The sequence below is a fragment of the Trichoplusia ni genome, chromosome 6 (genome assembly GCF_003590095.1).
Source record: "Trichoplusia ni isolate ovarian cell line Hi5 chromosome 6, tn1, whole genome shotgun sequence".
Taxonomy (NCBI): domain Eukaryota; kingdom Metazoa; phylum Arthropoda; class Insecta; order Lepidoptera; family Noctuidae; genus Trichoplusia; species Trichoplusia ni.
Genome location: NC_039483.1, coordinates 1,250,297 through 1,394,475, shown reverse-complemented (window position 1 = coordinate 1,394,475; position 144,179 = coordinate 1,250,297). Strand labels below are relative to the sequence as shown.

Below are 144,179 nucleotides of genomic sequence, written 5' to 3'. Positions count from 1 at the left end.
TAGGTAACTTACTTGATTGTTCAATTATTTCGTCTCAAGTAATTAATGGATTTAGATTGTTGTTTAATTGATATATATCGAATTATAACCATAACATAGGAGGAGCTCGTGAGTCGTGGCTAAATTTGTAATTTAGCCACGACTCACGAGCACATTTTTGTATTAATAAGGTACACTTGAGTCGGTGAGTAGCTCGTGGCTAAGTAATAACCGCATAAGTGAATCGATCACAGGTTAAGCTATGCTTGACGCGGTTGGTTCGTAGATGGCTGACCATCTTTGTCATAACAAGTTCCTCCGTGTTTCGGAAGGCACGTTAAATTGTGGGTCCCGGCTATTCCTACATCTTTGACTGTCGTTACAGGTAGTCAGAAGCTTGAAAAAGTCTGACAACCTGTCTAACCAAGGGTATCGTGTTGCCCAGGTAACTGGGTTGAAGAGGTCAGATAGGCAGTCGCTCCTTATAAAACACTGGTACTTAGCTGAAAACGGTTAGACTGGTAGCCGACCCCAATATAGTTGGGAAACGGCTAGGCCAAAGATGACTTGAGTCGGTGGGTCTGTAGATGGGTGACCATCTACCTATGTTATTTCAGTGTATCGGAAGGCACGTAAAATGCAAAAGGCATGTGAACGTAATTCAAATATTCATGTGGGCTACATCTCGACACGAGACTGTTTTATATATGTAATTAATTAATATTTATATGAAAATGTATCTGCCTGTCCCGCAAATTTAAAGGGCAAACCGAATAATCGTCTTCAAGTCTGAAAATACATATTCAGCTTTTCTTGTAATCACCGACGTGGGTGTGACCGCCAACAAGAGTTACTGTTATCGATATAAAACATCTTATTCGCAATAAATTACATTAATTACAATTTCTACTATGAAATTGTGCTTTAGACTGGAATCGAACCTGCCACTCCTGGTACCAGTCGCTTTACTAACTAAGCTACCGAGATAATTGGCCAGAGGTGGAATTTGTTTATTATTGTAAATTATAAGATTTAAAGTTTTTATGCTTGTAAGTTTGTTATCTCTTCACGCTCAAACGTCTGGACCAATTTCGATGAAATTTTGTATGGATGTAGCTGATACCTTGGATTAACACATACATATATATATTGTTCGACCGCTTTCAAGTAGGGTAATGTTTTTTGCAGCTATAACCTACATGCAGCAGATGGTTGCAGCCATGACCAACAGCTGGTTAAATAATGAACGAATATAATTTCTTATTTCCTAAATATCTTCTAAAAAATTCTTTATCTTTTGACCACTACTTAATAACAATCTTAGTTTTCTACACGTGCTAAGATATGGCTAATACTTATATCTCAAAGTACTCCAAAAGGAGTGTTCAATTTTCTCTCCGACCCGGGATCTTACTCACTTAGGTGGGATCACTACGTATTTACACGAAGAATAGAAAAGCTGGAAGCCTTACAACAAAACTAAATCGGCAAAATAAACTTAGGTTAGATTTTATCAGCTTTTGACGAAACTTGTAAAATATTACTGAAATGTTGCGAATATTTATTGTCAAAAACTTTGTGAAAAATTCTATTAACCTATAAACTTCGAAAACATAACTTCACTAATTAAAAACTAATAAATTTCTAATTGTTATCATACTTATGTATGTCCTTGTGTTAGTATAAGCTGATACATGTGTAATATATCTACATATTTTTCTCCACTAACAACCAAATGAAAATACTAGCAACAGTATACAGGGTGCTAACTAACTAACTTTCTCAGCTCAGCGACCCGAAGTGAGTCTTGGCCTCCGAAACGAGAACTCTCCATTCTGTGCGGTCCTGCGCTGTATCCTGCCAATTGTTGGCATGGATTTCACGTAAGTCCGCTTCCACCATATCCCGCCAGCGGTACCTGGGGCGACCAGGTCTGCGTCCTGTTGGTTGACCCAGATACGCTCTTTTAGCTGCTCGATCCTCCCCCATGCGTTCTACGTGTCCGAGCCATCGTAATCGGTGCGCTTTGGTGATGCCAATGATATTCGGCTCGGCCACAAGCTCTTCAATTTCATCATTCTTCCGAACTCGCCAGCTACAGCCTTGTAATTAAAAGTTATTCATACTTATTATAATTATCTTTTGTAATTTAACCTCTAGTACACAGTAGCTCCTTAAATAACTAATCTACTAAATCTAGTCTTAATCTCTTCTATCTAAGTTAGTCTAATCCCAAACCACCGAAACACTTGAAACTTATGTAGACGAAGTAAATGTTTAATATTTATAGCACTTCGTAACAATATTATAATTTTAAATGACGTATACAACTTGAAAACTTGATTTTAGACATGTGTAGGATAATAGGTAAAGTTCAATTTACAAATATTTACAAGACTTGAAAAAAATATACCGATAGTTTAATTATTATTTTCTAAACGAATGCATACCAAGCTAATACGTACAATAAGTCACGTGGACTTATCCAAAAGAAATGCAATTTCTTTACATATTTGAGAGCTTCGACTAGCTATAATTATTGAGCCTACACCTACTTTGCTACTCACAATTGTTCTCAACTTAACTTTCAGACACTCCAAATCACTTAACTGATCATCCTATATATCTACGTTAAAGAGACTATTATCTGACCCCAAAAACTCATTCACCAACGTACTAAGTTATCTAAAAGATTCAGATCATCTTAGAAAGCCTGCAACCCAGTAAAACCAACCAAAACCCGCACACAATACAAACAACATTATATAATGACATCTTCGCCATTAACACGCGGCAAACGGTCCTTTAAGTCCGCCATATTGGGCCGCCATTTTGGCGCGCCTTAAACGTCGCGTGCGCACGCGCAATGTCGCATTGTGTGGCTAATATTAGACGCAGTGGCTATTGTGTGTGTAATAATGCCTTTGGTGCCGTTGGTAACTGGCCTTAGTGATGACCATGGGCCCAAGTGTTTTGGGTGTGGTGGACTTTGTAGATGTATTTAAAGAACTGATATGTAGCCTTATTCACTGATATGTGATAAGAATATTCCGTTTTTGTGAACGGGATTGTGGCCAAGCTGGAGAAATTAGAAAAGTCAAAGCATGGTTTAAGCACGCAAGATAGATGGTGTGTTACCTTCATGGTCGTATTCAATGGTTCAGAAAACAATTATGGTCTCAGAGATGTGGAAAGGCTTTTGCGTTTGTATTTTCACTTAGGCGGGGGCATCTCCATGGACCCCTCCTTCTCGGAGCAGGTAGCGAGTAGTTTCATAGTCTTACTGACTCAACTTGTACCGCGGTGCAACGTGTCCCGCATTTGGTCAGTGCGTGGTAATGCAGAGCAATTTCTTATGCAAGGAGGTACTTAGATATCTCATATCGTCTTAATGTTGAAGTTGTTGACCAACTAGATGTAAGAGAATTGAATGATGGAGTGAATGAAGAAAACTGCCAATTTTGATCCTATTAGTCCTAACATTTCCACGGACAAATCCTGGTAAGAAGTGGTGTATTTTTGGAGATTCAACTATTTACCTAGATCTACTACGATAGCAAAATGCCCTTAAAATAATATTTTCTGATACCTTACCTTATTACTAAATATTTAATCATCTGTAATATTAAGAGATACTTAAAGTTTTGATGAGAGCAATAAAATTGACGACTTCAGCTCTTACTGTGAACTTATTAAAGTGGAAGATCTCAAGCCCCAATTTACATTTAGTTATTATTATTTTTATTTTACTTTCACGAAAGACTATATATAGGACTGGAAGTAAACAGAAGAGACTTTATGCTAAAAGCTGTGAATTTTGACACAGCCTATATATAAAAAAAACCGAAAGGAATGGTTAGTACTATAGTACTTAAGGGTGCGGTGAACGAATACTTTTCCATACAAACGTAATACCAAAATCATTGTCGCTACGAACATATCACCGACTTAAAGTTATATTATTCGGATACAGACGGTATTTATCTAGGTTCCTATTAAACTTTTAGTTTAAAACATTCACTATTTACGAAATGCGAGCGAATTGCATTTCGTATATTTTAACACCGCTAACAGCATGTTTTCAACTTAATATTTCTGTACTTAAAACATTAATATTCTTAATATCCTTTTAATAGGAACACAGATTATATAGTCTAGTTGCAATTTATCAAAAAAAAAGTGGACATATAATAAGTTTTCATTCATAATTTTTGGTATTACGGAACACAACCAAATTTATCACAAATCTGGAACCATATTATCGCTGTCGCATGTCTCACCAACGTCCAACACGCTATGTTTGTGTGCGTGTACGCACTGGTCGTGGCATGCGCTGGCGTTGGGTTCGACATTATAACTATTAGGTAGTTTACCGATGTAAAAGATTGTTTTGTTGTTTATAGTTAAATAAAGTATTCATTTTTGACGAGGACGTAATAAGTGATTATTAAAATTAATAGTTAAATAAATTTAATAATTTGGACGGGGTAGAGCGAGGGCGAGCACATAGGTTTTGTTTACTTTTTGTCTGCTTTACTCTGGTATAGCGCGCCTAGATTAATACCTACTCTGTCAATGTTAATTGGATTTCTCCTTTACTTTAAATTTGAGTGTTATAATGTATTTGTTGTAGCATTTGAATTTGAAATTATGGTTTCAAGACTAAATAGCAAAAATATATATTTGTCAAGGTTTTTTGACACTTTCATTCAATTTGACTACACGGATAGCCGAGCGGTTGAGGTCATCCCGCCTAAACCACTGGGCGCGACGTGTCGCGGGTTTGATCCCCGTGTAGGACAAGCGTTTGTGTGATTCACGAATGCTTGTTCTGAGGCTAGGTGTCTTTGTGCATGTGAATTGTATGTTTGTGAAAGCTCCGCAACACATGGATTAAATTCCTTAGTGCGGGAGTAGCTTTTTAACAAAAAAGAAAGAAAAAAAATCTGTTATATCTGTAAGCACTTTAAGAAGACGAAGAACTGATTTTAATGAAATTTGGCACAGTACCTACTACGTAGTAATTTTACAAGCAAAGTAAAATTTTAACAAAATGGTATGAAAAAAAAAACGTTTTAATCCCTACTAATATTCCCTACTATACCTAATATTATAAATGCGAAAGTAACTCTGTCTGTCTGGCTGTTACGCCTTCACGTCTAAACCACCGAACTGATTTTAATGAAATTTGGTACAGAGATAGAGTTGACCTTGAGAAAGAACATAGGATAGTTTTTATCCCGGACTTTTGAAGAGTTCTCTTTCTTGGAAACGCGATATAACCGACATCGACGCCGACGAAGCTGCGGGCGAAAAGCTAGTAATAAATATATTATTTATTAACTAACTATTTACTTACGAAATATTACCTAACATTAATGTATGTACTGTTTAATATAATATTTAAATAAACCGCCTCTAGCATACCTACTTTAAAATTTTAAACGGAACTTAGTAGGTAACAGTTGTCGCTCGCCGTAGGTGATTATCGCGTAGGTATAGGCGAGTTAGGACGGAGTCGACGGAGGCCTCTAGCCAATACATGGATGTGGTGGGAGTGAAATATTTGGAAAAAGATTTAATGGAAAAATGGGATAGTGTAATTAATGATATGTACTCTTTCTTATTGCAAAAAAAAATTAAACTTGGGTTGGATTACTTACGTAATATTTGTTACCTATTAGGTACCAAAAAATAAGTTTCATAACGAAAACATACTCTTGATCATTTTAAATTTACCGAATTTTAATCTACACTAATAGTATAAAGAGGAAAACTTTGTTTGTTTCATTGTATTGAATAGGCTCATAAACTTCTGGACCGATTAAAAATTATTTCACTATTCGAAAGCTACATTATCCACGAGTAATATAGGCTATATTTAATTTTGCCCAAAAATAGGCTTCCGTAAGATATTAGGGTTTTTCGAACACAAGGTGTAAAAAATCAACCAAAAAAGTTACTTATTTTGCGTACCCTGCCTAAACTATTAAAGATAGAACCATAAAATGTTCTAAGTAATTGTAGATGTTATAAATATCTACAAAAAAGTTCGCGACACACTATACCTATCTATGCCGAGTGAGGTACAATAACCACTTTTTTTATTGAAAAATCTTCATTTTTTTGGACTACATTTAAACGCGTTTATTTTACTCATGCTATTAATCCTTATCAAAATTAATTATTTCATCACTATGTACAGTTAATGTAGATAATATTTGGTCTTTGAATAATTAAAATTGGACGTTTGGTTCTGAAGTTATAGCGAAATTAAAATATTACGATTTCTGCTGCACGGCCCGTTATGATATTGTTGTGGTTATAAACGAGAAGGCGCTTTATATTAGCAAAATTTTTGTATTTTCTATCATATTTAAGCTCATAAATGTTATCTATACTTCTATAGGTCCTAATATATAAAGCTGAAGAGTTTGTTTGTTTGTTTGTTTGAACGCGCTAATCTCAGGAACTACTGGTCCAAATTGAAAAATATTTATTTTATCATCACACTGCGACTAATTATTATTAAATATTAAGAATTAAATTACAGAAAAAATAAGTTGAAAACATGCTGTTAGCGGTGTTAAAATATGCGAAATGCAATTCGCTGGCATTTCGTAATAGTGAACGTTTTAAACTAAAAGTTTATTAGGAACCTAGATAAATTAAATACCGTCTTTTGGTATTACGTTTGTATTGAAAAGTTTTCGTTCACGTTTTATTTTATTAGATTTTTAGATTTAGGATACCTAATATCATTAAATCTTCTGATATAGACATCGTACAATAATTTCCAAAAAAAGCATTACTGGTTTTTGTGTTCACCAACGGTTCCGAAAATTAAATAACAAAAATAAAGCATTTACTAAACAAAATTAGTACAATGCAGTGGTTATCAGTCATTATGAATGACTCGCTACAAAAGTACTACACGCACGCACACAGCTACGCGCTGCGCCGCGAGAAGTCCGATAGAGATAGCAATGTTTCGTCCGATTTTTGGCTCGCGTCGAATTGCAGTTGCGCGCTGCTTACACCGGCCTCTTAAATAAAAATTTTACTGATGCATGAAGATGGCGAATTTTAGCGTAAAAAATATGTGACCTTTACACAATCTTTTGAAAGTATTTTCTATAGTCAAAAATAATCTAGCTTTATCAAAATTTAATACGTGATTTTGGTCCTTAAAACTAAGTACTGGCTTCGACGCTTCCATATGCAAAATAAACATATTTTTTTTAACAATAACAATCTCTCACCTATTTTCAAAGAACACTAATATTCCATTAGACATCACACGCGCACAACTAAAAGTCAAAAAGGTTTTATTTAATGTTTCAAAAAAGTCATTGAATAAAATATTTCGTCTATTCAGCAGTAACCGGTCTAGATAGATGTATATTTCTGAATATGAATGTAGAATTTAAAGTTTAACTAAAATACATTTTGGTTTGAGTTTAACAGAGAGATAGATTCTAGAAATCTATATATTACATACATTTCTGTTCGACCTACGCATCAAATATTCTTTTGAGTAACTTTTGTCTGGCAATTGTTCGTCTGCAAAATTATATAAAACTACTTTGCGCTACACGAAAATAAACCTTAGGACCTTGAGAAAAAGGCGAAAACGGCAGATCGAAGATATATCGAGTGCTGAGGATGACAGTTTGAAAGATCTATGAAGGTCATCGACTAAAATTCTGTATTTTTTTAATAAAATGGTTACCCTTAAATATATGAATGTATGAACCGTTACTTAAACTAGATTATAGATTAAATAGAAATCATTAGGTACCTATAAAATTTTAACGGACTGGCTATAACGGTTTTTGAGATGTAGCCTGATGATGGACGCACCCTTAGTGAGTTCATCATCTACAGTTATCAAATCCAAATACCAAATATTAATCATTTACAAAACAGACAGACAGGCATATTTAAAGGCCTATCTACCGGCCTATTTATCTATTCAGGATCAGCCTTAGTTAAGCCACAGACAGCTTTGGTCTCATTGATTGATGGTCGTTAATGGCGTATACATAATAAATACTAAACATATTATATTGATTCAAACGACTGTGAATAGATGCCCATTCATACTTCATCTGACGTTTTACGTCAATTCGTCCGAATTTGGTGTGTGATACACGTGCGATGCGAACCAATGAGTTGGTGATACATTTTTGTGGACATACATGGGATCTTCGACTATGCCTTTGTCTTAAGCGGTAAGGAAAGTTTTAACCTTGGAATTGTTATGGAGAATTTGTGGTTTTTTTTTATCTTTGTGCTTACCACCACGTTTTAAAATGAGACTTTTGTGCATGTGGAAGTGTGATAACGCGCTATAAGGCGTTAAGCGTGGGTTCTATTCCCGCGTAGGACAAGCGTTTCTGAGATCTACGAATGCTTGTCGTGAGTCTAGGTGTTTTTGTGCTTGTGAATTGAATGTTTATGAAAATCCCTGCGACGCAAGGCTTTAATTTCATAGTGCAGTATATGTTTTTTTAAACAAAACGTGTATTACCCCTTGAATGGGCTCAAAGCGAGTTTACTATGAACTCTTAATGGTGTAATGCGTGGAAAAGAGACACCGCGATCTGCAGTGTATTATACCGCTTTGCTTCGACAATGGAAAGTCCCTTGAAAAGGCACATAGCGATTATTGTGGATAGTCGAGATGAGTATGTGAGCAGCTATTAAAAGTTTAGCAGTAAACTAAATAAAGCCCGAACATAGAATCCCAAGATTTATGCTAACAGTGTCAGTTTTAGATTTAAAGGAATTTCGGCTTTTGAGAACCTCTTGGAGCTAAATTATGGTATTTTGGGGACACCAAAAATATATTTTCGTAGAAGTTTTATATTTCAGTTCATTTTAGAAACATTTTCTGATCATTACAATATGAGTATAAGGCCACGTTAAAATGAAGATTGAGTACAGTTTAAAATATATATTTCTTACCGTCTTGCTTTTTTTTAACGAATTAAAACACAGATAAAACCACTAGTATGTTTAATTACGCTTTACAATTTTGAAACTTGCATCCTAATTGACAACTTAACTTCATTCATAATTTTAATGATCACAGTTAAAACACCTGAGATAATTAAAATTATTAATGTTAGCTAGATAATACGAACGGTACTAATTAATAAGAACCTAAATTTTGACTAATATTATCATTTATAGGTGCTGGTACGGAGATGATAATTTCTCCAGGGACATCATAACTAAGTTCTATCCCCACGCTTTACATACTGATAAATACTCTTATTTTTATATTTCTGAATACTTCAATATTATAGAAAAACAACAAACATTTGACCTGGGGTGATTCTTCAAAAAACAAATACACTAGTTAAGGTCGCCATTATCCTCACCAACTGGTTCACGTCACTGTAATGCTAAAATGTTTCAATTCTTACGTCATCTATTAATAGCCGTAGTACTTTGCAAGCTTAGAAAAAAATAATATTAAAACAAGCAATCTGCAGTATGAAAAGTGTGGTCAGGATAATGATGTTCTTAATTTGTGTTACATTTTTCCGGAGAATCACCCCCTGACTAGGAATCGAACCCATTATTAATGGGAGTAAGATTTTTTGCTAATAAATTATTCAGTAAGCCGTTTACTGTATTTTTTTTAAATATACAGTAAACGGAATTAAATTAAAAACATCCCGAAAGCATGGCCCGCCGGTCTGTAGCAACTGAACATATCCTGGTCCCGTTCTTAGCTTTGCTAGAGCTGCAAGATTACTGCCTAACTTGCAAAAGGCATGTTGCCATAGATAAAAAGATCCACTATTTTAGTGGCCAAGGATCTTCCATGTTTCATGTTTAAGATCTCCGATTTGAGTCTTAATTAGACAGAAAAACAAACAGTCTCTTGAAAAATTCTATGAGTATTAAATCAGATGAAATCACAATTGAATAATCAGCATTAACGAATTCAAGCAAATCTTGGTTAATCTCACGATTCTGACGCGTCGTAAAAGGGGATCGTAAAATAAGAATGCGAAGATATAAAATGACATATATCGGGCACCATTTTTCGTTAATATTGTAAAAAAATAAACATTGCAGAGAAACATTTTATATTATTAACCTACATCACAATTCCCCTGAAAATTTGTGAATGTGTATGTGGCTTGTTGATTCTTCACGCTCGAACGAGTGGAACAATATTGATAAAAAAATATGCAGTTAAACCTAGACCTAACTAGTAATAACCTACTTAGCCGTTGTTTTAGTGTTTTTTGCCATACCTACCCGCAACACAAATACATTATCTGTACCACGATTCCAGAGATATGATTCGGTACCAGAAATTCTGACGGTTGGTTGTTGGTCGTTTTACCCTTTGGGCACAAGGCCCAAAAAAATCGGTATTCAGGCACTACATAATAGTATAAAGTTGTAATTTCCTGACGTGTTTTGTTGGTTCTATAACGTTTGTTTATAGTAAACTATCTTTTCGCCCGCGGCTTCGCCCGCGTCGAGGTCGGTTATATCGCTTTTCCAAGAGAACTCTTCAAAAGTCCGGGATAAAAACTATCCTATGTTCTTTCTCAAGGTCAACTCTATCACTGTATCAAATTTCATTAAAATCAGTTCAGTGGTTTAGACGTGAAAGCGTAACAGACAAGCAGACAGACAGAGTTACTTTCACATTTATAATATTAGTAAGGATACTGAAAATAATGTTTACAGTATCTTTGAAGGTTAAAATTAGCATTAATTCCATCAATCAATTTGTTGTTATTCCAAACTTTGTCTTACTTTTGCAAATTTAGACCGAACGCCATTTCTCATGATGGACAATTATACCAAGTTTGACATCAACGAACATTAAATACAAATTAAATATAATTAATTTACTTGCTTAGCCTTACTTCCTCGAAACTTCGACTTAAAACAAACAATTCAATTGTTCTTGTACAATTATTAATAGTCAATGATCTATTTTCAAAACAACAAACCTTAATGACTTTGAACAACAAAATGTAAACACAGTTCATTGTTTAAACAACGGATATAACAAATCCTACTAATATTACAAACGAGAAAGTTTGTATGAATGGATGTTTGTTCCTCTTTCACGCATAAACCACTGAACGGATTTAGACGAAACTTGGTCCACAGATAGTTTATAACCAGTATTAACACATAATAACTTCATGTTCAGATATGATCATTTTCTATTATTAGCGGGCAGGCCCGCGGGCAACAACTATACTATCATATAAGGAAACATCTGTTTTAATTTCAAAGAAAATATATGTTATATCTAAGCTTATTTATTTAAGAGTCTTGGAGCAGAATGAAAACAAAAGACGCACGACAAATATATGTCTTCAGATCCTCTCTTGAATAATATCTAGTATGTTATTAAATCGGAAATCTTTTACAAACATCCCTTTTGTAATCCGGGCAATAATAGCCCGGGTCCGCAAGGATTTACGGAATATTGACATCCTGAAAAAGATGAAGTGCAAAGAATAGAAAAATCTTTTATCTTCAAAATCGACATCATAAAGACGCTAAGACTACGTCGATCAAGTAATGTTTTGTTACTTTTAGGATTACGTTGCCAAAGGGTGAAAACGGATCTATATTAGGACTTGACGATCTAGCGAACTGTCCGCCCGTCTATTTCCAGGTTGCATCTCATAAACCATAAAAGCAAATTTTAATTTCGAAAAGAAATGCCATAGATGATGTATTTTAGTTACTGATATTCAAACAAGGAATTCTTAGGGTCATCTTTTTGATTCGTGACCATTCGTATTTGGCTAATTTGTACGGAACCCTCTGTGTCACAAATCAGATTCGTGCTTGACCTTTTTATTACAAACTAACACCTAACAAACATTCTAAAATGGAATAAACTTTTAACACAAGAAACAGTATTCCTTGGAATGACGTCATTTAGGCCACAAAATGCCTGGTAGAAAGCTAAATTTTTACGATTACCGCCTAGTATAATCCATTTCTTTACACGGTATGACCTCACAGCATTGCTTAGGTATTCACCTCTATGCCTTTGGAATAAGGTTGAATTTCCTATTTAACAATGGTATGTAGTAAAGAGTGCTATAGGAAAATGGTCAAGGAAGTGATTAGGGATTAAGTGAAGTCTATTACAATACACCTTTAAGTCACTGGATAGGGTGAAAGTGCTTTGGACCAAGCGTGTTGTTTAATTGAGTAGAAAGATATTGATATAACTAAAAGTTTGGTCAAATGATAGAGGTATTTATTTATATATATACTAGCTGACCCAACAAACGTTGTTTTATGCCACATTATAAAAAAAAAATAAAAACAACCAATTTAGTCCAAAAAATAAAATATATTTTTTTAGTGTGGGCAACCGTTAACACTTATGGGTATGAAAAATAGATGTTGTTCTATTCTCAGACCTACTGTATACGCATATAAAATTTGCCATAAATCGGTTAAGTCGTTTCGGAGGAGTACGGTAACTAACATCGTGACACGGGAATTTTATATATTAGATGTATGCTTAAATGGTAGAACGTTTCACTCGTGTCTTTAGTTTTGGCCTAACTGGAGTCGGTGGTGGCGACCCCACCATCAGTAATTGGAGTTATTTGATTGATCGGATTTTGTCTTAAAACTGACGACTCTTATCATGGTTCTCTCATGAACCAGTAACCCACCAACCCTATAGCCGGGTGGCAGACGGATAAATAGACGGAAAGATAGCAGAGCCTTTGTTAAAGCACAAAAGGGTTCCGTTTTTACTCTTTATATATATCTATATCTATTCGGTATAGAGCCTTAAATTACAAAGACAGCAGGATATCATTAACATTATCCGTCGTAAGATTCGTACCTTGCGGTCGTGTATTACTCATATCCACTGTGGGTTTCTCGAAGCCAACCAGTAATTCTCAAAGTTTTTATTTATAGAACTTGAACTTTTTAGTGATGGATAAAGTGTGTGATACCTGTAGTGAACAGATGTCGGATGGAGTATACTGCACTGTGTGCTGTATGACAATGCACTTCCAATGTGCGGGTATCACAGAAACTGGCTATCGGAAATTGGGGGACAGAAAGCTTACATGGCGCTGCAACAAATGCAGACTATCGGGCGCTTCCCATCAACCCTTCTCACCAGCACCAAAATCACCAGTATCTGAGTCAGCTATCTTACTCGAAATACGAGCGTTGTCCGAGAAACTTGCCCCGTTGGAAAGCTTAAAGGAAGAAGTTTTGGCTATGAGAACTGAATTCGCCGACTTAAAATCGTCACTTAGCAAGCAAGTTGCCGATATTATAAATAGACTCGAAGAAAAGATGACGGATATGGAAGAACGCGTCGCAAAGGTGGAATTTATAAAAGATGATATGGAGAAGCTTCTGGCTCGAGTGAAGAAACTGGAGGAAGAATCCGAAGACAGGGATCAGTGGTCCCGAATGAACAATATAGAAATAAAAGGGATAACGCAGCGAAATAACGAGAATCTTTTGGAGTTGGTCGGAAAAATTGGTTCAAAAATTAATTATCCAGTCTTAAAAACTCAAATCAATTTTGTATCGCGAGTACCAACACGTGAGAAGGATCGTACAAAACCTGTAATAGTCTGTTTCTGCAACAGGTATGTAAAGGAGGATTTCATTGCTGCCGCTAGACTGGAGGCTAAGACGACTCCTCTGACAACCAGTCTATTTGGTCTACCCGGTAATCAAAAAATCTACGTAAATGATCATCTTACCTTAAAAAATAAATTATTACTGTCGAAGACCAAGAAATCGGCTGCTGAAGCAAATTTTCAATATGTCTGGATAAAACACACCAAGATACATGTACGAAAATCAGATACAAGTCCAGTTATTACAATAAAATCGGAAAAAGACTTAACAAAAATAATTTAACTTACTTTGGACTAAAAGCTATACTTATCATTTATACAACTAATTTATATATAAAAAATACTCAACAGTTTGAGATCCGTTGGACACTGCATGCATCATGCGTTTTCCTAATGTCTTTGTGTCCGTGCTCCGTGTGTTCAAATAAGTTTTATAAAAATGTTTTGTTCGGTGGTCATTTGTTACAACTTAATAGAGACTTTAATTGTAATACTTTAGAGCGTTATTTTCAATGCATTACTATGTGGCTTGTGACTAATTGTCAATTGATAATTATACCGGTTTGTCGCCGATTACCTTTTGTTCGTATTCAATACTTGTTGTTTACAAAGTTATACTTCGCCATACACTGTGTCTTGTTGTGCATGACTTTTTCTGCTCCCACCCACTGTTTATTTATTTATTATAGCAAATTGAAGAAATTAGTTTCGAACAGTTTTAGTATTAATTTGAGTAACATTGTTTTGTGAGGCTCCGATATGTGTAGTATTAATATTTATTATCAAAATGTTCGTGGTCTGCGTACGAAAACAAACAGTCTCCTTCGTAATCAGGGACCGGCCGGATACTCATTGAAAGGGTTTTTGAAGGGGTTTTTTTAAGCGCTTCAAGAAAAAACCCTATGACATATGTTACACCTTCGAACGGATTACTGTAACCCTGTTCCGAACAGGTTACCCTTTCACTACCCTGTAACACTGTAACAGGGTAACCCACTCCAACCTAAGACAATGTAATATGCACTCTTTATCATAGACATTAGTTTGACATTGTTGCATTTACCGAGCGACTTGTAAACATGGAATAAAAATCATTGTGGATATGATCTTACAGTTTAATTTTGTTGTGATATATATTTATCGTGTCTATACTTGTAGACCAGGGTCGATAATTTTTAAAACCAAAAAATAATAATAGTAGGATGAAACCCATTAGAAAAGAAGGGGAATATTATAAAAAATTAAAAATGATAAGAAAAATAATTTACGGGTGATCTGAGGTCGGGAAGGGGGTGGGAGTGACGTTTGAAGAGTAAAAAAAGGGTTTTTCTCAATTTCCGGCAAAAGTAAAATTCGTATCGAAAAAAGTCAAATGGCAAAGTTGTAGGTAATAAAAAGATCTAAAACTTTTGTGTTTACATTTTTTTCACATAACCTCAAAATTTATGTGAAAAATCCAAAAAACCAAGATTGTGGTTTTTTATTTTTATCTTTTACCTACAAAAATTTATTTTTGTAACGAAATTTGGTGAACTCTTACTTTTTTGTGTCCCAAATACGCTGTAATTTATTAGATTAAAAATATTTATTTTTTCACCTTATTTTGAATTAATATAAAAAACACTCTAATTTTCAATCGAAAATTCACCCGTCAAATCTTCTCAGAAAATGCAAAAAATGAAAAAAAAACTTGTTTTCGTTTTTTTTTTAATTATTATAAATAATTTCATCTAAAAAATTTGATCTCATTTTGTGTTCAATAGACCAATAATCGAGGAAGGTTTTAGGCTAGGTATATAAAATAACGCTGCAACTAATAGGAGCGAAGATTTAATGGAAAATGTGGCAAATACGGGGAAAAATATTAATCTTCGAGGGCTTTCGTTCAAAAATTCCTAACTTATATCTTCTAACCACGCGGACGAAGTCGCGGGCAACACGACGTTTCGCGCGTAGGTAGTTTGTCCGAGAGGCGCGAGTCGCGGCGCGACGCGTCGGCGATAGAAGAAAACAGCTTTAGTCTTAGTAAAGCAATGAGGGGCCGCTAGGGTGCAAGTATGCAGCTCAAGTTTAGTGGGTAATTCAGGGTAACACGAATAAAAGCCTTTCGTGAAGGTAACCACTTCAAAGGGTTAAGTTATTGAAGGGGTTAACCCCTTCACGTGGTTACCATAATGAAGGTGTTAACCATTTCGCTGGGTTTCGAGGATGTAACTCGAACAAAAGGTAACACTGCGATATGAGTTACCCCGTGTACGGGTTACCCTGTCAAACGGCTTAACTCTAAAGTGGGGTTGTCCGGTCCCTGTTCGTAATGTATGCATTAATAACTACGACATTATCGTGTTCACCGAAACATGGCTTACGGATGATATTAGTGATAGTGAAATGTTTGATGGTAGGTATCTGGTGTGGCGTCGTGATCGCGATTATTCCCGTACCATACAAAGTCGCGGTGGGGGTGTTTTAATTGCAGTTAGAAGTGATCTTACTGCAATTGAGAGACACGACTGGCGTAGTTCCGCGGAGGACATCTGGATTTCGTTGATTCTCAAAAGGTCCAGGCCTTCGGTGACCTATTGCCTTCATGTTTGCACAGTTTACCTTTGTAACGAGAACCAAGGTAACTCATATAATATTCAGTTAAAAAACTTCACGAATAGCCTTAATCACATAATGTTAACCAAGCCGTTAGATAAATTCATAATAGTGGGTGATTTCAATTTTAGCAATAATGTGGACTGGATAAGTGTAAGTACGAATAGTTTAGAACTTACCCCCATTAATATTTCCTCTCAACACATAAAAGATTTCTTTGATACCGTCATAGTAACAAATCTCTGTCAATACAATAATATAAAAAATGTTAAAGATAGATTATTAGATTTGGTATTCTCCAATGATTCCTTTGGTGTAGCAGAATGCATTAACCCCCTAGCACTGCCCGTTGATTTACATCATAAACCCTTCATTATTAATACTAATTTTGTAGAAATTCATAAACTTGCGGATAAAAAATCAACTAAATTTATTTATTCAAAGGGAAATTATGAAGCAATCATAGATCATTTGGATAAAGTAAAATGGGATGAGTTGTTGCTGCCAAAACCGTTGAACGAGGCAGTAACAATCTTCTATAGTAAACTATATGAACTCAGAGATAAACATATTCCAATTAAAACTATCACTCACTGTTCACATCCACCTTGGTACAACTCGGCCTTAGTCAAAATGCTTAAAGAAAAATATAAATACCATCGTAGATACAAAACATATAGAAATATATCCGACTATCATTCCTTCTCCATATTGCGTAGCAGAGCCGTTGAACTGGAGAAGTCTTGCTTTAACACTTATATGGACAAAGTAGAATCATCTATTATAAGGAACCCAAAGTCTTTTTGGTCGTACATTAAAAGTAAAAAGAATACCAACACTTTTCCTAATGTTATGCGATATGGAGATGAGACTGCATCTACTGGAGAAGGTATTAGTAATTTATTCGCTACATTTTTTAGTTCTACTTATAAAGAACCAGACCCATTAACACTCATGGATTTCTCAGAATTTAGTTTAGGTGAGTGCTCAACATGTATAAGCTCTATTGAGATAAGTTATACTGAAGTGTTGGAGTTACTGAAGTCTTTGGACCTTTCCAAGGCAGGCGGACCTGACCAGATACCTCCTATTTTTATTGTTAGCTGTGCAAAAAGTATTGCTGTACCGATATATATTCTTTTCAAGCGATCATTGACAGAAGGTGTAGTTCCAAACATATGGAAATCAGCTTTTGTAACTCCCATCTTTAAAAAAGGAGACAAGTCAGATGTGGCCAACTATCGCCCTATATCAAAAATATGTTTGTTTGCTAAAATACTTGAACGAATTGTGCATAATAATGTATACACAGCACTAAAGTCTAAACTTGGTGAAGAGCAGCATGGTTTTATCCGAAAGCGATCTACTACAACTAACCTAATATTGTCGCATGAATACATTACGAAAGGCATGGATCAGCAGGCACAGGTAGATGTTATATATACTGATTATAGTAAGTGTTTCGATCGTATAGATCACAGAGTTCTTTTGGATAAGTTAATGAAAGCCGGTATACACGGGAGTTTATTCCGTTGGTTCTCTTCTTATGTAGAAAATCGTACACAGGCGGTGGTGCTTCGGGGATATAGTTCAGATTGGGTTTCTATTCCTTCAGGAGTACCACAAGGATCCATTTTGGGGCCACTTCTATTCACGATATTCATTACCGACGTTAAACTTTGCTTCCAACACTCCTATGTCCTGCTGTATGCAGATGATATGAAAATACATAAAGTTGTGCGGGACCTAGGAGACGTCACATGTCTACAATCCGATCTCGAACGGTTTGAGGAGTACTGTAGGTTTAATAAGTTACAACTTAATGTGTCCAAATGCTTTCACATAACCTTTTCTAGGCGAAAGACAATAATAGGTGCTGGATTTAAACTTTACCAACAAAATATTAATAAAGTTAGCAGCATAAGAGACTTAGGAATCATACAAGATAGTAAGCTCGTATTTGATCAACATATAGACGTTATTGTTAAGAAAGCGGCGAAAGCGCTGGGATTCATAATTAGAAATACCGCTGACTTCCGTACTCTTAAGCCAGTTAAGATTTTATACTGTTCCTTCGTACGCAGCCACTTGGAGTATGCCTCACAGGTTTGGAGCCCTCAATATGAGGTATACACGTCTCGTATTGAGGGTATCCAAAAGAAATTCTTGCGTTATCTCGACTACAAGGCAAAACTATGGTCTGAAGATTACATACATCGTTGCAAAAGGTATCATTTCCTTCCGTTGGAAATTAGGCGTCAGATCAATGATGTATGTCTTCTATTAAATATTGCTAATGGTACAGTCGATTGTTCAGAACTTGTAGCTAACTTATCTCTTAAAACAAATCTAGTTGGTTTCCGTCAACGATCACTCTTACATGTACCTTTTGCAACGACAAACTACAGACGTAATGCTTTTCTATTAAGGGCAGCTCGGAGCTTCAACGTAATACCACGTGATTTAAATATTGATCTGTTTTGCACAAGTGCAGGCACAGCAAGGCGTCTACTAGCCAAATCTTTTTTCGATGCTTGAATTATTTAAATATTCTTCTGAGTCTTATGTATTGTATTTTACTGTACTTAATAGGTGGGGGCTTGTTATTAGCAACTAGTTAAAATTATAGTTAGTATCTAAATGATGTTATTAGTCTGTAAGCCTTCCTTGAATAAATAAATAAATAAATAAATAAAAATAAAATTATCCTAGGAACGTCGTAAAAAGTTTGTCTTAGCTGGACAAACTAATTAATATGTATAAATAAAATTATAATATTAACTAAGACAAAGAAAACTGATATTAATATAAATCGAGCGACCTTAATATAGCTGAAAACGAACTTTGTGATACTTATCCAATGTATTATAAAATGTATGAACTCCATTTCAAGTTTCACAAGAATTTATGAAATTTCCAAGGAATTTTGTGAAATTACAACATACTTGCGAAAGAACAAGGTTATATTTTATCTAGAATTTTGTGATATGAGATATGAATAATGGTACACAAAATATTTTGATACTAAAAGGCTGTTTCTGCGAAGGATCTGCGTAATTATTATGAAATTTAAATGGCAAATTGACGGTGAAAGGACGAAGATGGAGTGATGATCTTGGAGCAAAGGATGAGGTTTGGATGATGAAGCATTTGCTGAGTAATGGGATCTTATGTGGAAATTAATAATAATATCAGCTCTAGATGTGTGTGCCAGCAGTACTTTGCTTTTTTTACCCACCTATAGGACGCTTGAGCCATCACGCCAAAAAGCAAATAAGCCTTTCGACGAAAAGTATTAAATATTTTTCATTTTTTTTTTAATTTTTATCAAATCGAATTATAAACAAATGCCAATCTACAAAAGTAAGTGTGTTATCGAAAACATAGGTTGTCCTGAAAAGGGTTATGTGTTTAGATCCAAACTCGGTCTAGCCAGTCACATCAGGGCTCACGCTAGGAGGTGAATTGCCAATGGTCGCCGTTATCGAAAACGATAAGGAGGACTATATATATATATATATGTACAGGCAGCCCAGAGACACCCGAATTACTCATAATATGTATATTCCGCGATTTTCTTTTGTTTTCTCGCTATACGACCTTTTCGTGATTTTAATCATAATCCGACTTTCACAACACGTACGCTAGAACTTTTCCGAACAGCCTGTGTATACGGAACATAACATCTTACTACACAAGTAGTTCCATTAAAAAGGTCTTATCACATCGTTAGCAGAATTAATTAATCATGTATCCCTTTGAAGTGCCGATGCTCGATCTCTTGAGACATCGATATAGGCAGGACCACTTTCGAATTAGTTTTATAATTACATTTTCGTAGAGTAAGGACAGTGTATGAAGTTATAATTAAATATTAGGTATCCTATACGGACCTATAAAGTTATTTAGAGAGTTGACATGAATTATTTGTTTATTAATAATAATATTTATTTATTTCATTATTACAAACGTTATGTTGCCTTTAAGACTCATCATCCTAGCCTTGTCCCACCTATGTTGGCGCCAGCTTCTAATGTAACCAAAAACTGCTAAGTACCAGTGTTTTACAAGGAGTTCCTGCCTATCGATGATCACATCAACCGAGTTACCTGGGCAAAACGATACCTCTTAGTTAGACTGGTTGTCAGACTTTCTAGCTTCTGACTACCCGTAACGACTGTCGAAAATGTATGAGTGACAGCCGGACCCACAATTTAACGTGTCTTCCGAAACAAGGAGGAACTCGTTATGACTTAGACGGTCAACCATTCACGGAATGACCTTGCCAAGCCTAGCTTAATTTGTTATCGATCAAATTGTGTGGAATTTTAGACTACAAATGTCTTTTCTGTTTTATTATGAAATCTCATTGATGAAATACTTTTTAACTGTACCTACTTAAATAGGAATCCGAAACTAGTCGGGCGATCCCGATAAAAACGCGTAAGGAAACTGTTAATATCAATTACACAACATTTGATCAATCTTCATAATGCTATTAGCTGATTAAGATCATGAACCGTTTTATTGCAAACTGAGTTAATTTATAGGTTAACAAAACATTGCTTTTAAGTAATTAAAGATTACAAATCAACGATACAAACGAATCCACTTGAGATTAGAAAGCTAATTGGTTTTCACACGGCGATAGCTCGATCGAAGTGTTCAATTAAAGCTAATAAATTACAAATGTATTGGAATACTTGCTGAAATAAGTTTAATGTTGACTGGGGCAGCGTTTCATGACATAATTATAAATGTAGTTTTATGCTTATTACCATGTAACTTTGTAAACATATTTTTGAGGTTTTTGAAGTAACACTGAGTATTTTTATTCGAATTAAAGAATAGAGTTATGCTTCACTGTAATAACCAAAACCTACGCAGGCGGAATCGCGAGCGACTAAGAATAATGTAAAAAAAAACAATCGAGAAATTGAACCGAATGTGTAAATATGTATAGGCACAAATAATTCAAGTAAAAATATCAAAATTCAAATATATCGAGTTTTCTTTTACTTTAAAAAATACTAAATTTCAATAAAGAATGCTTGTCATAGTCGTCATGTTGTTTTAAAGTAATATTAGTGTGACATTTTTAAAATTTAATACCCATATTTTAGTGACATTTTACTATTGAAAATACTCTATTATTAGTTTATTCGCAGCTGTGTGGGAGTCAAATAACATTTGTATGAATGGAAATGGAATGGAAACACCGGGATATTATATAAGGCTTGATATTTTTATTGAAATAATTTTATTACGAGTTGAATTATGATAGTAATCTTCTTGTATAATTTCGTTACCCAAGTATTGACAACAGATTTTCAAAGAACAAAAGTGATGATGATTGAGAATAAAAAAGTAAAAAAATATTTAGTTCTTCAGTATCTTTTTCTAAACAACAACAATTACAAAGATGAACTGCTTTAAACTTTAAGAGGGGGGGAATTTAATAAAATTTATTCAATAATCGTGACTTCTCGCGTAAGTTCAATTTTCATCATACTTATTGTGCCACATATCAGTCACTACCAACTAACTGTTTCTAATAAAACCTAGTTGCAAGCAAACACTGGCCTAGTATCGGTATCCGTACTCCAAAACTCATTCATGTAACCTACCACCATCCCTAAAATTACGACTGTTATCTGTTAAAGCGAGATGGCGCAATAGACTTCGTAGAGCGCTATCTTGCTCACACAACAACAGCATTACTTTAATAGTAGGAGTAGGCTGTATGAACGTCCAGCGTCCGTTTACATGTGATAGTTACCATAAATCGGTTGTCAGATAAAATAAATAGACCCAATATCAGTCGAACTCAAATATCCATAGATTGTATGTATGTCAAGAATAATGGTTAGTGTACACTGTGATACAGTACGTCATACATTCAGTTCGACAGGGAGTCTGCTTGTGTGAGCTTGATATCGAGTGTACACAATGATAGTTGGATACATGCCTGCCAAATGGAGAATGTTGTAGTTAGAACAGTGAAGAAATTTGTGTTCGACGCTTGTGTGATGTATTTAAGGCTGTTTGTAGACAAGGCAATTCTCCATACTACTTGACTGGCTTATGGTCTAGTGGTAAGTGTCTACTGCTATACTGGAAGTTGTGGGTTCTATACCCGCCATATGTGATGAGCACGATCATTTGTTCCGTGGCTTGGTGCCTTGCACTTTTAATACAAGCTTTGCTTAGTTTGATAATATACAAATTTATTGACGAAGCAATGACTCACATAAAATTCCATAGAGGTTTAAAAATCACCAAAAACATTAAGTATTAAAGACTTTCGTCGCTTCATGTGCAAATGGACTAGCTCTAAAACCACGTTCAAAGTATAAATCAGCTATCATGAAACCTCCGTCCACATTCAACATCACTTTGCACTTAACAACCGACTCAACGAAATACATCACAAGTCTTAAATCCAACAATGCAAAACAGCGAATGTACCTCTTAGAACATATATTTTGTTCTGCAAAAAAGCTTTTGTGTCATTGTTGAAAAGTAAATGTAAATCCCACCAAAAACATTAAATGTAAAAAAATGCCAAGTCTCTCGATGCAGTCTTTCCATCGTAAAAAGTTTTGAGATCTCATAGAAGCCAAGTCCTATTCAAAATATTTTGTAGTTATAAATCAACATTTAGTAATTGTATCAATAGTTTTCTTTATATTATAATTATAGTGACTTGGCAATGAGCACAAGAAGAAACAAATAAAACGGCATATTTGTAGGAGTTGAAAGTTACACACACCGCATGCGTAAACATTAATATCACAAAATTAATTTTCTTTTGGTTTATCCGTGTCGTCCCAACCGAATTTCGGCAACGGCAGTCAGTCTTAGTGTACTCTCGATTCATTTACTTTCATAAAGCGATGGCCCGTAAGGTATTCTTAATTATTGTATTGGAGCATGTAGTCGGTAGTGACCATCATGATTCACACATAACAAATAATCTGATCACTGGTCTCGTCAGTAACATTTGCACATAATTCCAGGCATCAAGCAGCTTTTAATTTGTGCTCATTGCCAAGTCACTATAATTATAATATAAAGAAAACTATTGATACAATTACTAAATGTTGATTTATAACTACAAAATATTTTGAACAGGACTTGGCTTCTATGAGATCTCAAAACTTTTTACGATGGAAAGACTGCATCGAGAGACTTGGCATTTTTTTACATTTAATGTTTTTGGTGGGATCTCATTTATTTTTTGTAAGTGTATTTCTTTCTTTTTTTTTAGGTGTCATAATTTCTAGGACTTCAGCTACTGCTTTGCTTAGAACCCATTCTCTATCTCTATCTCTTTTGTTTCTTCTCTGAGACTTCGTTACTTCTAATGTAAACAAGCTTAAACTTATATATATATGCATATATATATCTACTAACTTACAAACTATAGCTAAACTAAACTAAATAACACGTAAAGTTCTCCGAATATCAATTATCACTACAATATTTTTTAGTTTCGAAATGGTTTTTCATAGACAGGTGGCGCTATCAAATGAAAATTATCGAATTATTCTGAAGTACTACTTAGACTGCGCTTTGTAACGAAACCATAGCGCGATTCAGACACGTACAACGCCATCTATCGAGCGCGCATACAATATTTATCGCAATACAATGGAGTTTTAGCTTTATTAATTTAATGAATTATGAATTTTATGTATTAATTTGTATTAATGATAGTCTGTGTATTACATTTATATTATTCTTTTCTATTCTATGTATGTATTCATCCAATTGAATAGGTACTTAAACAACGAACAAAGTTAACAATGCAGTCAAAATCCATACATAATGTTCTTGCCAAACCGCAAATATAAAATTGTTTTCTATGGCATATTATTTTTTAATGTTTTTATAATTTTTCCTTTATATGTGGCTAAGGACCTATCTTGGTGCAAAATTTGAAGTTTCTAAGTCTGCTAGAAGTACCTTAGATTTTTGATGATCTGTCAGTGAGTCAGTGAGTGACAAAATGGTGTAACTTTGATCGACCGTAACTCCTAAACCATTAATTCAATTGGCATGTAATTTCGAACTTAAGCTTGTTCTAATGCCTACTATTATTCCCCGAAAAGCTAAACTCCTAGCTTTGTCCACGTCGAAGATACAGGGGGGGCGAAACAGCCGCGAATCGCTTCGAGAAAAGATGGTACGGCCGTGCCCGTTTTGCTCGAGACTTGGCAGGGGCACTGCCGTGCCCTCAGATTGAAATGGAATAAAAATCCTTTAGCGGAAAGTTAAAAGTTTGTGAATGCTGAAGAGATGTAAAGACGTGCAGTTCGCTTAGTTTCCAATTTACTGATACTTTTAGTTGTACTCCATTTTTTGTTCCTTCCCTTTTTCAGATGACAATGAATGAAGAACTTTCTTTATCAATAGTAGCAAAGGAACGTTCAAGTTAGTTTTTTTGGACTTCAAATTTATGTACATATTATCTAAGGAATTCAAGATTGAACAGACAATATTATATTATAGATCTTATTTCAGATATAAAATGTGCTTAAATAGATTTCATGTTTCTTAGAGCAAACTAAGACAAAACGCTTTTTTGAGAGACTTGTTCATTTAAAAGCTTAGAGCGATATTTTAAATATTTATGGCCAAGGTCATTTTAAAATCAAGTAGGTCCCGATAAAGTCCGAAAACAGCCGATCATTACCGAAGTACACCACCGCCATACTTGATGAATTTGATCCGAGTGTGGGACGTAATTCAACAGTAATTACTCTCGAAGGCGCTATATATCTTAGAGATATAATTTAAGTAAAGGCTTTATATGTGTAGCTCAATCTAAGTTAAGTACCTCTCCCATAAGCGTACATGATCGGGTGTTTCAGGGATCAGTGCCAGTACCAAAAGCTCTTAAAAGCTATTGCATTGTGAAACCGAGATGGCGCTACACTTTTGTATACCGCTGTCTTGCTTGTGCGGTGATAGTCCTGCTATAAAGCTGGTTTGTTTGGAAGAATTTGATTGATCTCTATATTATATTTGATATTAACATTAATTTTGTAATTAATATTTATATAATATGTATAAATTATGTGTCAACTTGTTTGTCCGCGTCTCCTAAACTACTTTCCTGATTTCAATCTCTTTCATCTCAATTTATAGCCACAATATTATTTTCTTGAAAAATATTTATCCAAAGCCTTCCTTCCTACTTACCACGCGGTCAAAGTTGCGGGCAACAGACAGCATAATATAACTTTAGGTTCAATATAAATAGCTTTTTGATGTTACTAAAATTAATGTTAAGAGAAATAACATCTACGCAACATGGCCGACATAAACACAATAAGACCAGTTTGTTGTAACGTAATATGCTCGGTCATTTCAAGTGAAGAGATAAGACAAATTTATCACAGTCCAGTGAATTAACACAAACATGTACGGTCAGCAAAAAACCCAATACTGATTACAAGCTTCAAAATAAGTTTAAAAACATCTGTGTAATTGATATTTAGCAAGCTGTAATTTGATTGTCGGTAAAATTATTGTCAATAAATACTTTGAAAGTATAAGTATAATTATATGAGTTTTGACAATATTTAACAATTTTAATAGTTTGACAACAATATTAGTAGATTGCATCTTTTAATTTTGCCAATTGTTAATGTAAGTACACAACGAACTTATCGAATATGACGAATAATTGTAGATAATCAAATCTGTTTTAAGTTTGCAATCAAAACGTAAAGATCGAAGTCGCAAGAAAGCGAAGCCAGAGTAATAAAATGTCTCACATATAGTGAACATACTACCGTATATAACCTCACGGTAACCATAGCAACTGCTATAGAAAAGGAAGCCACAATCAAAGGCAATAAAGTTTATTTTACGATGAAGTTACTGCGACAGAAGTTACTGATATTAGCTGAAGACAAACAAGGCTATATTGAGTTTTTCATGAGAAAGAAAGAGAGGGAAAATTAGTTTGAAACTTGATTCGTGGTCTCGAAGGACGTTTAGTGGTTGATAGAGGTGACTAGTAACGGGAAGTGTTTTTGATAAATGTATTTAATTATATAAGGTTTAAGGGGAAGCAGGTTATTTAACAATTTGGACCAAAATCATCACATTCTGAACGCTGGAGAAAGAACACCGTTGTTGTCTCTCGGCGGCCAAAGTTCTGCCAAGATTTTGTCTGTTACGAGGGACTTTGGCCAGAATTTGCAAAACCAGAGGCTTTTGAAAGAAGAAGGAAGATAACTTTACATAGATGTGAGCTTGGAGCCTACGTGCGGAAAAGGGAGCCCACCACCAGTAACCAGTAACCATAGTTGTGAGATTACACATGGACTAAAAAAGTATTGATTTACGATCAGAGATAGGAATTTGTAGATTGCACAGTAACGGAAACCAATCCAGTGAATCGCAAGATCGAGTTCAAAAGTCTTTTTAGAATATTATTCACCGTGTTCAGTTTATTTGTTGGAATGCAAACTGAAACCATCAAGTAAGTTAACGCGAAACTGAGATATAAACTTGAGGTTTTACTACAGACGTCTTAGAGCGCGAGTCGGACTAGTAAATACCCTGTTTATTTACCCGACTGCAACAAAGGTAGAGTAATGACTTTTGAGAAAAAATTTACTTAGTTTTCTTTATATACTGCAACTGAATATATTGATTCGATTCTTGCCATTACCATTAATACCTACGTAATTTATCCCAAATTAAATATTTGTCATCTTAAACACAGATTTAACGGCGTAGTTTTCGTGCAATCATGAATGGGTCTATTGAGCTGTTATCTCCTCATGAATATGGCCTATAGGGGTAATTCGAACCATGTTGGGGTAACAAATTCTGACGAGGGTTCAAAGGGGCAACAAAGATGGCGTCTCGTGACTTTACTCTGATTGATTACTTTTTTGAAAGGCAGTCCCTTTTTTTATTTCATTTTCTTTGTGTTGGATATGACAGCTGTTTCTTTGTCGTATTTGTTTTGTTTTATTTTTCAGATAAAATATGGCTTCGACACTTGACGAGGAATGACGATTTATTGGATACGGGATAATGAAATTATATTGAATGATATGTTTTGATGAGGGAAGTTGGGAATAAAATAAGGATCGATGGTTACAACGATTCTACTCAATTACTAACTGTTTAACAATTTTTTATACTTGAAGTTTTGTATATGATCGTACTCTGTGATTATCAAGAGCTATAATTTATGCTACCATGTTTTCTAACATGTCATTCAATAATAAAAAGGACATTATTTGCCTTAGACCACTAATTAAATGTAAATAATTTTGCAGCATAAAAAGTTAATTAACTTTACATAATATATTTAAAATATGTTTACATGATATAAAACTCAAAAAACTGAAAATTTAAAATATTTTCATAAAACGAAAACAATTTACAAGCCCAGTTAATTTTGTGGCGAGAAAACATTACTTCGTAGCTTCATGCTACGACGCTACGAGCACGTAGCGTTACGCGCCGATGCCTCTACGAATCTCGTATGCTACGGACATCCAATCGTAGAATGATGTTAGTCGATTCTCAGACCTACTGAATACGCATATAAAATTTGGTAAAAATAGGTTAAGCCGTTTCGGAGGAGTACGGTAACTAACATCGTGACACGGGAATTTTATATATTAGATGTATAAATTATGTGTCAACTTGTTTGTCCGCGTCTCCTAAACTACTTTCCTGATTTCAATCTCTTTCATCTCAATTTATAGCCACAATATTATTTTCTTGAAAAATATTTATCCAAAGCCTACCTTCCTACTTACCACGCGGTCAAAGTTGCGGGCAACTTTGGGCATAATATAACTTTAGGTTCAACATAAATAGCTTTTTGATGTTACTAAAATTAATGTTAAGAGAAATAACATCTACGCAACATGGCCGACATGAACACAATAAGACCAGTTTGTTGTAACGTAATATGCTCGGTCATTTCAAGTGAAGAGATAAGACAAATTTATCACAGTCCAGTAAATTAACACAAACATGTCCGGTCAGCAAAAAACCCAATACTGATTACAAGCTTCCAAATAAGTTTAAAAACATCTGTGTAATTGATATTTAGCAAGTTGTAATTTGATTTTCGGTAAAATTACTTGTCAATAAATACTTTGAAAGTGTGTTATACATGAGTTTTGACAATATGTAACGATTTTAGTAGTGTTCTTATTGCATCTTTTTATTTTGCCAATTGTTATTATGTGAATATTTAAGGCGAATCAATTGACATATCGGTAGAAAAAGTTGATGTTGAAAACGAACCATAATTTTAATGTTTTAAAGAATTTAATATATGCATCTTTAGGAGTTTTACAAACAGTCAAATCATATACACAGGGAACCTAGAATAAGTAATTGTAGATAATCAAATCTGTTTTAAGTTTGCAATCAAAACGTAAAGATCGAAGTCACAGGAAAGCGAAGCCAGAGTAATAAAATGTCTCACATATAGTAAACATACTACCGTATATAACCTCACGGTAACCATAGCAACTGCTATAGAAAAGGAAGCCACAATCAAAGGCAATAAAGTTTATTTTACGATGAAGTTACTGCGACAGAAGTTACTGATATTAGCTGAAGACAAACAAGGCTATATTGAGTTTTTCATGAGAAAGAAAGAGAGGGAAAATTAGTTTGAAACTTGATTCGTGGTCTCGAAGGACGTTTAGTGGTTGATAGAGGTGACTAGTAACGGGAAGTGTTTTTGATAAATGTATTTAATTATATAAGGTTTAAGGGGAAGCAGGTTATTTAACAATTTGGACCAAAATCATCAGATTCTGAACGCTGGAGAAAGAACACCGTTGTTGTCTCTCGGCGGCCAAAGTTCTGCCAAGATTTTGTCCGTTACGAGGGACTTTGGCCAGAATTTACAAAACCAGAGGCTTTTGGAAGAAGGAAGATAACTTTACATAGATGTGAGCTTGGAGCCTACGTGCGGAAAAGGGAGCCCACCACCAGTAACCAGTAACCATAGTTGTGAGATTACACATGGACTAAAAAAGTATTGATTTACGATCGGAGATAGGAATTTGTAGATTGCACAGTAACGGAAACCAATCCAGTGAATCGCAAGATCGAGTTCAAAAGTCTTTTTAGAATATTATTCACCGTGTTCAGTTTATTTGTTGGAATGCAAACTGAAACCATCAAGTAAGTTAACGCGAAACTGAGATATAAACTTGAGGTTTTACTACAGACGTCTTAGGGCACGTCGGACTTACGCACGTCGTAGTCGGACTAGTAAATACCCTGTTTATTTACCCGACTGCAACAATGGTAGTGTAATGACTTTTGAGAAAAAAAATACTTAGTTTTCTTTATATACTGCAACTGAATATATTGATTCGATTCTTGCCATTACCATTAATACCTACGTAATTTATCCCCAATTAAATATATGTCATCTTAAACACATATTTAACGGCGTAGTTTTCGTGCAATCATGAATGGGTCTATTGAGCTGTTATCTCCTCATGAATATGGCCTATAGGGGTAATTCGAACCATGTTGGGGTATGTTGGGGTAACAAATCCTGACGAGGGTTCAAAGGGGCAACAAAGATGGCGTCTCGTGACTTTACTCTGATTGATTACTTTTTTGAAAGGCAGTCCCTTTTTTTATTTCATTTTCTTTGTGTTGGATATGACAGCTGTTTCTTTGTCGTATTTGTTTTGTTTTATTTTTCAAATAAAATATGGCTTCGACACTTGGCGAGGAATGACGATTTATTGGATACGGGATAATGAAATTATATTGAATGATATGTATTGATGAGGGAAGTTGGGAATAAAATAAGGATCGATGGTTACAACGATTCTACTCAATTACTAACTGTTTAACAATTTTTTATACTTGAAGTTTTGTATATGATCGTACTCTGTGATTATCAAGAGCTATAATTTATGCTACCATTTTTTCTAACATGTCATTCAATAATAAAAAGGACAATATTTGGCTTAGACCACTAATTAAATGTAAATAATTTTGCAGCATAAAAAGTTAATTAACTTTACATAATACAGGGTGTAAGGAACACCGTGACTTTTCCGTGGGACCTGAGTTCTAGACATGATTCCAGACCCCACTGCGTTGGAATTTTTCATCGGTCTTTTCATGAAAATTGCAGTTTTTTTTCGCGTTTTTTTAATTTTATGTGTCATAAAATCATTTTTCCTTCGTATTTCAATAATATTTTCATAAACAAAATCATTATTAAGCCGTTTTCACAAAAAAAGAGGCAATGTAAATGAAACACTAAAAACTGCTCCCGATCAGCTGATTCGTAAAGGTACTCGTCGGTCATCGCTCTCTTGCAAATCTAACCGAAAGTGACGTCAAAACCGAACCAATACTCATGAGCGACAAGCGTAAGAGATAGCGCAACTATTGCGCGCGCACTCGCACGCATTATTCGTAATCCTGCCTACTATTCCTTTAAAAAAAGCCGCGCGCTTTGTAGGCACTGCTAGCCACCTTTGTCGACACCGCCAGCGCGTCGCCGACACCTACAGCGGTATCGGCGAGTGACATACCTGTGACACTGGATAAAATAGTACATCGATTTTTGTTACACGGGTTCCATGTTATAAAATAGAAAATCACCTTCTCAGCGTTTATCAACTTATCGTACTACGAAATTTATTAAAACCTTTTATTATTAACAGTTTGTTATTGTTTAGAATTCTGTAGTTCTAAAACATGTTGTTAACAATAATTTATTTTTTCTAAAATTAAACTCTGTTTTCTTACTAATATCCATCATCTACTAATGAAATTCCTGCCTAAAAATTTTTATCATTTTTTTTCCTACGAACTGCTGAATAATTATCCCAGTCACATAAAACAATTATGTTCTTACACAAAAGTACATTTTGTGATTAATCAATTTTAAAGGTTTAAGTTAAGTACTTTATTGTCAAGAATAATTTTACGATATTCACTTCGACCTCATGTAATTTATCGATAAAGAATCATAGGTACCTAGGTCCAACACTACTCAAAGGTAAAACCGAAAGTTCGGCTTTTTTCAAAATAGTACCTATTTTTACTCAGTTTGTTCCTTACGCTAATCGAATGTGCATGTGCAATCGGGTAATTCGCGGACTAATTATCGTGTAGGCAGACAATTTTATTGTGTTAAGTGATATAAGTGCGTGTGTTGTGTGTGTATTATTTAAATTACGATCCTAGTAGCTCGATAGGTTATTTTACCGCCCGGGAGAATGGCAACATGCTAATGTGTTATGGCGAAGCACGTGGCAATGCAAGTCTCGCGATGAACATTTACTGGACGCAGTACTTTTTGCCCCGGGTTCAGCAGCAGATTTTTCGCCGCGCCAAAATTTGTATGCACGTAGATGGCGGACATTTCGAAATTTTCGAACCTTATCTGGTTAGAAGTGAGCGAGATTAAGGTAAGAGTAGGTTTGATTTAATAATACACAAGACACAGATTGAAGTCAGAATAGTGTAAATTGATTGGTATTTTTTTGTGATTGTTTTTCGTTAAATCACAACATTTTTATAAAATGCGCGCGCGTTTCGAATGTTTCGATCGTGTCGCCGAGTGTCGCCCTCCTACCACATTACAGTTCGTGTAAGTACGTACGCTGAGCGTAAGGATCGCGCGGTAACCAATTCATTGCGTGCTCAAAAATGACTAAATCTATAAATATTAATCTCCGACGGTAGCGACTTCTTTAATATTAATTAGCACGTTATTTTAAAGTCATTATGCGACTTTGGTGGTACGGTGTTCCTTACACCCTGTATATTTAAAATATGTTTACATGATATAAAACTCAAAAAACTGAAAATTTAAAAAAACGAAAACCATTTACAAGCCCAGTTAATTTTGTGGCGAGAAAACATTACTTCGTAGCTCCATGCTACGACGCTACGAGCACGTAGCGTTACGCGCCGATGCCTCTACGAATCTCGTATGCTACGGACATCCAATCGTAGAATGGAATGTGATTCTGTTGTTTGTTTAGATCTTGCCTTAAAGTTTGCGTTTATTGTGTACCGATCTTTTATGGTAACTTCTTGTACTTATTTAAACTAAAGTTTAGGTACTTTTTAGACTAGAAAGTTTTTATTCAACATGTACGACCGGTAGAGTTTAAATAGTTGGATATATTTTTAGGTAGGATATAAATTTGAATGATTTTTTTAACTTTCAATCTGTATTTTTTAGTAACTTGTTGTAGGGACTTAATCATTTTCAAATTTAAAGGTTTAAATCCTTGGTTTTGTTACACCATCGATTTCGATTTCTACAATTTCAAATCTTCAAAGGGGACTTAATCTTCTAATAGTGCAATCAAGTCCAGTGATCCAGTGTGTAATAGGCTATTCGTGTGAATGTGCGGCTATACGGCGGTCATTAGCACGCCATTAGCGTAGTGATACGCTTGCAACTGCAAGTGCAGTGGCTGCGAGGTAATGAGGTCATGGCGTATCTGAGCTATACGATTAACGCCTTAGTGATAATTACTAAGAGCAGGCAACTTAGTAATTATAATCATGTGTAAATGTGGAATTCTATTTCTATTTCGATGGACAGATTCCTAAGAATCTGTCCATCTGAAAGCTGTCTGTCCATCTGTCCGTCCATCTGTATTCTGTCAACATAAACTGTCTCATAAACCGTTATAGCTAGTCGTTTTAACCTTCACTCCATTCATTTTTTTTAAACCGGTTTTTCGGTTTTCATAGTTATAAATTGCATTGTTATCGGGTTCGTAGCTACCCTGAAATTTTCGGCTACAGCTGAAGTATTAATGGGACAATAAAAAAAAATCAGAAAAAGAAACTTTTGAATTTCAAATTCGAACTATATAACTTTCAATTTTGCCTGAAAGTTATAAAACACCTCAGATATTGATTGCAGGCTTATTTGCGGCGAGTGATATAAAAATCTAATGAGCAGGTGCTCGTAAAGATCACGGCGTTCTGTTTTGTGGCCGACACGTGAGCTGATCAGGTGGTGCGGCTCGTTGTGTTTTACGAGCTTATTTCATTTATACAAGTACCTACCTTCACTATGTATTGGGCTGTTTGGAGTCCGACCTCTTTGTTACAATTATATATGAAGGTAGAGAAAAAAAAATGGCACCGTTAATTTTTAATTTCTCTTTTCGCAAGTCTACTTGAAGAAATATTTTTTAGAAATAAGCAGTACTTAGCTTTTACAATGTTATGATTTTTTTAAACTTGTGTGCAAAAAATTCGAGAAAGAGCCATACATACCATTCTTAGATACAGAAACAAGATTTTTAGAAAAACAGTATTCACATTTGATGATAAATTCGTACGTTAATCCTATTTTTACTAGAATCGTGTTTTGCTTACTTGATGACTTATTTTTATTCACAAAAAATGATTTAAAAATATCACCGGGTAACTTAAATCACGTCGTACACTAGCTTAGCAACAACTAATTTAGTACGAACTTAGCTCTCACTCCACCTCACATGATCACAAACATTTCAACAAACGATTAATTTCAACTACAGTTTCTGCTGCTGACACAATCCTCTTTAAAGGATTGCAAACCATTTTCCGCTGTCATGCGCCCCAAAGTATTGTTCAGACGCATTATGTTCAGTGTTCAGCGTTACAGAAAATATACTGAACACATGATTCGCACAGATTGTTACATCTCAAGGGACTTGGTTCTATTTCGTCTGTAAACTTAGATAACCATCCTTTGGAGAATAGACGGAGAACTTAATACTCACGATATAGTAATAATGAAATTCCACACGTTTTACGCAAAAACAATATTGTTCTTATTTTATTCTCTACTAGTCTTATGTATCTTAACAACTCAAAAACATAGATACTTTTATATTTTTAACCCCTTACAAATTGTGATCCCCCTCACAATGATATTCAGACACAGAACAAATGAATGTGCTCATCAGAAAAACATTAATGCCACGAACAGTCCAATCTTGCAATGAAAATTTTAATGTGAAAAGAGAATCAATAAGATAAGTTCATCCTACAGCAGAGTCAAAAGCTTATGAAAAAATTAATCCAAAGTAAGAAAAGAAAAAATATACAATCCGATCGTGAAATGAAAAGGAAAAACAAAATAATAAAGCAAATCCGAACAGATTACCAAGATTTACGCCGTTCATACATGTACAAAAAATGGTTACCAAATTACAAACCACAAGTAAAACACGCTCACAAAGGAGCTACCGCTTTATCTTAAAGTAATATAAATGCGTGAGCGGAAGAGAGATGCCGCTCTACAATGTGTATTGCGCTGTCACGCTTCCACAACCATAATAATATTACTTTAAGACGTGGTATCATACGAATTGATCTTAATTTCAATAATAAGACGAATGCTATTTTACACAAAAAAACTGTATTATTTTTTTTATCAAAACGCATTTTTGAAATTAAACTAAAATCTCCAAAGATATCACCAGCAAAGTCTAAAATAATTTAGTGACGATATAAAAATGTTGGTTTTTAGGACAAGATTCTACACATTTGTTTACTAAAGAATACTCTCCTAGAACGGAGTTGAAGTGTAAAATTACTCACAAATAGTGCCATGCGACCTTTCTGGGTAAAATTTTTCGACGCAACAAGAACAAGCGGGATTTCTCGAAATGTTATCTCCGAAGAAATATGATCATCACATTGTTGTCTTAAGGCTCTGTGCTACTATAAATCGACCCTTAGAACCAGGTAAGTCATGAATATAAATAGTAGTTATGTTATGTAAATTGTAGCAGTCTCTACGCGAACGACAACTGTCCCATTTCACACACATATGCGAATGTTGAATTCTTTACTTACATAAGCTTTTGTCACTGGTTTTATATCAAAGTCTGCCTTTTCACAGGTTTACGACTACAGAATATATAAAACTCCCTTCAGAGAACTAATTTTAAAATATTTGCATAGCTACGTCTGTTTTGTTAAGCTTGGTTGTAAAATGGAGCTATAGTAACAGGGATATTACAGATTTTACTCTTAAAAGTTTATCCCTGTTTAGCCTTGTAGCTCGGATGTAATCTGTCTGACTTATCTGTTACTTTGTTAATATATAAAATATCAAATGCCAGCTTATAAACCCCGGTCACATGATTCTTTCTACAAGGGAAGATTAGGTTATATAGAAATCATACAAGAAAAATAATAGGTGGCTTAACACAGTTAACTTGATATGAACTAATCATCATTATCATCGTCCTAGCTGTTTCCCAACTATGTTGGGGTCGGCTTCCAGTCTAACGGCTTGCACCTTCTCAATCCAGCTACCTGGGCAACACCATACCCCTTGGTCAGGCTGGTTGCCATATTTTCTAGCTTCCGACTACATGTTACGACTGTCAAAGATGTGTTAATAACAGCCAGTGTCTATTGAAACACGAAAACAAAAACTTGAAATACTTCAATCCACTTCATTTTTCATCTATAATTATCCTCTGTCTTATCTGAGTTTTATGAATACCCCTTCAACTTTACATTCCTGCATCCAATATGAAGCTATCTGACATCATGCGAGTATGAAATAGTTGTAGAGCGCTGTGTCATGGCGACAGCGTTCACATGGGATAATTACTTTCTGATTATACTCACGCCGATTAAGGATGATTAGAGCTAATTGGATCTTAAGTTTGTATATAATGTATGAGATGGCAGGTTATAACGAAATGTGACTATCACAAATACTTTTTGGGGTTCTACTCGTAAGTCCAAAGGAACCGGAACAATATTACTAAGGCACCACTATCTGTCCGTCTGTCCTGCCGTCTATCATCAGCCGTTCATCTCATAAACCATGATCCATAAACCGTCAAGCTAAACTGTTGTAATTTTCACCGATGATATGTTTTTAAGGTTCATGAGATACATAGAGCTTGGTGACGAACGAGGGACCCTCTAATATCAATAACAATTAAACGACACTAAGTTAAAATTTACTCTTACATATCAAGCTATCTCTATCTTTTTCAGATAGACCGTAGAGACCGGCACACTCCAGAAACCCATTTAGCAAAATTTGAATATTAAATTAAAATACGCTCAGAAAACAACAGCAAAAGTTTTAGTCGATGCCACACATCCACACTCAGTCACTTTCATACGCCAATGTAATGTACATAATCTTCTCGTAGAGTTCAAGCAAATTGAACCTCATCACAATTGGATATCCACAGCAGCAAGACGTCGATCCAATATCTGTATATCTGTGTATCTCGGTAATGGCCCATTAATGTTTATACAGTCCTAGGGGATATGCGTAATAGATATTTATAAATATGCTATCTCTTGCCTGATGATACGTTACACGTATCCTATTTCTTTTGGAAATCTGTCTGACTGACTTAGATGCTATCTTTTTCTCAAATACTTGATTGTCTGGTAAATTAATTATTAAATCAAGATCCTTATACAAGTCTTGAAATAAATGTTCACTTTAGTCACCTAGGGTTACCATCCACTCCGGTTTCCCCGGACTTATCCACATTTAGAGAGCATCCAGAGAGTGTCCGCGCGTCCGGGCGAGGCCACCATTTATAGTCCGGGCCTAAAAAAATAAGATCAACAAACAAACCGACTCAACTCAACAAACTAAAAAAACAAGGTTGGCATCTGTCTTTTAACTGAATGTCAAATTTTAGAAATTTAAATCCTAGTCATACCCAATCTTATCATAACAAATACAATAAGACTCACAAAGGCGTATAAAACATCACACTAACTCCCACTTCATTTGAACACACAACACAGATTAAATACAATCTCATAATGTCACATTAATATATAACGTTGATGTTTAACGCAATAAAGGTTACGTGGTTATGTAAATGGGTTTACACATGTAAGTTAAATTAGCAACCGTCTGACGGATGTAGGTTGACGTGTAGTAAATTGAACTCACTAGTAATGTATGGTCTATTGTCGGTTAACAACCGCAGAGGGACGGTTAACTGGTCACTAAGTTTAACATTGAGCTTAACAAGTGGTATTGGTCGGTGGTAATAAAAGTTTTTTTTTAAACAGTATAAACTTTCTCATCCCAACAACTTTTTAATGGCTCGATCCGTACATGCGCCAACGTTTCTGCTTTTTATAAAGTCCGTCTATGGTTTGTAAGACGCGTGTAGTGTGGCACCATGCCACTATTTTGATTTATCAAAACCTCTACTCATGTGGTGTGCAATCCTACTAGTATACTAGTAAAGTTTGCTACTATGGATGGATGTTTGTTACTCCATCATGCAAACACCACTGAACAAATGTTGACAAAATTTTGTGCATATATAGTTTATAACCCGGATTAACGCATAGGACAGTTTTTATCCCGACTTTATGTTGCCCTGGGATCAGCAACACCGCTGATCCCAGAAGAACATAAAATATTGTAGGAAAGTAACAAATATTGTATCTATTGGTCTACCTCAATGACAAAAAAGTACCAATTAAATGAAACTACGTTAAAACGAAGGCCAATATCCAGGGTCATGTCAACTTAAAAAAAAAATATCATTGCAATAAAAATATAATTTAAAGTTCTCGTAAAGTGCAGACTTCGTTCATTGGTCGTTTAAAACACGAACCACGTTCACCAACTAAGTTTAAAATTAGTTTTTTCGATCGCTTCCACTTAGTGCGGTTTTAAATGAAAATATTGCGAGTAGTAAGACTTTATAGGGCAATTATGCCATTGTCTGAGACTGTACTACACTTCATTTAATGTAATTGAAGAATAGTTAAATGAGGTTTGCTTCGCATTAATGAACTCCCTATCTATACTAATATTATAAAGTTGAAAAGGTTTGTTTCAAGGCTCTAATCACCTAAACTGCTGGTCGGATAAGTAAATTATTTACAAAGTAAGTATATCGTCTTACTTCCACAACGGTTACAGCTTTGATATTTCAATATACAGGCACTGTATCTTTCTTTTCAAACTCCACTTTTCGAATAAAAAGAAAAAATAAGTTGAGGTTAATACCTAGTTGGCTCTCCATTCCGTTACTAATCAAATAATGCCGCTCTGTCATAAAAAATAATAGGTCCACCGTTAATTACTAGTCTATTAAAACACTATTAATATGTATGTTCGTATCAATAACATCGTGACAGTGACACAAATTCATTTTCTAAGAACTAATTGGATTTATAATTATAACTTTGACCTCTTTTGGTCAAAAGTATTGAATTAGTCGTCAGCCCTTAATAATTTCTGCTCTTTTCTCTGTTCTGCTTGCCCTTGTTGAAGGTCCAACAGTGTGCTAAGATATGCATGGACTATTGTGTAATTAAGGCAAAAGAAGCGTCGGACTGGGAGAAAAATGGATCGATGATATAGTCATAGTCCTGAGCAGAGTCTGGATCTGGACCGTAGAAATTGGCACGAGATGATGATGATGGTTTAACTTAAAAACATTACTTAACATGAAGTGAATTGCTAATTTTTTTCTTTTCATACCGATACAAGTTAAAACTAGTCCCTAGGATGAATAAACCTGGGTTCTATAAAGTTGCTTGAAATTGAATACGTTGAACATTTGATAACCTATTTCAGATCACATATTATAAGATAAGAAGACATTATTATTAAAACTCAATACTGTCAACATTTCATTGGTCGTCATATCATCTCTCAGGTCCGCTTTAATGGAACAAGATAGGAAAAATCAAGAGAATTAATATTGTAATTCGCCAACTCATACCAAACTACTTGTTCATTTTCATATATCATTGTATATGGGTCAAAATGAGTAATCATTATAATCCTTTTCATCTATATCTATACTCTATACTAATATATAAAGCTGAAGAGTTTGTTTGTTTGACCGCGGTAATCTCAGGAGCTACTGGTCCAAATTGAAAAATTCTTTTTGTGTTGAATAGACCATTCATCGAGGAAGGCTTTAGGCTATAAACCATCACGCTGCGACTAATAGGAGCTAAGATATAATGGAAAGTGTGAAAAAAACCGGGCAGGTATAAATAAATCATAACTTATATCTTCTACCCACGGGGACAAAGTCGCGGGCAACAGCTAGTTTAAAGATATATCTAAACAGTTATTCACATTCTAGTCTTCGAGTTATAGGTACGGGGATGTCACTATAAAATGAATTTATCCCCACGACGAGACCGCCTGCGTAGCGTAGTAAGGTACTTGAATGCAAATTGAATCTCTTGAAATATATTATTCCTTGAAGTACCAATGAAGGTGTATTCTGTTCAAGTTTTAATGGGTATTTATGGATAGTTTGATAATTGGGTTTATAGATTAGATTTGCTATTTTTTGTATGTAAATATTTACACAGCAAAAGTGTAATGTGCTAAGCAGTCCGAATCTATCTGAGTCTATCTGTTAATCTATTAAAACAATAATTAAGTTAATCTATTATATAAATATCATTGTCTAAAGTTTAAAAGGTTTCATTTTTGGTTAGTTAACTTTAGCCTCAACCTTGCCCAAAAAAACTATTTCTACTAATGAAAACATGTTTTTTTGTTTTTTACATTTTAAGCTATCATTTATTTGTCTTTAAGTGTGTACACATAAAATCAAAATGATCTCAACAATTATCTATTTTCGGGAACTCCCTAAATCCGTCTCACCTCTATATTACACACGTTTTGTTGTTACCAGATCACACCACTCGAGCTTATTTCCCTTTTAATCACGCATCACATGAAGCTTACGTTAATACAAGATTAAGCCGTTTATTGAACCTACCAAAACTCTTAAAGCAAAACTGTCGCTGTTGTAGAAGCAAGATAGCACGACACATTGTAGAGCGGTTTCTCTTTCACACCTGAATTAATCCTGCAGCTTTATGAGGCCTCTGTAGGTAATCCCGTAAGATAAAACCCACGTGGTGAAACCCTTAATAAGTTATTAAGTATTAAGTACGGGATCGATTTGCGATACAACGCCTTTTTCTAGACAAGGGTCGTCTGGTAATAAAAGCCCAATCTCTTGAAATGCCTGGGGTGAATGTGTCTAGAGATTTTTGGTATCGACTTTTTTTTCTGTTATGTTAGTTGCGTAATGTAACAATACTTATTGCGTCAAATCAAAACTACGGAAAAATAAAATCCTCCTTTTCATAAGTCGGTGTACGATATCTTCCTCTGAAGAATAAATTCTTCTTTTAAAGAATAAAAATAAACTCTTACTTACTTTAATTTTGATTGGTAGATATGTTATTCCATTTTCGAATCAAAAAGAGGTTTATTACAAGCAATAAACTAAGGGATAATATTATTATTTCAATGTTCCAAATTCATAGAAATACGATCACCAGAATTGGTCATTTGGACCTTACTTAAAATATAATTTGAAAGCAAAATTGAAAATTATTTTCGCTCGCAAAATATGTTCTTTGGAAAGTTCTAGGTTGCTTATTGAGGGTTGTAACTTGTAACCATAAGTTTTAAAAGATAGATAGATAGAATGATAAACTAAGTCATTCCTATGTTCCAAATTCATAGAAATTCTATCACTGGAATTGCCAATTTAAACATTACTCAAAATATGATATGAAAATTGTGGCTCTCAAAATACATTACTTGGAAAGTTTTAGTTTTCACATTATATGTATGTTGTACCAGAATTTATGAAAAAGATAAATTGTCTTTAACAATTTAAACTATTCAATGGTAGCAATGAATAAAACTCTTGAAAAATTCGAATCAGTTCAATCCCTGCACGTTTGTGTGATACAAGAATGTTTTTCCTGAGCCTGTGTGTCTTTAGCATGTATCTTGCATGTTTTTGGAAACCACGCTAAGTTTTTAGTCGTTTTTAAAAAAAAGTGATTGAAAACCATTTTAGGCTGGCCTAAAATAAAAGCAAAACACAAAAAAAATATCACAAAACGTCACATTCGATTACTGAAAAAATAATCACATACGGTCTTTTTTGGAGTAATAACAATGAAACATAATTCTTTATCACAGCTAATAAAGGCATTGTCACCAAAGTATGAAACATTATTGGTAGGTACTTATAGAAACCTTTCACCCATACAATGATGTCAGCATGACCAAACCGCCTTTATACTAACTTTTGGCTAACAAACAGGTATCGTATTACTGTACTCGTGTATCTCAGATGTTGTTTATTTATCCATTATGTCTAATATACATGAGAAAATATCACATTGTTACTAACAAGCCAGTAAACGCCGAGAGGAAAGAATAAAAAAGAAACGTGAAATACTGAATTTATTACAAGAACTCTTTGACTAAACGTACAAGATTGGTGTCAATGTGTGCATAGGTGTACTAAATCTATATATCTATCTATTTTGTTTTTGTTTGGATATGCTTTGCATACTCACAAACTTTGTATCAACAGCGTAAACCATAGTAAAATTTACTTCTTTGTAACTTATGGAGTAAGTACTTCTCCATAGGAATGACATTTTGGGACCGCTAAACTAAAGTCAATACTATAACGTTTTGAACATTGCTCAATTGAACTAGGTGAAAATTTACAGCTACATTGCATTAAATGAAAAAAAGTAGCTCGAAGTTATAAGGTATGCTCATAAAAAAATAAATTGGAATATCCATATTTTACTCGGTAGAAAACAAAAAAACCTGTATCTAGTTTATACTTTAAAATGTAAGCACCTACAATTTCTGCAAAAGATTTTAGAGTCAAATTTAAAAACTGAGTTGTAACAAAAAAGAGATTTTAAATAAAATCGTCACCAGCCTGTATCAATTTTAAATAAAAAAATCTTTTTTTGAATATATTTTTTTAATAGCGTTACTTAAACTAAAAATAAAGAGCATTGCAAAGAGCGATGGACTCTGTACTCTGCTCAAAGTAATATGAAATTAAATTACGTTGCCATGCAGTGACCCAACGATGAACTTTAAACGCAACTAGGGGTCTACCATGAACTTTTAAATTAAGAATTGATCTTGTGAGAGAGAAATGACACTATTTGATATACAGCGCGCTCTTTCGTTTTCAGCAACACCCTTTTAGTGACTGACTGCACGGGTAGCCAAGTGCTGGAGGTCACCACGCCATAACCACTTTACGCGTCCTGTAGCGGGTTCGATCCCCGCGCAGGATAAGCCTTTGTGTGATCCACAAATGCTTGTTCTGGGTTGTCATTGTGCACGTGATTTGTATGTTCGAGGAACCCCCTGCGACACAAGGATTAAATTCCTTAGTACGGGATTCGTTTTTTTTTTAAAGAAAGGAGGATATCAGTACATTACGCTCTATTCTACCAAGGTCGAATAACTATGATACCCAAGACTACACTGTCGTTAGCATTAGCCTATTGAATTAATCGTTAACCCTAATGTTAAGCATAATACTATCAACGTTACCTCTATTTATTACACCCAAACGGTGTCATATTGGCCTCCTAACTAAGGTGTTAGGCATAGTGTTGCCAGGGAGCTAAGAGTAGGTAGTTTAAAAAGGATATTCGAAACCCCCGTGGCGGCCATTTTGGCTGAGTAGACTAAGTACTGGGTTAACCCCCAACGGCTTTATGTGAGTTATACCATACCTTTAGTAGTTGTGAGCAGATGAAGGGTTAAATTGAATAAATTTTCGTGTAAAGGTATATTTTTTACTCTTTTGGTTGTGTACTCAAAGGGTGAAGACGGATCCCTATAACTAAGGGAACGCCTTGTCTGTCCATTCATCTGTCACAAGCAAATACTTTTCTAATTAGATTAAGATTTTTCCCTGCAGTGACTGCAAAATATAAGTAAAGCGATCTCTATTTTTTTTTTCTTTTTTTACGAACATTTTATTGAATCTGTGGACTCTGTGGTCTTTATTTAAACCCACTGTACTGGCTTAAGCACTAACTTTTCCCATTATTTTACGGGAATTAGCCGTGAAAGGCGGACTTTGAATATAAAATGTGGGCGCTTCTGTTAAATATCTTTATTTTTATATCATTCCGGATATTTTCTCTCCAAACTTTGTATTTGGGTTAAAACGTGCAATTCCAAGCGCTTTCATATTTGTTTAAACAACCTTAGCTACATTTTAAATATCGATTCTATGAATAAAAATAAACCATTTTCGTCGATAAATAAACAATAATATAAAAAAGAAACCAAACAAAAGGAAAGTTTACTATAAGCAGGAAAATGTCGAAGTTAAAGAAACATCCAAAGTCGTGTTATTTCAGTCACGTCTTTTAATCATAACAAAATCAAGTTCTTATGAAATGCTCATCTTGAATGATAACCTTTGAAGCCTAACTGCTGCTACCGAAACGGAATAGATAGAGGATCTGATCTCTCATCAAATAAAAAAAAGAAAATCATAACATATACTTAGGTATAGTACCAAAATGATAAAAATGTTATGAAAATATATTGTAAAAAATCTATACTAATATTATAAAGCTGAAGAGTTTGTTTGAACGCGGTAATAGACCATTTATGGAGGAAATCTACAGGCTATATAACATCACGCTGCGACTTAAAGGAGTGAAGATACAATGGAAAATGTCCAAAAAAACGGGGAAAATTATTCATCTTTGAAGGGTTCCGTTGCGCGCGCTGTGAAAACGGTTCAAGATCTTCTAACCAGGTGGACGAAGTCGCGGGCAACAGCTAGTATTTAATAAGCGGCAGTAATCCACTGGGTTATTTTTGCCAGCCAGTCGTTAAACAACAAGAAGTCTAAAACGGATACAAAATTAAAATGTGTAAGAAAGTGAGAAAAATTAACATTATTGTGGAGTTGAGTCAGAAACTAGACGGGCAACTGACCCATTCAAAACATTAAATAAAATGGCTAAGCATTTTCAAAAAACTCGTTTCACAGTCTGTATTTGGCCTTGTACCTAGCCTTTTCCAGACAACAAACAGAAAAAAATACAAAATAACTTAGAATTTAAAACAAAAAAGGGAAGGGTTTTATTCTTGACACCAAAAAGATACCAGTCAATAATCTAGACCTATTTTATCTAAAGAGTCTTTTTAGGGTTTACTGAGATTGGAATTGTATCAAAGATTTGATCGTATCTACTGGATGTTTAGACGCCGAAAAATATTACACACGAATGTAAAGAACACAAGACTACGAGTACCTAAGCGGGAAAAATCAGAACAATCTCATTTATGAATACGGTATTTTCTCGTAGATAAACTAAACATCTTTTAATATTCAATGAACATAGGTAATCCTCTTTTAACCCCATTTTTAAATGAAAAAGGATTGTATCTGGTACTTTTTTAAACACCATCTTTATTAGGTAGCATTTCCAAATGTTACTATAGGCTAGTACTTTTAACATAATAAATACATTTAATACCAACCTAATTTATCATCATCACTCTATAAACTATCTATCCATTATTTTGTTCAATCAAAACCTTTACTAAAACTCTCACTACTTTAAGATCCAATGAAGCAGTTAAAAGTTTAGCAAAAATACTGCTGTCACCGTTCAAAAAACCCCTAAAACTAGACGACGCAAGGAGTTATCAAAGGACATTATAAATCCGTCTAACGATTTATTCTAAAACAGCAAATATAAGACAAACATACATCACAAACGTAAGTCCTTTTAGTTCGAGTCGAGCAAAACTAAGCTAAATTCCATCAGTCGAGTCAAGAAAGTAGGCAATAAAATACCTAGGTACACCCGTCACCGCCTGGTTTAGAGGAGTTTTATTGCCGACAGATGTCGCTGTCTCGTTAGTCAGAGTATTCGCTAAAAGTATGAAACAGAATTCTCGAGTCTAATAAGCCGAAGCTATATTATTTTCTAATATTTCGGCAGGATGCCTTTAACAAGTTGTAAACTTTTAATGATGAGCTGAACTGGTGAAGAGTAATGCATTGAACAAAATTAAAGCTAGTAACTGATAGGTGGATTTTCTTTTGTTTCTAAAGCCGATAAGATTAGTTTAAATAAAACCGGTCGGATTTGCGACGCTGAGGTTGTTGATGTTTCCATACAGATAGGGTACGGAAATGCAAAGTTGCAAAAAAAAAAGTTCCTATCAAATTAATGACTGTACAAACCATTGCTTGACATCGGTGTTTATTATTAGGTAGTATTTGTGAAACCAACTTCCTTCACGGTTCACGATACATATTCTGATGACGAAAAGACACCAAAGCCTTTTTTTCAGCTTCTCATTAGATTTGTGTTATTCCTAAGCCAAGCCCTTGCACTACTAAGCCACTTCATTTAAGGGCACATACTTGCTTTAAGGAGACTTGTCTTTGCTTTATAGTAGCACTTATTCATGTTAGCCTAATCCTTGATAACTAATCAACAAAAGAAAATAAAACACGGTTTTCCTAAAGTCAAAATTAATGTAACCTCCTTGTTATATAACAGTCAACCAATGTGTTTGATTGACAAACTAATTTCCCAACTCACTTGAGACTAAACTCCATATCTGTTTTAACAAACGTGTATTTAATTAATAACAAACTGTCATACAAGAAAATCGGTACAACACAAACTCTGTCAAAAGCGGGGTCTGTTACAAATTGATCCGACAATTTATCTTAACATAATCACCCCGGATTTACTTGCTTGTTCAGAATGTCGTAAATAATTAAGTGGCATAACAAAGGTACAATTTAAACTTTGATAAATAATCTGAAATATGATTTTCTTTCTTGAATATTTTAAATTGATAGAAAAGTTTTAAGTAGAGTTATAGTAGGGGAAATCCTTTGCAAGTACGCTGGTGTTTTAGACTTGTTTTAATCCATTAATACATAAATAAACTGGTTGTTTATACTCCATTTCTTCTTAAGTCACACTTTTGACAGCATTTTTATTATACACTCATTAATAAAACTAAGAAATTTAGTTATGTTATATATTATCTTAATTGAATAATTACCAGCCTTCTGATAGTCTGCTTGGCAAATATATATTTTCTGTTCTATAGTTTGTTCAATTCTATTCCATTCTTAATCTACATACTAACATAAAGCTGAAAGTTTGTTTGTTTGAACGCGCTAATCTTAGAAACTACTGCTTCAAATTATTTTCTTTTGTGTTCAATAGACCATTAATCGAGGAAGGTTTTAGGCTATATACCATCACGCTGCGACTAATAGGAGCGAAGATACAATAGAAAATGTAGCAAAAACGAGGAAAAATATTCATCTTCGAGGGCTTCCGTTCAAAAATTCCTAACTTATATCTTCTAACCACGCGGACGAAGTCGCGGTCAACAGCTAGTGTGACATAAAGGCAAAAGGACATACACTCTTATAACACTGCGTAATATTCAGTCGTATTTTGTTTTTAAAGATACGCAACAAGGTTTCACTCTTTCAGTCGAAGTATGTTTTTAACAATTGAACTATGACCTTCATGCATAGCAATCACAGTTTCAAGGTTTCATTTTTCCAGCAATACATTATGTCTTGCACGTTGTAATGTGATGCATTTTCCTTTTCTATTCTATTATAACTGTGAAAGCATTTGTAAAGGAAACATTATATCTCAGTCTTTTGTGTTTCTTTTATAAAATGTCTTTTAGAGTAGTCTACAGCGGGTTTTTATTTTAAAATACATGATATTTACTTTTTTCTATTTTTTTTTGTATGAACTTTTCCGAAAACCCTTTCTCTTTTCTTTAGTTTCCGAGTATCTTTGTTATAAGATCAGCGTTAAAAATACATAATTTGGGTAAAGGATGGCAAAGGATGGAATTATTATCCTTTGTGTAAATTATCTATTTAATTTTTAGCTTTTGCTGTGTAATATGAAAGAGTTATCGTTGGACTTTGCACTCTTCTAGTCGAGTAATAAACTTTTTGATTCAATATTCCCATGAAGAAATATATTTTCATTTCCCAGCTTAATTATTGTGAATTGATCATGGCAATGATCCCATGCAATAGACTTTTAATCTTAATTAATTTTAACAATAAACGAATACTGACTTGTCATTATGTTTTCAGTGACTTTTAGCTCTCTATATCTCCCCTGTCATTTTCAAGGAAAAATAGTCGAATGTAATAAGCAAATAAGTATTTCGAATATATTTCAAAATTGAATCACATTTTCTACGATGTTGAAAAGGAAGAGGTTCTCAATTATTCAGTTTATTTTGTTCAGTATTTACATTTAACGAGAAATAACTATATATATAACTCAACAGGTTTTTAGTAGCATGTTTTCTTTGTTAAATATATAGTAGTATTTTAGGACGAAGATCATTAATTTAACCGTTTATAAAACAATACAGGCGTTTCTTATTGATTCTTCATTATTATTTTAACAAAACACAATTGTTACCATAGCATCATGTTTTTCAAAACCTCGTAAACGTTTCTTTCTCCGCCACACTCAATACACTCTCATATACTAGTTTCAAGTGACCTGTCATATAACCCTTGCTTGAAAACGTGCGCATGTGACTTACAAAAGCATACCTCCCAGCGTCACGCCAGCGCGGCCCTCGCAAATGTGACCTAAACTTGATCTTGAAGAGGATCGTAACTTTATAGGGATGTGAAAAACTACGCTAGGATACGATGTTTTGGCAATTTATAGAAAATATGAATGGATTGTGTGGGTGATATTGTCAAATGTAAAAACAATACTGAGGGCTCCGTACAAACAGTTACAGATATGACAGTTAAAGTTGCCAAATCAATTCCCCCTAAATTGTGTGTCAGCTACAAAATGGCCGCAATTTATTTCTATTTTCTTGTTATAGCGGCAGCAGTAATACATCAACTGTGAAAGTTTCAACCGTCTGTAATGGTTCATGAGATACAGCCTGATGACGGACGGACAGACTGTGGAGCCGCAGTAATAGGGCAAGAAATTTGAGTAAGAAATCCTAAAAAGGAAGTGAATGTAGAGATCTTTGTTAATAGTAAATGAAGATATGTGGAAGAATAAATCTAGCGGCGACCTCAAGTAATTTAGGATAAGGGCAAGGGGCAAGAGATGAATCCATTTTAATATAGTGTACTGAAGACAAGTAAGCCTGCTTTTTTTGAGAACGGAAAATTGTTTATCTTAGTTTTATAATGTTTTATTTATTTATACTTTATTGCACATAAATAGACACACTTGGACAATATGTTCTTGGGAAGTTCATGTACAAAGGCGAGCTTAACCCAGAGTTGGGTTCTCTTACAGCAAACCTTAGAGTGACAGAGAGATTTGATGTAGAAGGAAAGCAAAACAGCGCAACAGTATTTGAAGAAGAAAAAAAAATATTAATAATTAGTAATGCTCTTATTTATTTCTTTAATTTAAGCTTCCGAAGGGTTATTTTCTATTGAGTATTTGCCGTTTTCATTATAAAAAAATAGTTGTTTACTTATATTAATCAATTATAAGGTGTCGTTGTGCATGTGATTCGTATATTTGTAAAACGAACCGCGACACAAGGATTAAATTCCTTAATGCCGGGGCCTTTTTTTAATATTTTTCTCCCAACTACATAGTATTAATAAATATTTTGGCAACATGTCGGCCAATTAAACAAAGGCTCTACGCACTCGTGACGCTACATAGTATTTGTCTAAGTAACTGAAAAAGCATATCACCTGAGGATAAGTGCTAAGTTGGCAAAGGAAGGAAGGAGAAGCAAGGAAATGCGCTTGATTTTCTCATCCCTATAACATCGGGTTCATGTTGACTACAAACTTATCTGGAAAGGTTTCCTCAATCGAATACGGCCTGAGGGTAGTCTCGCAAGTTTGATTTTAATTATTTTATGTTTAAGTTTACTCGCATCGACTAGTAGGTACTAGTATCTAGTATCAGCTCATAATTAAGGACTCTGGGTTCCAAACCATACCCGTATACAATACCCGTAAGAAAACCGTTATCAAAAAATAGAAGAAGATCTCTAGAGAGAAGATGCATCTGATTAATGATAGTATTTCATGATTTTCACAAGGGTAAAATTTGGAAATATCTTTAGAAAACTGAGTAGAAGTTGTTTCCGAAATTTAAAATCTCAAAACATATTTAATCTTACATTTTACCTTATCTAGTAGGAAAATGTTTACATTTCTGAAAGTATTTCCTTTGGCGAGCACCTGCCACGCTCGTATAGTGGAGGTGTCAAGGACGTAACGCGGAATGATATATATTAAAAAGTACCGGAATGTGGTGTCCAGGTAGTGTCTTAGCAGAATTAAAAATGTATACTGTGTATGTGGTACTTTTATTTGGTATTTTATGTGCCTTTTTGTTATTGTGGAGTAAACGCTTTTGAATATTTTTGCTATAATTTTTTGCTGGATTAAATAGTAGATATATTGAAGTAATTTTTGACGGCGAAAATCGTCTTCACATTTTTTGATAACACCGTGTAACTTCATAGCAACTTAATACGAATTATGAAGCATTTCTCAGAATTTCATATTTGATAGTAGTCAATATATAAGGGATCTGTTCTCTTCCACATGAATAAATCCAATGAAAATCCGATAAAGTAGGTAGGTCGCAGACTCGCAACACAGAAGGGCTAAAGAAAAAAAATGAAGCATAAAGTTTATCGTCGCTCCAACTCATTTTTTATTAATATCTTAATGAGAGAAGTATTCAATTTCAACTGTGTATCTAACACGGTTCATAGACAGCCTGGTGACAGACAGCTGAACTTCTATAATAGGATTCCGTTTTTACATTTTCCATACGGACCTCTAAAACAAACTTGTAAGCTACTACTACAAAAATATCCACACGTCCTGAGATCTGAGATGTGTTGAACTTGATCTTGAACACGTCGGAAGTCCCCGAAGACATTAAAGTTATCTCACACAAGTATTGCAGAGATTTGCTCCCGACAAGAGGGTTTCACAAGATCCGAGGTAAATCGTTTTAAGAGTACTTTTCACTGACTTAAGTAACTTATGACTGATGTTTTTCTTAATCAAGGTCACACAAAAAAGAAATTCTATTTGCATATTTCAAACTTCAAATAATAAAAAACTTAATATCTATCTCTCTCATAATATAAAAAAAATCTTCAAAACTCGGACACAAATTGCTTGACGCTACAATTTCTCTTACCATAACTCAAGTTTCGTAACGACAAAAAAGCTGTATCCTTAATTTATTATTTTCAGTTATTTCAGAATTAAATTATCTTTATTACAATACTCCTGTCTTAGGAATCTCTTACAGGCCTTAAAGATAAAACCTTCGTGTAATTTTACGGCGACCAGTCACTGTACTACGAGCTTATAAAACACGCCTATTGAAAGGGAGATAGTGCTCTACACAGAGTATCGGCATCTCGTTTTCAGCACAGCGACAATCCTTATTTGAAAGTTCATAGTTATTATCCTATAGTATCTGGGCTAAGGATACAACTTGATGACGTAATTACAAATTGATTCTGTTAATTAAGTAGTTATTACTGAAAAATAGGGAAGGTACTTAGTAGATATAGTCAACGGCAAAAGTAGATGATCAAAATCAGAAATTCAATAATAATAAACGCAGTTCGCGACCATTCGTGGTGGACATATATATATTTTTATACACGAGGTACATGTGCAAAGACAACGCAGGGTAATGTGACGTTATGCTATGACTTTTTCATTGTTATATTAACTGGGACGTGGTAAATTAGAAAAATTAAGGATTTTTTTTTAAATTATCGAACCAACGGTAAAGAAAAACATAGGAAACGTGGACTCCAAATTACAGTCATCTATCGTGGAGATGATCAATGCTCAAACCTCCATATAGGAAGAGACATATGCCCAACAGTATAACAATATAAGTATTATAATGCAATACCTATAAATGCTTGAACTCATCATCCTCTTAAACAAGGCTTAATTAGACTTGAAAATATACTAAATTTCACTTGGTTATATTAAAAGCGGTCGTTCTCACGGAGAATTTCAGGCGAATATATTATTCAAGACACCGATTAAAGATTCTGGGAAGGCACTCAGTGTCAATGTCACCCTAATTGAATTAATTATTACTTCATTTAACTGTAACAGCTTTAGAGTTTAATGATCACTATTTAGGCCAAATTTTAAGAGGATCTAAACTTGAAGATAGTTTAGAAATAGATTTCATGATTTATAAGCTAATATAAGTTATTTAAACTATCTGTAACATGTTTGCCTAATCTGCTGAATCGATTTTAATAAGCTTTGTTATAATGGTATTTAGAATTTAGAATCTCAAAAAGAACAAACGATATGTCTTTTTGCCGCGAAACCCTTTACCGCAAGATGGATGTTTGACACTTTTACAGTGGCATCGGCAAACAGATTGGGTTAGAAATACAAATTTTATTCGATTTTTCTAAATAAAATATCGGGAATAAACCAAGCGGACATGAGTCTAGTAGGTACAGTGGCATAATCATATAATTACTTACTATTTTAAAGTCGTAAATTCTAAGGTTTATATTGCGCATTTACTAGTAATTTGTCTACATTTACTACTACCGACAACGTCTTATTTTAATCGCAACAATCGCAAGGTTGATTCTAAACGTGATGTCAGGGTTAAAACCGCCTGGCTTCGACATCCTTAAGAAAGTATCTGATGTGAACGGTTTCTTAAAGACGCAATGTTTTCATCTAGCGTTTTACCAAGTGGTAATCCTTTTCTAATATGCAGGTGGGTTAGAGTCTACAACCCTTGACTTGGCATTCCAATTGCCATCCCACTAGGCTACCTTTAATCTTATCACATTACTAGCTAGCTGTTGCCCGCGACTTCGTCCCCGTGGGTAGAAGATATAAGTTATGATTTATACCTGCCCTGTTATTTCACATTTTCCATTGTATCTTCGCTCTATCTTTTAGTCGCAGCGTGATGGTTTATAGCCTAAAGCCTTCCTCGATGAATGGTCTATTCAACACAAAAATAATTTTTCAATTTGGACCAGTAGTTCCTGAGATTAGCGCGTTCAAACAAACAAACAAACAATCAAACAAACAAACTCTTCAGCTTTATATATTAGTATAGAGTATAGATTCGAATTTTAATCCCTTAATTCTAAAGGTATATACGTATTATTACATTTACGAGCAATTGCTCTACATTTAGTACCCTAAGCTACAACACTTGAGCTTGCCCTTAATTTAGGTACTTGTATTTAGCCCTAATCCTGCACTTTACGTACCTCCAAGTACAACTTAATAACAACACTATATTATGTTAGTATGCCCATACTACTTCATCAAGTAGGTCTTTGTACGTGATAACCGTTTTCAGGGTTCTGTAGACAGTACACAAGTGGGGGTATGAACGGAACCCCTTTTACGGAGGTACCGCTGTCTGTCCACCTGTCTACTGCTGTATATTATGAAACGCAGTTAGACAGTTGAAATTTTCACTGGTGACGTATTTAACAAATACGAAAAATAAATATCGAGGTTTACCAACGGTGATTTTGATATTTGTTGTTTGACCATCCCTTAATATTTTTCATCCAACAGATATGGTTTTGGCCAATTTGTACGGAACCGTAAATTTCGCTAGTCCTGCTCGCACTTAACCGGTTTTGTTATTCCCGTCACGATCTCAAATTCTCAAGCTTAGGTCCAGTGTGGTACTTAAGTGTTTTCACGTGGAATTTGTACGTTTTTGGGTAAACAGCCGTCTTGGTCAAACTACGGCTATTTATAAACGTCGTAGACGCTATAAAATTTGTTTTAGATGGTCAGTTTAACTGATACTGTAGATAAAACGAGTTATAAAGGAAACTTGATAAGTTGATACTACAGCTCCGCTGGCTATCGTCTCTCCATCTGTCCACCCGTCTCTCCCCAAGTTGTAACTCATGAATTGTAACAGTTAGGTAGACAGACATGTATGTCTTCAATGTCGCAATTCAATATTAACTTTTAAGGGCTACCCCATCATTGAATGTGAGCACTATATCGCGAAGGCTTCCTCAAACATTTATATCATATTCAGGACACTAAAATAATTACTAAAATAGTCGCGGGCAACAGCTAACTAACAATAAATTCTAACTTCTTGCAAACAATTTAACACGTCTACAATACTCTAACAGTAAAATAATAAACAATTTCTATAACTACAAAAAGAAATCGCTAAATAAATGAAAAGATGTTTTAATATGAAACATAACACAAACTCTTTAATTAAGTTCCACATTTTCTGAGCGTCAGCAAAATTGTGTAAGGAGCAATCCTATTTAGTTTTCTGAGTTAATGGCCTAAGGGAAGTTATTTGCGATAGTCTCTTAACAATGTGAATTGGCAGCCAGTATTTGGTGGGATTGTAAGTGGTTTTGTTTTAAGTTAATGTCAATATCTGTTTGCCTACCTTATTATGAAAAAAAAAAAGAAATGGGTTAGAAAACAATTGTGATGGACATTTTGTGGTCTATGGTTGAAAAGTAAAAAGAAGCGTCGGCTAAGTTAGAGTGCTAATAAAAGTTTAGCCGTGCCTTGATGGGTTTACAAAAATATTTTGATCGCTTTGGGACTTGTAAAGCCGCAGACTATGTAAAAAAGTTTACCTCAACCTTCATTGTATGGACTATCAAATGAAAACAAATTAGACAACAAGCGTTGCTGTTGTTGGGTATTTTTTATTTTTTGTAAGGTATTACCTACTTAAAACGTAAATCAATGCTATTTTTGAAAACTAAGTAGGTCAAACTGCACTATCGGTTATATCAATCGGAGAAACGAACTAATAACAAATAAGACTTAATTTAATGTTTGAGGAAAACTACGTATTTACGGAAATGAACGACGCCATTTTCTTTTATTACAGGTATCATAACATACATTATTGGGTGCGATGTCGTTCTAATTTAAGGGGGTTTGGAGATTTTAATATTAATGATGGAAGTTTTCTGTCATAAAGGTAAGTGTTTATTAAAGATAACAAAATGAACAATCGGAGAGTAGTAAATTATTCGCTTCGAAAATTTTGACATGGCTTATAGCTTAATTTTTTTACATCTGAATCTGAATCTAAATATTACGAAATAATTAAATGATTAAATTAAGTCTTCAGAAAAAATCATGTAAAGCGTCTGCTACTTAAAAAAATAATATTAAACAAGATAGAAACTAAAAAGTGCTTTTAATTCTAAGATAAGTTATAAAAGTAGAGTTTTATACACATTTATTTGACTTTAAAACATTTTTATCGCTAAGAAAACAGTAATAAATCGTAAAATTGCATAATTTGTACAGAATTCGAAATTTAAAATTCACTTTTTTTTATTCCGAGCTAGGGACGGGACTGCTGGTAAACCATAAAAAAATGATACACAACACTATTCCTTATTCTTAGAGGCATGAATTAGATGAATTATCCAATTTGTTTTTATGACATTAATAAGTCTCGCCCCCCATACACCGTCACGAATGTTGACAGTCCTTAACCTTGACACCACCGGAACTGGCTGACAAGCGCCATTATGTTTTATGGCGTGACGTCACGTCATAACAAACCGATACGTACCTCCTTATTGTGCCGATTTTGTACTCAATGATTAATTAATTTGTAAAATGATACGTGATTATCGTTTTACGGTTTGGCTCTATTCAATTGATGTTGGTGATATAGATATAGAAGATTATATAGTAACGATTATTAACTATTATTTTGTTATAATGCGTTAAAACAATCTTTAATTAAAAAAAACACTGTTTAATGGAACTCCTTAGTATAGGGAAGATTAATCGCTAGCCACGGCATATTGTTTTCCGCAGAAAAAAAATAAACTAAAATTTAGAGATTGCAAGCATTGCATTTTTTCTACAAATGTAATTATTCAATTAAATAAACCACACTTACCGTTATATTTTCTGCTCCACAAAATAACAGTTTCTTATTAAATAATCAAACAACCCACAATCACAACACTTGCAAAAATAAATACATAATTAAAATACATAAAAACTTTTTACTACATTTAACAAAAAAACAAACTTCAATTACAACACTGGCACCACAACCAAAACATTCTCAATTTAAAATTCCCGCGCGCTTCGAAAGTTAGTTTCGTAGATAAGGGTAGGATTAGACTGTAGCGTTTCGCGAACGCCGTGCGACTGACAAGCGGGTTAGCTGTGAGCGAGTTCGCCCGTCCGCGCGCTATGTCGCGTGGAAATCGCAGGCGCGTTGCAGCCCAAACGAAATGGGCTTAGCTCGTAATTAGCGCATTTAAACGTAATTGACGCGCTAATATAAATGATTTTATGACGTCATTCTTGACGCCATTAATGGTATTATTTTGATGGTCACATTTGAAAGATGTGTAAATTGTTTTGTATGGGATTTGAATGCGAAAATAGAGGGGTATTCTTTTCTATGCGTATTGCGTTGTATGTAGGGCAGGCGGCACGTGTATGAAATTAAAATTTTGTTTGAGGCGAATATTCCAATGAATTAGTAGGTACGAATGTAGTGGCTTGATTTTATTTTGATTTGTGTAGAGAGTTTTGAGAACTTTTACTTGAATTGATTTGAAAAACAGAACACTTTAAATAAAATTATAAGTTGATGTTAAATAAAAAAAGACCTGACTATGACTTGTCAGTTTAATACATTAGAATAATCCGATTAATTTAGCGTTACCACTCGGAAAATTAACTTAAAAACGACTTCACTTAATTCTCACAACTTACAAACTTTTATTATTAAACCAAGGAGTTTGGTAAACATCTCGTATGTTTATATTGAACTTCAGAAAGAGGTGTAATTATTCTTATCTGGCGTGCCAGCTTGAACACTCGTGAAATGGGTGCGTTTGGGGTGAAAATACTTATAATATCATTGCTTTTTCTTTTGAAAAGGGCTGTTTATCTCGTATATATGTATGTAACTCGTAGGTATTGTCTGGCTAGTGTCTGGCAGGTTGTAGGTGTCTTTTCGGTTGTTAATCAATACGCGTGAAAATTAATTATTTAAAGCAACTTTTTACCTTTCTTTTACAGTTTAATTTCGTAGAACAATTATTTTGGAATGGTCAAAGTCAGTGCTAACAAATCTTATTTACGACATAACACACGATAAATACTGTTTTTTTCAGCTAAAACCTTATTATATTGATCTAAAAAGTAAACTATAAACTGGAAACAGCTTTTTATGTAACTCTTATTGTAACATTTTTCAAAATACGCATTCTATGTTATAAAATACAAAGTATGTTTCACGCGTTTATTAATATCAACAGATGATGTCCCTACTTATTTCATTATAATTGTATTGTGTTAAAGAATATTCTTTGAATAAATAATGCATTGAAACTGACTTAAAGGAAATGATCACTTCAGAATAAATTTATTCAGGAAAAACGTTTTTAATTGAATTGTCCTGAAAACTCCATCAAACTCTACTCGCCACTCCATTCATACTTAAACGATATAAAATAAAACTTTTAACTGTTTGCGATTAAACATCAACAAGAACTTTTTCGTGAAAAAAACTTTTTGCTGAAAGGAGATTCCATTACCAAAAACCATTCAAGAAAACCTCACTTTAGGCGAGGAAGCCTCAACATTTAAAAAGTTCTCGCTAATAAAATGGAACTCTACATTTTCTTTTCTTTTTAGGGTACCGTACCCAGCGAGTAAATCCGGAACCCGAAAACTGAAGCTTCGCTGTCTCACAGACCGACCGTCACTGTATACGGCTGGACATATGAAAATTTTTAGATTAATATTTCGATTGCGGCTTATAACTACAAAAAAACAATTATAAGCCATGGCTTTTAGGGCTTTGTATACAACCCATTAAAAAGGTATATATGAAACCCTGTTGCTAAGCGCAACTTATATTATACGTACAGCGAAGGCTGTACGTTCGTCCTACTTTAAGTCAGCAAGCAGTTTGTATTATATTCTATGTTCAATCTAATAGAATGAAAAAAATACTTACTCATTAATTAAACCATTTCTGATTAATTCCGTAGCGGCTACGAAGACATTGTCCCATTGTAGATCCTAGCTTAGGTACAATGTTGCAATTGTGGCGAACTTAGCCCAAACAAAAAGACTGATAGGAAAACAATTTGAAATCTTCGCTTCATTATTTTCATTCAATAAATATTTTTCTAACTGCTGTCACCTACTACAAATAAAAAGCATTCACATAAAAAAATATTTGTACATACTATGATATGATACGGAACCCGCAATGCAAGTGTTTCTTTAACTGAAATGTTTTTTTTTCTATTTTAGACCAAACCGTAGACTCTTGTCTATCTCAAATAAATATTTATCAACAACAAATAACAATTGAAGAAATAGTATTTTGCGGTCTAACTTGTTTGTGTAAAAGGTTTAGTCAATAAATTTTCGTTAATCTGTATTTGGGTGGCCAGTTAGGCTTAGAATTATTGAGTTGCTTTGGTGCTAACGATTTTTAGCTATCTACTAGTCTCAAGTAAAGCCTTCTTTTGTTGCTACGATGCTTCACTCTTTTTCATCGTGACCTTAGACCTTGCATCAGTCAGACCCCCAAGATTCAAACGTTAGTTTGACCTTACTGATAATATTAATTGAAGCTAAGAGTACAGTAAAAAAAATCCCAGTATATCTATATAATGTTATCTTTCTGTTACTAATCAGTTGCTTATACAATGAAATGCAAAAAAAATGCATCCAACGTTTCAATAATTGTCTTACGTTTTAAACCTTTATAGATCAGTTCTCCAATTCATCTTTAAAATCTCCGATGGCTACTAATATATCGTCTAATATATTTATCATACGTTTGAAGCGAAACTGCCAACAATAACAATGATCTGTGACGTGTTTGCACCGTTTCTGGCGACGAGGCTATTTGCATATGAATTGCGAATCAAAATATACGAAATACGATCAACGTATCATTTGTGAGCAAATGACACATTATGCCGACTGACTGGACGTTATTCAGACATTCAGGGTCCTAGCTTTAATGTATAAATTAATAGGTGAACTTAGGAAACTAGTTTTCTTTATATTTTTGTAGTATGGATGGATAAAAGGAAAGTTTTTGTTAATTGATTCACTCTATACTTATATTTGTGTGTCAATTTTTATTTCAAGTGCTTTAAATATTCATAGTTGTAGAAATTATAGACAGTCCCTTGAGGTTTTTGAAATGCTATGAATGTAACAGTATATATTTTTTTGGAAAAAAAATAATGTATATGTTCACGATTTTTATTATAAGGCTCTCTATTGCATTAGGACCTACTTGTAATATAATAATCATAGTTAAATTTGTCAAATCATAACTTATAATAAAATTACATTAAGACGTGGTTTCATTGCCTCAGTCTAAAATATCGCAAATGTAATTTAACACTTTATTTTCACACAAAAGTCGGATAAAACAGTCTTACATTGGTCGACTAAAGTTTACGTATAACATTGTTTTTAAAGACTGACAAACAAGAGGGTTAACCTTTTCATTTTAGGATAGACATTCTTCATCGTTTGTCGAAAAGTTAATGAAATTCTACGAAATCCAATAACTTCACGGCCTAAAATTACTTTCTGTCGTTTCGTGTTTGTAGACTAAACATTAATTATTTTTTATCTGTTTTATTTGGCATTTTTGAATATTGATTTATTATTGCTCCAAGATTGTTCTCGGTTTCCAGAAATAATTAAATTCATCACTAATGTTTCGGAACACTATACCAAGATATATAATATTACGAATACAAGACTTATTTTTCTGTTTCAGGTAAGGAAATAAAACGATAAACTTTTGTGATAATTTTTAATCTTCTTCCCATAAAAAATGTCTAAAAGAAAACTATATTTTAATATACTATAAGTAACATATCAGAAAAAAATATAGTTTCGGGTAAAATTTAGCATTTTTCTGAGAAGGATGCCTTCTCGATATGACCTAAAAACGTAGATATCACTTTTGTATTTCCACCAATATGCACCTGACGTCAGAATTCAATTTCACACAAGCGACTGTATCGGCCGAACGGCGCTTAAATTGAAATGCCATATAAATTTAAACTGCAATATTTACGAGAATACACTTAATTTGACTTTGTAAAAGGTCGCTATAAAATAGAGTATTCTACGCTGTTAGAAAAATTGCTCATTGCTAAAGTAACAGTTTTTACGGTAAAATTAACATCAAATTTTAATTATTTTAATGCCAGAGTCTAAGTCATTGTTATAGTCTAATGACCACCAAATTAGCTATTTTTTATTACAATTATAAATACGACTCTCGCATAAAGGAATAAAAATCCTTGTGTCGGGGGCATAAACATTCAAATCACAAGCACAAACAACAAATAAATAAATCATCATCATCCCAATATTGGATAGATAAGTGGAAATACTGGCAGGAGAAAAAGGGGAAATTGAGAAGAAGATATAACACAGATTAGCATGTAGTAGAATCCTAAAAAGACTTGAACAAGGAGTTTCATTAATTCAACAGAGTTTTTGGTAAAACTTTGAATCCTCAAACCGAAACAAAGAAAATAAGACAAATAGCAATGCGATAAAATTTTAAAAGTATTCTTCATTTTTCTACAATGAAAATGTATTATCCAAGTCCTTTGTCTACCTAAGTACGACTCAAGTTAGAAGTTAAAACACATTGAATAGCTAATAGTGATCAACTAATATCTGATAAGTCGTTACCGCGATGTATAAGGCTGTCTCGCAATTGTGTCGTATTTGGAGTGATATTAATCGAATAGGTCGCACGCGACTACTCAGGTGCTTAGGTTGGGCGCACATTTGCGACTTTATTAATACCTATAGAGTTTAAATTTTATCCGTGGATAGCAAGTGCTAACTGTGTCTCTACATTTCATGGTAATTTATTTGCTAAACGTGTTGTTCAATGAAAAAAGAATTAAATCGGACAACACGATTTCCATTACTTAGTCTGGCTGGTCAGCCTTTCCGACTTCTGATCACCCGTAACCACAAAAGAATGGAGCCAACATTATAATATCCTTGTTCGGTTAAATAAAGTTAATATAATTATCCTTCCTACGACTGTAAAGCTTAACGCGGAGGTAAATGACATCTTGACGCCCTCAAAAGAAAAATGGCGTTAATATAAAAGGAAAAGTTTCGGAAACTTAGTGAACTTTGAAATTGAAATGTTAAAGATGATCCGTTAGCGACTCGTGAAAATATTTTGATAGGAAACCCAAAAAACGGACCAGTAAGAGACAGTCCATAAACTAAATACCAATATTAATTTCTGAAATACATAACATACTCATTCAAACATCCTTTGTTCCATAATCTAAATAATCAATTATGATTTGTGCATCGAGGGTCTCAGAAATCGTATTTAAAACTGATGACAATGCGACCAATACCGTACAAGTTGCAATACATTGCCGACGATGAAGCATTTCTCCTGAAAATGGAACTGCGTGGCTCCGCAATGTAACTCGTGGTATTTGTCGTATCGCCAAAGTGACCTTTCGGATGGTAAAGCGACCCTCATCGATCACTGTGTCACTAATACTCACATCAATTGTCTTTAATTAATCACCAGGAACCTGAAGGCTTTTCTTATAAACTTCTTGTTTTTCTCATCTGACTTGCATCCCGGTTCCCGTTTTCCTAGAATGTGAAAAACTCGGGCAAATTTTGGCTTTATAGATTATAAGCATTTTGGTCAAGAGCTTTGAATTAAATTGCAATCACCAAGGCTCTTAAAGAAAGTCTGTTTCCTTTCCACATTCAGCTATGGCATTCATTTGGCTAGATAGTTTTTATTTGAAGTCGATTGCACGTTTTTGTTCTTGACAAAATATTACTTATACATGCACAAGGATTCAATTCCTTATGACGGGAGTCGTTTTTCAAATTTAATACACCTGATATAGCAAGGTATGTCTTTGAGGTTAACAGAAACACATGCACAGCCCATTAATATCCTTTTCCCAATAACCACTTACATTATAATAATACTTACCATTAAATTCGTCCAGTAACAAAGACCAGAATCGTATAATGCGTATGCCTTTTTTTTGTAAGGCGGGGGAATCTTCATGGACACCCACTCCCTCGGGGGAGGAAATGGGTAGTGTCAGACTTTTACTGACTAAACCTGAACCGTCCTGCTACGTCATCCACGTTTTTGTGTCGGTGTATGGCAATGCGTTGCAATCCTTCATACACCGACCGCGGGCTTCCCGGCCAGTAATGGTAGGGTAATGCGTATGCCTACAAATACTATTTAATTCGACCAGTAACAAAAACCAGTATCGTATAATGCGCGCCCATTCTTCACGTTGGTGCGACGTTGATTAAGGAAGTCATTATTGGTGGCCCCACAGACAATGCTCGCAATAGCTAGCTTAGTATTAACGAGAAATATTCGAGGATTAAACTCGAGTTACTTTTAGTAAGTGGTACTCAAACTTGTTATGTGGTCTAGATATTTATTTGACTTTGGTGTTGTCCCAGTTTTCGGGGATCGGGGTAATTTGCTCATAACCCGCTTTGATACACCAGTAAAAGGGGTCACTCATCTGGTTTCAGTCGACAAGATATGAGCAATTCCTATAAGCATTGAGAGTGCTGGTGGTACTACCAATTTGGAGGACATTTGCGGAAAAGGGAGCCTCCTTGATCTCTAAAGTGTCAGTCCAGCTATCCCAACTCGAGATCGAGATATCGAGAGTATTCTGGGATCCTAAAGAGAAGAGAAGATATATTAGTCATTATTTCCTAAATAATTATACAACCTCTCTTCTTTAAACAAATACTGTAATTCGGAGTGTACTGAAACTTATAAGGAGGATACCATTATGTTTCAGATTGCATTTGTGGTGATAAATTGACAACAAACACTGGCACAGTATAATCAATAAACAATTTTAATGTAAGTCTTAACTTAACCTCAATAATTGAACATCCAGGTTATTTTTTCTAACTGTGAATGTGTGAATAGACGTCGTCAGTATATTATTAAAAGAATAAAATTATGATTCATGATACCTACTAGTTCTATACATAGCCACAAGACAAATAGCTAAACTGTCGTAAAAATACTATAATTTTGACTTTTTAAATTTGTTTATGTGTGACAAATTGTATAAGTTTTACAGAAATAAGAAAAGATTGACAACCCCCGATCACTTACCTACCGCAAATTTCCCTACATTTTGTAACGCTAAACAAATTACTTCACAAACAATGAAATATTAAGAACAATAACAGTTAAGACAAATAATTGTTCAAAGCATGTCTTAGTTATTGTCCTTTTGTTATAACTTTGTGTCAAGAACAAGTTTCGGTATTGTCTGGTGCTTAATCCATGTTTATAAACAACTAATTTGTTACACTATTCATTACTAATGATTATAAGTTTTTCTTTAGACTGTTATTGGTTAGATTCTGGCTTCAATCTGACTCACATTGGTTTTGTTTTTAATCAACGTAAATCACTTTTTAGGTATCTGTTTACGTATGTTGCACAAGGATATCCGTTCTAGTCACTCTAACAAATAATCTCGTCACCCAAAAAAACAGTGATAATATTTATTTTTTTATCGCAGAAATAGAAGTAAATCATGTGTGAAATTTTCATGCCTGGTGAAAGACGAAAAAACAGACGGACAGACAGCGGTGCCTGAGTAAAAGGTTCTGTTTTTTCTCAAAAAACAAATTACCTTTTTAAAGCTTAATAAAGAGACCGTAAACACAAAATCCTACAAAAAAAACAAAATCTGAGAGACTTTTAAAGGCTCTTAAATATGAAATTGTTTGAAATGAATAACAGCTTTTTACATAATTTATTCGAGTCAGCGATTTTACAATCGGGAACTCCGACCACGGTCAAGGGTGATCACGAGAGCTATTATCATAGGACATTCTAGCTGAAATTATATTTTTAAAAAGAATTAAAGTTTGAAAATCTCGTCTTACTATAAGAACTCTAGGGTCCAAAACTATTTATTAAATACCATTACGCGAGAATCCTTAATCATGAGCTGACACGGCGGCGGAGCCGTGAGTCAGACTATTGTAATTTGGCCGGCCCGGCAAATTCCCAAAAGTAACCAGTTATTAAATAGGTAAATAATAAGCCTTACAATTAGATCCTTTTGTCGGCCATACCAAAATGGCTGGGTAATCCTCTGAAGTCTGAACAACAGCCTTAATAGTGGAATCAGCGGCTAGTCTCACACTTCCTGACTAAACCTAAACCGCTGTGCTAAGTCATCCACGTTTTGGTTTCGGGTTTAGGTGATGTCCACGCGCACAAAATCTGGGTATGCTTGTGTCTGAAATTTAAATGTTTCGAAAACCGAATAAAGTTAAAAGAAATCAAAGAAGGCTTAATGACAACCCACTTTTACATCGTTGGTTCAGAATGAAGCAGTGAAATGCTGGATTAATATGGAAATATCTACTCACTATAATGTAACTTAAAGTCAACTAAAACAATTGAAACAGCGTCTACTAACAAAGTAACCGCTGATTTCGGCACCAATTAGGTTTCACCCGATATACAATACGTGAATAGACTAAAAACTTTATATTAACACTTGATTTGGACTTCAATGTCATGTATTATTATGTTTATTTGATTGCAATACAGTGGCGTATGGCCTAGGGAATACCAATAGAGTACCAGAATACTAATCAACTAAAATTGTATTAGGTTTGGCATACACTGGGTGCTAACGCCATCTATCGTGACCAAGACGCAGTTGCAAAGTATATTTGAAACTTTAAATAATCTATTTTTTTAACGATTTCCGCAATAACATATTTTATCCTTGTATTCCGGGGATTTTACAAAGTTTCAAAGAGCAGACACAAGGACACCCACACTCAGAACAAGCCTTTGTGGATCATACAAATTCTTGTAATACGCGGGATCGAGGGTTTTCAGCGTTTTGGTTATCCATGAAATCGAACTAACTGAATATTAAGAATAGCTTGATTTCCGTTTTTGGCGACAACCGCCAGAATTGCTAAGATAGCTATCTATTGGTATACCTAAAATTTCCATCCTTCAGCTAAATCCTGCTTAATTTTGTCCGTACCTCCAACTGTACAGAGTCGCAGCTTCACCACGAGATGCAAATCTCGCCAGTACATGAGAAGTCCATCTTACAGTGAGTGACGGGTGACGTGACCGCGGTACCAAGAGCCTGTTTATAACTGACGCTTTGGAAGAGGGGAGCTAAGGTCATGGCTTCTTATTAATCGAATTAGAAATTATTGGTGAAGGCTTTGATAGATAGGATATACTGAAAGATGTTAACGTTAATTAAAGGTATAGGTGATGTTGTTGTCATAGATGGGTGTCATGGTAAGGTTTTTATGTATGGATGTAAAGATCTTTGTTCCTCTGCCACGCAAAAACCACTGATCGGATTTAGACCAAAGTTGGTACACAGATAGTTTATAATCAGGATTAACACATAGAATACTTTTTAACCTGATTTGTTATCGTAGGATACCCCAACCCCGTGTTGTCGTAAGATTTATAGCGGGCAGCCCCGCAAGCAAAATTTAATCTAGAAGTAATAAACAAACCTTCCAAAACGACGGTGCAAATTAAGGCATAGGATCAAGAGGTGTTGTTCTTCCCATATAAACTCCTATGTATCAAGCAGACTTACACCTTGTAATACTTACGAGCCAGTGTTACATTATTTATGTCCTCGACGTGACTTTTTTCGAAAACAAAAGAATATACAAGAAAGTTTAAAACTTACCTTCCCAACATTTTCACGAAGGTGCTACAAAATACAGGGAAAGTCTTGAAACTTTTATATTCAATCTTAAAAAAGTTAACAAAAACACAACGTGTTCCAAACTTGTACAAAGAAGTTGTAAAAATTTGATAATCTGTGTGTTTTATTTCACACGGTTTTTTTTGATAAAGCGGTATAAAAAGGGTGACGTTAGCAGTAGTTGTTCATAAGGGTGTGAGAAAATGACGAAATATTTAAGAAAGTTGCTTTTTAAGAACGATTCGAATAATCTGCCGGATCCTACATCAAAGGTAGTAAATATCAGACACACATGGCAAATCATCTTAATAAAAGCGGAATTGCAAAGATTTAATTGTAGTAACTAATAGTCCCACTTTGGAATCGGATTTCCATTAAATTTACCATTACCTACCATTTTTGTCACCAAACAAACCTTAAAACACGCTTGAATTAATCATAAAAAATATTTTTCAGTGAGCTTTCATCTGTGTCGCCTTTCTAGTATATTTGCAGACATTCAGTTTTACAACCATTTTCACCCGCCGAAACTTTTAAACTGCTAAACTAAATTTAAATCGCTTCATCCGTTCGTAAGCTATAATGCCACAGACAGAAAGTCAATCATTTCCAACTTATCAAACCCCTCTTTTACGTCGGGATTTAAAAAAGTGGTGGTCAGCTCTCAGTATTTTATTTACAGGTATATGATGTGGACTCCTACGACGCAACATTTGCTATACCAAGAGCAATACTAAGATTAGTTGGTCTTCGAATCACTAGGAAGGATTCCAAATATGTCAAGTAAGTGTTAATAAGGAATTAAGAACTTACAATATGATCTCTTGTTGTATACATATTATTCAAAGTTCATTGAAGTTATAATATACGGACACAAAATAGCTTTTCCAAAGACTTCGTTATCTTAATAAAACTTTTACCTGCGTACTTCGTTTGGGATTTAATTTATCTCATGTTTCATCAAAATCAAAGTCCATTTATTCAAGATAGATTAAGAAGTAGCACTTTTTGGACATCATTGACATAGACAGCACCCCGTATTGCCCTCCTTTCACCGCTTCCTAAGTGCTCTGGCTATGAAGAAGAAACGCTGCGACAAACTTTACAGCACAACAGAAAAATCGGTTCTGAGGTTTTTCCCATAAAGCATAATTTCGTATTTATTTACTTAATAAGTAATTGGTTGATCTGTGAAAATAAGGATCGTCGATGAAACAGCGAAGGAGAAACGTTTTTCTGACCTTTGATAGAATTCCCTTTGACTAGAAGGATTAATATAAAGCTTGTTAGCGATTCAGAGACTCCCAGAGTTAATCTATCTCTATTATTATAGTGGAAAACTTTGTGAATTAGAAAGGGTCAAGCTGTTTGTGTATTATTAGAATTGTTTATTGGTTTTCTATTTGTTTAGTCCCAAGTGATTTAAACGCAAAATATTTAATCGTAGTTTCTAATATAAATACAATCTGAATCGGAGCTAGCTTTTTGCTTAGGTGAACATAATCAATAAAGATATCGTTAGTAAGTAGGCAATGCATACGTACAGAGAACATATTTTAGGTAAATGTAAGTTCTGAAATGTCTGTGTTTTGTGTTGATAAATCAAGGAACCCTGAACTTGTTTTACTATTGTTTAAGAACTATGATTTATCTAACTAATAAAAAATGAATAAGAAAGTACATGGTAAACTGCATTTTCCAGCTTTTAAACCGAATTAAAAAGGAGGAGGTCAATTTTTATGTTTTTTACCTCAAAACTTCGTACTGGATGAACCGAATTTGTTAATTCATTTTTCACTTAACGTGAAATAATATAATATAAATTCAATTTTCATATAATCGCTGTCATTTGGTCCCCCAAAAAAATCAGCAAGTTCGGCTCAGTACCTTTGTGTTTTTTTTTTCTAGTTATTTCTTTCTATTTGAATGAGTATGTAGTTAAATAAAATACATAGTACAGGATACCAAGTTTTTTGACCGGTCCCTTTCAGGCTCATGTGGAACATTTTCTATTGGTTCGAATTTATGAACTTGTTCGTGGTGACATGGTTGGAGCTGATCAAAATGGTGCAGACAGCCAGGGGAGGGAAGTTCCAGGACGCCGTCGAGATATTCCGGATGATGCCGTGTGTTGGATATTTATTGCTGGGTCAGTTTCAACAGTTCCTACTTCTTGAATTAGTTTTTTTTCTCTGAAAACTTCAGTGGAAACCTACTGTGATATTATTTTCTTTAAATGAAGGGGTAAGTATTTGCTGAAAAAAGTAAAAATAAAAACAGACGAAGATTTATTAAATAAAGAACACAGTTGTTAAAAATTATTTCACTTATTCCGTGGAGTAGATTACCCAGTGTCAAAAGTAGCAGAGAGACGGCACTTTAAGTGGCGAAAACCAGTGTATCTGCTCTATAACTGCAAAAAATTAAGTTGTAGCAGCAGTTGTTGCGTTTAAAAGACCTCAAGTTTCAACCCTCAATAGAAGCCTTAATAGAAGTACAATCGGTTATCGAAGACCTCAAATTCAGATGACAACTGGCTCATACTTCCAGCGATGGCGAAGTCCTACAAGATAGTGTACCACCGATCTGTTTATGAGAACTTGGTGGACGAGCTGCGCAGCATGTGGCCGCGCGGGGAGGTTTCTGATGAGGAGCATCTCATTGTGAACACGGCGCTGACACAGCTCAACTATGTCGTGCAAGGTAGGCAGGGATTGTGTGAAGGTAATATAAACACTGAAAGACAAATTAATGCTATTGTGAGGCGGATCCATAATATTTGAAAACGTTTTTCTCAAAAAGTTGTGTCGCTCGATTAGTTGCGGATCCAACTATCGTGAGATCGCGAGTGGAAACGACTCCGGTTAGATATATAACTAGTCAGGCGATGCGGAATGTTGTGAGAAAACCGCTATCAAGTTATTTTAAAAGACGACCTTGCTTTATTTACATGCCATTTAATGCTTTAAAACTCAATGAGATTTTTTTCTAAGATAAATTTTGTTGGAGATTGCCAACTTCGGACATCAAATCTTTCCAGATTCAGATGTAAACAACCTTTTTCACAACCTTTTTTTTGTCAGTACCCTTTCGATAACCACGTCTCCTTAAAAATTCTAAAGGCCAAAACAAAACAAATTACCATACAAATATTGATGTAGGTATCTCACTCAAAACTAAACTAATGAAAGCTATTTACTTAAGTCGACAACCTCTTCAGTCATTGCATGTCAAGAGTTAATAACTTGGTTTTCTCATCAAGCAATCCTCGTGTCTGGGAATTCGTTAATCTATTATTTTCTATTACGTACACCTTGGTACATTCCTATATCTAATTGAGTAATAAATATCACGTTATTGGCCTTTTACATGTAAATGATAGAGTAATGGTACCACTTTATTATAGAAGACGACTTTGGTATTCGTTTCGTTTGATTTAATAATATTTTTTGGTCAGCTAGATAGTTTTCAAGGCCTTGAAGGATTCGGACCAAAAATCAGACTTCGGGTGGTTTTTGTGCAGACAATTGTTTGCTATAACAAGCTTTTATTTAGTTTTACCTGTCTTGCAACTTGAATTTGATCCACTTGTCGGTTTTACAAACGGAATACCATCGGGTTAGTACTCGTGTGACAAAAAAGCAGTAGGTAAGATCCAACCACCTTAAGACCGAATGATGAAAATCTACGTTACGAATAAAATGCAGAATTAGGTCACTCATACTATCCTTAGCCAACTTAGAAAGCTATCATTTCGCATCATACTCAATATCTGTCTTTCTTGGAAAGTAAAAAGAAGAGCAATTTCCGTCCGAAAGGGATCATTTCCGACCTACATTATGAAAAGTATCTAGATCTAGATAAGTTAGAAAAGTTCTAGATAAGATCTGAAGAATTCCTGGAACCTAATAGCCGCTTTGTGTATAAATAATCCCTATACATTTTATTCCCGTAGTAAATCCTTCTTATAATAATTCTAAAGATTTTTATCGATAACATATAGTAGGTTCATAGTTAAGTTCACAATTTTCGTTATTGAATTTGGTGATAATTAAAAGAAAACAGCACTTCCAGTAATTTTAATCAGCGGAAGGTAGCTTAGTATCTTCGTTAAAAAGCATAATATTTTTCTCGAAAATATCGCTTGGTTTTCTTAAACAGAATTTCAATTACTTTTTAACATTGTTTCTTATAAATAATAACAATATTATTTTACATTCAGGTTACTACTGGTGCAACAACGCACTCCTTGTCATTTTCCTGTCGCCTCCGTTCGTGGAGATTATCAAGATAATGTCAGGGGAGGAGGTGCCTCTCATCCTGCCCTTCTTCTACTGGTTCCCCTTCGACGAATTCAAAAGAGGCTATTACGAAGTCATACTCATCGCTCAGACTTGGCATGGTGAGGGATCATGGTTTTCAGAGCTATGGTGTTACAGCATCTAGGTATTATTTCTCAGCCGCAGAAGGCAGATCGAAAACTACGTTTTTTTACCCGACTTTATCAGAAATAGGGTATATGTCTTATTAAATCGCTGTTCTATCTAAATAAATAAAAAAATGAAACTATAAAACTAATTAAAAAATTAAAAATGACACCCACACTTAAAGAAAACATAAGTATCCTAAATCATAAGTTGGAAAAACGCGGAAAGGTAGGCATATTATTAAAGCTCTTAAGTATGTTCTCAAAAATCTTAACTTTTTGTTAATTAAGGAGTTTTGTAGTACCAATCATAAATAACTGCATGAATCCCAAAAGGTTTTTACTCATAAATTTGTGCAACTCAATATAGACCCATTATTCATACTTTCTCAAAAGCAAACTATAAATTTATGAAGAACAGATAGAGTTGTGGAAACTTAAATTACACTTCTCAACTGTTAGAGCCATGTAACTAACGAGATTAATCAAATTGATGTAAGGCAAAGACATTTGCCATTCAGCCTTTCACAGAAACTTGAAGATATATTATGAAGATAAGTCTGGCAGGTGCAAAGTTTGCATGCAACTCAATATTAGATCATGCATTACCATTTACATTGGCAGAAAGTAGTTATTGAAAATCTTTTAAATCGCGTTCCATTTTCTCAAACTTGCTATAATATTATGATTGTTTCTTATTTGATTGAAATTCTTGAGGTTATCTCAGCCTTGATAGACCAACATTAAAATAATGATATCAATCAATTTAGATTATCGACGTCCAATGCTGGTCATAGGCCTCCCATCCTAGGATGAAATGGCTGGCATACAATAATTCAATGATAAAACCTTAATCAGCATTACCTTTAATTTAATCAGCATAAAATCCAAAGACCAAATACAAAAACCCAAGAAAATTACCTAAGAAAAAAAGTAAATAAAGAGGATTTAAGAAGAAAAGGGAGAAAGATAAGAGAGATTTGAGAAGGCGTTCTGTAACTATCCGTCACCCACTAATGGTATAATATAGATAAACGATATACAAAGCTTAAATACCTACACTATTTCCAGGACTAATTACCATCTGGTTCATGTTATGCGGGGACCTGCTGTTCTGCATCTTCCTCAGCCACATCACTACACAGTTCGATCTCCTTGCTGTGAGGATAAGAAGACTTGTGTATGTACCGTTGGATAAACAACTGATCGATACATATCCTTTGGGTAAGCATCATACTCTATGACCCTTATTCGTCCTTTTGTAATTGAAACCATGTACTTAAATCTATCAATATTATTTTAATTTAAAACTAGGTACTTACACTACTTTTTTTCAATAACAATTAAAAGCAGAGTGACTTTGCAATGAACAAGTTCGTAATGAGAAAGATAGAACGTCTTATTTGAAAATCCAAGATGGTTGTCGTTTGAAGTGTTGTTCCACCCCTTTAGCTTGATTAAAAGGCAAATTTTCTGTGCAGTGCAGACGTAGGTAGGTGCAAATTCTCTTTATATTACGGTAACAGCCATAGACACTGAGGTGCTGACTCTTAATGAATTCGTAAGTTGTTCAGCTGTTTGGTTAATGAGGTCTATTTATTTGGACTCATGTTTGTTCGGAAAATTATCAATAGGCAAATAGTAAACGGCAGACTTTTCTTCCACTTTAAAATTATTTATGTATCCAACTCACCTACATATTATTGTAAGGATAAAAGGTTTAGGTAATAACATTGTAAAGCATCGTGATGTAGGTAAATATATTATGTAGTGGTGCATAATTTGCTTGAAGTTATAAAGGTTTTTATTGCACAAATAAACTACTCGTAATAACATAATAACCTACGCTTACAAGATGCAGGCCTGAGTAACCAGATGTTTAAAGGCGTAACCGCACGCAATCGCTCGTCTCTCGTTTACAGCGACAAACCCGATCACGTGACCCCATTTTTTTAAATTTCCCGCGACTCGAAAAGTCGCTTCTTCATGCAGTCGCTCGTCGCTCGATACCTGGCGCGGCCTCATGGAGTCGCTCGTCGCTCGTTGCCAGCGACAAATATGATCACGTGACCCCATTTTAAATTTCCCGCTACCCGCAAAGTCGCTGCTTCATGGAGTCGCTCGTCGCTCGTTTGCAGCAACAATCTGGTCGAGCATTTTAAATTTCCCGAAAAACAAAACATTATTATCTATAATCTAATTGTGAACTGGCTATTATGTAGCAACAAGTGTGATTAAAAGTTACAAAGGTACATTTTAAACTCCATAAAACTGTGCAATATAAGGAAACAAAATTATGGTTTAAACGTACATTGTGTCCATACTTTACTAATATTTATGAAATGTTTTAAAGTATTTACCTTGCCCGATTCCATTATTTACGAGAATTAATTTAGAGACCGTTTGCAGCACCAATTTTATGTAATTTAAATCGACTTCTCTCGACTGCTTATTTTTTTCTTTTCTTTTCTCTATTCTATAGTGTATTAGTTACCTATGATCTTTTTTTCGCTTTATCACTACATATCACATGAGCAGATTTGTCACTGCAAACGAGCGACTGCAAAGGCCGTAGCTCAACATTTTCAGCTTAGTCGCTACCTTTCCTGCGACCATCTGCGATATTTTGTCGCTTTTTCGAGACGCGGGAAATTTACAAATGGGGTCACATGATCAGACCATGAGGCTACGCCTTAATAGGTATTAGTACTAATATAGAATCTTTTTTAAGGAGAATACAGCACTGCATATGTCCGAAAGAACAAGGAAAGCATTGACACTTTCAGCGAGCAGGAGTGGGAGCAGAAACACCAGTCGGAGCTCGCCAATATCATCGTCAGACATCGAGCTTTAGTCAGGTACAGTGTTTACGAAACAACCCACCATTGCACACAATGTTTTTACTCGGGCTGTTACATGTGAAGACGGGTAGTAATCGCCGAAATCACCATCACTTCAAAGAGTTTAGATCTTGCACTTAATATAGCGATCTTACTGGCATAATAATTTATTTACGGCATAGGATGTGGATTCCATCTGTATATCAAAGGCGTCAGCTATTTCTATTGTAATTTTTTATTACTTTCATTTATGCCTTCAAAAGATTACAACAATTTACATTTCGTGTGATTTTGTTTGTAATAGGTACCTAAGTAGTGCGTACCCGGATTCCAGATATTGGAATTTGAAATCGCCAACGATGCTCAAACCTTCAGTATAAGGGAAGAGGCCTGTGCCCTGCAGTGAGACGAATAGGCTGGTATTGAGTAGTGCGTAGAGATTTAATAGAGAATTAAATACTTATCTACTCATAAGTAAACTAACTTACATTTTTATCTCCAGGCTTTCTGGAGACGTTGAGGACATGTTCAGCTTCGCGTTACTGGTGAACTTCTTCAACAGTTCAATCATCATTTGTTTCTGTGGCTTCTGCTGTGTTGTGAGTTTCTATGGATTTTATATTTTCTCGAGGAGAGGTTCTACCGCCACGTCTTAAAATAATATTATTGCGGCGTGTGGATGAGAGATACTACGTAGAGGATCTACGTGTGTATTTCGTTGTGACGCTTCTACAACCATATTAATATTTCTTTATCACGTGATGGTAGATTCATTGCATTTAGTATTTATTTTTGTAATAGACCTTAGAGTAGAGTTTTTCATGTTTGTTTCAGCAATTGTCATATATGATGTTGTTTTGGGACCTTGTAGTATGAAAGCTTATCTACTAATCCATGTAAATTTCAGATTGTTGAAAAATGGAACGAGATGGTATACAAGTCATTTCTAACAACTGCTCTTTCTCAAACTTGGCTGTTATGCTGGTATGGTCAAAGGCTATTGGAGTCAGTAAGTAGAATGTTACTAAATTACAGGAATATGAAATACCATACCGCACTGCAGAGATCTTCTAAATCACAAGCGCTAAACCAGTTTCTTTTATTCAATTTCTAAGAAGAATTTCCACAAGCTCTCCTAAAATAATTTGCCTAATGTATTCCGTTTAGATACCTACCCACCATCCGATAAGGAAGCGACCGAAAAAATTCTAGCTCTTATTTTACTTAGTCACCATTTTAAATTGATACCTTTGCCTGCGGATTTTTTAAGGGAATGGGTCTTTCCTACCCTTTTTCCGTGTTCAGAGTTAAATGATCCTTGAAAATTTACACGGTCAGCGTGAAAAAACTTAGGAAATATTAACTTTGACTGTGACTTGCTGTTCGGAAAGGATTTATCAGTAAGCGATGTTTAAAACAATTTAAGTATATGCTTACTTAGCTATTAAAATATAAAGTTGGTGTTGATTGAGTATAAATAAGTATATAAGACATACAACGTGATACAACCTCGATTGGATTAATTATCCACTACATAAGTGTGTTCCCATTAAATTATAGACAAAGGCTTGCATTTCCCTAATTAATTTGCTCTTGACACAGAGTGAAGGAGTATCCGACGCAATTTACGACAGCGGTTGGTACAAATCAACTCAGAAAATCAAGAGCTCCTTGCTTATTATGCTACATAGGTAAGAAAAATTAAGTTAAGCTTTAAGAAACCGTAATCGTACGTTATCCTTAATAACTAAATCTTTTTTTCAGGGCTCAGAAGAATGTTCATGTTACTACGTACGGATTTTCCATTATTTCTTTGGCAAGCTATACTACGGTAGGTTAAAACCAATGGTTACTGAAGGAACCTTAAAGAAGAAATTATGGCTAAGTGGCTACTAATTCAACTAGTTATTCCATTTCAGATAATCAAGACATCTTGGTCGTACTTCACGTTATTACTCAATATTTATAAAAAATGAAGTCAGCATTAGAATTACTTATTAAGTTTGAAAATGTATTCATTTTATTTATTCTGCAACTATAATTAAATGTAAAAGTAAAAGTATATGTATTATGGCGAAATTTATATAAAGGAATGTTTGAGTTTTTCTTATTCGCATAGACTACCGATCTAGTAAATAAAGGTAATTACCACTAGTAGAATTAAAATCATGGACCAAGGTCTTTAAGCTACGCTAAAATATTTAAAAATTGAAGATTAATTTAGGTTTGTCAATGGTTTCATTTATTACCTGTGCCTCCGGTGTCTTTGACATAAAACGTCAGTACTCCTTCAGTCACTTCGGCAGTGTTGTCTGTGGTTATTGTTTTGTATTTCAAGTCGTGTGATAGTGTCGGCTGATAAAATGTCGAACAAGAAAAATAAAGAAATAGAAATCCACGACAGTGAAAGTGAAGAAGAACAGGAATCTGGCAGTGAAAGAGATTCGGACTTTGATTCCGATGGAAACTACGTCGGGGATAAGGTGAGTTCAAAACATAACCTACAAAACACATGGCATGCCGAAAAATATCTTTGTTTATATTTCACTATGAAAATATTTCCATTAAATTTTCTGCAGTAGCGCATTTTTCTAAGTGAGAAGTTTTGATATTAGAATATATGAGTAATACCTACCTGTTTTTAAAGTTGTATAATTATTTCATAGGTTTTCATAACACGCTGAAATAATTTATTGCGGAGCAAATTAGTCAGAGGTGCTACGTCATACAATATAATTTATTTTTTATTTGTTTTAGGAGTTACAAGCTGACTTCGAAGGTCGTAATCCTGAGGATTGTGACTTCCATGGCATTAAACAACTGCTGCGGCAACTGTTCCTCAAATCCAACGTCGAATTAGGAGGACTGGCACAAATCATTATTTGTGAGTAAATTCTCATTTGCATTACCTAGTAATACTTTTATTATACTTAACTGTACAGATTTTAAATATATACTTTTTCTACAGCTCAAAACTATGTAGGCAGTGTTGTGAAGCAGTGCCTGGATGATGGACAGGATGATGATGATGAAGACGATGGCAGTGATGGAGTATTTGGTATTACAACTGTTATAAACATTACTAAGAGAAAAGTAAGTAACATTTAAAAATACAATTTTTAAAGAATTCTATTTTAATCGTAGTTTCTTGAATTACTTAATTTTAAGTAACAATAGGTCACATCCTTTGACACATAATAGATAGTCTTGCAGTACGCCAGCACAATAAAATTATTATCATATTAGTTATTTATATGCATCCTGTTTAAAACGAATTTTATCTGAAAGCATCAACCTAAATTCAGACTAGTGTGAAGGCTTGTAGACTATATAGCTACTCTAAAAAGATAATGAAGAATAAATAAAAAAACAATTCAACTAAACTAATTTAATTTGATGAAAATGAAAATATACCAAGCATAAGGTTATAATTTTACCGTGACTATAAATACAACATTGATAACTGTTTCCAGGAAGAGCCATGTATACAACAGATTCGCACCCTACTGACCACATTAGCTGATGATAATGCCGATGACAGAACTAAGGCACTAGTCAAGAAGATATTGTCAAACGATGCGGAGCATGTCGGACTTGTTATCAATGAAAGGTAACATATATTTAATGTAACATACATGACATGAAAACATTACAATGTCACAGCCTTTTTTTAAGCCATTTTCAAGTATCTATCAATACTATACTATTCAGTTATTGTAACAAATGAAAACAATCCAAAAAATATTATAAAGCAGACCAGATTTAAAAATGAAGTTAAGTTGTCTGTATAAAAATAATTTGCATAACTCCCAAAATTAATCATATTAAAAATTCTAAATTTTCAGGATCCTAAACATTCCGGCAGCTATCAGCGTGCCTCTATTCACATCCCTGCAAGGCGAGCTGGACAAAGTTGTCAAGAAGAACATGCCCTACACATTCCAGTACCTCATATGGATCTGCAAAACTTACAACACAGGAGGTATGCCAATGTTTTCCAAACAAACCTCTTTAGTTCCATAACAAGCGTGTTTGTGTGAAGAAACGGCGATAAACTGATTATATTGTTCAGTATTCTTTATTCACACCTTTGTAACTGTATTCAAATGAATGAATTGTATTATGTCTTGAGTATGAGAATGATTATGTTGTTTCATAAAATATTATTGAGTCTTTCCTGAAAGCATCAATTCATACTTTAAAATATTAATTAACCTAAAATTGATGATAGTAACAAAAGCAGTAGGATTGTTTTACTTTAGTATGTGCGACACCAAATGTTTTACATATGATATGATTTTATTACCAAATACGTTTTCATGACGCACTTGATGTTTTATCCACAATACTGTAGTTAGAGGAAGACAGTTATAACTACTCTTTAAGTAAATTTCATGCTGAAAACACCTGACAACAATGAGAATTGGAGTTTAGTTATTTTAAGCGGACTTAACTTCAAGGTGGTCCTTTCTTTTCATAACTAAAATTATATTAAATGTAGACGTGGCAGTGGACCCTGTGACTTTCTTGTGACCCTATTAAAAGTAAAAAATAACACACTTATTTGCAGAGGAGTCATCGGAAGTATTATTCGCAAACCAGGAGGAAAAGCCGATAGCTGACGAGGCGCTGGCGAGCTTCGATGTAGACGTAACCGAGCAAGCTGACCTCTCGCAGTGGGACTACGATGGTGGCGCGCTCACGCCTTGCAGAAAGGTAATACAAATTAGCCATTCATAATGTAGTGCTTGATGATGAAGTATGATTCTATTTATATTAAATGTCATCAGGATTTGTGTGGCAAGATATTTTTCTTGTAGAAAAGTACATGAGCAAAAATTCTAGCCACAAAAATATGTTAAAGTCAATTAACTCCAAGTCCACTGTTATATTGATTTGTAGTTTATGTAGACATCAATAAGATGTAATAAAAAATGAGTACATCACTTTATCATGTATTAAAAATACTCTAAAATTATTGTACTTTGTTCCAGGTCCTAATATTTGATGGCAGTAAATTCAGTCACCTAGTGAGACTTATCAAAGAGGAAGTGGAGTCCGCCTGAACTTGCTTATCACACGCTGTGACTATATATTTATGCCATACAATGCGCTGTATACATATTTATATTTTTATTATTACATACATATTAAACATAAGCTTTACCTAAGTTACGAATTTTATTTTGTATCTGTAGGATCCCCAAGAATTCCAAAATACGTAAATAGTTCAGTCCAAAACTGACATGTGACTAGGTTATTAAAGGAACATGACGTTTCTGTGACTAAAAGATTGAAGTAAGCATGTCTGCTGGATTGAAGAGCCATGCAGACTGCACGCTGACCGTCAGCGCCGATGCCAAAATGTTTGCAGTGTTTGTTTGTGATCTAAACCAGGAACTCAAAAACGCTACCACATACATCCATGAGCGCCGAACTTTTATGTCTCAGTATTGAAGAGACACTCACTCACTTTATTTCACTATCATTATTAACTTGTATGTTAGGTACATAATTTTGTGCAAGTAAAGTTTTATCAACGTGAACAGCATAGGTATGTTTCACACTTCAAACACCTAAACAAATAGAAATGTTACAGAAGAAATAAACAACACTTTTGAAAGAATTAGACATTAGCGGAACAAAAAAACAGATGATATTAATTAATACTTTTATTAGGACACGAAAGGTCACAGATCTCTTATCCTCTAACAGCAAGGTATCCTCACTTAATTTTAAAAGTATACTTAAACTAAAGTCACCATTACAAATAGGTAACATGCACAAGTATTTGAGAAATATCCCATGATTGTTACTGATACTAAGAGCAACACATGGGACTGATTTGTCAATCTAATATTCTATTAGTATTAAATCTTTCACTGATATATATCATATGAATGGTTGAACATCTAATATTTAATGTACTGTCAAAATGGAGTGTTATACAGTATGTTGAGTTACAACTGCAGAAAAATGTCTTATGAACTAGAAAACAAAACGTGACTTACACCCATAGTTATGATATCATTATCGATCAAGATGTTTCAATAGAAAACGTCGAGGTGTAACTGCTAATGTACTGAATTACACAGATTCTTTAACATTTAAACAACATGATTTTGCATGATGTTTCGTTATAAAAATATATTGGATGTAAAAGACATAGAACCACAAAATTGTTTTTTGTCATTTTTGCTTAAACCTCACATAGAGAGGTGACATTTGTGTTTCAAAAGAAGTGGACTTTATATTGTGTGTGCTACTTGGTTTTAGTAGTAAGTTGCAGTAGGCGAGAAATCCTTTTATTTCTTTCCTTATGAAATGAATAAAAATAAAACAGGAGCTATTTGAAAAAACAACACTGGTTCAAAAATCTACAGCACATAAGGTTCAATGTCCCTTACACCATAAAATACAATTACTATTGCAATAACATAAGAACCACCCTTCGCCCGACAATCAAATGTTATTACTATACACGCATTTAGATATATACAGGGCGTCTTTCATCATGAAATCTCTTAGAGCGCAAAGTCCTTTGAGGATCTTTGAATTCTGATCCATCTTCTGTATGTCGGTTTCCGAGAGTGACTTGTCCTGGGCCAGGTAGCCGGTAATGGCTTCCTCGGTCATCCAGTGGGCAGGCACCTTATGCATGTTGAACTGCGCCGGGTCCGGGTTCATCGGCATCGGGGTCAGGGACTTCTCCCACGGCGTTATGTATTTCTGCTCGGAGTGCAAGCCTTCGATGTACCTGTAAATTAATTTGAGTAAATCATTAAACTATTCCTTAGGGATTTTTGTAAGGTTTCTTTCTTAATAGAGAGATATGCTTGTCAAAATAGGTAAGAAAAAAGCTTTTGTTTTTTAATCAGACAAATACTCAGTTGCACATGTCATTCGCAGATGGCATGAGGCGAGGTGTGCGCAAGCGCATCTGTAATAGGCCTGGACCATAGACCACACACATATTTTTAATTTCTTCGTAAAAGAAACATATGTGAGGCGAGATTGTAGTAGTTGAAGTATTTATTTAAAAACACAGACTTATTTATTACACATTGAAATATTACAGAAAAATGCAGAATATTGTATAAAACTGCCTTTTTAAACTACTCTGGGTTTGTCCGTCATGTTAAAGAATAAGGGTTGTAATTGTTATTAAAAATTAAAAATAAAATAACAAAAATAAAAATGTATATTATCTATAAAAGTTTTACTTTTGACTTCGAGTAAAAGGCAAATTTCGCTTTATATATCGCCAGTTTTAAATGGGCTATTTTTGTTTTGTGCCGCCTTTCATGTTTCTCAATCCTGTCGGCGTCCAACTCCACGCTGAGTCTTTTCATCATTTCCGTTCGTTCTGGGGTTCCGTACGATACTTCTAGTAACGGCTGTATGTTGGACAGACTTATTGCCCGGTTGTTGGCTCGAAGCGATCGCTCTCGCGCTGCTTCTCTTGGTGTTTTCCTTGGTGGTTTAATTATTACTTTTCCCACTGGCCCTGAAATTTTGGTACAAAAGGTTAAAAACTTTTTTTCTTTCTCTTTAGTTTTTTGTATAATGATATTATACCTTTTCTTTTAATAACACAACGACCTATTCTCACGATTCGCTCGGGCGGGTCTATGGGCCGATAGCGAAACGCCCGCCGAACAGGTGTTTCAGCTGAAAGTAAAACGGCAGGTTGCAATACACCATTTTCAACCAAATCCAATAGTTGTGTCTTGAAATGAAAAAAATAGAAGAAAATGCGGGTGACAGAAGCAAAATGAGAACGATTCCTTTTTTGGAAAGCCACAATAAAGAGTTTTTTCTTTTATTAAGTGGTCAGTAGTAGTACGTATAAAAAGGCAACTACACAACTTTTACAACATTGAGACGAAATCCCTTGTACCTCGTCTGTACCCTTTGAGGCTACTAAAAAATAAGTTTTTCGACTTCGTTGCAATAGGAATTAGGAATTAAATTAGGAAGTTGATTAGAAAAATCGATATAAAACTGGTACCTACACTACCTACAAATTTCATCCGAGTTGGAAGTCATTTGCTCAGACTTCTGTTGACAGTTCATATTATCTGGTGTAGAAAAAAAAACGTGCATTTAAAACCAATAAAAATTTGCTTTAACTATTTTTTATTATAAGTGGACACGGGGTGATGAAGTAGAATGCATAAAGAGCAACATCATTGCTTCAAATTAAAGTGCTTAAATAAAACCTGGGCTTAGTTAAAACATGTCATGTTACTTCAATGTAAATGTATGGAAAAATAATAGAAAGGCAACTTTATATGTGGATTTATACATAATACTTTAGAGCGCGCGCAAGTTTCTAGTCACCTCCTAAGGTATGTGCGCGGCAAGACGGGGAGGGCGCCGTTGATAAAACGCACGCAATGACGTAGATTATCTTTTGTCTCCCTCCCACGTATTACGGCCTACATACGTTAGGAAGAGACCAACTCATGCGCCAGCTATTAATACATACGTCTCGCAGCTATGGCTGAATCGTTTGATTCAGTATCAGAAATCGATATCCCTGGCTCAATAGGTGGCTGTGTGTTGCCTGTTACCAAAAAGCATTAGTTAAATCAGTATATCATTGAAAATAAAAAATATTACTTAATAATTAAATACCTACTTGACTCTGGCACGGATTCATCATTACTCGAAGTAGTTGATGGGATAAAATTGGTCTGTATATTTGTGCTACCTATTTCAATAAAAAAAATCTATATAGTGAGCAATTTTCTATAACATAATTAATTAGTCATTAAATACGTACTTGTTTCAGGCATATCAACATCATCTGTAGAAGCGGAGGTATTTGAAGGGATTATCTCAAGCGATGGCATAATATCAGCGATACCTAATAAAAAAATTGAAATATTTATTTTTAATGTATAATTTTATAGCTATGACATTAGTCTAGATATTCTGATACCTACTTTTCTCAATTTCATCATCTGTAAATACAAAGGATGTTGAAGGTTCTTGTTCTGAGTTTGACTCTGCAATGTTACCTGATGCAGTCGAAATATATAAAATTAGTTTTTATTGCGCCTAATCTACTATTAATTTGTATTAAAAAGTATCATATACCCACTTGTTTCAAACGCCTCTATACAATCTGCAGAAGCTGATGTTGGAAGAATTGGTTCAATCTTTGGATCAATATCAGTTATACCTGCTTAAACAAAACGTTAAGAGTGAGTTTAATGTAAGGGTAATTAACTAATTACCAGTATTGTATATATACCTACTTGACTGGCTTATTTCTTCATCGCCTATAAAAGATATAGAATCCAATGCAGTCTGCACTATATCATGTTTTGGCTGTATGTCGTTTATACCTGTTTCAATAAAAATATATAAGTTGAAAATGATAGTACGGTAACAAATCTTTTCTATATTTTTAATACCTACTTGTGCTAGGTTCATCCATATAATAGGCAGAATCTGACGTTGAAGGCATTGGCTCAGTAGCTGATCCAAGAAAAATGGTAAAATTTAATATAAATGAAGCATATATTAAACCTTTTTAGTACCGAATGTTTTGATACTTACTTGTCTCATCAAAATCATCTATATACGCAGAGGGTGTCGAAGGAGTTGGGTCGAATTTCGGCTCTATGGTGATATAACCTGATGCAATAAAAATGTTAATGTAATAGCAATATAAAACAATCCATGCATCTATTAGTATAGTACTTACATTTGTCAGTAACTTCATTTTTATAAATAGAGTTGAACGAAGTCTCTGGGTCGGATTTCGTTTGAATTTCCTCTTCATCTGATACAATGAAATGTAATGTATTAAGTCTCAAAAATGATATCAAACTACCCCCTTTTTATAAGGCGGGGGAATCCTCATTGACACCCGCTTCCTCGGGGGAGGGAACGTGTAGTGTCAGTCTCTTACTGACTAAACCTGAACCGGCATGCTACGTCCGAGCTTTTATTGGTCTATGGTAATGCGTTGCAATCCTTCATACATTCTAATAACTACCCCTTAATATACCAACAAGTTCGCCACCAACCTGACTCAAACAAATCACTCGGTAAAATGGTTGAAGCCTCTTCCACCTTTGGTTGAACTGGAATGTTGCCTGATGAAAAAATGTGAAATTATGAAGGTAAAATTGTACTAGCAAAAATAATCGCAAAATTTAGTATTTTTGAACTTACAGGTTTCAGGTGGGTTTTCATCACAAGCTCGAGAGATGGACATTAATTTCATTTTATTTAGTTTTGGTTCTATAATAATGTTACCTGTTGATGAAAATGATGTGTAAAATGTTAAAAAAATCACTGGTGTTCTGTTACAAAACAGTCTATTAAAAACAATTTGGTACTTACACCACTTAGATTCTGTATTATTTACAGAAGTGACTGTCGAAGTTACTGGCAAAGTACTGGCTTGACTTGTTTGTATTTTAATTTCACCTAAAATAAATAATAACTGGTTTTAATTTAAAATAAGATTCAGTGGAATTTAAAGAAAGAGTTCGAACCCTATTTCTTTGCTTAAATTTTTGGCTACTTAGCTAAAAGTAATGTATTACTACAATTAGGGAATACTGAATTAGGAAGCTAACTAAAGAAGTTGCGTAACAACTACTGTTTTAATTTTTTATATGCCTTTCGTTTAAATATCCTTAACAATAATTCTGGACTATACTTACTTGTAGCTGTCGCATTTTGATTCATATCAAGCGATGCTTTCTGACCGCCTTCAATCCAACATATTTTGTCCGCATCCAGTTTTAAATTATTTATTGGTATCGGTTTATTAATTTTAAGTTTCATCTAAAAACCATTCAAACGTATTAAAGTGTGAAGATAATCTAGAAATTAATCACGTTCATTTCATTAAAACTTTTTATTTCGATAATTCGCTATTCCTCGTCTTCACCCATACATAAGTAACCCAAAGCACAATCGAATTCTTTTATATATTAGTACTGCCATGGATTAAAAATTCTGTAAGCGTTGGAAAGCTCAAAATATATATATATGAATCCTATTGATACCGATGAGAGCTATGTGCTGTACATGACGTTTGCCACTGATAAAAGGCGGAACAGAATCAATCTACATCACAATTTACAGCTTACAGATAAGTATTTAAAACTCTTCGACTATCGTATATTTTCGATGTCTGGAAAGTGCCAACATAATTATATTTAGAACACGACTGCGGTTTCTTCACATTTAAACTAACATTCCCTAATTCCAGCTATTTTTCAGCTTTAGCGAGACTAAAAAAGTGCTACGTTTTTAAATATGACGGTACTTACTTGTACAGCTTGCATCGCTGTCGGTGAGTTTTGCTGCATGTTAACAAGTGCTTGGAACTGTTCGTTCGTGCCCGCTGGCCCAAATGGCACCAGTAATATCTCGGATTGGTTAGAATTCGGGTCCTGATTCTTTTTCACAAAGAAGAATCCCCCCGGTCTGTTATTTCTAAAATAATTGTATACACTTAATTTGTATAGAAATTTTGACTAACTAAATAACACATTCATTGACGGCTTATATTCTATCGCTGTTATATTTTGCTATGGACTTGAAAGTAGTAATTTACTCACTGCATTACAATAAAGGCTTAATTTGCCTGTACCTTTCTGGATACTGTATTATTTGTTCCACATTAACCAAAAAACATCCAACACCTGCATTTAATAAAAAAAAACCACGCACAAAACAAATAAACAATTTAACACATTTTCAGACTCCTAGTAATTGATTTTACCGGGATTATTAAATGTCTGTCCATATTACATGCTTTTAAAATGATAGTAAATGTATATATCTAAATCTGTGTAAATAAGTGCAACGGAGTATAAGTCATATCTTAACTCAATAATATACGACAATAAATAAAATAAAATTGAGGAAAGGTTAGATAAGGATGATGATTATTTCGGAGACGCCCGATGCATCAAGGTCTCGGTTTATTCTTCTTTGAGCCGAAGAAAAAACGTATTTTACTTATTTTTCCGCCTGCCTAAGTTAAAATACACAAAGGCAGGAGTAGTCCACGGTAATATGAGGATTAAAGCACACCATGAAGTAAACGAAAATTTTTAAAACGGATCCAATTTGGTGTTCTCCTCCAAACTAAATTTTGTCACTGTCAATGCAAACACACTTGCACTAAACGCGGTCGGTTGCTTAGTCCGAAGGGATAAGCAAGACACGGCCCGAAAGGTCAAGTGACCAGAAACCTTCGCAAAATAACGCGGAGTCTTGGTATAATTACAGTACTGCCCAACGGAGGAACTCATACGAATGCATCATACATGTTCTACGCATTTGGGTTAAACATAGCCAAAACTACATAATGCTTAAAGCTTTGGTATAAATAGGTTCAAGTCAAGGTGGGAAGTGTCTTCTGAAATTGAAACTAGGTTAGATAAAGGAATAGGATGAAGAATTGAACTATATAGTACACTAGAATCGGTTTTCTAAATAATGATACTTTTTAGGAACGTTTGGTGACGTACGTAGACGATCAATATATTCTTATATCTCTGATCCTCTGTGCGCAAGTAAGGCGCAGCCACGTACAGTGGGAGTATCTCACATTATTACAACTTGTTCTTACAGAATTCTTACCTGATGAAAGCTTCTCAGAGTGTATGGGGCTTGACGTGACCAGTGTTATGTATAAAGATTCGTATTGCACTAGTCAATATATTCCTTTATCCCTCTGAGTATGCGAGCCGATGCACGCGGCTTCGAAAAGCGGGCATTTCACATGATCAAATATATCAATATACCCCACAGAGAAATAAGTCATGTAAACCAGCGCAGACGGAGTGGCACAGACATGTGTTACCCCATCAGCCCCATTAGGACAGGTTGACCTGCTATAAATCCTCGCACAGCGGACATATAACTGCAGCTAGAATCCTTACCTGATGTAAGCCTCTGAGTGCGTGAGCCTCTGCGCGCGGGGGGAGCGGCCACGAACAGCGGGTCGAGGTGCGGGCGCGGGGCCGCGGGGGCCGCGCACAGCGAGGCCTCGCCCGCGCCCGGGGACGGCGTGTTGCGGGCTAGAGGGGACATGCCCGACAGGGACGCTGTGGGGGGACAGGGTATGAATATTATAGATATTTGATAAAAAAAAATTAAATATAACGTAAAATTTGAAAGGGATGGTTTGTCAGCTTATGTAAAATTGGGTACCTGTCTAAAGGCTGATTTAACAATCATTACTTAATTTCCATCTGAGGGATAAATGTGGCCGTTTGACATATTTTCTATACAAAAGCTGTCAAAACGTCAAACATTTTTCAGATAAAAGTTTTCTAGCGATTGAAAAATCGGCTCTAAAACTAACATCTGTTTATACGAATACGTATTTTTAGAAGTACAGTAGTTTAAAATGTCATGTGAAGTCACTTACCAGTACACTTTTTACTACCAAACTTAAGTGCTTTTTATCATCCTTACGGACTATACAGATGTATATTAATAGATTTAGTCAAATACCCTATTACTGCGTACTCCAATAACTAATATACACAATACATACCTCCAGGTGACATCACGCCGCTACGTACATTGGTGCTGAACTGTTTGGGCGGTTTCTTCGAGGAGGGCACGAAGTTTCTGCAACGAAAATATTACAATTAAACTTACTTCAAGAAAACGTGTTTGAAGCTTCAACGACGTTATTAATCAGATATAAAATAGAAAAAAAACTGCAAAGAACAGAATCTTAAAATTGTAATATGAAATCGAAACGCAACGAAAAATGTTATGTCATTTTATGGAGTCCTTTGCTTCTTTACATTAAAAAATACACTTCCTACTTTATTGCCCGTCATCCACTTCCTTACATAAAAAAAGAGATTTTTGCATCGATTCTCCAAGAAACTCCAGCGACTTTATTGCTCCAAACTGAATAGTAGACCTCTAATCAATACAAACGTCTTTTCACTCACCGTGACCTCTCATGCACTGCCATCAGCCGTCCATTCCCCTTGTTGACATGCAGGTCGCGGACATGTCTCAGCAGGCGCGGCAGGTTGGGGAAGGGCGCCTGTCCCTTGCGGACGCGCGCGCAGTTCCGCCACACGCAGGGGTACTCGCTCAGCGAGCCGCGGTAGTGCTGCTGCACGTGACCCGCTGCCGACACGCATGTGGGGGGACGCAGGTTAGGTAACGAGTAGTAGAATACTTAATATAATAATAATGACATTTTTTTTTCATGGGCTTAAAGTCGATCGAGTAAGATCGACCCACGCTGAGGGCACGACGTAGGGATATAAAACAATGACTAAAAAAATCTCGGTCCAGCTTTATTGCCTAGGCCTAGGCTGGGATAAGTAGTTGGTACTATTTTATTTGTAGATCAGTTTTGCTTGATAAATAGTCAATATTTTTGTATAAAAAGAAGCCGTTTTCCAGTATAGACTTGTAACAGGCATTTAGACTGGATTTGTCAGTTGAACTAGACTCAGTCAAATGAACGCAAAAAATCCTTTTAGACACAGCACACTGCGCAGTTTAGTAGACAGTACTAGGTAATTTATTCCTTATTTGATTTAAACAAAACTTTATGGATTACACTTATTACAATATTCACAATATTATTATGCAATGATCGAAACCGCAGCACAAAGCTTTCTGTAGTAACTGCCATGTACATGCCAATATTTTTCACAAAACAATCGGTATCCCCAATATACGAAACATAATAAGTTAATGCTTAAGAAAATGAGTAGCGACGATACTTACGTTCAAGCTTGACTTTTTTGGTCTCAACGAATGTACCAATCACTAGCAGCGTTTAAGAGTTACACAAATATTAATATCAAATAAAAAAAAAACACGACTTCAGCAATAATATACACAAAAGCACCCAGTTGCTTAAGAGCTGTCGAATTTAATGACCAAAATTGTAATAGGATTAAAAAAAGAGTTTTAAAAACCTTTCAGAGAATTTGAAATATTTCTTATTCAGATCTCTGTTTTAGCGCTGGCTTTGATCTGTTCACTATTAACATGATGACAAATTATTTTTCCTTTAAAATCAAACCTGGGCCCCAATTCTGTTATTTACAATTCAATTTGAATTAATGGATATTGGATTATTTGACACCATTCGTATTCTCTTAAGCATTTTGCCAACACAATAATTAGTAATTCAGTACGGGGCCGAACACTCACTGTCAGCTCAAGCATTCATTCACTATGAATGCTTTAGAGAATACGACTAGTGTAATTTTAGTCCAATTTCCATTTGGCAATCGTAAATAGCAAGTATTAAGGGTTACCAAGTCTCGTTAGTTCCAAGAGCTAATATAACGGTATAAATACTTACTGTTCCCGCCATCACCGATGCAGTGTTCCATGCAGTCAGATAGATCCTCGAACTGATAGTCGCAGGTGTCCCAAGCGCACTCGTATGTCATTTCCATCGGCGTCTGTTAAGTACACGTGTACCGGTTAGTGAGTACCTAGATTACTTATAATTGGTCTTTACAGAATCGTAGGTGAATGATTAAGGATAAGTGAATAAATAATTCATTCAAATCGTCATCAATTCGTCGAATACGTAATATATCTTATTGAAAACTGGCTCCTTAAATTTGTCAGTATACCAAAAGGGTTTTAAAATTATTATGATAATGCCGATGATTTTTTTGATGCGTTTCTCTAACTATTGGTTTTGGTTTTTGATATTGATACGAACTTCTATTTTCAATTCTAAGCAGTCACCCTGCACTGTACTTACAAAAAAAATACTTTTAAACGAAATAACAAGAGAAAAGATAGGTACAAATTTTAAAGACCTAAAATGAAGTCAAATTGCTGTTCATTAAAACTTAAATCTAGACAACAACTAACGTGCTGGGCGAGTTCCCTCATCTCCTCGGCGAGCCTGGCGGAGGTCTCCTCGTTGCAGCGCGTGGCGCGCTCCTCCCAGCTCTGCTTGGTGGAGGCCGGCAGCGAGCGCCACTCGTTCCCCACTATCCTCGATATCTCGCCTACAACACACACTACATCTATACACGTACCTTAGAACGCGACATTAATTTTCTCGACGACTCTTTCTCTGGTTGTCCGTGTGTGCGTAAAATTTGAAAGATTATGTTGGTACTTGATGTTTTTTTTTATTGTTAAGGTTCAACAGTTTTAGTGACATTATTTTCTATAGCTAGGTATATAGTTTTTTGTACTAAACTAACTTTATTTACATTTTTACTCAGAAACGTTAAGATACAGACTGGTATATTTCAGAACATTCCTCATTCATTATAATTGTGATTTATGGTCAAATCTGCTGACCACGACATTTTCTTAAATGGTAAAGGTTTTTAACTCGAGATTTTGTGATTGCTGCTGAGCATTTTAAAAACTACAGATATGTATAGTTGTTGGTTTTTCAATATGCGCTAAAATATACTCATCTGGTTGAAGTAAATTTCTTTATTCACAACGTCTCTGAGAGAACTATTTAAGTTTTACTATAAAAAAAAACTCTAAACAAATAATTCTTTAACCATTGTACGTACACTGAACTAATCCAAAGTGTTAAAACAAATGACTAAGCAATTGAAAATTAACAGTTTCCCAAAGGCTGTACAATTCAATCTGATAATGACTGTGGTTGGTTGAGTAAAAGACTAACAACCATTCACAGTAGATTCAACAGATAAATAATTTCGTTTGTGTTCATCAGCGATCGAGAAATCAGCTGTAGGATTAGTACGAAACTATGTGGTTATAATCGTACACAACAATTAAAGCCTATTCACACCTTAGTGGTATTCGTTACTGCACGGGTTTTTTATGAGAAATTTAGAATAAAATTTACGAGATACGAGAATAGCGAAATCCATTTTGACGAGAAAAGGGATCAACTGGTTTTTGCTGTATCAAAAGGTAGCGAATACCGTTAAGTCTGAATAGGCCTTAACTTAAAACTGAAGGGATAGCGTGCATTATATGAGAAAGCCAACTAAACGAATAGAGGTACAATACCTACCTAATTTTAAAGATTTATCCTTGCTAGCTAGATTTACATATAGGTGGCGTTAGGATCAGACATATAGGACAGTTGTAAAGCTGCGGTTACACACACAAAGATAATGAAGATAGTTGGTTGGACAGTTATTCAATTCTTGTTTGTGTTTACTACTTTAAAGATTTGATTTTTGAATTTTTACTCGACGCAAAGGTCTGGGCATGGCAAGCCCAGTAAAAAAGTAAGTTTAAGGCATTAAAAGCACCAAAAATTACGGTAGCCATTTTTTCATTAATAAGTAATTTAATTTTAAGTTATTTAAGATTTATTCATTATTTTATGAATTAAACAGAATTGAACCACGGGGCATCCATAGCGCTTACACAGAGAATGTTGGCACACATAGAATGACAATATTTACACATAATGGCCAAGAATTAAAGTTTTAATGAATTTAAAGTGCTAGCTTGAAGAATTTGAAACGTCTTTCAAAAAGTATAACATTGACAATAGATGCCGTTTTCCGTTTATGGCAACACAATGAGAGTAACATTTTGGTAGTATTTGCCACCACCTAGCCGTCAACGGCGCTACGTATATTGCAAAACCAAAGCAAATTGTACTCTTACTTCCCTGTAGTCAGATAATAAAATATAACAAAGATTTGAAAGAGACCTTATTCAGGCTATTTTTACGTTTTAAATAGCTTGCATTTGCAATATACCGTAATACCGCAGTGCCTAGCCAGTAAATGATTGACAAACGGACATTTTGACATTTAGAAATTGCTACTTAGTAGCTTAATTTGAACAAATGATTTTAATTGAGACTTACCGAACGTCGACTCAGGGTTATTCGCTACGATGGCCCTCCTAACTTCGCTGGAGTACAGAATGTAGCCGGTGACTATCTTCTGTTTGTTGTCTTTCTTCTTCTTGCTGCTAGCTGGCGCTGTTGTCGTGCTGGAGCGTTCTTGGGTGGGCGTCGCTGTCATTGAAGGGTTGTATGGGTTGCTGTTACCACCTGAGGTTAGAGGAAAAGTTTAAATATCTGCTTATGTGCATGGCTTAGTCTTAGGATAGATTTCGTGTAGATAAGTGTACTCTATTTGTTAAGTATTAAAAATGATTTTTTATCAAGGTGTATTATTTTTTACAAAAACATGTGAAACAAATAAACGACTGGTTTATTTCTGATTGTTTCGATTAACTTTATTGTTATTTTTTATTTATTATTATTTTATTCTCAAACTGAGTTTTTTGACAAACATTAGTCTGAGTCTTCAACAGTTTTAGCAAAGTGTATATGTAAATGTCTAGTAAATAAAAATCGTCTAAGTAATAATTACCTATAGATAGGGGCGTAGCAGGCGAGGCGAGGGAGGAGTCGTCAAGCGAGTTCTCGAGAATCATCTCCACATCCTGACTGCCTATAGTCGTGTTGATGAGGTTCGTGAACTGAGGCTTGCTGTCCTGTAAGTGAACATTTCAATGTTATAATATGAAGACATATAATAACAGCACTAACCCAGAAACTTTATAAATATACTTGTTTTTAAAGAAGTATTGTGATGTGGGATTATTCACCATATTCGTCCACTGCTGGACATAGGCCTGGGTGAGATTATTGGCTACCTTTTATTAATTAGCCTTTAAATTATACGTAGACTGGTATTAAAGCAGAAACATAACTCAAAATTATATAAACGAAGATCATTCATCGATCAAGAACTAAGGGGTGAATATTTTTTATTTACTAATAGTTCGTCCTTTTTATGACCCAGTGGAAACCTTCATGTACCACCCCTACCTTACCGGGGACTCTTACCGGCTAAATCCACCGGAATGCCCATTTCCAACAGTAGGAGGCCAAGCGGAAACACTATCGCAGACTACCGCGAAAACAGTTAGTTTGTCTTAAAGTTTGATTGACTGCACGGAGAGTCGAGTGAGGTAACCACGAAAAACACACTGAGCCCGACGTGCCACGGATTCGATATCCACGTAGGACAAGCATTTGTGTGATCCACGAAACCTTGTCTGTAGTCTGAAACCCCCCCCCCCCCATTTTTTATTTTTAATCTATATATAAAGGCCTCACTGTTTTTGATTATAGATCACCAGCTAGTAAAATGATTTGTTATATCTTACCATGGAGTCCATAGAGTTGACGTTCTGGTTGAACTGCTTCTGCGTGAAGGCGCTGGACGTGGACTGCACCTCTTGCGCGGTGGCCAGCGGCGGCGGGCCCAGCGGCTTCGGGAAGTAGTAGATCTGGAAACAAAGTAGTTATATTATTATATATTTAGGTACGGTACTAGCTGTTGCCCGCAGGCTCGTCAGTTATAAATTGCAATTGATCCCACGAGAACATAGAATCAGATTAAAAACTATCCTATATGTTAATCCTCGTTATTAACTATCTGTGCACTAAGTTACGTTTAAATCCATTCAGTGGATTTTGCGTAAAAGAGGAACAAACATCCGTACATACAAGCTTTGGCGTTTGTAATATTAGTAGGATTGTAGACCGAAATTTAACCGACTACTAATTTAGAATATGAAGAGTTAGCTGAAGAGGATTTTTTTTATTTATTTTTTAACTTTTGTCAGGTAGCAGAAAACACATGTTTCAACCCTTGAAACCAAACTCTTATCAATAAGTTTCAAGGTACTGAAGGAAAATATCGGAATCGTATTTTTAATAAGCTCCTTTTCCACGCTTCTTTTTACAATCATTTATTATTCGTCTAACATCTCATTCTATTTACGAGACTCTACAAAATCCGTACGCACTCCATCTCGTTCACACATATTACTGCACCATTCAAGTTAGAATGAATAAAAAACACATTACCTCATCGACAGTGACATCTTTGGTATGTTCAAACTTGCGGAGTCCCGCCTTTAGCTTGCGAGCGACGCGGTTGGACTCGTCGTATACCGATTCACAAACGAATATGTCATTCTCTGCTATCTCTGTCGGACGACCTAGGAAAAAAGGGGATAGCTATAGTAATCATATAAGGTGAAACTATACATTTTTCTACGTTAAACATGGTAAACAGGTGTTTTTTGGGTTTTTTTGTGTTAAAAATGTCAAAATGTAATAATAAGACCATATACTGTAACCACAATTGATGCAATAAAGATTGATTTAGTGTTAAATAGTTTAAAATTATAAACATTTAGATTTTGTTATGAAATTGGTTAATAAAGAAGTTATAAAGAAAAGCTTAAAAATGTATTTAAAATAAATTTAGCTATATTACACAAACTATTATCGTCTATAATAGAAATAATACTTACATTTAAGATAATCATCATAATCCAAAACGGAACATTTGCCCACGATGCCCACAAGTGGGCTGGTATCGTGGATCGTGGTCAACAGCACCTCTTGCTTGTAGAAAGGCTGAAAATCAAACATACTCTTCAGTTAATGATAATTTTATTTAGCACATTTGAAATATATAAATATTAAGTGAAAATATATGTATCTTCATTCTAACCTTGTTTATTATGTTTGCTACTTCCGATGGGAAGATGAGGAACGGACCGCGGAAGTAACACTTGTTGCTGTAACAAATAACATTAAATAATCAATTTATTTTTTTGTTTCCTGAGTGTATTGATCAATAGTTTTAAACAATGTGTAACAATAAATAATATCAAATATTTTTAAGCTTGTAACAACTGATTACTCTTGACTCTCGATTGTGGATGGACAATATTTCAACTAAGGCTTTTGTTATATAGAAACAATATACTTGAAAAATCAAAGTGAGGCCTTTGCCTTGCAGTGGGAAAGTAACTTTAACGAATAATAAAGAAAATAACACTTCGTCACTGATATACAGCTATGAACTCAAAATAAGCGGCCTAAAAGAAGAGCTTCCAAATTGAAAATAGTCGTAACAAAACATCAAGCTCAACTATCTATATTAGATGTTCCTAAACCTAAACAAGCTATTCAAAAATAAACCACACAGATTATAAACCAAATTTCTACACAACAAACATTATACTTACTCTCCAGTCTCCCATATAGTGTCGACTTGGGCTATCATCTGCTTGCCGCCGTCGGTCACCACGTACACGTAGTCCCCCGTCTTGATAACGCCGGAACAGACAGTGTTGTACTGCTCGTAGTACGTGTTCTCATCGTCTGTTCCCAACGGGTTGTACATCACTACGTCCTGTAATATATAATTATTATTTTAGTGTTAGTGTATAATTAGTGTTTTAGTTTTTAGTGTAGGGTTTTAGGGTTAAAGTATATTTAAAAGGAAATGTTATAAGATCATTTTTGTGCATTAATCTGTGTTTCTACTTTAAGAATGAATGAATGTGTGGCAAGAGGATTTAAAACTTATTGTCGATTTAAACATTTAAATATATTATTAACTATTTTGATGTTTGAATAAAATACTAGCTACTGTATTACTTCTAATACTTACTGATGTATTCTGTCCCATCCAAACAGGAAAGGAAGTAACAAAAATAATAAAAGTTAATAATTTATGTGCACACACATATGTTTGTGTATGTATAATAATATGAGCTTATATCATTTAGATGTGTTATAATACTTTTTTATCAACCCTTTAAACCAATAAGTTTTCTAGCACGTGTTCACGTGCTGCTTACCACAATACTTTCTATATATTACATTAAGACTTTTTTTATGTGTATGTGTTACTAACCGGCCTCTCCTTCTCGTGAACATTCTCCAGCACTTCCAACTCAGCGAGTTCATCCTTGTGTTTCTCGACGCGCTCACGGAACACCGATACCGTTCTACTCGGCTCTAGTGGCACCTAAGGAATAGAAAAGAGATTATACTTTAATTATATAGTTACTAGCTTTTACCCGCGACTTCGTTCGCGTGGAACAGTGACTTCCGGCAGATTTTTGGTTTTACTCACATAGTTCCCGATCTCGCGGGATTTTTGAGAAGTTCCCGCTCCCGCAGGATTTTTGGGATAAAAACTATCCTATGTCCTTTCTCGAGTTCCAAACTATGTCTGAACCAAATTTCATCCAAATCGGTTCAGTAGTTTAGGCGTGACGGAAAGACAGATAGACAGAGTTATTATCGCATTTTTAGCATGGGTAGTTTTGCCCGCGACTTCGTCCGTAAATTTACTTTGAGCAGAAAGTTTTTAACCCACTGCAAAAAAAGGAGGAGGTTCTCAATTTGACCGTATTTTTATATGTATATTAAGGCATATCAGTTATTGACCGATTTGAGAAATTCTTTTGTGTTTGAAAGAGTAAAGTGTCAGTGTGGTCCCATATAAATTTGATCAGTCTGAAATGTGGAAGATATCCCAGGGAACTCTTCAAAAATCAACAGAATGAGCTCTGCGTTTCAATTTAAGAGATGTATACTCACTTAGGGCATTAAAGCTGTTATTGCCGATCGAAAAAGGCGAAAATGTTATTTTTCCCTTATTTTCCCATCATTCTACTGATTTGTCATTTCAGTTTAAAAGGAAAAAAAGTCTGTTTCTATTTTATTATTTTTTTCATACCTTTTTACTATTTATTTACTTTTTTCCGATGAATTAAAACAACATGAACCGAACTCGTGTAACGATCGACACCATTGCGCGTAGTACTAATAGAATTATCTATACTCCGTTAGAGCATTTTCTTTGTAGTAAAATTTTTATTATATTAATATTATTTTTTTTACACCTTTTTACTGTTTATTTACATTTTTCTGATGGATTTTCCGATGAATTAAAACAATAACATGAACCGAACACGTGTAATGACACCATTGCGCGATTAACGCCATCTATCTACGGAGCATAGGAACAGCTCGACATTTGACCAATAGATGGCACTATTATATAGTATGTCCGTAATAAATTTTATTTTTTATTTTTATTTTTTGTAATAAAGACTATCCTATGTCCTTTCTCAAGTTTCAAACTATGTCTGTACCAAATTTCACACAAATCGGTTCAGTAGTTTAGGCGTGAAGAAAAGACAGACAGACAGACAGAAAGACAGACAGACAGACAGACAGAGTTACTTTCGCATTTATAATATTAGTTTGGATTAAAATATAATGTATATGCAGTGAGATTATAATAACAGCAAGTATAAATTAGTGACAAGCTAATACGTATTTTACAGTATGTATTTAAGTATCATTATTATTTTATTTAGAACCATTTTCAATGGATAATTATTGTGGCTACTGGTGTTACCAAAATTTCAAACACAACCAGGAATACGATTGCTTTAAAACCAGCATCATGTGATGTGAAAACTTTCGACAACATTTCTTTAAAACAATATAATTAGTTGTATAAATGTGTTACCTCTCTAGGAATGAGTGTGGCCTCTTTCTCGGCGCCCTCCCACACCTTGATCTTCTTGAACCAGCGCAACTTGGTGTTGTACCGACTTTCGCATACGTACACGTCTTTGTCGGCGAAACCTGTGATCAAATTAAAACAATTTTAACTGTGAGACCGTTTTTATAAACACAACATTCGATATTCCTTTATTTATACTTTGTAAGATATACTTTGGACGTATTTTTGTCAGAAAAAACCATTTACATTTTTTTAATGTTAATTTATCCAAAATAAAATACCGAACGCATAGATACTCATCAGCACAAGTTAGTTTATTCACCTACAAAAATAACCCTATATAATGTGAAAAAAAAATCAAAAATTTCATGGTTTTAAATGGTACCATGGTTTCATTCCATGGTTTCACTTCATTCAAATTTTATCAAAAGGTAAATCATTCTTCAAATCGTTTTTATACTTGTAAATTGCATTGTGATCGGGTTTGAAGCTACCTAGACAATTTACGCCTGCTAACTTATCAGCAAGTGCCTGAAAAATGAGTTGCAAATATCCAACCGGAACGACACACAGAGGAACAAGAAAAGTGCGTGTATAAAAACGTGGGAACAATCTACTTATAGTGATGTTAGTACTTACCTTCAGGTTTAAACTTGAAGTACTCCTTGACGTTCATGACGTAGCAGTGTCCGGCGACGTGGTCGAGCGGCAACACGCGGTGGGCCTCGGTCTTGAACACCTCCTGCTGCAGGAACTTGCGCGTGCGCACGTGGAACGTTTCCTGGGGCCTGGCGGGGGGGACATGTTGTTTATTGGCAGGATAAGATTGGTTCCGTGAAGTTGATGATTTGTAATAGACTATTATGATAATTAATTGATTTATATAACAAACTTCGGGTTGTATTAGCGGTGTATAATGACTATCAATTAATTGTGTAAGGAAATGAATGCATTAAATTGACTAATAGTTTGATTTGTAATTAAATAAAAATATGTTTATTAAACAAGCTGAAGCGATATTTCCTGTCTATCCTAAATCTCAACACATTTATTCTAGAATATTCTTAAGCATAGTCCTGACGTTATGTTTTACTCGCTTATACGATTTTTTGACTGTATATAGCACAAGACTAAATATTACGACTATCTTAATCATTATTATAATTCTTTTCTTTTGTCTTATTATAATAATTATCAACATATACAAGTTAATTACCTGAAATACACATTAACGTAGACACAAGGCACGCCATCGTTGTTGGTCCAGACGCGCTCGACTTGCGCGATACCGGGCTCCTTGTTCCCTTTGTCCGGCTGTATGTATATGAAGTCCCCTTTAGTGTATGCTGTTTGTTGTAAAGGAGCGCCACCTGGTGGTATGGAGTCGTCTGTGCTAGATCTGAAATTATATGGGAAGGTTGACTAAATGCTTTTTAATAAATGTGATGCTTAAACTACTATTCTTCAAAGTACCGAGACTTGTTAGTTTGAGCGATTCAACGTATATTAGAGTTAGCCCAGATCATTGCAACTTGTCTGCATGCCCCGTGCCCGTAGCCTAGTAAAAGGTGGTAGTCATAGACCATCATAGTCTGGCAGTCTAATCATAAAAAGTAGTACGTTATGTGGTATGACCATAAGACTGCCATGTCTCAAATTGTAGGTGCAAATCCCAGGATTTGAAATTTCAAGCATATTAAGCCACGTCAGAAGCCAACGGGCAGTTCAATTCCTGATAGCAAGTCAGGCTCTTTTTTTAAAAAAAATACGACTCCTGCATTATTTATCAGGACAGGCGTTTGTGGATCACACAAATGCTTAGTTCTAATCTTTGTGTGTGCTACGTGGAGATCGAACCCGCGTCACGTAGCGCTCGGTTGCTTTGGCGTGGTGACCTCAACCACTCGGCTATCGGTGCACCCAATAGGTTGTTACTCAACCATATAACAATAAAGAGTGTATGGTGTTGGTACCTGGTCTCGTCCTCGTCCTCGTTCTCCTGCAGCAGCTTGCACTGCTTGACGAGCTCGACGCTGGTGGCCATGGTGTCGCGCGTGAAGGCCAGCGCGGGCGACGCCAGCGTGGAGCGGCACAGCGCGTCCCGCTGCGCGATGTAGTACGACTGCAGCTCTACTGAGTCCTCGAAGATCTGGCTGTCCGTGCGGGACAGGCGGCGGGCCCTGGACATCATGAGTATAATGATTAGGTAAATAAAAATGAAGGTTATCATGTGCATGCTTATTCATACCTAAGCTGTATACTGTATTAGCCACCCTGGTCGGTAGAATACTGCCCGGTATTTACGCTTAAGCCAGCGGCGGCTAATTTCGGTTAGGTTTAAATAAACCTTTATTACTTTTTTATCACTTTAAATACAATTACAAAAAAAACTTTAAACTATTCTGTCCATGTGTCTTTTTTTGCACACTCCTCTTAATAGCATATTAAACGAGACAAATTTAACGTAAAGACCAGGCCTCACAAACAAACATATTTTCAAAAACATCACTTCTTAAAACAACATTTAAAAAATAACAAAATAACATTACCTTTCGAACACAGCGAACATATCTTGCTGGAAGTGATCAAGCCGCTTGTACAATCCTTTGTCCAGCCTCCTCTTGACCAGGTCTAAGGAGATGGCGCGAACTTTCTCGCCGTTGCCGGTCTCGTCGTGTTCCGGTAACTCAGCCATACTGTCGGAGTAACATCTGGGGGCGAGGCAAAGGTATTAAGAGTTGGTCATATTAAAGATTTAGTAAGAAAATATTGGGCTTAAATTCAGAGCCATCACACATCCTGGATATAAACTATCTGTGTACCAAGTTTCGTCTAAATCCATTCTGTGGTTTTGGCGTGAAGGAAGAACAAACATCCATACATCTATCCTTAAAAACTTTCACGTTTAGAGTATCAGTATCATTCAATATTTAATCAAAATGAGAAAGTTCCAACTTTCAACCAATTGAAATAAAAATAATGTACCTCTATTATTCTCATTTCAATTTTGCGATGACAACTAAGAACCCTAGTGTTAACTCGTCGGCAATTTTTTTCGCAAGACACAAACATATATATGAATCTTTTAATCCTTATCTTTCGTTCTTTTTCCAGAACTCAGCAGATTCTCGAATACAACATTTTCCCTTAACAGAGCTTAACTAAAGCGACCATAAGGGCTCATTTAGACGATACAAGAAAACATACAAGCTTTAATATTATTTGAGCTGCATGGCTGTACAATGTATTGCAACTTGCATGGGATATATCGTATCATCTAAATGGGCCCTAATTAATTCTACATAAGTATCTAACCTGCCCTCCTCGTCTTGATGGTTGTAGACACTCGTGAAGAGGTTCAGCAACAACTCCTGGACAGCGGCCGGCACATCTGGTACAGCATCGTCATCCTCTCTGTACAAATAACAGTACTAGTTTATATAATGACAATATCAAATACAGATATGGATAGTTAAACAAGGTGTGAGCTGACAAAACTGTATTCTTACTAATACTTTAAAGAAGGAAATCGTTTTTTTTTCTGGTATCACAACATAACAAAGTATAGAGATAGATAACAGCAACTGGTGGACCTTTATTAATGGGAAGGGCGTTAAATACCCTCACTTTATAACTTAACGAAAAAGCTGATGTTTTGAGCAACGGAAACACTTAAGTCAGCCTCAGCTCATCAGAATCACTTTAAAAGAGAATGAATACCCATTTCCTTAGAATCATTGATCAAAAATATATCTTGTCAACATAATACAAACAACATCCAAGTATTCATGCAAATCTGAACTCTATTGACATTCACATGCAGTTGAGTTTCTATCGTATCAGACGCACCTGATGTTGACGCGACCTGAAGATCTGCCCATCCAGAACGGTGCGTGTAATACATACATTATAATATAATAATACTAGCCTATCCGTCCCACAGCTGGGCAAAGGCCTCTTTCCATAGTGGAAAAAGGCTCACATTATACAAATCCAAACATTACCTTTAGTCACCGAAGGGCGAAATAGGATACATAATTTACAATATTTTTCAACCTGGTGAGTGATCAAAAAATATGAAATATGCAGACAAAAATTAGCTTCTATAGCATAAATCTTTTAGTCTGTGCAAAATAAATATTCCAAATCTATCAGCCGATTTATAGATTCCCGATTTTGGAAAAACAAACAAATAAATTACACTTTTCAAATATCAACTCATTATACAAATCCAGTTACAACGAAACACAACAGAACAAACATACCTCAACATCTGCTTAGTCTGAAGACACACGCGATGTAAGATCAAAGCATCCTTGTATATCTGTGAATCTGGCTCATTATACTTGCAGGCGTTATCGAACATCAGAATGAAATCCGAGGCCAACTCGTTAACAGAGTTGTAAACGTTGTTCTTGAGCTTGTGGGCTATTTTCTCCATATCTATGGGGTTTTTGATTAGCTCGTAGTAGTCAGGGTATTCGGTTTTGCTGGGTAGCTTCATGAAGATCAGGGCCAGCTGGCGGTTTGCTGTTAATATAGAATTATTGATATAATATTGTTTATTAGTGTACCTGAGGAAATTATTGCTTTAAAAGTAATGTACTGGCATGTATCGCAACTTTCACACAACGCCACCTGTATTATGATTAATAATTATTATATATTTATATAAATATTCACGTAGGTATTCAGTCAATTCAATTCTATCTGCGTTGTTTTCATCAACAAAATTTCACAAAATCACACTATACAAAGACCAGCTGTGAAACGATCAACTACGATACGTGGTTTTTTATGGACAACGTAACAGGCGCAGTACGGTTGTCCCGTAGTAATGTAAAGTGTTATCAAAACATGCTGATACAAAGACATATTTGTCCTCTTTAGTTCTCAGTACTATGCAAAAGGCGCAAAATGTAAGGCTGCACCCAGACAATTCTGTAGTAAACTGTTTATTTAATGATAAGGTTGTTCGTAGAAACTAAAAAATAACAAGACTACACATACCCTTAGGATCCCTATAATCCCTAATAGCATCATACAGAGTCCTCAGTTTCTGCTCAAACGGTGACAATTGCCGGGATTTAGCCGCCTTGAAAGTCTTCAAAGGAGTCTTCCTCTCGAAGCTGCTATTAACCTCTTTCAACTTCTCATTCATGACTCGTTCTAGAAGGTTCGCGTCTTCATATATCATGGAACCTTCTTCGTTAAATTGGCGGCAGTTTGAAAACATTAGGCGGAAGTCCGAGACCATTTCATCGATTGAATTGTAGCGATCGTTCTGGTGAAAACAAAATAATTTTTATACATTTTTTGTCAGTTGTTTCTATTGAAATCTTAGGAGTTTTACAGGAACAGCAGAATGCAAGAGAAGAGTTTAGTACAGAAAGAAATACACTACTAAAATATGAATAAATGGTGATATGAAGTAACAGAATCTATAAAAGATAAATCCTAATTTTCGAGTTATTAACTTGCTACTATAAGTCCATACAAATTTCGAAACAGGTTAACTGTAGAGACAAGATACCCAAAATTGTTTAGTACCAACAATACAAACTCCTTAAAAATCTAAATAAAGCAATAAAAAAACTCACCTTAATATTAGTTTCAATTGTGATCATGTCTATAGGCTTTTCAATCACATTATAATACTCAGGATACAATTTCTTACTGGGTTTCTCCATGAACAACAACATTGGTTGTCTTCCATCTGAGCAGGTGAATTCAACGAGTTGTTTCGATACGTAATGCAGTTTCTTCTTCAGCGGGAGGTTGGACTTGATCGGGGTGCTGATAGGGGAGGGCGCTGCCTGAACCGGATTGATACGGGGACGACCTTTACGGACATCTTTATTAATTACTATAGCTATAATTTGTTTTTATTATTAAGTAGATTTATATGGTTAGTAAAAATAAAACATAAAGCTTCATTAAGGTGATAAAGATAACTGGTAAAGATAAAAAGAAGGTAAAGATAAAAGGTGATAATTTTTCAATGTTGTGTCGCGGATGCAATGTATTAATTGAAATTTTTTCTCAGTAGCTCAGTTGGTAATGTGACTGGCCTGTACAGCTAGGAGTCGCAGGTTAGAGTTTTGTCCTGAGGTTTGATTTTTTTTCATTATAGTATTAGTATTAAATTGTGCAAACTGCAAAGACACTTTAGAGGCATAAGGGCGGAATAAACTCTAAAGCCAAGCCATCAACCATGTGACAATTTTCCAGTTGTTTTAAGAGAAAATGTATGAAATTATTAATATCACAATTAAATTATTATTCTTTGAGTCTAGATCATATAGCATTTATAATAAACAGCCACATTGAATTAAGATCAGTATTTTATAAGCTAACATGCGACAGCGAAACATATAAATTCACTTTTTTACATTGAAATGCTACAAAATAATATCATTAAATACTGTGCCATGCATAGTAGACCAGACCGTTTCATTATTGAGGCAACCCCGCCACACATGCCCATCATTGCAATTCCTGTAATACATAGTCCAAGATCTACAGTGTTAACCACCGAATCCATGCATTTACGTTCGTGGAAATCGGTTAATTCTCTTGACCCCAAATAAATTAATCAAAAATAAGTGTAAGGAAGACCAAGAAAAATATATTCCATTTTTCTGAACAAGAGTGAGATAAAATAACCAGAAGGCCTAACACCACCCCTTAAAGCAAAATTATTGCATCAAACATCTAATAGAGCAGAGAGAACTTTTAGAGAACGCCATCTTGTCTCTAACTGAGCAAAGCTTGTATTATGAGCACTAGAAAACTGAAACATACCTCTACATTAATACATACATATTATAGACAAATTACTCCAAGACACAGAACAAATAAAAGCGATCACCTCACAAACATATATCCTGGGCGAGAATCGAACCAACCACTTTCAGTATATCAGTCATGACCACAAACCACTAGATCAACAGGCCAGTGCGTTATCAGGCTTAATCATCTCCAATAATATTACTTTAAGAAGTGGTGGTGGACCTCATTACCCAAATCCCTTCAAAATAACAAAACAATAGCTTCTACATAATATTTACCTCTAGGCCTTGGTGTTTGTACTTGTGCCTGGTTCTTGACAGACGACAGACTTTCGTCATCACTTGACGAGCTCTGCACGATGTCCAACAGCTCTTGTACTCGCTGTTGCATGATCCTGAAGAATACATGTTGACTTTAATACATAAATATACCACACGATTCTATAGTTTCGGACCCAACGTACGCGGACGCAGCAGCGAGATCGCGATCATATTTTTTTCAGAATTAGGCATTCATACAGCATGCAAATTTCAAAAGAGTATCCTATTTTTGTACATGCGAGTGTGAGTTTGGTCTCACAGTGTAAATCTATACTAATCTATAAAGCTGAAAAGTTTGTTTGTTTGAATGCGCTAATCTCAGGAACTACTGGTTCAAATTGAAAAGTTATGTGTTGAATAGACCATTCATCGAGGAAGGTTTTAGGCTATATACCATCACGCTACGACTAATAGGAGCGAAGATACAATGGAAAATGTGGAAAAAACAGGGCACGTATAAATCATAACGTATATATTCTAACCACGCGGACGAAGTCGCGGGCAACCGCTAGCTTAGAATAAAAATACATAAAGTACCTATTTTATTAAGTAAACATGTACAGGCGCCAATAAATCAGTATTTTAAATATACCCATAGAAAACATTAGCATTAAAGCAATATTTGTAGCGTATCTTTGTTTACATACAAAATAATTAATCAATACTCCTTCGAATTCAGTAAATACTAGTTAAAATAGGTAAACAATAAACGGATTAATACCCTAATTATTTGAACTTGAATAACAAGTTAATAACAAAAGAAAGGATTCCGCGAATAATGTAACTCGTTCCGTCCAAGGCCAGTAGTGTCTAGTTGACGATTAACGCGGGTAGAATTATAAAATCAGTTTCATCTACCTACAAAAATTACACATATTTGTCAGTCGAAAGAATCATTGGCGATCAACCTATAAATAGACGAGAAAACTGTTTCCTAAAACATTGTGCGAATGATTTTAGTAGCGGTTGGGAGTCATTATTAAAACTTTGTGATGCGTGATATAAATGTTTAGACAGAACATTTTCGAAGGTAAGAATATTATTTGTATGCTTAAAGTGTTTAGTTTTAATTAAACAATGGTTATCAAAATAAAATACAAAGTCCACCAAAATGGACCACCTACATGCAACTACAGCTAACGAAATAAATAAACATACGCATTTTACATCGATACTTTTCAAGTTAAAAATAAAAGAAATAACAAGTAGGTTTTCTTTATGTTCAATTACTTAAGACTGCAAACTGAAATTTTTCTTATTGTTACAGATATAATGAAGAGCTTAAAGTTTGTGTTTCGTCTTTGTTTGGGAGAAAGTAAAGATCACACTACAAGACACTATCGAATGAAACCTCGTGCGGTGAGGGACCTACCAATACATGATATAAACTGTCTAAAAAAACACGTGGCGTCTGCTGTTCGAAGGAAACTGTATTTATAGGATAGATCTGTGGTCTCATAATCCAGCCATCTTGGAAAATGAAGCAGGGTTGAAACTTGCAGCGAACAACCCGTTTTATAAAATAGGTAAACTGATGTGAGAAATACTCAGAATTGGGTGAACATTTTCTGTTATAATTTAAGTTTAATGGAACTATGTATCGCCATATTATATTCCATTTAAAGAACATGAACCCACAGCTTGAATTCAATGTAAATATTGATTAAAAAACTTTCAATTCTTTAATTATGTTTTTATTATACATATATTATATTCGCACAAACTGTTAAATTGCTGTCATATATAACAATTTGTGTCAGTGTCGTGTAGTGACCACACATGAGTACTTAGATGATGGGTCTTTTACAAATTTATGTAGTTTTTTAAAATGATAAGGTGTATTATAACTTCAAAGTTACACGAACAATAAAAGTATCTATCATTTACACGTATTTTTATTTCACCCACTAAAGCCATGTATCCATTTGAGCATGCTCGGGCGAATGAGCGGATCATTTGGCCGAGCTGCTCAACAAGATACAAGGCTTAAGTAAACGAATCAAAAGTTTCCCACCTTTTGAAGCTAAGCACAAGCGATTTTCACAAAACTACACTACTACAATAGATATAAATTGAATAAAATAACAAACATGGAAATGGGATAATTTATTATTTGCTATGTAGCTCCTATGCCTTGTTACATAATTTGGCCGCTTCAGGAGACGCAAGACAATAAAAGCGAGATGTAAGAATAGATAACGGTGTAAGCCTCAATTTATACCGCCGCGCAATGTAACGGAAAGGAAGTTTTTGTATAATGAACTCAAGTATATAAAGAACAAACTACATACGAGATTAAAATACGCGAGAATTCCGCGGTAGGCGTTCCATTCCGCGGCGGGACAAATTGAGCCTAGGGGAAAGAGATGGTGAAGGCAGAGAATGTTCCGTTTCTTTTACATACATTTTGACCAGTAAACAAGGCTAGCTCAGTTTTATTTAATAAAATAAATACTGACGCTAAGAATGCTACAAACTACTTAGCTGGTTTTGTGGTTATCTGAATATGGTAACTGTTATGTCACGTTACGCCATCAACAAGCACACGAAAAACAAAAACTTGATACCGGTCAAGCCGTTTAGGTGATCAGTGACAGACAGTACATACATACAATGAGGTATTAGACAAAAATTGTTTAGTCCGTCACACAGATCCCCAAAAATATTCGATACGTATGTTTTATTTTATTCGATAAACAGAAATAGCAGCGGATACAGTGATTTAAAATCTCGCCAAATCTTACCAGTACGCTTTTTGCTAGCAAATGATGTGACTTGTCCTAGACTAGTTTTTTGGAAATCTTATGGACTAAATAGATTTAGTCAAATATTGTATAATTGGTATTAAGACAGTACTAGTAGCTTAAACCACCGGCTTCGGTAAACAGACAATATAATAAATAAAATAGAAAATAATCCTTCCAGAAAAAGCTTCACTACGACACAAAAGCGATTCAACCAAAACAAAAACTTCAAATTCACAGAATCATATAATAAAGAACAGCGCTAATTATTTCTTTCGATCCAAGGGTAATTAGTGACTACCTGAAACAGCACCGCTTTATAACAATTAAATCAATTTATTATACTCAGGTGCTAAACTGATAACGGTTAATCCCTCACCTATTGTTTAAGGATTAAGCAATTACTAATGGACGGATTAAGTTCTCGGAAGTATAATAAAGTTGGGTATAGAGAATGACTCCCCTCCCCACCCCTTAGGCGTCCTTACCTATATATAGGGCGGAAAAATAGATTAGGACCAGTCTGCGTTTGACAATGGTGACAGCAAAAAGTTATTCTACCATAACAGTTTGTTATGACTCTGGTGGAATAAACAAAAGACAATATTAAACGTGTGAGTGAAGATGAAATCAGATTTTGGGTCACGTTTAGGAGAAAGTCAAGATCACATTTATGAAAAAAGTGACCACTGTGTCTAAAGAATTCAAAGTCAGAATACAAACAACTGAGTCGCATGAAATCAGATCTCGTCTCTGTTGGGGAGAAAGTCAAGATCACAATACAAGCTGCTTTTGAATTTTATGAAAACAGATCTCATCACCTGTTGGGGAGAAAGTCAAGATCACAATACAAGCGAAGACTGACTTGTATGAAATCAGATCTCGGCTCTATTGGGGAGAAAGTCAAGATCACAATACAAGCAAACACTGACATAATATGAAATCATACCTCGTCTTTGTTGGAGAGAAAGTCAAGATCACAATACAAGCTGCTTTAGACTTTTATGAAAACAGATAAAATCTCTGTTGGGGAGAAAGTCAAGATCACAATTCAAGCGAACACTGACATATAAGAAATCAGATCTCGTCTCTATTGGGGAGAAAGTCAAGATCACAATACAAGCTGCTTTAGACTTTTATGAAAACAGATCTCATCTCTGTTGGGGAGAAAGTCAAGATCACAATACAAGCGAAGACTGACTTATATAAAATCAGATCTCGGCTCTATTGGGGAGAAAGTCAAGATCACAATCCAAGCTGCTTTAGACTTTTATGAAAACAGATCTCATCTCTGTTGGGGAGAAAGTCAAGATCACAATACAAGCGAACACTAACATATATGAAATCAGATCTCGTCTCTATTGGGGAGAAAGTCAAGATCACAATCCAAGCTGCTTTAGACTTTTATGAAAACAGATCTCATCTCTGTTGGGGAGAAAGTCAAGATCACAATACAAGCGAACACTGACATATATGAAATCAGATCTCGTCTCTATTGGGGAGAAAGTCAAGATCACAATACAAGCTGCTTTAGACTTTTATGAAAACAGATCTCATCTCTGTTGGGGAGAAAGTCAAGATCACAATACAAGCGAACACTGACATATATGAAATTAGATCTCGTCTCTATTGGGGAGAAAGTCAAGATCACAATACAAGCTGTTTTAGACTTTTATGAAAACAGATCTCATCTCTGTTGGGGAGAAAGTCAAGATCACAATACAAGCGAACACTGACATATATGAAATCAGATCTCGTCTCTATTGAGGAGAAAGTCAAGATCACAATACAAGCTGCTTTAGACTTTTATGAAAACAGATCTCATCTCTGTTGGGGAGAAAGTCAAGATCACAATACAAGCGAACACTGACATATATGAAATCAGATCTCGTCTCTATTGGGGAGAAAGTCAAGATCACAATACAAGCGAAGACTGACTTACATGAAATCAGACCTCGTCTCTGTTGGGGAGAAAGTCAAGATCACAATTCAAGCGAACACTGACTTCTATGAAATCAGATCTCGTCTCTGTAGGGGAGAAAGTCAAGATCACAATACAAGCGAACACTGATTTATATGAAATCAGAATTCGTCTCTGTTGGGGAGAAAGTCAAGATCACAATACAAGCGAACACTGACATATATGAAATCAGATCTCGTCTCTATTGGGGAGAAAGTCAAGATCACAATACAAGCTGCTTTAGACTTTTATGAAAACAGATCTCATCTCTGTTGGGGAGAAAGTCAAGATCACAATACAAGCGAACACTGACATATATGAAATTAGATCTCGTCTCTATTGGGGAGAAAGTCAAGATCACAATACAAGCTGTTTTAGACTTTTATGAAAACAGATCTCATCTCTGTTGGGGAGAAAGTCAAGATCACAATACAAGCGAACACTGACATATATGAAATCAGATCTCGTCTCTATTGAGGAGAAAGTCAAGATCACAATACAAGCTGCTTTAGACTTTTATGAAAACAGATCTCATCTCTGTTGGGGAGAAAGTCAAGATCACAATACAAGCGAACACTGACATATATGAAATCAGATCTCGTCTCTATTGGGGAGAAAGTCAAGATCACAATACAAGCGAAGACTGACTTACATGAAATCAGACCTCGTCTCTGTTGGGGAGAAAGTCAAGATCACAATTCAAGCGAACACTGACTTCTATGAAATCAGATCTCGTCTCTGTAGGGGAGAAAGTCAAGATCACAATACAAGCGAACACTGATTTATATGAAATCAGAATTCGTCTCTGTTGGGGAGAAAGTCAAGATCACAATACAAGCGAACACTGACATATATGAAATCAGATCTCGTCTCTATTGGGGAGAAAGTCAAGATCACAATACAAGCTGCTTTAGACTTTTATGAAAACAGATCTCATCTCTGTTGGGGAGAAAGTCAAGATCACAATTAAAGCGAACACTGACTTACATGAAATCAGATCTCGTCTCTATTGGGGAGAAAGTCAAGATCACAATAAAAGCAATAACTGAAATAAAAACTTTTGAATTTGATTACACACTGCAAGCTGTACGTACCCATGTATTGTAATTAACATATATCGTTTTTTAATAAAGATATTTCAATACACCATTGTTTCTTAAAACTATTTACCTTTGTAATTTAACGGCGTCCTTGTACAATCTGGAGGAGGGCACGTTGTACTGCTTAGCGTTTTCAAACATGATGTTCATATCGCCAGCTACCTCCGACAGGGTACCGTAACTGCCACGTCTTATTTTATTCTTGATTTGATTTAAAGATACCGGATTCTTGATCTCCTTATAATAGTCAGGATATTCACGCCGTGACGGAAGCTTCCAGAACGATTCTGACATAGGCGCACCTGTGAATGATGCGCACTTTTTATCTAAGAAAATTTACTATTGGAGCTAAGACTATAATGAGGAAAGGTTAATACCGTTGGGTCCTAAGTGGTTTTTAATTGTCTCCAACAGTTTCCACTGCGGTGAATCTTCATTTTCGTTTTTCTCTTCATCACTGTCGCCAGCACTGTCGTCTGAATGCTAACAAAGAAAAGTATTCAATTAGTTATTCATATAATATAGTATATTCACTTCGTTTTTGTCTATTAACGATAATTAGTTACCACGACCACTATTTTTCGCGTTAATATATGAGAGACTCAAATAATGTGGATTTTTATTGAGAAAAAAAGTAAAACTCGTTTAACTAGATCTAGTAAATAAATGAATATGAAATCATCGTTACCTTCACATCAGGCTCGTTGTCAGAGCCCGGTGGGTCCATGATAGCCAGAGCCTTGCTGTTGGGCACCGGCCCTACGCGAGAGGTCCGCTTACTGCGAATGCGTTCCGAAGTCTTCGCCGGACCACTGCGGCCGTGCTGATCTATCTCTTGCTTACGCATTTGTATGACCTGTTTAATTAACTTTTTATATCAATGGACGTCTGCGCCAAACATCCCTAATTCAAGAATTACGTACTTAATTCATAAGTTATTAAAGAATAAGGAAAAAGAATGTCAATATTCATTAAAGCAATGCAATTTATGCAACTAACCTTCTTCAAAGTCTTAGCATCCTTATAGATCTGACTGCCTGGCTCGTTGAAATGACAAGCATTTCTAACCATGAGCAGTAAATCCTTCTCCAAATCAATCAGATTAGTGTACTCTCCCCCTTGTATCTTCTGTGCGATGGTCTTCAAGTCTATAGGAGATTCGATTACGTTGAAGTATTCTGGGTAGCGGCGTTTCGATGGGAGAAACTGGAAAGCTGGGTATAGCGGTCTCCCATCGCTGTTTGCTGACATTACCTGGTGAAAACATACATGTGTTTTTGATAACTATATGTTGTTTTATTTGTACAGGTATTGAATTAAATCTGAGATTTTATGAAAAATATGGCTTCTTCTAACAATAATCATGAATGAGTAAACTGCTTATATCATAATGAACGTAAATAAGTGTAAGTGCAAAGCAAATCAAAAGCGTATCTTAACATCAAAGTATATATTATTATCCAAAGAAAAGTCTTTTTTCTGTTTTTAAATTTAAACTTCCTAACATAGACTAATTCTTAGACTATGTTTCAAGTGACTCAAGACGCTAGTGCTTCAAGGATCCCTTTTTAAACGCTCTGATACAAATACAAATGTTTCAATCGCTCTGCAATTTCTTAAGAAGGACAAAAAACGCAATACATAACTTACAGCGCTAAACAATTCTTCAAACACATTATCCTCCTCATTATTGGTGGAGGTCTCGGACAAATCCTCGGCCACATCTGATCGTCGGCTGGACGAACCGGTGCGAGACAACTTGGGTACTTTGATGTCTTCACCTAGCATAAAAAATATAGTAATCAATGTTAAACATAAGTGCAAAATTTACAGTAAGGAACTAGCTTGTGCCAGAATTATGGTACATAATAAACAGCGAGAGAAAGTCACACCTTGCATTAGCACTTACTAAAGTTAGTAATATTTTTTTTATTGGAATCTAAAAAAAAAATATTTATTTAGTAAACAACTTATTTGCTGCCTCAAAAACATTACACAAAAGTAAAAAGTATATAACTAACTCGGTGATTCGAGTCTGATGACAGAGTTTTAAAAGGCTAAGTGAATTCATTGCAAGAAGTGGCACAACATCACTAGAAAATGCTCCCAGCATTGCTGAATACTGGTGTAATTATATTTCTAATTCCCATCCCTTTGATTGTCAACCAAAAAGAAGTATATGGACATATTTTCAAGTAATATTTTGTATTACTTACCATTTTCCAGTGCATTTTTAGTTTGGGCAAACAGTTTCCAAAGTTCTATGGCATCCTTGTACTCAACTGTGTCGGGCTTGTAGAAGGCTTTAGCATTGTTGACAAGAAGCTCTATATCAGCTGACAACTCTTCAATGTCCTCGTAAGTATCTGTTTTTAACTTTTGCTGTACCTGGGATTAAATAATATATGTTATTTAAGGAAGGTATTCTACTTAAGGTAGGGTGGTAGCTGTATGTTGTTTGTACAAGACCACCGGTTTTGTGGTATTAGGTCTTGGTGTCTTCCCAGTCTATCGTAAGCTTTCGGCACTCTCCTGTTATAAACTGAGTTTTCACAGTATCTTTGTCCTCGAACTCTAGTAAGCGAATAGTCACTTTACTACTTTGTTTATTTATTAGGATATATTTAGGACTTAAAATATAAAATAACTATTACTACTATATGGTAATTTGCTCCTCACTTAGATCAACCGTCAATGAGTGCTGATAAAGGTATTAATGAAACTTAAGGGACAGACTCAGTTCAGCAAGAAAAAGATTAAGATAAAATAACTTACTCTTAATAAATCAATTGGTTGTGAGACAACCTCGTAGTACTGAGGCTCCTGTCTTCTCTTAGGAGCTCTTATGAAAGAGTCACAAAGTAAAGTCCCGTCTTCCTTTTTGTATGATCGTATGGTGTCATACAATTGCTGGCAAATTTCACCCTGATAAAATAGATAATGAGTATTACTTATGAGTGATATTTGTTGAGTTATATGTGAAGTATGGATGGATGCGGGATGCCCAGGACTGGGATGGTTGACGCTCTTTGGGGGAGGCCTTCATTCAGCAGTGGACGGCAATAGGCTGAGATGATGACTGTGCAGTAAGGCAGTCCAAGCAACAATTGAAATGGTAAGTAGGTACTTGGTAGGCAAAATTCAAGTGTGTTGGTGGACCGCTTAGATTGCTCTATCCATTTCCAATCAGATAATGGATATACTTGATTTTTAGTAACACAAAGTCGTGTCATATTATATTAAAGGTACAGAGAATAATATACCTAGCGTGGTTAATTAAGGTAGAAAAGATATTATGTGTTCAAATGATTCTAATATTGATATATTTGGTTTAAAAGTTGGAAACACCAATGCAAAAATTACATCAAAATTTCTTAAAAAAGAGCGGTAGATAGATGTTTATAGCCGGGATTTAGCGCCTTGCGGTATACCCATAACTGTAAAACTTACTGGATCCAACTTCTTGCGTTTGCGAGTAGATGGCGGAGGACCGGGATTGCTCAGCTCGATGCCGTCATCACTGTCATCCCCATCAGCTCCTCGGGAGGCCACCGAAGATGCACGGCGTCTTTTACTCATTTTGAGATACTGACTTCGCTTCACGACGCCAAATATTGTTGTATGTCGAATTTACTAGTTTACATCCTTATTGAACACTATTGAACATTATCCAGCGTTATTCACGACGTAATACAATGTCTGATCAACAGATACACCAATTTAAAGATAGTTTTAGCCCTATTGATTAGAGCCGCGTTCAGCAAAATGCTATGCACAGTGCGAGCGAAACATTCCCCTTATAATAGAAAAACTCTTTCAAAATCGTGCACAAATGGATAGACAAAGACAACAAGATACAAAACTATAAAGCGGAAACGAGATACAAAAGAAATTATGCTTAAAATCTTATTTCTGCGGGCTTGGTTGTGAGTTCAATGACTTCTCGTTTCTGTCAAAAGATTTACGTTCCTTTTCACTTATTACAGTTTAGTACAAATATCAAATCGATATTTAGCCTAAGTTCAAAACTTGAAGGTAAATCCCTGGGGCCATTATGATTTTGTACAGACCAGCATGTTTAAACAAAATGATTTTTGAATTTATAATTTTGTACGGCTTCATACACCGATAACCGACACGATATCGACAACAATGAACAACTAATGCTTTTTGCCTACCCACAATGTTCTTAAAAGTGTATTTTTTATTAACCACCTTCTATGATTATATTATAACGGTATGAGCCTAGTTCACAATTCAAGTTTTATAGATATTTAATTAGTAATCATGGCGAAATATAGCAAAAACTTTATTTTATGCGGTGATATTGATCACTATTGCCTACTATGTCATGAGCTTTTTGCAACGATACCAGATGTCGAGAAACATATACGTTGGGAGAAACATAGGAAGATTATAAAAGATCAAGCCCATTTTCCGAAATTTCGGAAAGATTCAATTTATAAGGTAAGTCGGTTAGTTATTAATATAGTCGTTTAATACTCCATTCCCTCAAGCCCAGCCAAACATTATAATAGTATGCTGGCCTCTCCTGATCTAGCATCACCGTAAAAAAAATTATGCTTGTGGCCATGGGTTTCGTAGTTTCTTTGTCCCAATGCATTCGTAGTTTCTTTGTCCCAATGCAAAGTTACAAAGCGCAAGTTTGTAATCGGTAATTCTCAATTTCTGAAAAGTTATCAAATTGCCAATAGCGTACTTTTTGCTTTGTATATCGGAAGTGAAAAAATTGGCATAGGTACTCAGCTCGTCGTAAGTTCTGGGCTGGTCATACCTGCCAGAACCAAAGATTATTAAGGCAGGCATTTCTTCGGTGAAAGCCAGGAGTGTGCAATACTAAATGTGGTGTAGAGCGATCTAAAACCTGTTGAAATAAAGAGTTTACTAAACTTGTGTGAACTGGCAGACATGCTCCAGATCTAACATGAACTGATTAAAAAAAGGAATTCTTTTCTTTTTCTTTCTTTCAAAACGACTCCCGCACTAAATCCTTGTGTCGCGCTTGCTTCACAAACATTCAAGTCTCATGAACTAAGACACCAGAACAAGCATTCGTAGATATTACAAATGCTTGTCCTACGCGGGGATCGAACTCGCAAAACGTGGCGCTCAGTGGGTTTGAGGTGGTGACCTCAACCACTCGACTAATAATTCTATATTTTTATTGTTGGGTCGGCTATTAAAAGTAAGATTAAACACAGACTCAATAAATTAATGATGTAGCGCCTGATCAGATGCTATCTACAAGGGTCATTAATATCGTATCAAAAGAATTTTTAAGAGAAAGAGAAAGCTACTTCCAAAAGAGAGAGAAAGCATGCAAACATTTTTTTGACTTTGACAGTTTACGCCGACGACGTTTTAACGCTTCATTTTTCTTTTGTTTTGTTTCATTTCATTATTCGTGCGTTTTCGGCTGCGTTGTTTTGTTCGGTTCGGTATGTAATTCCTTTTTTTTCTGAATGAAAATTACAACGAAATGAGTTGATTTTACGTTCATTGTTATAGTTTAAGTATGTGGAAATGAATTAATATAAAATTATAAAGAAGTCTCATTCACTTTATTCAAAATATCCTAGTATTATAATTTTAAGCCATAAATGTAATACACGCATTACCGTGCGTGTGTTTACGCTTACCATTTTTAATGCTACTAATGTTACTAATTGCAACATTAATGGGTATATTACTTAACGATTAGGATTGGCTTTGCGTTTTGATTACATCGAGAGGCAATTATTTCATTTATATTCAAATCTAGCATAAATTAAATACGAGCAATGCAGTTATTTTATTAAGAACTGCTTAAAGCTGTGTTCTAGAGACATAAGTATTGAATTTTATCGATTACATTTATTATTATTATACTTCAGTTCAGAATCTCGAAAAAAAAAACAAATTATTGAAACAGATTCATCAAATCTATAATTAAGAACTATACATTAGTGGTTTATTGTATTTGTTTTGTAAAAGAAATCAAAAATCTTTATTTCCTCAAAATTATTATCTTCAATTAATGCTTAATTTAAAAAATAATCTTTTACCAACCTTAAAGCCCTTGATAAATACAACTTTAATTATTTAATTAATTATAATTTGCAGATCGGCAACAACTTCTACTGTGAACTATGCAACCTTGTCTTACCAGATATCACAAAAACAGCCGAACATATAAAGACCGACAAACATAAAAAATTAAAAAGTAATCCAGAGACAGAAGCCAAAGCTTTCATTGGTCAATTTGACTCGGGCTATGTTATTATAAATAAAGTTATACTTAACAGTAATCAATGGAATTCTATTGTTGATGGTAGATGCCATCTGTGTGAGGTTGATGTTCAGCACCCCGATGAGCATATTGGAGTCGAGGATCATGTAGTAAGGTTGATTCAGGCTGAAACTACATATGAAGGTGATCGCTATTATAGAAAGGTATGTTGTGCCAGTATCATACCCATATCAATTTTGTTACAGTAAAAAACTAGTTAGTATATTATGTATAGGCCACAGATTTTATTTTCATATTAACTTTTTTTATGGATTCAATTTATGTAATAAATTGGTGACAGGTAACCGGATTCCAAGTCTTAATTTTTTATTAGGTATTTTGTTAAATGCTTCTTTAACATAAAATATAACTTATGTTACAGGTAAACGAAAACTATCACTGTTTTACCTGCAAAAAAGTTTTCTCTACTGAAGACTTTGAAAATCATTGGTCAACCTGTGAAAATTATGATGTTATTGATATAAATAAATTGAAAGCTGGTCCAAGCACGAAATCGAAAGGAACCGTGACAGATGATATATTAAAAGTAGCTGAACTTGAGAAGAAACTGGTTGAAACATTACATGTGGCTTACAACATAGACGAGGAGAATAATATAGCAATCTGTAAGTATTGTGGTGAAGCCGTAGCCATCAACTTTAAGACCATGATTACACATGTGAAAGACCAGCATAACAAGCCAGAAGCCAAACCAAAAGGCTCTGATGAGTCCTCGGAAGATGAAGTGGTGTACCAAGAAGTGCCGGACTATGGCAAGCGTCGCTCTGAACTGTCCCAGTATGGAAAGAAGCACTCCATCAAACTAAACCACAATGGTGGTAAAGGACTTTGCTTGCTCTGTGACAAATACATTTCTGCTCATAAGAGTAATTTCAAAGCTCACATAAAAGGCGCTATTCATCAAGGACATCTAGTTCTGCTTGGACTTAAAGAACCCAAAGAGGGACATAAGACCACAGAAGTGTACCAGTCAAAGAGCATTTTAGATTGCAGTATCACATATTCGCAATCCGAGAAAATGTTTTCGATCAATAACGATGTGTCTTTTGATCTTAATAGTTTCTTCTTCATCAAACCAGTAGAAAAAGATCCACATTTCAAGAAGGCTAAATGTTTCTTGTGCGATGAGTATTTCCCACAAGGAAAGGAACTTGAGCATTGCGGTTCTCCAGCTCATAGGAGCAAGTTTTTGTCTGCCAATGTAGTGAAGTTTCATGGTCAGGGTGAACCATCTGACTTTATCCGAGAAGTAAGTACTTATAGTAAAATTTATTTAATAATGTTAAAAAATTGGAGTTATCACTCCACACAACATTTATAAGTTACACAATTATACCTGCACAGAATTTACAAAATGAAGCTAGGCATAAGAATTGTCTTTTTTACTTCATTTATAATATTGCCAGTGGAATTTATAAAAGTAGTTCTTAGATTTCGGTTTTCAGTTTAAAAATATTTCACGTTGTCCTTACACCAAATATTATCAAAATTTGATTCAGTAAATGCTGACATTTAAAAATGTCAACCAAAACAAAACGTATTTTTCCTTTCTTTCCAGATACGGACGAATCTCTTCCACTGCGGATACTGTAACCAGACTCTACCATTCCTGGAGCAGCTACGCCAGCATTGCGTGACTGACAACCACATACTAATGCAAGAGGAACACAACAACTTCCTTCTGAACACTGTTCCTATTGATACAGATGCTGGTGATGCCTATACTCAACTGTTGAATTGTGCTTTTGATGAATAGATGATCTCGTTCTTTATAACATTGATGTATAAATACCCTTATTTCATTTGTTTAGGTTCTTAATTAACCGATCAAGTGCAAGTTGGACTCTCGAAACTTGAGTTACAGTACAAATAGGTTAGATACCGTAAAACGGGGTGAATAGAGGGTTTTTTGGGGTGGATAGACACAGAGTTTTTATTAAAATTTGGACGTTTAACTAGAAAAAACATAAAGATTATACGCAAACTCACAAGTATTTCATATAGTAACTGTGTCTAAGCATTTTAATGTAAGAAAATATTCATGTAACCCCCTAAAAAACACTATTCTCTATTCACCCCTTGAAACTCTATTCACCCCGTTTTACCGTAATAAATAAATGTGAGGGTGGGTACCCGCAAATTTATTTGTCACCCTACCTATTTATTACCTAAATCTTTGTATAATCTTTATTTAGAAATACATCATCTGTAATATTATATGACAAGCGGACAGACAGTGTAAATAGTTATGCCTTACTAATAGGGTTCAACTTTTACCTTTCGGCAGAAAATTCTAGAAAAGTTAAACAATCTTCGTTTATTTTTGTCGAGAAAATGAATGAACAGCAGCAATAAAGATTACCAAATTACATGATGGACGGAAATCAGTCGTTTGTTCATTTAATATGTGTTTGTAATTGTAAGACACTAGGATGTTTAACTTTTTTAAGTACCTAAACAAATGGAGTATGGATACACGATCCTGGAGTAAAGCGACCAAAACTTACCAAAAATTACAGTACTTGAAGTAACAAATGTTACTGTAAATCCAACTTTAGGTAATTGTCTTAAAGTTGTTTTTACGATGCGAGACTATTTGCAAATAATAATGATTTAGTAAATGTGAAGATTAAAGTTTGGTTTTTGATATGCTGACTGTGTATCCTGGATTTTTGTATATCAATATTTTCGACTTTAAGTACTTAGATATAAGATTGATCTCTTTGTTTTGATAACTTTTTTGTGTTGTCTTTTATAAAAACTTTTTTTTAATCATTTATATTTTGATGCCAAATGTGCTGTGCTTTTGGAGTCAATATAAAATTATGTGTTTAGCCATTTATTACCAGCAGTATTAACCTGTCCTTGTTGCCAGCAAATAACTTGGAATTTTACATTAAACATTGACAAGAGTTAAGCACTTATATTTGAGGGTCCAAAAAAGTTGTTTATAAGCTGGATGCAACAGTTTAAAACTATATTTCAAATTACTATGCTGCCAACAATAAACTAGCTCATTTAAATGCCCAATGGCAAAATGATTATTCAAACTTTGTGTGATTCATACTTTTCTTATGTATGTATAAGCCAAAATGAGGCTTCTTTACTGAATTGGTTTGTATTATTTTGATTAAGTAAATAAAAGCTTTAATTAAAGAAATGAACTTTTTATTTTCCTCTCTCTTATCATTGGTCATTTTATATAAACTTAAAGAAAATATACAAATAAACATTCAGGTACTTATCAGATAGTTGTTTAGATATTGCCTGTCTTACAAGGGATAATGTTGTTATAAATTGAAAAAACAAGAGCCTTAAATCCAAGGGAAGGATTGCAGAGATGGGATCTTATGCTTGCAAAGGTTGGAAGAGCAGAGATTTTGGGCACAAAATAAATAAAATCTAAGTAATGAATGTCATAATATAATTTCATCAAAATAAATATCAAACCACTGAGGAAAATGACTCAATAACAATATCAAATCATTTTCATAATCAGAATTTAGCTCTAATAAATACTTCTTTGTTGAATCTATGTAATTTGATTGTATTGTACTTGGTAATGAGTGGATATCAATGTCTAATAGGACAACTAAGTGACTTAATTGAGCTGGATATAACACAGATAATGTTAGCAATGTACAGTTATCTTTAACTTGCTTGACAAACATTTCAACAAATTTTCCTAGCCTAGCATTAAAGTTGGTCATAGTAAAAACATAGTTTAGCACACTACAGCAAATTTGAAAGCAGTGACTTGATTCAGAACTCTTTTTTACTAACTTTTTTAAAGAATTATTACAATTAAAAACTTTTTCAATATCTAAGTTAGATTCATTTAATATTTCATTGCATGTGTCAAGCAGACATTTTTCTATTTTTGGCTTTAACTTAATAGATAAATCGTTGTGACTTTCTGATGTATCAAGAACATCATTTGACCATATATCTTCCAACATGTGGGAATATTTTTTTTCTGAAGGGCTCCAATGAATTATATCTCGGAGTAGTGTTTCTAAGTATATTCCATTTTGATTCATATTTATCAGGGCTTGAAGGATTTCAGGGTTTGTTGTTGGTTCATATTGACTTACTATAGAAGTATCTTTCAAATTTCGAATCAAGAATGCGTCTAGGCTCTTGTCAGCTGCTTCCGAATTTGAATTTCCCGATTCTCTTATGTTTTCTTCATAAAATTCCAATAACAAACTTGTAAAGTTCTCATCTATTTTCATGTGGTTTTCTGGTTCTATTTGACATAGTTTTCTTATATTTTCAAGTATTGAAAGTCTGAGGTTATTGTTCACCGTCGAACTTCGTAAAGACAAATTCAGAATTTTGACGAAACTTTTTGATAGCGCTTTTGCCACTGTTTTGTCGAGTACCGGGTTTTCATAGATGAATTTAGGGCATGGTAGATCGTTTGAAGTTATAATTTTCTCTATTAACTGATTATTCATTGTGTATAATGTTTTCCGGAAACACAACTGCTGACCTGAATGTTTTAAACAATTTGTGAACCCAATTTACTGAATTACGAACGCTCCGAAATTCAACAGATTTGATAACTTAATTTAAGGTATGAGAGTACTTCTCCCTCCTTAAAGCTTTGGCTTTCCATTCACAAATATATATTTTTTATCACAATTCGTTTCGATTTCTTTGAAACTGTGTTTGAAACACTGTTTGACTTTGAACACTTTGAAGTTTGAACTCAATTGACAATATTGACATATAGAAAGTGGCATCGGATAAATTGCCATACTTGTTGTATCGCTGACAAAAAAAATAAAAAAATATTTGTCATATTTTAGCTTCCGTTTATTTACATTTATATATATTTTTTTAAATAAATTTTACTTCAATTGAGTCGTCTTTTCTTCTTATATTTATGGAACATTTTAGAAGTCTGTGTGCTGCTATCTCTTAGGGAATAGTAATACCATTGTTTTTGATATTGAGAGATCAGTATAGCTATTCACTGATAGATGGCAGTACTTGGTAATGATCCGATTCAAATATTTCAAAATGATTTACACGTTGATGCACATTCTTTTAAATAATGTTAGTTCTAATATTTTATTTATTTTATATTGTATTTATTCCATTTTCGTTGATTTGGGACCAACCATCATGTCTTACAGTAAATGTGCTGTAGGCAAGTTGAGATGCACAATTTTTATCATGGCCATTTTCAGAGGGATAAACTTGCTTCCAGACAGTTCGTCAGTTTATATATACTGACAAAAAACAAATACACTTTAATTACGGTATTTGAAAAGGTTTTTTTTTATACTACTTAGTCGACTAAAAGTCTATATTGAAAAAAATGGGATGATCACAAATATCTGAAGTGCGCGGAATGCCTCTAGAAAAGACAAATTTAAAGTCCTCGCAGCATAAGGTGATAGCCGAATAGTCTCGATTTTTCTCAAAAAAGACGACGTGTCGCGCTTTCGATCCCCGCGTAGAAGCATTTGTGTGATCCTCGAATGCTTGTTCTGAGTCTTTAGGCATGTGACTTGAATGTTTGTGAAACCCCCCGCGACACAAGGATTAAGTTTCGTAATGCGAAGTCGTTTTTTTTTTAAGAAAATAAAATAAAAGAAGTTCCTACTGAAATACTTACAGTATTGTCAAAAGAACAAGAAAACAAGGGCCTTATTAAAAAATTACTTTCGATGATGCTCACTGCATTTCCAGTCACCTCTACTTAATTAAATTAATTTTAGGTATAGGTAGATTACATACTAGTAGCGTGTAGGTTTTCGTTTAGAATTTGATCTTTGGATATTTAAGTATCATGTACTTTAACGGAACTGTGGAATAAAATATCTAAGAGAGACTGAAGCTAGCGACAATAAACTGATACTCGAACTGAAAAAGTGAGTTTATATTAAAAACTTTAAATTTACAAGATTTTGCGCGAAATATAACTCGCACTGCTTTTGACTGCATTGTCATATAGGTATTAGGTACATAATGAGTCATACAACTATAGTATAGGTATTACGCCTTTTAATACGCTGTTCTCACACAATCTCCCCAACCAGCATTGTACAACGATCATGAGCACTCGACACGCCTTATAACGCTTTCACATACAAACAACGTTACAAACAACATTAAATATCACGATAACGCAATAAAATTAGTAGCAGAACAAAAACAAATTCTGAAAATGCTGTATAATAACACACTACGCTTAATAGGAGAAAGTCAAAGCCAGCGTGTAAATTAAAAAAAAAAAACAGATCACTCACCAAAATGAATAATAGAACATTCGGATATCTTAATTAGCATGAATTTACACCGTTATAAAGCGTGTAAGATGAAAAAAGGTTAAGTAATAATAATTCATATAGCCATTTCTCGGGTTTATTTCGAGTCAGTATTTGTGGGGCCCAGTTAATAAATTATGATCGAGACCTCACATACAGTGCCCTAACTACGTGGGCCACACCGCGGCAAGCTCCGCCCGAGAGCGAGACAGACTATGCGCTGTCTCTTTCACAAGCCCGCGTACGATGCGTGTTAACATTGCAATATAAAACCTGGAATGTGTGTTTGCTTAGAGGTCGTTTTTGGTGTAATTTAATTAAGTTTCTAATTGGAAGCGCCTTGCTGGTGTATTGTAGTTTTGTTAGATTGTAGTGCTTATTTTATTCGTGTGTAAGTAGCGGAACGCATCTGAACTATTTTATGGTGAACTTTTATGTATGACGAGACTTACTGGTTTATTTTGTCGAAGTAAGACGTTTGATTTTGTATAACGGTTAACTGGTATATTTTGGAATCGAAGTAGACAAATTTTTTACTCAAAATCATGTCGTTGTTTTTAAATTGACCCCCGTGACACAAGGAATAGATTCATTACTAATGATTAAAATAAAACTTCTAATTCTTGTTAGTATACAGATTCTTCGTAGCTAAGCTAATTATATTAAACATGAAAGTACTCGACTTTATCTCCGTGTAGTTTTATGACGGCTGAACCGATTTTGATGAAACTTTGTGTAGAGCAAGTTTTGAATAGCTCTTAGGATTTAGGTTTAATTTACACAATTTTTCTTAGTCACACCCTGGTATATACCTACTAAGGAAACAATGGTAAAATGATAAAAAAGCATTTTTGTGTATTTTAGATTACATGATTTCCAACAATCGTTGTTAATATTGATCTATATTTTGGTGTTTGTTCGATATTATAGCGTTATTTGCTATCACGGTTCATGAGATACAGCCTCTTAAACACGGGCACGGACGGACGTCTTAGTAATAAGGTCCCTTTTTTACTCTTTGGCAAAGGAACCCTTTGATAAATTATTGTTTGTTTGGCACTCACTAGATGGCGTTAGGCTCTTTGTATGTATTCAGATTCACTCGTATACTACAACTGAAGATATATAACTCATGGTAAGGAAACTTGCAGTTGTTTAATATGATACCAACTGTTTATAAAACAATAACTTTTAAAACATATTTAATATTTATATCCATGATTGTAGGTATCTTTTCTGTATGCGGTTAAAAAATAAAATGGATTGAAAAATCAGTTTAATAATGTAAAAAAAATAAGTTTACTCAAACAAATTCACATTCTTGGTCCTCATTCCTTTAACCTCAGTGGCTTAGATGGTAAAATGACTGGCAATAGCCAGGAGTCTCAGGATCAAGTCATCTGACATTTGATTATTTTTTTACATAATACATTCATTGCAAATGTCATCCGCATTACAGAGTATTCAGCGTATTAAATAATAAGGTTTTTAAGTACGTAATATAACTTATTTCGCAAGTAAGTGTTTGTATTGTATACATTATGTAGGTACACCATGATTTAGAGTTCAGACGGTAAACGCCCATATAATAAACTTTAGCTCTGTTCGTCTTTCTAGCAATACGTAATCATTAGGGTGACCAGTTTTGTAGTTAAAATCAATATTGTTTCTTTTTTTTAAAGAACTCCTTCCTTCTGAATTTTTAACAGTCGTCTCGTGCTTTGTAAAATCTTTAGCGCTGAAGGTTAAGCAGAAACAGGTGCTTTTCCAGCTTTTTAAAGCGCTTTTTGCATTGTTTTATTATTAGTTATAATAAAGCTTTCTGAAGTAACAAACCTGTGCTACTTTATGTATTCCACGTTTTTTTTTTATTTTGAGTCTGGGTGTCTTTCTTCATGTGATTTGCATGTTTGTGAAACACCCCGTGACACAAAGATTTAATGCATAATTTCTTGATCGTTCTTAAAAAAAAAACATGCATAAATAACGCACAAATATCAATAAATAACAGCGTTTCGCTAATCAGGTCGCTCTGTCTTTAAATCGTCGGTCGGTTCACCCTGACACAAGGTATCCTTCTCTCGTTTGCCTTAAAATTGTCAACACTCACAATTGTCAACTGTACATGGATAGGTCTGCAGACATGACCAGTCCACTTCCGCAAACCGGTGAGTAACCCTTAAGAATGTAAATTTTATCTGCAAACCTATGTACATATTTAAATTCGAGAGGTTTAAGACTTTGTAGTGCATCTTAAGAATGAAAATTTGACATCTTTTCAGTACAGAAATTAGGTTCCTATGTCTTTTCTAAAAAATGTATTTTATATTTTATAACTGACAGCTGTATTCATGAACGCTCAGGGGAACATGTAATGCCGTCTTTGTCACATTATAACAGAATATAGAGACAAATAGTCATATCCTAAGTAACCCTTAAAGTAATGCGACATTACCACTAAGTCAGTTTGTCTTCAACATGTCCAAATGATTGATCGCGTCCCAACGTGACTTTATAAGTTTATACCACTTACCAGACAAAAGAATTGGCCTCAATGATGGTACGGTCATGCGAAAGGTGACGGAATCGCCCGATGATGCCCGATGATTGCCGATGATAGCCGATGATTACCGAAGTGACGCAATGGCGGAACGTGCGAGTGCAATAAAATTATAAGGTTACATTCGTTTTGTTTTATGAATGACATTACTTATACTTTTTAAAATAGGTGTTTGGTAAACGTTTGTTTATTTTTATGTTATAATCTGTCATTGTGCTTTTGGTAAAACTACATTGAAAAATGACTGAAATATATAAATTTGAAGAGTTCATTAATCTTGGCTGAAATGAAAATACCTGGTACATGGTAACACGAGCGCCAACGGATTAATTTTAATTAGTCATGCCATTTATTGTCTAAGATAAGAACTAATACTTATCTATAACGCAACATACAATGTGATGAAAGGAGGTTTATATACTACCCAAAGCTCACATTTAATAAATGAAGACGTAAAACTCAACAATGGCTGCTCTAAGCTGCGCGTGCGCCGATGCTGTTGCAATACAATGCATTTTATTGACGATTCAATTGCTAAGCATGGTGACAGGTAGGTACAGCTTTCTAACACTGACATTGATACTACACTTGTGCCTAGGATGCCTACCGTGCTACTACAGCCTGCTTAGACAAATAACGTTTCAAAGCAATATTTTTTAAGTGGGCAGACGCAAACCGTTAAATAACGGTTTTCAGCTTAAGCCGGTTAGACTTGAAACCTGTAGCTTAGCTAAATGTTCAGGACGTGGAAAGTTTGATGTATTTTGTTAATCTTTTTTGGGAAGCCCTGTATATTAGTATTACGAATAATTTTCCGCAGTTGTTTAATCGAAAGAAAAAGCAGCCGGTGGTGTTCATTAGTAAGAATCTGACTTAAATATTCTCTATCTTATTTTTGAGATAAATTCACTTGATTCAAGCTGGCTGACCTTTCGTCCAAATCTACTAACCTCCCATTCAGAGGTAGTTCTTCATATCGTGGTGGTTTTTATCGCGATCTCGCTCTTCCTCGTTGAAGGGAAGGGAGGAAAACTCCGGTTGTTTTAGTCTTCAATAGACTAGGTACTCGACGTTTCAGCCTTTCGCAAGCCCAAGAAATTTATAAAACAAGAGGTTGAGTTCTTCAGGTCCAAAAACAACGGGCGCTCTGTTTCTGGAACCAAATATAAAAACGGCAAGTATCTTCAGCAGAGTATCATTCGATCAGTGGAGCTTTTCTTTACCACAGTACCATTTTTACAGTTTAGCTTTATCCCCTAGGAACCTCGGTGAGTCTTAGCTTGCGCAAGCGCACAAGTAGTACAAATGTCGCGTGTGCGAGGCGCGCGCGCTGGGTGGCCGCGCGGTAATCACGACAAACAATATGTCATTGTTGCGAGAGCGCTAGTGAGGGCGTTATACCGTTACTATGTAACTTCATAATTGTATTGATGACATCTAGGATAAGGTGGGATTTTGTCTAGTCTAAAAATAAAGCAAGGTAGGTTTTGTTTTAACTTTTTTGATTAAGTTTTGCGATCTAATATGAGTTAGACGCGGGTTCCATCCCCGCTTAGGACAAGCATTTGTGTGTCTTTGTGCATGTGAATTGTATGTTTGTAAAACTCCCCGCGACACAAGGATTGAATTCCTTGGTATAGGGTAAGGAGTAGGTTCTCAATTCCTGTGTTTTTTTTATGTTTGTAACCTCAGAACTACGAACTGGATTAATATGAATTCGTTGATTCATTTTTATCTTACGCAAAATTGCGCAATAACAATATCTTCAAGTTTGGCTAAACAGTTTTTTATTTGAAGTAGGTTATATGTCAAAATTGATAAAATATAATATTATAAAAGCGATCAGCGAACAAAAACCCTTGATTACAAACACACCTCAAAACAAACGTAATAATAGTTATGACAAAGGGTTAGGTCAACATTTGATAGGGTAGAAATAACAAGTCGTAAAAAGTACCATAAAAAGTGATCAATAATTTAACCTTCATAACTAGAACAAGTCCTGCTAATCGTAAAAAGTACCAGCACTTAATGGTATCCGTCGAGCAATTTATACCCGGGACCTAAACGAGTTTGCTTGTTGGCACTAATTAGTGGCAATTATACTCAGTGACAATTACAACACCTGATAATGTTAGCTGGACTCGTCCTCATTTAATATGATATTGAGTTATTTTTTTTTACGTAGTTCAGTCAATAATTGTGTAACTGTGGAGGTTAGAATATTGGTTTGACTTAATACTTCAGCATTTTATTTTGGACACTCCAAATCTAGCATCGTTTAATCGTATTACACTGTAAGGAAACTCCACCATGTTTTGGGATAAAGCAAGGATAGGAAAAACGTCGTTGATTTACATTCTTACATTATCTTAGTTTTTTTTTTAAATGCTTCCCTCCCAATATCTATCTGACTAATTATCGGTTTTCACATCCATCTAAGAAAACCGAAATCGAGCAACTGTTTCTAGTTGTAACGATTTGAAACTTCTTATGACCCTGTCAAAAGAAAATCTAAAGTTTTTATTTCAAGTAGACCGTTTTCCAGACACTTTGAAAACGTCACAATAATGACTCTAGGATCAAGATGTGTGTATCATTATTGTGCTACCGAAACTCTATCAAAAGCAATAAAATCATCACACATTTAATGATTGATTGCTCTTGTATTATCTCTGATTAAAGCCTTGGTTGTATTTCCGTTGTTCATCGTACATTTTGGATCTTAATTAGTTATGATATAACATAAGCAAACGGACCTAAGTACCTGCAATCATCTCGTAATATTATTGCGGTTGAGGGAAAGAGACAACACCATACGCTTTGTAGAGCGCTCTCACGCTTACGCGACTTCAATAATATAACTTAAAGTCGTAGGTATCAGTAGGCCTCTATTAATATAATGTACTACACCGTCCCACGGTAGCTTATTGCCTGCTTCTGTGGAATTAAAGACATAAAAAGTTAATTAACTATGTGTAAATCTAGGAGATTACTATCAAAGTGTCAAATGTTATCCTTATCCGTTATGAACTTCCACAAAGAGAAGTCTAATCAATTATCATTTTTTTTATAATCAAGTTAGTAAAGCCAACATTTTGAACTCGGAGAATGTCAGCTAGATTTTATTCAAATAATTTCATACTACCTCCACTTTCGGACATCTAATAGTTGTGTGTACAACATTAGCATAACATCAAAGTAGCGAAGTGTTATTTGTAAAAGCTGCCAAGAAAGTCTAATGGCAAGTCCGTCATTGTTTATATACGTCCACAATATAAATACAAACATTTCCTCAGCTAACTAGTCAGTAAACACGAGGCCTATTTAGCAAAGCACTTGAAAGCTTTCCTCCAACGTTTATGGTACACGACCGTACTGGTGGTCCGGCCGATACCGATAATTTACATTTAAAACCAATCCGTTCCTTGTAATCCTCAAGTTATTTGCATGAGAAAAGAAAAATGGCCAATGATTGTTACCTCGAAACTACTCAAGATAAAAAGCTTGGAGTTAAGCCGTCAAGACATGTCGTTCCTTTTAAAAAATCCCGTTTAAGCATGTTAATAATTTCATCTTGGTAATTGAGTGGTGCAGGTTTGGGATAAGGATGGGCGTTACAGATGGCGATGTATCGATATTATGATTGAGATCGATATGTATGTTACTTTAAGTTTCAAATATTCTGTTTTACTATTCCCAAATTGTGTTATTGTTTTCTTCTTTTAGTCCAAACTTTAAAATACCCAATGATGGGCAAAGGTTTCCCTTCTTCTTCCAAACGCCTATAGGTCTGGAAGAAAGCCTTAATCCAATACTGTATATGTTATAGATATACCTAACGGATGAACATTAACTTGACACTGACACATCGATTAAAGGAGCAGCTGGAATATTACAACATAAAGTATTTACATAAACTTCCAGGAAACCTAGTTACCAAGCAGACAAAGTGGCAACTGAAATTTCACTCCAAATAGTATTTATATAAACTGCCCTAAAACCTAGTAAACCATACCTGTTGCGCCATTACGTCAAGTCAAGCTATCGATAACATTTATCGACATTTACTCACGCCAAGAAAAACTATCGATAATAATTATCGAAAATATCTATCGATATGTACCGTTGCCCGCAGCACATCACTACATGTAATATGCGTCGTGTGAGGCGCGCAGCGGTGGCGCGATCGATGTAAGCGCAATATACGTGCTCACCGAACGTGCGATATTATTGTTATAAACAAACCTTTGTGCGTTAGGCATTCGAGACCTACTGGCTTTAAAGAATAGGAAGAAATTATAGTTATGTTATGAGGTGTCTAGACTTTATTTGTTGCTATATAAGGGTGATTATATGTGTAAGAAATTGTGATAGAAGTACGAGGAAATAGTATTTACGAGCTTTTTTAAAGTTTCAACTAATTTAGGTAAGTTCCGTTAGTAAATTAAGATAGATTAGCAATAATTTCTTTGAAAATGATATGATATGACATAAAAGTATTTTTTGTGACGTAACAACAAAAACCACTCCATGATTCTAATGTTAGGTATAATTATAATTTGAGAAGGATACTTGTTTATTAAAATAATTAAAATTACGGCATAACACCTTTATGCAAGTCGGCGAAAAAAACATCATTAGGTACTATCAATAAGCGTAGGTACTCATAAAACGGATCAAAAATACTTCAGTCTCTCCAATACAATTCAAAAACATTAATGACTTGAAAATCCTTAGGTGCCGCTAATTATCCAAAAAAGGTTGGTATCAGCCTCGAAATAACAAAACTAATCCATTCTTATCAAATACTAATTGGCCGTTAAGATTCCTGCCATCAATCAGACAATCAGAGGATTAACTACAAACTAACCAACACATGACCTAATTCGGTTCAACTCGTGCGGTCCTCCGCTCAGGCTATAAAACCTCTTTTTGACATATCCGTGGCAAAATCCTTAACTGATATGACCCTTTATAACGTGAAGGCGTTAAGAAAACTACAGCGTCCCATTCCAAAATCAACCTTACAGAAATACCTTAAAGTTCTATTTCTTCTGAGCGGTGTATCCCGTTTATTAGACTACAAAGACGCCGCCCGGGCCGGCGGCGCCTTTGATGTGGCGGCGTAATTACGTAAGAGCGGGCCGCGTTGGATGCCTCCGTATGAATGTACCGCAGGACACCTAGGATTTACATTCACAATGGAAGCGTAATTGAATTTTTTATCGTCTCTATAACGATTGCTTTGGGAAATATTTACTGCGCGCGTTAGTTTACTGAGGGTGGAGTTTAGCTCTCTTTGAACTTACCGAGCTTCCTGTCAAGTGAGAGGAGGAAAGAATTACGAAATATAGGGGAAGGGGTACAAGATATCCTTATTGCAATATTTTTCTCCCGAAAAAGATATCTGAGGAGATCAAAACATCAGTTGCCAACTAAAGATTTTTCTTCAGTTGGAATAACAAAAATTACGATATAGATATCTGCTTCAGTATTTAATGGAAGAAGCTGAGACAAACAAGATTCACGTTTTTAAGAAACACACAGAAAAAATAAACCGGAACAAATACAAATGGATCCTTTGTAGCAGATGTCGATGCCACGATTTGCTCAGAAACGCTGCAATAAAAAATACCACGGTTTAGAAAAGACACAAAGCGAAAAACTATAGATAACAAAATTTAACCATTCAAATAAATTAACAAGCATAATTAAAATACTCATTATAAAAGAAAACAAACATTCGTCCACGACCGAAGCACTCCTAAATCTCTGGCCATTAACTTGAAACAGAAACATTTCGCCGTATTTAGTTTCCGTTTGTAATTAAAACCATTGTGATTAAACTGTGACGAATTAACTACAGTCAACGGCGGGGGGAGGGGGCGGGCCGCGGGGCGTGGCCTCGCTACATCAAAGACGCCGCCGCAACGCCGCAAAAGGGAATGCTTATTGATGTGCGCGCGAGACGGAAGAACAAACCTCATGAGTTAGAGCGAGAGGGAAGGTGGTGTGTTTGTAGTAGTAATCCTTATGAACGGGTTGATTCAAGATTGTGAGAATGGCGGATAGTGGTGTGCTGAGATCGGTATCGATAGGGTTAAGTGCTGTAGGTATGAGGGGTTAGGTTATGGTGTTACGTTGTGAGTACCTATGCTAACTATGTTTTGTAACTAGCCAGTTTATACTATCTATTATTTTGTTGGCATGTTAGGAAGCACGTTTTTTTTTTGTTAAAAGTTAAAATTAAACAGTTTTTTCTTTTCCGGTACTCGTATAGTTTTGTAATTATTATTTTTCACAAACATTGACTTGTAATTTTCATATTATCAAACGAAAGTATGTACTTATATTTTTTTACGACTTCCTTTTTAAGCGATTTAATTCTTATATCGCGATGGTTTTACAAACATGCAAGTAACAAACTCAAAGACAAAGGGATCAACACGTCACGCGCAGTGGGTTTGGCCTGGTGATCTATAGGTACCTACCAGTCTATTTTCATAGAGCATAAGTAGGGTATACTACTTCTATTCTGTGTGTTGTTCTTCAATGAAGTAGGCTAGATATTAAACTCTTCTGAATATCATCATTACTCAGTTATTAAAACCATCAAAATATTTAATTGAGCCAACTTATTAAGTTTCATTGACATAATTATCGATATCGACAACATAAGACCGCAGCATCCCATCATGTCCCCTCCCTAGCGATAAATCTGTGCCGCTAAAGAAGCTTACGTCACTGACGTATTGTTTATAAATCAAATGCCGCCGCGAATGAAAACTATACCACGATATTGTCTGACTAACTTAAAGGTAGACTGAATTGGATAGGAGGTATTACGAATCTAGATATTTAGGAGAAAAAAGGTTTTATAAATACAGAATGTCTAGGTATACGAAAACTTCGAATGAGGAAGAATCGTCCGAATAAGGTGGATTCGATTAATATTTTAGCATGGCTAGTCGCTTAGACATCTATCACCAGGTCTAGACTTAATTGGAACTCGGCCTGGTTGTTTTTGAAATAATGTTTAATATAGTTGTAGTCAATAAACAGTCGTTGATTTTTATTTATATTTTTAACATTTCGCCCACCCCAGAAACCGTCCCGGTTTATCTAAACGTATTAAATTACTTATAGTATCCTATCAAAGCCCCAATTCTGCTATTTACAATGACCATTCATCGGCCATCAGAATTGGGGCCCTGAGAGACTACAAGCCTTGCCACTTAATTTCCCATATATCTCAACTAATATAATAATTACATAAAATAATAAAAACGAAAAAATTGCAGCCATAACGAAGAAGTTCCTAATTCGATAATTACCAGTTCTGAACTATTAAATCGAATTATCTATGACATGTTCACATCACCGAAGAAAAGCTAACTGCTCATTACATCTAATATGACCAGGATTAACAGACCTCTACAGACAGACTCCATTACCCTTCTTCCGAATGAAAACCGATGAAGGAAAGGCGGAGAGGTAGGTCAGCAGAACTGGTCGATCCTCTAATAGAAATAATGCTGATTCACGTGCGATCGACTCAATGTTTTAAAGTGGTGAGCTCCTAATAGATTCCCACGATCGCAAATTTGATAAAGATGGTATTTTTGACTTGAAATGCAAGATGGTTTTGTGTTTTACATGATGAAGCAATTTTTGCAACGTCTCGCTTTAACGATGAGAAGGTTTGGGATGGATGCCCTTTGTTTGATAATCGTTAATTTCATTTACTTGTATCATTAATATATCTTTGACGATTACCTTACGGTGAAGTTCACCCGTTCAGCCAAATAGCGTCGCAACTCTTTGGCCAAATTACAGTTCTCCAATTGGTAACGTCAATAGTATACAATAGTCACTCTGTAACCTAACGAAAACAAGTGTCATTTTCATACATTTGTGTGCAATTTATTGAGGTTTACCACCTAAAACTGATGGCTTATCAACATTGCATTTCTATTTAATAACTTGTAAAGTGTGAAGCGGACTGTCGTCAAAAAAATCTATAAAAACCATTGCTTAGCACTAGTTTTTTTTTTGGAGGTAGTTGATCTTATAGCGGCAACAGAAAAACATCATGCGCGAATACTTATTTTTTCAAAACTGAAAATGGTGATGGACGAAAAGGCAGAAGTTTCTCAGACAAAGGGTTCCGTTTCTACAATTTGGATTGGTTTTAACCCCAAAAATATGGAACAATAAAAGAACCCTAGAAGCATATAAGCGACTCGATATATTTACGGTAAATGGTCACCCATCCTTGAACCAAATGGGCAAGGCTAACCTTTAATAATGCTCAAAACTCCCTTTAACAGAATTACATTAATATTAAAAGCTTTTTGTAGTCGTCAGATGACGAAACATTAGAATCATGATAAGTACTCTTTCTAATCAGATCAATTATCATCTTATAGCTTTATTGATGAAATGTATCGCTGGTGTGATGAAATGTAGCTCGTCAAGGTTTTGGTGAGTGGTCAGTGGATTGTTTCTGCTGAGCTTGTGTTGTATTAGATATACAATTGTTGTACAAATAGCTCCATAGGAGAGAAAGCTAATGTTTATAAAATATAGTAGCGTTATTTTACAATACATTTTGTTAGTGTGTTCTTTAAAGTATTTAAGATCGAATAACTTCCTAAGTAAGGCAAGAAAAAAAAAGAAAGAAAGATAAAATATTTCTTAAGAAAGAAGCAGTACCTTTGTAAGTACCGTATTTCTATATATGTGTATTACCCCTTGTTTGTTGTTTGTCCATTAATAAATAAATACAAATCTCGTAACGAAACTTACTACAGAATTCATTGAACAATTTAACTATCATGATCCACTTAGAGATTATTTAATATTTGCGTTAATAATTAAAAAAATACACAAAAGGCACGTAATCTTATCTTGCAGTTCTGCAAGCTATTTAAAACAAAGAAAATATTTTTTCTAATATGGACATAACTCTCAAAAATTTTTCAAACTTTTCCTCTATTCCATAAATTATTCATGTAACATGCGTTTGCGTGGGACATACATTTTCACGATAAAGCCTTAATTCCTGGTAGAAAAGTAGCAAAAAAACGCTAATATATGCATAGTAATTAATATAATAAACATGTTGACTTTACCGAAACGATGGGACACGTGATATGTTAATATTTAAATATTGACATTGAGGAGTGGCTGGACGTGGCTTGGCAACGCTTGACACGCCACACATTTAATTAAATAATTGCTTTACATAATTAATCATATTGTATATTCATTTAGTGTAATTAAAATGACGTGAGAACTATACATTTTGTGTGCAAGGTAATGGATGTAATGTATCTATTTCATGCACTCGACGTCTGTATTAAAATTTGCGAATTTTTTCCGGAATTGTTTTGATGTAAGGTTCTTTGTTAAACTTTTGAGTAATTAATGATACGAAGAAATGTTGATTTAAACTAACTGTAAATCTGTTTTTTTCGTCTAACTTGATAATTTTTAGAATAACTTTTTAGCAATCGTGCAAAATTATATCTTACAAATTTTTCTTCTTATAAATTGTGCAGTGGTAAGATAAAAAATTTACTAAACCACCTAAAATAAGAACTTTAATAGATATTATAAACTAACAACTTGAATTTGGAGACTTGAAACTCAATTACATTTAAGACTAGCTGAGACATATTTGTTCATGTAACGTTGGTTCAATTGGAAAATCACATGAATATACTTTTCTTTCAATTTTGACCATCAAGAACAATTATAATATGTTTCTATATGACATTTTGCATTAAAAACAACCTACTATTTGAAACTTTGTCACCAGTAGGAGACAGAACTATATACCTATCTCCGTCTTCGTGATGAAGACGTTTGTCCTATATTAACCAACAGAAGCAATCAAGAGAATATCGTTTTAAATAAATGCGAGCCATTATGGAGACGTGTTAATATCTCCTCGATTTGAACACATATACAACCTTCTTTAATCGCGAACTCATCCCAATCTTTATGTCCGTTATTAATAAGTTTTTTTTTCATCAAAGTTATGAACTTGTAGTGTCGAATATGTTGAATATTGATCGTCAATTGTTTTGTGTGTCTTGCTTGTGGGGGTTTTTAGAAATATGAATTAAAATGTTTTTTGTTTTATTGCATCTTTAAGATTTCCACGGCTTTATATTAAAGTATACTTTTCAAATCTTGAAAAACTGTTTCGTATCCAAACTATATTTCGTTAGGGGTTTACTGTGAAAACTGACAAGTATTTTTGGACGTATCTAACAAATATATTTTTAATATTAGAAGATCCAAAAAGCTTTTCCACCACAGTGAAATATGTGGTCTAAGGTAGGTACTAAGTTACTAACAAACTTAGACTTGTTCCTTATCATAGACCTCTGATAGATATAGTCAGACATCGGAGTAGAGTGGCAAAAAAACCGTTTAGCAAGGTGAACCCGCGTGTTAAGCTAGTATCGGTAACAGTTGGACCATTAGATCGAGTGCGGAATCGAACCCCGCCCCCTAGCGGACGGTTCGGTAATTAGCGATCATTTATCTTTGCGCCTCTGTCAAAACTGTGTCGTTCAACGAAAACATTTTAAAATATGCCATAATTAGGGACCTACTTGATTAATTTGACCGCAGGATTCGGTGTTGCTAGTTGTAAAAGTCAATTTACCTCGAAAATTGAACGTGACGTTGTGTTTTATAACTAAAATGTCCAGTTTTAAATGTGATTCCCTAGGTTGATTTTATTTGTTAAAAATTACAATTGTAGGTAAGTGTTTTTAGTTTCTGGTGGAAATTGCAACAACAATTAAAATAATCATATGTTACGACACCACAGTAAAAAGTGCAAGGTTTTAGCAATTATTTACATTAATTGTCAACACAAGACTATTTATTTAGTGCCAACAATGGCGGACTAGATGACAATTAAAATGCCTGCCTATCAAAACCGACATCTTACACATAAATAATAGCGCAAAATAAACAAACAAAATAACACAGTACGTGCGAAAAAACACTTAAATGTATTTAATTCTTTAAATTACCCATTATTGTTGCTAATTAAAAACCTGGCAACATTTATAGAATAGTGTTGTACGTCTAAATGTGGTCTTGAAGGTGTGAATTAGACGATTTTTCTCCGTGATAAAGGTTGACGGCTGGACGGAAAATGTGCCTTTGTTAACTAATTATTCACGGCTATCCGTTAAAATGTTGTTTAATAATAGTCTTATAGTCGTCCGACATATTATGTTTGTTTGATTGATGAGTTGAGTACGATACTTTTGTGTTTTCGTTTATTAAAAGTTCTTGTTAGGTTATTGCGATGTTGTGTGGTCAATCGTTTCTGTTGAAATCATAATTAAGTTTATTGGTCAGTCTGTTTGGTGAGTTAGGGTTTTGATTTCGTCGATAAATGGATTTAAAGTTCGTCTACGCAAAATCTTTTTTTTTAGGCAATATAAATACATTTTGATTAATTATCATCGTCACTTATTATTTTTGCACCAAAAAAAGAACTTCCTTACCTGCCTAAAGTTCCATTTTAAAGGAAGCTTCAAACCATTTCAGTGTCAGTTTTACAGCCAACACAATTAATACAATGATATAATAACATTTTACATCGCTCTATTGCAGTACCATACATCTGTAGTCCGTTCGCGCTGAAGAACGTATGGGGAGGCGTATGTCCAGCAGCGGACAGCCATAGGCTGAGATGAGATGATGATGAATTCTGTAGTTTGGTACGGATATTTATTTATTTTACCAGCCTCGAATGTGTGTCGCACAGTGCAAACAAGGATTAAATATTTGAAACTTGCTAACCCCTGCGGTGTTACCCGCTTTAAACATGGAACTTCTTATAATCACTGATGACCAAATTTCATAAATAGTTCTACAAATTAACAAGCATTTGTGTGGTCTACAAATGCTTGTCCTGACTCTGGGCGTCTTTGTGCTTGAACGTTTGTCAAAGTACAGGATTCAATTCCGTAGTGCGGGAGTCGTTAAGAAAAATGTTTTCGAAAAGGCCAACTCAGGCTGAGTTTTAACCTAAGTGCAGCTATCTATGACCAGACTATTGAACTATATATTTTAACTTGATAACTTCTTACGTTTATATTATATCTACAATGTCGACTCAGTATTTCTTTAAACTCAACCTAAGGCCTCCGCATTGAAAACCGCGAGATATTAAAATAACAACTGACTCCAGCCCTTATCAATGGTTAGACATCTTTTGTAGACGTGAATTAACAAAAAACAATGTAAAGATTCACATTGAACATATGTAAAGGGTTGCCCAAATTATCGTGCACAATGCGCTTCGCCGAGAAACCTGTAATTTGGTTTTTGTGCCCTTTCACAAGGCGAACTATTGTTCATGGTGTCGGGCCCAAATGACCTAAGTGACAGTGCGCTTGTACTGTAGGTGCGGGCTTAAGTTTCTTGTTAATTAGGCGTTTGTAGCTACTGTATTGTTTCACCTATGAAAGATTTGATCTTAAGTCTTATCTGTTTTATATGCTACAAATATAAAACACCTAACACTCAAGTTAAATCTTTCGTTTTTTTAAATAAACTACCACAAACTTCATTAACTCATTTACTGGAATTTTTATCGACTTGCATTGCGGCTTATGCGAAGGAACTAAACTGGATAATATAACTAGACAGCATAACTAAGCCGTGCGCCACATTCTTTGGAAAATATCTTTATGTAAAAAACAAAGAGAGACGCAGGATAAATTAGTCGAAAGATCTCTCTTATTGAACAAACTAAACATGCCCCTTTGTAACTCTGCAGAAAGGTTCTAGTTACCATCAGGTATGAAGGTTGCCTTGCGTGAATAATTAAAAAGCGCACGTAGCCCGGCGGCGGCTTAGGTTTAGTCAGTAAGAGACCCTTTCCTCCTTCAAAGAGGTCGGATATCCAGGAGTAGTTAAACGCCCTAATAAAGAAGAGAAAAGAAGAAAAGAGATTTTCCTTCCATTTCTTTCTCACCTACCTATCACTAATTTTTAAAATAAGACTGTTGTTCTTGTGGAAGGGAGGCAACAAACTACACGATGTAGAACGGTTTCTTTCTTCAAGTCCGCGTATAAGAGATGGCAGTAGACCTGCTCTTCAATAAGATAACCGTGATAGTTCACAATAATGTCCATTAGAAGTCTTAATGGATTAAATGCGAGTGTTAGCCCATTGTGTGTCCGTCCATCACTAATATGAAAACAAAAAGAGAATTGATCAGTTAAAATGGCTATCGATATCCATTTTAATACAATACCATTCAATCTTGGAAGACAGGTGAAAATGTTTGAGAAATTCGGGACAACTTTAATTTTACGACTTAAATTTTAATTTATTTGGTGACTGACTTGAATTTACTTTCGTATATAATAATATAAAAAAAAAACAGGTTATGAAAACCCCTCTGCTCTACTCAAGTCTTTTCAGTACAGGGAAGGTTTACCTAAGCATTGATCACCACGCTCATAATGATTCGAAGCTCGGTGCTAGAAGCTTAGGTTTTTAAAATTATGTTTTAAACCAGCCCTCAACTGTCCTACTGTGATATTATAACGTATTTATTTAAAGATAATGCAACGTATTTTGAATAACCATGACTGTATTCTATTCTCGGTTGGTGTTAGAATCATGTACCTATCTGTTTAATTTGTAATATTTGAAAAGGAATAAAATCGACTGATAAAAAAATCCGTAATACCTATTAGCAAAGTTATGAAATTGCTTTAAGAAGGTTTCGTAATTTCTGCTTTTGCATAATTAAAAACTAATAAAAACGTTAGTAGTAAGGGAACAAAGTCTATAATTTGTAGGATTTGCATTTTATAGTACCTATGTATGCATGCAAACTAATTTAAAACAATTAAACTATCCGAGTTTATTACTTTAAACCTAGTGGACATAGCCTTGTGTTCATATTACAAACAGTATTTAAACCCAACCGCATAAACCTTTATTTTACGCTAAACTATAAAATTTGATATTCCATGTAATTATTTAAAGATTAAGGACACTGAACTATATTAAACTTAAACTTAAGAAAGGACATAAAGCTTATTATATTTTCCCCCCGCGCGCGTAGTCTTAAAAGATATTCGAACTCCATGGTCGTTCAGATGACGTAAGAGGTTAAAAAAATCGAAATGTCAAATTCGGTCACCAAAAAGTCCTGATATCAATTTAGTTAATTGAAGACATGGGGTCACCTCGCCAATCGCGCTTACGACCATCCGAGTGACAAGTAAAGGCAAGTAATCGGTATTAAACTGACTTGTCAATTTATATTGTCTCGTAAGTAATTTCACATTCCGTAGCTCGATTGTGAGGCGTTATAATGACAGGAGGATGACGTATGGATTTGGCGCTTACGGCGTTTGGCGGCGCGCGCCATCGGCCACATCAAAGAGGTGGCCTCCTTTGATGTTGCCGCCGCACCGGCTTTAGGGATGTGACGGTGGGAGAGCGGTTTTGTTGTTGTCGATAATTTTTTTGTAGGTTGTCTTTTTGTCTTTCGTATTATAATGTTGAGATTATTTTATAATTCATATTAAGATTAATTCTTATACAATAACAGTGAAAAATTAATTATTGTTGGTTTTACACAAATTTAAAAATATTAAATTAGTACGGTAATTGTATTTACAAGAATTTGTTAATTTAAAACATCTTTGCATCTCGAAGCTCATTCTAGAAAACTTAAATGTACAAAAAGAAACATGTTCATATGTGCAGTAATTAGCTTAAACAGCCTATTACTTAAAATTACATATTTATTTTCGATTAATTAATAAGTATGTACATATAACGACTACTCCTTCAATACAAAGTGCATTACATTTAAATAACAAACCAAAAACTATCGATAAACCATTTAAGATTCAATAAACTATCGATATCGACACATCTCTCTTTCGCCACAGCACAGCAAGGTAATAAAACGAACGGAGCACGTATTTTGACGTGGAGCGGCGCTTCTGGTCTTGCATCCCTCTCACTTACATAGCTGCATCTCTGTCTAACAGGCGAAGGTGTCTGGGAAGCTATTATAGCTTATAGCTCGGTCGGGCTTCGCTATAAATTATGGTGCAATAGTGCCTATTCTTTTGGTCATACCAGCGGTTAGGCGGGACGATATGACAGACTTCTCCTTGCTAGAGCGAATGTATACGGTTTAAAGGTATACGTAAAAAGGGCGTTAATATCAATCTGAAGGGATTAAAATATTAACGTTTTGAGGTTTTAATTTATAAGGAAATTGAGTGTATTGTACAGTAGGTAGTCGTTTTTTGAGTATTCTTTAAGTTGCACTGAGTTGTAGATTTTATATTGTCTCTAAAGTTAGAGGCAGGTTTATACGACCGTTGTGCTAAGTTTAATGTGTCATAAAAAGTTTACATCACTTACATAAATTTTAATGTTTTTTTTTTAAGTTGAAAACGTATTTTCTTTTGTATTATACAAAAAAAGTGTTTATAGTAAAGTATTTAAAGTGTTTAAAGTAAGTTTATAATATCAATCTAACGATGTTTTAGAAAATATAATAAGCCGATGTATTTATAAAATGTTGTATAAAAAACAGCTTCCACGGATATTCAAATTTTGACATAGAACGCTCAAATTGACGTCTAGTGTTTTTTTTAAAGTGTTTACCCAAAAACTTAGATCGGGACACAAAAAAGGTTATAAACAGTACGTGGGCCTTTGAAGGGCCGCGGCCATAAAGCAGCCCATTAGATGTCCTATTAACGCCTATTTCGACATTATTAGTACCAATTCTCTTCTAAAACGGCCAAGAGTTATATAATTGTTAATGTTTTATGTGTGTATTAATATTAATAGCGTTTAGGGTGGCCGGTTCTATTGAAAGCCATCGATTAGCTTAATTTAATTTAGTTGCTACGGTTTTTTGCTAATGTTTCATCTGATATATGTTTTTTTAAAGGAATTTGTGCTACGTAACCGTCTGGCTTGCCATCTGCCTGTCTTGTGTTCAAGTTTCGAGAAGTAATGTCTTAAAGTGAGTTTTAATGTCAATAAAATAGGACATGAAATGAGAAATATATTTTAAGTGGAATAGAGTTTCTTTGCGAAGCCATTAGATACTAATCACCGAAATTCAATAGAAAAAGTCCTTGGTTACATTGTAAGTAAAAACTAAGAGCAAAACTGTATTTCTTTTTTACGTGAGTCAAATATCTTTAAGTGTAATTGTGAGAAATGGAAGTACATTTTAGTATTAGGTAAAACCATTTTTTTTACACGCCAGTCTTATTAAAGATCACCAAATAATTCGTTCATAGGTAAAAAATCTCCTAATCGTTGATAGCTTCTAGAAGCGGTCATGTATCCATCAGCTTACCAGACAACGCCCACCCACACATATCTAATATTGAAAACTTCATAATCATCTAATAAACTCGTTAAGCCAATATCATATTAACTAAAACTAGTCCGAGACAAGACAGCCTCGTAATAAAGCAATAGACAGTTGCTTACCACAACGTTTTAAACGAAATCGGTTGCGTGTGCAAGTGGGACGGAGCTATATCGCTTGTAGAGCGCCATCTCGCTTCCTCAACAACAACAGCTCTACATTAAAACGTCTTGGTAGGTGGTCGTCGCCATGATCAATTACGTATGACAACGATAGCAAAAACGTCATAGAAAGTACTCGTTGAAAAACTGTATTAAGTTCGCTTATTGGTCAATTTATTATGGCCATTACTGGCTAACTTTCGACGTAATTTTAGGTCTTGGAGATTGCGCAAGCAAAAAATGGTATTGGAATTGGTATTGACTTCGTAATGGGTGGCAGTATTAAGTGCTCTGTCAGTTTTGATAAGAATGAGGTTGCCCGTTAGGTGATTCTGCTGTATTTGTGAATGTAGAGTCAAAGTTAGGTTAGGCGATAAGGAGTTGTGCTTGTGGTTCTTTGCATCGCTTTCCTGGATGGTCTCCGTTAAGTTGCTGGCTTTAATGGTGAATCTTTTACTATATCAATTGAATTTCTCACATGGCCGCATGATCGCATGGTCTTTTTTAAGAGTTCGGTTCGTAAACGGCATTTTTCTGAGCGGAGATGTTTATGAGTATTTGTTATTTTATCCCAAATATATATCAAACTATGTTCTGAAAATTGGATGAGGAAAATGTATTCTATCGCTTTAAAATAAAGATGTAACAAACCTGTCGCAGATCCACTGCAGTAACATGAAAAGTTGACGAAAACAGATTAGAATCATTCTAATTGAGCTTAAGAAGCGGATTTTAGTAGAGTTCTATTAACGAGGCTTTTTACATGCACTTAAATGTGTCATTGACTTTCCTGCTGACAGCATCAGCTCTGAAAGAAGCAAGTTCACAAATCACCGCGTATTTATTCACTACTTGATGATTCAGTTTTATTTTCAAGTTACCGTATTCACCGTATTACCAGTTACTTGAATGATTAGGAGCCAGCGGGCGGTCGCTACTGAATACTTTCTAACAGGAAAATGTTTGCTTTGAAGAACTTTTCATAATTACTGAAGTGTACGAAACCTTCAAGAATGAGGTTGATTTGACTGGACATTGTGTAATAAGGAGAAGGAACTAGCATTCACTATACGCCTCCAGAGGGTTGGAGATTTCTTATTAATCTTCTAGTCAGGTGTTACTTTGACAGTCGCGTTAGCTTGAAACACTCAATATGAAGAAAATCACTTGATGTAGCAATTAAATATTGTCATTTTCGAACTTTTCAGCCCTTTCTTTAACAATATCTTTGTGGTGTTTCTCAGGGTTTCGTACTCAAACGGAAAGAACGAAACTCTATTTTAGAGGCTCTACCGTCTGTTCGCTGGTCTAACGGTCTTGCACCAAGGCTGTATGAGCAGCGATAGCAAGGCAGATGACATTTCCCTAGATGATTTATTTATGCTGCCGCTGTAATGACAAACAATACAAATAAAGATTGAGGTTAAATAACGATTGTCACGATAACACATTTGTCACCCAACCAATTCCTTTATATTTACCATCTTGTACAGAACCCTCAGCCTCTCGAGTAAGGTTCCCATTTGATTGGTTTTTCAACCTTAAAAGTACGAAGATTATTGATAAAGTCATATTAGTCCCGGGTTCAATACTTTACCATAAACGCTATTACTAAAAGCTTTGTTTATTTTCTGACACTGGTCAATCTCTCACAGAACCTTTATGTCCAAGTCTGCTCTACCAGTCATCGAGTACTAGCTGCGGGCTAGACCAGACTGGCACTAATTACACTCTATCTGCAAAGTTCTCGTTAAAAATACGCAAGATTGATTGATGGATTGGATTCACTGGAGGAATATTGTTATTTTGTTACCGTAGTGACCGCTCGAGTGCGGGTTTGACTCGCGACACTGGTGGGTCTGTATTAGTTATATTTCGTGTCTAGCTATAACTGTTAATGAGATACAGATTGTGGACACACATTCTACCACAAGTACCAGAAATAAAGAATAGTCATTTCTGATTTGTTTTTGTTTTGCCTTTTAGTAAGAAAATCTATGTCGCGAGGGAACCGGGAATAAATTTCGTCAACCTATTTGACGATTGATTTTATGAATAATCATATAACTTTGCCCCATAATGCATTAATTAATATAGCAACAATTATAACTAGAATCAGTTTCTACGAATCCGCTCATGAATTACTTACCGCGAGAAACACCAGGCTATCATAAAACTGTGTGATTTACATCTTACTCGTAATATCAAAGGCGGGATCAGTGAAACGAATATCATAATCTTGCATATGATCGTTTGATCCTATTTATTTGTTAATATACATGTGAATAAGTGTCAAAAATAGTCGTGATGTAACGCAGGTATGGTTTATGAGCTCGCTTTGAGCATTATTCAAACATCCTCTCGTTTAACTGCGGTTTTGTTTAAACAGATTAACCGGGTTTTAGACAAAAGATACAAGTTTTTTATTTGATTGGATTTGTTATTAATTTTACCTTTTGTAAGACTGCTAAAAGAATTGTTGTATTGTAAAATTTTGTGTACGTCAATTGGAAAATGAGTCAGAAAACGCGCAATACAAAGAGATTTGGAAGACAGAAGAGACCTTTGCATAGCTTGGGTTTCACACAAGCTTTAAAGAAAGGATTGTTAATTATTCAGTAGTGATACAGTCGTTTTAATGGCAAGAGGCATGTGCTTGGAATTCGTTGGCGATGAAATGACTCCGTAGCGCGTAGTGCGATAAAGATGACGATTTAATTTTTTGATTTCGATTATGTAGAATAGTCGACTAAGTACAAAAACACTCGCTATCTTATCTGATTTTTTAGTTTTTAACTGACTTTTGAATTTCATATCACAATTATATATTTTCTTAATTCTCTTGTAGAACTCCTAAGGTTTAGGAGCAGGTTCTAATGTTCTAACGTCATTTAAATCATAATGTACTAACTACTTTTTATATTCGTTAATTTAACAAATCTTTAGACATTTAATGTAATTTGCAACGGTGTGGCATGTCATCAACATCAATGTATTTCACTTATATTTGTTGGCGTTGAGTGAGAGGGACCCATTTTACATGATTAGCTGGGAGATCATCCAACCTCTTGGATCTCTCATCTATTGTGCAGTAATTTATGCAGACTTGTATTTCACACACAAGCATTCATAGATGTTGTTATGAATTCTCATAGCATAGATCCATAACTTTGGGCATTTACATAACATCTAATTTTTCTAGAATTTTTACATCTTTGTGGGACCGGCTTCTAGTCTAACCTGATGTAGCTACGTACCATTAAAATCTTTGTGTAATCTGTATGTGCAAAGAAAAGCTCTATTTAAACTGACCTGTTGCGAAAGCTATAGAAATGACCAAAAGTAGTAGCTTATTGCATAATATCACACGTTCATTCACATACGTGAACGTAAGTTTCCCCAAACATGTCATCTTCTAATTTTTTCGTACCTTAAACTGTCACAACGAGATACATACATTTTATCTTGACATCGGCTGTTTTATCAAACTTGATACGAGATTGAGCCTATTATATCTGTCCTAATCCTCAAATCAAAGGCATTAAATAGATCCGAATAATTTTATTAACAGCTTAAAAACTATACTACACATGACATGGCAAAACGAACTCTACAAAATTGAAATTAAGATTTATATTTGAGTGGGAAGAGATGAAGGTTATTTAATTCGAATGTGTCGCTCAAGAGTCTTTTGAGCGAAGGAAGCATGCCTCATTAGTACTTATAGCAAATCAATTGATATCGAAACTATTTATGAGGGCTAGGGCGCAGGTGCGACATCTAGCGGTCACATAAAGTGTCAGATAGTGTAAGTAGATTCTGTGATCCGTTTTACAACCACTTAAAGTGGTTGAGATTAGTTTAGATTTGATTGTATTGGCTACTAATAGGGTTTTACTTTGTATTTGGTTACTTTATAAGATAACTTATAGCTAGAAGGCAATTGTTAAGGATTTTTTATGTCAATTTTTTACATTTTGCAGTGTTCGGTATCGTGATTGGCTATGAATTTAATTATTTCTAATTGCG

General features: G+C 34.8%; 4 protein-coding genes across 4 annotated transcripts; 3 read left to right on the top strand and 1 right to left on the bottom strand.

The window, feature by feature from the left end:
• Positions 1-66,927: 66,927 nt before the first annotated feature.
• LOC113495442 (odorant receptor 4-like) lies at positions 66,928-74,234 on the top strand. Its single transcript, XM_026874161.1, has 10 exons — positions 66,928-67,066; positions 67,468-67,620; positions 69,140-69,319; positions 70,415-70,567; positions 72,075-72,201; positions 72,686-72,782; positions 73,091-73,192; positions 73,786-73,874; positions 73,948-74,014; positions 74,103-74,234. Exons 1-10 carry the CDS (start codon positions 66,943-66,945, stop codon positions 74,157-74,159), a joined length of 1,149 nt encoding a protein of 382 aa, XP_026729962.1. The 5' UTR covers positions 66,928-66,942; the 3' UTR covers positions 74,160-74,234.
• Positions 74,235-74,469: 235 nt separating this feature from the next.
• Positions 74,470-77,354, top strand: LOC113494715 (protein BCCIP homolog). The gene is made up of 7 exons (XM_026873146.1): positions 74,470-74,666; positions 74,941-75,067; positions 75,152-75,276; positions 75,657-75,793; positions 76,029-76,165; positions 76,754-76,899; positions 77,178-77,354. The coding sequence occupies exons 1-7, from the start codon at positions 74,547-74,549 to the stop codon at positions 77,247-77,249; spliced, it is 864 nt and encodes a 287-aa protein (XP_026728947.1). The 5' UTR covers positions 74,470-74,546; the 3' UTR covers positions 77,250-77,354.
• Positions 77,355-77,840: 486 nt separating this feature from the next.
• Positions 77,841-112,262, bottom strand: LOC113494714 (protein polybromo-1-like). Its single transcript, XM_026873145.1, is given in 33 exon segments — positions 77,841-78,940; positions 85,110-85,146; positions 85,149-85,274; positions 85,730-85,806; positions 86,142-86,337; positions 87,524-87,626; positions 88,051-88,190; positions 90,005-90,193; positions 90,519-90,642; positions 91,321-91,443; positions 92,027-92,160; positions 92,479-92,602; positions 92,682-92,748; positions 93,202-93,368; positions 93,876-93,989; positions 95,508-95,626; positions 96,144-96,292; positions 96,721-96,903; positions 97,478-97,684; positions 98,054-98,215; positions 98,820-98,918; positions 99,770-100,034; positions 100,515-100,788; positions 101,105-101,358; positions 102,575-102,690; positions 108,491-108,722; positions 108,798-108,903; positions 109,109-109,276; positions 109,420-109,674; positions 110,071-110,201; positions 110,637-110,808; positions 111,196-111,345; positions 111,871-112,262. Coding segments are annotated over 33 exon segments (5,187 nt in total). The 5' UTR covers positions 112,000-112,262; the 3' UTR covers positions 77,841-78,645.
• Positions 112,263-112,706: 444 nt separating this feature from the next.
• On the top strand, positions 112,707-116,640 carry LOC113495403. Its single transcript, XM_026874108.1, has 4 exons — positions 112,707-112,887; positions 114,544-114,873; positions 115,092-115,979; positions 116,289-116,640. Exons 1-4 carry the CDS (start codon positions 112,708-112,710, stop codon positions 116,484-116,486), a joined length of 1,596 nt encoding a protein of 531 aa, XP_026729909.1. The 5' UTR covers position 112,707; the 3' UTR covers positions 116,487-116,640.
• Positions 116,641-144,179: the final 27,539 nt, after the last annotated feature.

What these genes read in the sequence shown, in the direction of transcription:
- LOC113495442 (XM_026874161.1), top strand. Translation starts at nt 66,943, where the DNA reads ATGAACTTGTTCGTGGTGACATGGTTGGAGCTGATCAAAATGGTGCAG. An exon ending in AGACATCGAGCTTTAGTCAG is followed by an intron (nt 72,202 to 72,685) that starts GTACAGTGTTTA and finishes TTTTATCTCCAG; the next exon opens with GCTTTCTGGAGACGTTGAGG. An exon ending in CTTTGGCAAGCTATACTACG is followed by an intron (nt 74,015 to 74,102) that starts GTAGGTTAAAAC and finishes ATTCCATTTCAG; the next exon opens with ATAATCAAGACATCTTGGTC.
- LOC113494715 (XM_026873146.1), top strand. Translation starts at nt 74,547, where the DNA reads ATGTCGAACAAGAAAAATAAAGAAATAGAAATCCACGACAGTGAAAGT. An exon ending in TAAACATTACTAAGAGAAAA is followed by an intron (nt 75,277 to 75,656) that starts GTAAGTAACATT and finishes AACTGTTTCCAG; the next exon opens with GAAGAGCCATGTATACAACA. An exon ending in CGCTCACGCCTTGCAGAAAG is followed by an intron (nt 76,900 to 77,177) that starts GTAATACAAATT and finishes ACTTTGTTCCAG; the next exon opens with GTCCTAATATTTGATGGCAG.
- LOC113495403 (XM_026874108.1), top strand. Translation starts at nt 112,708, where the DNA reads ATGGCGAAATATAGCAAAAACTTTATTTTATGCGGTGATATTGATCAC. An exon ending in GTGATCGCTATTATAGAAAG is followed by an intron (nt 114,874 to 115,091) that starts GTATGTTGTGCC and finishes CTTATGTTACAG; the next exon opens with GTAAACGAAAACTATCACTG. An exon ending in CATCTGACTTTATCCGAGAA is followed by an intron (nt 115,980 to 116,288) that starts GTAAGTACTTAT and finishes CTTTCTTTCCAG; the next exon opens with ATACGGACGAATCTCTTCCA.